This window comes from Chrysoperla carnea, chromosome X, assembly GCF_905475395.1.
Source record: "Chrysoperla carnea chromosome X, inChrCarn1.1, whole genome shotgun sequence".
In the NCBI taxonomy this organism is placed as follows: Eukaryota; Metazoa; Arthropoda; class Insecta; order Neuroptera; family Chrysopidae; genus Chrysoperla; species Chrysoperla carnea.
Genome location: NC_058342.1, coordinates 24,763,690 through 24,876,039, shown reverse-complemented (window position 1 = coordinate 24,876,039; position 112,350 = coordinate 24,763,690). Strand labels below are relative to the sequence as shown.

General features: G+C 30.6%; 2 protein-coding genes across 3 annotated transcripts in view; both read right to left on the bottom strand.

Moving 5' to 3' along the window:
- Positions 1–12,006: 12,006 nt before the first annotated feature.
- Positions 12,007–90,088, bottom strand: LOC123302475 (segmentation protein cap'n'collar). Of its 2 annotated transcripts, none has more exons than XM_044885401.1 (10): positions 89,283–90,088; positions 52,921–53,169; positions 51,868–51,943; positions 16,720–17,069; positions 15,806–16,276; positions 14,564–15,139; positions 12,976–13,162; positions 12,703–12,890; positions 12,327–12,500; positions 12,007–12,167 (listed from the first exon to the last, which is right to left on the bottom strand). In XM_044885401.1, the coding sequence occupies exons 1-10, from the start codon at positions 90,084–90,086 to the stop codon at positions 12,036–12,038; spliced, it is 3,207 nt and encodes a 1,068-aa protein (XP_044741336.1). In that variant the 5' UTR covers positions 90,087–90,088; the 3' UTR covers positions 12,007–12,035. The 2 variants fall into 2 exon arrangements, with proteins under 2 accessions (XP_044741336.1, XP_044741337.1); XM_044885402.1 differs by having other exon boundaries at positions 12,982–13,162.
- A 13,414-nt stretch (positions 90,089–103,502) lies between these two features.
- Positions 103,503–112,350, bottom strand: part of LOC123302492 (putative tyrosine-protein kinase Wsck) — a 9,876-nt gene continuing 1,028 nt past the window's right edge. The window contains exons 2-8 of the mRNA XM_044885435.1: positions 111,619–111,779; positions 110,560–111,083; positions 109,852–110,214; positions 106,533–106,737; positions 105,749–106,032; positions 105,126–105,497; positions 103,503–104,197 (exon numbers count right to left, since the gene is read on the bottom strand). Coding sequence (XP_044741370.1) covers positions 104,081–104,197; positions 105,126–105,497; positions 105,749–106,032; positions 106,533–106,737; positions 109,852–110,214; positions 110,560–111,083; positions 111,619–111,779 — 2,026 coding nt within the window. The 3' untranslated portion in view covers positions 103,503–104,080. The remainder of the gene's footprint in view (positions 104,198–105,125; positions 105,498–105,748; positions 106,033–106,532; positions 106,738–109,851; positions 110,215–110,559; positions 111,084–111,618; positions 111,780–112,350) is intronic.

The window sequence follows — 112,350 nt, the reverse complement described above, 5'->3', positions numbered from 1 at the left end:
AAGTATCAATAATTTTCTAGTAGACTCCACCATGCTCCATGTTCAAATTATGATACACAATTTCTCCAAAATGGTGTATAAAAAAATTTTCAATTTAATTCCACTATTAGATTCTAATCTTGATAATCGCACCTGAAAATAGCAGTTTGGGACGATAATAAGCTTGCTCCATGTTAAGAATATTAAAAAATGTCTCCAAGTTAAAAAATAAAAATTTTTGGGTCAAAATCGAGATCAAATTGTCGGAACCAGAATCCCACATTATTGAAACCGATTAAAAGGTTGACCATAAATTTTACAGATATGACCCAAATTTAGTAGGATTATATACTTGGGTTATCAAAATTGGATATATTTTGGATGTGATAGAGCAAGATTAAATTTTTTTATTTTGATGACGTCATTAAGTTCAAAAAATTGATTTTTTTTTGTTAACTTAGCCAAATTTTATTCGATCTGAATGAAATTTTTTTTTGAACGCTACTAATTTTGGGTCTTTTTTTCTTTGGAAACTTTTTATTTTTCATGTTAGTTTTTTGCTAACAATCACCTTTACAGGGCCCCCATAAGGGCTACTGGCGCTCCTTAAGGGATTTTGAATTATCTTTTTTTTTAATGGTAGGTAAGTGCTTGAAATAAAGCAAAAAACGGAACTTTTAAAGTCATATTTATTTGTAGACTAAAATATCAAAATGAAATAATAACAATAAATTCTTGTTCACATAGATTTTAAAGGATTTACTTAATCAGACACGTTGTTCATAAATACTAGAAAATAACCCAAAACTAAAAATTACATTTTTTTAGGAACAAATAACAAAAATATTGCCTCATGTCTACATGTCTTGCTTTTGGCGTTCCTAAAGGATGGCGCCCGTGTGCATTGCACACTTTGCACATATGGTAGCGGGGGCCCTGCACCTTTATGATAGATGTATGATGAGATGTTTCGATTTACCAAAATTGGATATAATTTGTGTGTTACCATATTTTGGATGTGTGATTTATGCAACACCTGGTACATAATTTTTACATGAAACTAAGTATTTGAGTATTTGAGACATGAAAAAACAGCTTATGGTTTCAGTTTTCAAAATAAAGCGCCTAATATACTTTCTCTAAGTATAATAGCAAATATTTCGACAACAAATTATTTAAATCTTTCCTTCAAAATACGAAGGCGGTTACACTCAAAGTGATCACACTGTACGTAAAATATATACCGAGTTTAAAGATACATTGCCCTCAATATTCATAAAAAAATTAAACAAATTTTTGTATGCATGCAAATTGCAATATCAATCAAATTTACAAGTCTTTTGATTATTTAGCATAATTAGGACCAAAAAAAAAAATATAAAAATTTAGCTCATATGAAGATTAAATAAGTGTTTTCCGAGATATCTTCTGAATAGTTCGTTCGGGGATATCTCCGGAATAAAAGAGTTTTCCGCACAGAATTTTATCGATATATCTCAAAATCTATTCGCCCAATCAATAAATAATACCGATTTTTGTATTTTTTGAGTCAAAATTACCCTGTGAAACAAGTTTTATTAAATTTCGAAGCAAAAATTTTGTTGTGGTTTTATTGATTTTTACAAAACCTTTAAGAAAATTGCAATAAATCGGTAAAATAATTTTGTATCCAATTTGACTAAAAATCGTTTCCTTAAGTTATTTTGGTCCAAAAAATTAAAAAATTGCTCAAACAGCCGAACTACTTCAATAAACTATTAAATTAAAAATTTATCTTTACTTAAAAATAGTATTTAAGAATATTTTGTTTATTTGACATGAGCATAAAGATGGCGAACAATAATACTCACATACATAGAGCGCTACATCCAACGTCGCCGTCTTAGGTTGCTTTGTACTATGGAGTGTAGAGTAAAAGGAGATTCATCTCTGTATATAGAAAGTGTCCGTAGTAAACAAAGAGGTTATATATAACATAAAGGCTTAAAAGTGTAGGAAACGTAATAAGTAAATTATTGACCGTTAAAAAAGAGACCGAATAAAGGGTTCAAATCGTTATCAATACGTGAAAAACTGAAGTTAATATACGTTTATGAAAGTGTGAAGACACGCGATGAAGTCTGTGTCGAATTTAATGTGCCAAAATCTACTCTTTGTAGAATAACTCAGAATAAAGATAAAATTCAATTACAATATTCTGAAGGATTAACATTATTTACATGAAAATTTTATGTATTAACTTTTTTATCTTTTTTTAATTCCCAATAAAGATTAAAACTCACGTATAATGTAGATAATACGTTATTTTATTTACTTAATAATCGCACCTCTATAACTGAAATAACCTGTATTAATGGAACACTCTGTAAATTAGACAGATATTTATTTATACCTGGATATCTGAGACACATGGGTAAGGGGAATACCTTCATAAGTGAGATAAATTTGCAAAGATCCCTTGCAGGTCTCACTTAATCAGGTTTCACTGTATTAACTGTATTAATATATGTATGCATCGTCCTCTGAAACAGCTATGCTATCTTAATTTAATGCAATTTTAGGATCACTTTTTAAACACAGAAATGATATGCTCCTCCATCTACCCTCCATAGTCTAAGTGAAATGGCTCTTTGCTAAAACATTATAAGAACCATGGAGGTTAGAGAGAAGGAGAACAATCGCCACGCGCTAAAGCATTAGCACGTCTGTCCCTGAAAATTTGTAGAATTTATAGTTCATTTTTCAGCCACCAGCCGCGCTGCCGTCGGTAAGTAGTATCTGCGAAGTTAGCTGTTTATGAGTACAAGTAGATGAAGTTAGTACCATTCAAATTTATAAAGTAGTATAGATAAATTTATAAAGTAGAATAGATAATTTATAACTTATTCATTAGTAAATAATAATAATAATTTCATTATTTGCTTTTTTTCCTTTGAATGATATTATATACACGTACATTAAACGTTGATAGATCATTTGAAATTAGCGCACAACAGCCCGCTTTTAATGAGACAACTTAGCGATCCCAGCGCCTCACTTATTTTGTCCATATTTTTGGGACAATATTTTCTATAGCGATCGTTCTCCTTCTTTATAACCTCAATGATAAGAACGTTATTCGCTGCCATCTATTATTTTCTTTCCTTATGCTGCCATCTATTCTTATATTATTGAATCCATACAGGAATCGTCAAGATTATCTTGATAAGATTTAATTCATAAAATTCATAATAGATGGCATCATTACCTAACAATAATTTAGGAAAATTCGATAGGCAATATACATGAATTTGTTTTAAACTTTCATAAAAGCTCATTAATTTAAGAAACAGAAGAGAAAAATTATTTTTCGAATAATTGTAAAAACAACCTTCATAAATTAATTATTAATTAACCTTTAAAGATAAATATTATACTATGTATATATGAAATATATCAAGGTAAACTAAGTTTAGTCCCAAGTTTGTAACGCTTAAAAATATTGATGTTGTGAACAAAATTTTGGTATAGATGTTCATATAATCACCTACCTAGCCAATTTCCGACTGTCCGTCTGTCCGTCTATATGTCAACACGATAAGTCAAAAACGAAAAAAAATATCAAGCTGAAATTTGTATCACGTTAGGACGTAAAAATGGAGGTCTTTTTCGTAAATGAGCAACATAGATCAACTGGGTCTTGGATCCGAAGGACCCATTTTGTAAACCGTTAGAGATGGAACAAAAGTTTAAATGTAAAAAATGTTCCTTATAAAAAAATAAACAACTTTTGTTTGAAACATTTATTCGTAAACATCACGGTTTACTCAAACATGTATTAATTTTGTAAAAGTTGTAGTAATTTTCAGAACCTAAAATTTTCTGTAAAAAAAAAAGTGTTAACAAAAACATCGATACTTTCATAGGAATCAAGAAAAGAGGAATCTTTCTTTTCTCTTGCATAACAAATTTTTCATCCTGAAATAGAAAAGGTACAAAAAAGAAAACGCCATAATGAAATTATCTTAAAAAAATTTGTAATTTTTATTGCAATACGTTTCACAAAAACTTTGAACAATGTCCAAATATATTTGAATATCTCTACCCGATATCTCTAAAATCATTTAAAATCTAAATAGTTTTTTTTTTTATTTATTCATTGAGGTAGAGACATTTTGTGTTTTTATTTATTTTATTTTATTTTTTTTTGAAAAAAGATCAGTATTCATTCACATCAGTGTTTTTTTGTTTGTTTCAATATATATATATATATTTATCTCACGTAAATTACTACGTTTACACGTAAAAAAAATGGCTTCATTGCTCCAAAATGTGAAAAAAAATTAGTTTAGTCTAGTGTACCTTTTGCACGAATTTAGTTATATAAAACATGCAACGCCACATGTAATCACAAGTTGAACTATATTTAGAGGAATCAAAGTATGTCGTAGCTTCATTATCAGAAATGGTTTTCGACCATACTTTCCAAAAACTGGATATTCTTGAAGTTCTTGTTGAATAGAACAAAAGTCACTACGAACGCAGTTTCAAGTTTTTGAGATACGAGGAGTAAACATTTCAAAGCAATGGTTCAAATATATTCTTACGGCGGAATTTAGCCTTAGACGAATATCTCGTCAGATATATTCCCGAATCTTTAAGATTGTAGAGACGTTAGTCTCGGAAAGTTTGACCGGTTTCTTATGTCCATACTGAATTGGGAATGTTATAAAACGCTATTTAAAAAAATTTGATATAGTAATCAGCGCCTCTATAACTAGCCACCGAACTAAATATACCACTGATTTCTATACTAGCTGGATAGAGATATGAATCGACTCCAAACCACTGGACTTACAATTAAATGTAAGTGATTTGTTTGGAAGGGGGTTAACTGGGCTGAGTACATGTTATTCAATACTCAGCATTTTTTATACTAATAATTCGTTAAAAACCATTTTGTTAAAAAATTCAGAGATGGCTTATTAATTTTGCCGCTCTCGATTTGACTCCTATTTTTAGTTACATGTTTCATCACCAGAGGTGTTAGGTTCATGTTTTCGTCGTATTGATCCAGCCATTAGAACAAAAATAGACAAAATTCCTGTGACACGATCAAATATTGAAATACGTTTTCAGTTTCCAGATAATAACCAGACTCTGCGGCATATAGAACCGGATTCGTATCGATTTCGAATTAGTATTTAAATAGGATATGATATATTTGGAAAAAAACAAACATGAAAACTTTAACCCCTTTATCGAAATATTAGGTTTTTAAAAACGAAATCACATGACAACATGAAATTCACTCCAGAAGAAGCAATTGTAAATCGACATCCAATTGTGTCGCTTGGAAAATTTTCTAATAGCTGGATTTTGTTTTAATACATATAAATGAAAAATTAATTAATTAATAAGCAAATATTTTTTAAACTCAGTCTCAAATCACTCCTAAAATTGTGAATATAATAAGTATTTATTATTACGTGTGTAAACGCAGCCTTAGAATGAAGCTTATTTTATATAAATATCAATTATAGCAGCATTAATTTTTAGCTTTAAAATATGCTATTTTTTTATTAAAAAAATATGCTTGGTTTTTTTTTGTCCATTTTTAATTTTTTATTTTAAGTATTTATTATTAGTGCTTATTTTTTTAAATAAATTTTCTTGATTTTTTTGTGGTTATTTTTTTTTATACTTTAAATTATTTTTTTATTGTTTTGATAAGTTGTGGTTTTGTGAAAAATGTTTTTTTACTATCTTAATAAGTAGAAATAATTATGAAATAAAATCTTGCAGACAAAAATATATACAGAAATGAGTTCTGGGCTCTATATGTTTGAGTTAGATCTTTCGCCATGTTTATGCTAATGTCAAGTAGACAAAATTTTCTTAAAACTCACTTTAGATAGGGATTAAGTTTTTCAAATCACACTTTTTTCATGAAGTAATAATTTAATAAAAGCTGATTAATTAAGAAAAACTTACCATTATAGATTTAAAAAAAAATAGTATTTCAGAATATTTTGTGCATTTGACAACAAAATGGCGACCAATCTTACCCACATAAATATATAGAACTCTAGTTCTGAGTTCGCTCTTATATCCTCAGACTGAGGATAATAGCGAACGCTACTAAAGTCGTTGGATACAATTTATGAAAGATGAAACAACGAATTTACCTTACAATGAGTGCGATTGTCTTAAGAGGACGCTCATTTGTTTACTAAAAGCTTTCCATGTTCTCGGCACTCGTGATTATATGGAGTGTTGGTGCTTACTGAGAACTTGCGATTGTTCGATCTGCAAAACGCAGCATTTAAGCAACAATTCCGAGCTATTCGGTGGCGAAATCGTCGACACACAAACAATTTTTGTTGTCTCCGAAAAACAGGACGGCTGTTCATGAATCTAAACCCAAGATTGTGTTAGGTTTGACGACCTTGACACACAATAAACAGTTCTTGAAAATTTGTTGTTTCGTTACTCGATAAAATGTATCCAAACACCTTTAAATAATGAATAATTCCTATAAAAGTTTCGTTTACAAGCTGAATTATTTGAAATGTTAGTGTACAGCGATTTTAAGATAGTCTTTGTCTATTATGCTGTCAAATATCGACAACCAAATGAACAGTTTTGCGGGCTCAAGTCTGAATTGATAAAGTTATTTTTGCATAGAAGACTTTGGGTACTTTTCAATGTGAAGCACGGGGATGTACTGCCTTCCTTTGGTGTATCTTAATCATTCTATTTGGCTTTAAGCACAATGTGGCATTGAACATATTTTTGCTTACCATTGGAAAAACACCTTTTAGGTAGCTAGTCTATTGATCAAGAACATATATATACAAGGACGTGAAACTTGAGAAGAGAGGATAGTAGGAAAAAAGGCGCCTATCGGAACGAGGTCTAGTCCTCAGTCATTGCGTACTTTGTATTCAATGCGCATCAGCCTGTCTTTTGTTTTTAATCAACTGAAAGTGATTCAAAACAATTCAAATTGTTTACTTAGTTTTGCTTAGACAGCCTGATGCGCAGTACAAAGTACGCAACGACCGATAAATATCTGAACTATTACTCTGAGTAGACACACCGTAATAAGAATTGGCCAAAGAAATTATCGTCAAATACACCAAGAGAACTTTTGCCTTCGAGAAACCAGTTGTGAAAAAATAGCATTCAGAGCAAAAATCTGTACCAATTAGCGAAAAAAAAAGAAAACTTCCGCCCCTTTTGGCATTTAAATTAGTTAATATCACAATTATTCCAATGTCAGATATTAGTTTATCCTTACCTTTCCTGCACGACGAATATTTACGGCTATTGATACACATTTTACTTACTTATTGTTGAAAAAGGATAACAGAATGCTTCTCAACTATGAATGTATGGGCGCACCGAGAAAAGGGCATGTCAGCGCAGCCCCCTCCTCTGGAAAGGGATTTATGACCCCTAGGGCCAAATGCTGGATTTGTTCATGTATGAATGCAAATTCTAAGGTAATGGTAAGAAGTTAATAAACAAAAAACATTAACAAAAACCCTTTTTGTTAAAAAATTTATAGGAATTATTCATTAAACAAGAATTTAGGGTTGCCACCTATCCAGATTTAATCGGGAGACTCCAGAAATTGTAGTTTTCTCCGATTCACGATATCAACATAAATCCTCGAGAACTCAGAAAACTTCGAACGACCATTCTAAGTAGTTTTTATTTTAACCCTTGAGAACGGTTGTATAGAAATTTTCCCACGTTTTTTTTTCTTCAAAATTTCAAATGGAAATGATGAGATTTTTCACAATCATTTCAGTAAAGCCGGTTAAAAAAACGCAATTCGGATGGCTACGTTATACTTCGGATGGCTATCTCCTGTTTGCAATGATAGATAAATAAAATGTGATGATTGTAGTACGAAAGACGACAAGTCTGAAAGGTTTAATTTCACTATCTCCCGATTTTCCGGAACTTTGAGGTGGCAACCCTAGACAAAAATTGTAAAATAAAAAAAAAATCATAAAATTAATAAAAGTTCATTTGTTTTTATTAATTATTAAAAAAAAAAAACAATTAGCATTAAAAAAAAAATTGTAGAATAGTTTTTACATCCACCCAAAATTAACTGATAATCCTATATGAACAAGGTACCACACTCAATTTTTGAATCATGGATTCATTCTTTCGAGGATACGATTTAAAAAGAAAAAACATTTGTCATTGGAGTCATCGTAGATTCCAAATTCTTGTTTTTTATTTTTGCGATCATTATTCTCACACGTATACTACCCCAGGATCAAACAATGATTTCAAATCAAATTAAATGTAATCATAATCGGTTATAATGACGAACCGGAAATTACGAAGAAAAATGAAAGCTCGGTCTTCAAAACACAAATTGGAATACCATAAGGAGGAGTATCGCAAATACGTCCCTAGCCCCTAGACCAAGAGGTTCTCTATTTTCTCCTTGAGGCGAGACGTCTCCGGATATAGAGATGTTATTTTAAGCAGATGAAGCTGTAAGATTCTATTGTGGCTAGCCGCCACGTAGAAAGCTCACAACTTCTCCGCCGGGATTTCTCTCAGGATTGATGAATCCAAAGCTTTGGAATCAAACATTCTGAATCTGATATATCCCGCAAGTTTTTACAGGTGCAAATAACATGCATGGAGATTTCATCTTCAAGTGGGATCATCAAAGATCCACATGTTATGAAGATGTGGATCTGAAGGTTCAATCGACAGGGACGCTCCTTTTTTTGGTGTGTTAACTTGTTTTTGGACAATCAGGCTTTCATTTTTCTTCAGAGAAAGATAATTTTTAATGAAAGAGTTAGAAAATTATTATTATTATTTTTTTTTAATCATAAACTGCCTAAAAATAATTGACAATCATGTCATTCGCGTGAGAATAACTTAAAACAATGAGATTTATTCCCTTCTTCTCGTGATTTTTCGTTATCTTTTTATATCGAATCCTCAATTCGATGGATTCCGTCATTATTTGTATGCAAAACTCAAAACATTAGCGTTCATCTTTTTTTAAATTACAATTACAAAACAGAAAAAAAAACATGTCCCTTAAAACATTTTATCACAGACTCTGTGTTTTGAAAATTCAGCAAAAATTTTTGGTAGCTTAGAATTCATTTTCGTGTTCCACCATGTTTAGTCAAACAGTTATAAAAGCAAAATTTGACTTAACAAATATGGCGGCAAATACAATTTATTTGATTTTAACCATCACAGTTGTTACTTTATGAATTCTAAGATCGATTTCTTAACGGAATTGTCCGTTTTCTTTTAGATTTTACTAATGAATTGTGAATATTACAACGTGCCATCATGTAAGACACTTCTTAAAATGATCAAAAAGTTAGGTTAGTTAACTAATATATATTTCAAGATATACTTATATTTTACTACTTAAGTAATTATTTGACGAAAAACTTAATTTTCGTTAAAATGATGATGGAAGGAAGATAGTTTAACAACTTCATATATTAGGAAACCCGATTACGGACTATCAATTCGACCGAGTTGAATGACTTGTGCTACATTAATTGTACGTAGCCAGATCCCCAAAATTAGCTTCCAAGCTGTAATGTTTGTTGCAACAAAGAATTCTTGGCTGCCTAAATCTACGATTTTTAATAAATCGTCGGATAAGTTACCGTAGCCAAGCTACCTATGACGCAAAGGCCCTAAGGAAAGTTTTCTTCGTATTTTGAGAAAGAAATCTCTCTCAGAGTAAAGCCCAAATTTTTGTATAAACCTTTTCACGGGTTTTATACGCTTGAGATCTTAGGATATGAATCCATTTTGTTCAAAAGGGCAAAAATTAACAAATTTTAAAGAATTTGGTCAATTAATAAATTTTTACAAAGGTGACAACATTGAAATCGATATAGTTGAAGAATATAAATTTTCAGGGCCAATCGGAATCTTGAATTTGAAAGTATACAGTTCTATGGTCGATTAAAATTCTTTTTCAAAGAACTTGGACATTCATGTTCCATAAATAAAACTTCAAAGCAAGAACTTATATAAGGACGTGAAACTTGAGTGGGGAGGGCGAGGTCTAGTCCTCGGTCTGTTGTTTTCAATCACTTAAATAGTCTGATGCACAGTACAAAGTACGCAAGGACCGATGACTAGATCCCTAGATCCCTAGATAGGCGGCGTAAATTCAGCCACGGTCGCCAATAGGTCGGCATAGGAGGTTTCACGCCCTTATATATATATATATATATGTTTCTGCCTCAAAGATAATCGAAAATATCTTAATTTGAAATCAAAATTAAATTGGGCATTTTATATCAATGTATACAACTTCTAAGATATTCTGGCATTCCTCTTCCATGAAATAAAACGTCTAAGGTATACGGATATACCTAATGCATAGATTAAACTTCCAAGGTAACCGAAAGCATTCTAATTTGAAATCAAAATTAAATTGGGCAGTCTATATCAATATATACAACTTCTAAGATATTCTGACATTCCTCTCTCATGAAATAAAACGTCTAAGATATACGGATATATCTGTTCTAAAGATTCAACTTCCAAGGTAACCGAAAACATTCTAATTTGAAGTCAAACTTAAATTTGTCATTCTTTATCAATGTATACAACTTCTAAGATATTCTGTCATGCCTCTTCCATGAAGTAAAAGGTCTAAGAAAGTCAACTAATCTTAATAAAATTTTGATCATATTTCGTAAACTGTTTGACAAATAATTTAAAGGAATCCATGATGGTTGCCAAACAAAAAAAATTATAAAAAGATGTTTTAAAAGACATTTACAAAATGGATCGATTTTGCAAATGAATACAAAAAAAATATATATATATAAGTACATATTAAATTATTTATAAATTAGAAATATCGCAAAAAATTTTATTGGGAATACAGTCAAAATCGGTTAAAATTATATCGGTTATAACGACTAAAAATTATTACAATTAGTCGTTTATAACAGTGTCGGATTAACCCATGTTGGAGCCCCAAGACGATATAAAATTTAGATTTCTTATTAAAATTTGCTTTTTCCCTCTTTTTCTTGTTTGTAAATTAACTTGGCGCCCCCTTGTGTGCGCGCTCTTCTTATAAAAATTTATTTTTGTAGTTTTTTAGTCGTTGTGGAGCCTGTCTTGTATAAATTTGACTTTATCTCTTTTAGCCTTTCCCCGGGGCTCCTAAGCAGTAGCCTAAACCGTGGTTAATCAGTCACTGATCTTTAAGGACCAAAATTTACTCTTTTTTTTCAGGTTTGTTTATTGTAAATTTTTTAGTAGTCCAACCCGGTATTCCATCTTGTTTTTTACGACTGGCTTTTCATTTTTCTTCGTAGAAGAATAATTTTTAGATTAAGGTCAACCAAATTAGTTCCTACATTTCTCTCAGATGATAATTTCATGGAGATAAAATGTACAAACCGTCTGTAAAAACTATCGGGAATAACTCGGAACCGATTTTGACTATATCTTTCTAAAAAAAAAATATATATACAGTACGGTCTCGATCTCAAAAACAAAAATTTTTAAAACAATTTTTCTTAAAAATCACCATTTTTTTCACGGGGAGGGTGAAGCTTTTTTCTTTTTTTTTGGAGGTTCACTGTTTTTTAATAATAGAAAAAGAAGGAGAACTAAAATTAATATATACACCCTGTATCTAGAAACAAAACACTATAAGATCCCCTCAAAAAAAAAAAATTAATTTGAGTTTTGAGTCCACATTCTTAGTTAGCAAAAATATTAAAAAAATTCGAAGAGATTATTTTTATTTTTTTATTTACACTGAAAATTTCTTTTTTTTTTTATGGAAAAATTCGTAAAAATCGAACGGTTTTTTTTCTTTTCTTTTGTACAAATTATAACATATAAAAAAAAATTTGATCGTTATTTTCGCGAAAATAATTTTTTATCGAGTATCAGATTTTTCTGGATCACTCTCAAAATCACATAAAAACGAAATCAGAAAAAATTCTTAGCTTTTTTTAGACATTTAGATTTGTTTTTTTTGTATTTTTTTGTGTGGTTTAAATTTAAACACAAGCCCCCCACAATTATTGGGGTGGTTTTTTGTCTTTTGGATCTGTGATATTGGATTTTGGTACTATGATTACAGTACCATCTGCTGATTGTTGCAAACTGTATAAACTTGGTGAGTAGGGATTACCATCTGGATCACGTAAATTCTGGAAAGAAAATAAATATTTTACTTAACGTCAGAATATTTGAATATACACTCGGGTCTTTTGGGTTTTTTTTAAGAGAAAAGAATCCTCTTCGAGCGGTAGTGCCGTAAAGGCAATTGGAAATAAAGGATCTTTTAAAAAAAGACTCAAAAAACTTACCCGTAAAACATGACGATATAATTGTGTAAATTTCTCTTTAACACGTTGCCTTTCACTGACCATAAATTCACGTTCCGCAAGTAAACGATTCTTACGATCTCGCATATCTTTAACTTCGTCGGCAAGACTTAATATTTGATCTAATTTACGTTTTCGGCAATTTTGTGCTGCCACCTGTTAAAAAAGAAAAAAAATTAATGTAGAATGTGGTGGTTTTAACTTTTCTAAGAAAAAATATTAAGAGATGGATCCAATTTCCCAGGCCTTCAATGGTATAACTTTCTGATCTATTCAAAATCAGGGAATCAGCGATTTAATTATAGCGAAAAGTCGATAAAGTATTTAAAAAGGAAACGGGAAATATTTTAAATCTTACCTTATTCTTTCCACGGCGTCGAATATCTCGTATTAAACTCAATTGTGGTTCGCTCAAATCAAATTTCGATAACCGTTCATTAAATTCGTCCATTGGTAGATTAATAATATCGTCAACGGATAATGGCACATTTAAAGCTCGCGCACGTTTTTCATCTCTAGTTAGATGAGGTTCATCTTCATTTTTAACTGAAAACAAAAAAACCAAAAATTAATATAACATAAATTTTACAATTATTTTGGGTGTATTGTAGTCACCCAAAATGGAGACTACCTTTACTTTTGTCTCGGAACACTGGTCTTTGCATAGTTCCAGTACTCTCTGGTGGTAGATTGTATGTGTGATTGTGATGAATGTGATCTAATGTGGAACGTCCACTGTGTAAGTGTCCAGGATGATCCATTGCGCATGGGAATTTTGTATCTGTGACTTTTGCTCGGGCTGAATCTGATCCAATTGACTGTAAATAAAGAATGAATTATTAGCTTTGTTTGTACACTTTAATTTTGGGGACCATCAACATTCCTTCCTTCTATTCTTCCTTGATTTATTGAATTATTTAAGCTCTTAAAGCATGCATCAAACATTTAGATGGCTCAAAACAGAGACCAAATGGAGTAAGTGACACAACCAAGCCCGTGCACACGGGAGAGGTTTTGGTTTTTCAGAACTCCCTTCTTCATTTATGAAAAGCATTTCCACTGACTAATTAACTGTCCATGCTGTTTCGAATTCACGCTGGAGAAGAGTTCAGAAAAATTTTCAAAATCGTGAATGAAATTTGCGATGAATACGAAATGGAATTGCGAAAGACAAGGCTCGCGTCAATGTACAGATTGTGCTTCTTACAATCGATTGTTGAATCATCGCAATATTTTATCAAATTTTGCTTGTTTCTTTCCCAAAAAAAAAAGACAAATGTTGATGAAGACTCTTGCGCTCAAATTTTTGAACTATACTCTTCAATTTTGTACGATGATTTCTATGACATCTAGGTCGGCGAACCTTGACGAAAGTGCCTTGCCGGACAGGAAGTTAAAAATTGACTTGTAGCACTCGATATTTGCATTCAAGATGCTTCGCGTTCCGGCAGTTTTATCTGTGACAACAGCGTCGAATGAACGCTTCTTTTCAACTTTGCGTCGTCTCAAAACATTCCTTAAATCGAAAATGTTTAAGGTTTGGCTAAACGGTTTAGTCTCGCTCAATTTACATTGCGGTGTGACGTCAATGCGTACAGACTTTTGGAAAAGTTATTTTCTGTACTTCGCAGAATTAAATTATTAAGTAATAGTGACTGAATATCACATTTTACCACACTTTTCATTAATTTTCATTGTTATTAATTTTCAGAACACATTAGCAACGCAACCGACGGATTTCTATCATTAATCTTAAACGACGAAGATCTCCAATTAATGGATATGGCAATGGGCGATGGAATGTTCCAATGCCTATGTTAGACGGCAATCAAACTGCTTTAGGCGCAACTAGCGGTTTATGCCATCCAGAATGGACATAGCGGCTACAAGTTTTAAAATAGCCGTGGCATATTGGTTTTTATCTAAGAAAATTAACGAAAAGGATACATAAGGCCAAATTACTTGAGGATAGCCACGAAAACTCTCCTAGGGAAGTTACTAGACCTGGGAAAGTTATTTACCATCAAAGTAATTTACTGCGGAAGAAGGTAGTAAAATCATGGAACTTCCATCTTGGAAAAAGTCGCAGTCGAGGAGTGGAATTTAGAAAATGGACAGAAAAACCCAGATGGCAGTGACAAGGACATACTTTTGGGACAATTTAGTGCAAGCAAAATATTTTTTTGAGATCTTATTGAAAGATCTAAAAGTGAACTTACTTGGCCGTTCCGTATATCGATAGGTGTCGTGGATGTCAAATTATAATCATATTTCATATTCGATGGTGGAGATTGCAAATGTTGATCCTGGAAGAATCGTTTACCAAACATATGATGCTTTTTCTGGGCGACGGAAGACGAAGAACTTAAACGTCGTGTATCCGATGTACCCAATAAATTATTCGGTGTCTGTGGCCCACGATTTGTGTAACTATAATCATATGGTCGATATTTACTTGCGTAGTCTAAAATATAGTGATCGGCCGCGGTATGTCCCGAATCAGATGTGGCGTCACCCCATTCGTTATCGGATAGAGATGCAACTCGTTCCGAACCCATTGAACTCACAGCACTGTCGCTCGATGCGTCCATACGCTCTGAAGCTGCAGCAGCTGCTATGTCCATTCTGGATGACATTAAACCGCTGGTTGCGCCTAAAGCAGTTTGATTGCCGTCTAACATACGCATTGGATACATTCCATCGCCCATTGCCATATCCATCAGTTGGAGGTCTTCATCATTTAAGATTGATGATAGAAATCCGTCCGTTGCGTTGCTAATTTCGGAGGATGTGTTCTGAAAATTAAAAAATAATGAAAAAGTGTTTTTTTTCTCGTAATCCTAAATAAGAAAGTCCCCTTAAAGCAAGCTTCAAACATTTAAAGTATTAACCTCAAATGGTATTTGAAATGGAGTAAGTTGACGTTAAGGATAATGAATTGAGGATAGCTACGAATACCCTCCTAAAGAAGTTATTAAGTCTAGGAAAATTACTTATTTTATGCGAAAGAAGGCAGTAAAATTACCTTTCACATTTTCTCCGGTAGCCAAATTATTTTAGAAGCCATATCTGCCACTGATATCAAATTAGGGGTAGCTATGAATAACGAATTTACGAAAAAGACTCACCATCAAAGTTACTTTAGAGTGGGTAAAAATCAAAGAACCTATCAAATTTTCTTGGACAGTGGAGTTGTTTTAAAAGGCTTGCGAAGAAAAGAACTGGGAAATGGTTTAATATCAAAATGATCTCACAATGCCAAAACAGCCTGAACTTACCGTGAGAAGTAGATCTTAAGCGCTTATTAAGCAAACATGCCATGGACCTCACTGGGAAATTGTGTAATATCAAAGTGATCATGAATAATATCATAAATGGGTAATTTCGTTAATTTCAGCACCGCTCCCCCCAACTAAACTTTGATTTAATCGTAGTTGGAAAAATAAATCATGTGTACTCACCGGAAAATACATAATATCATGTGATGGATTCGTTGCATTTTCCATTTTATAGGATGCCGAGGCACCAGCATCAATTGCTTCCGCAGTATTTGTTAAATTAATCGATGTCGCAACCGCTGTACCTAAATTGGTGCCAGTAATATTCGAAAAGGGCGCTGGCGGAATACCATGATGATGATGGTGATGTGTTGTTGGATCTTGCATTGTTGCGCCAGTCGGACCAAGGGTCACATTATGTGCACTGGGTCCGTATGCACTCATGTGCGGATGATGTCCATGTCCTAGATTGTGTAAGGCGGCAACAGCATGATGTGCGCTAAATGCTGCTGCATGATGTGAACCACTTGGATGATGTGAAATGCCACTGGCTCCATGTGGTACAACACTGCCGCCATGATGTGTGTCACCTAATAAACCAGCCACATCCTGCCATCTCTGTTCATTCATGCGTCCATATGGATTCATATGATTCTGTGGACAAAAAAGGAGACAATATTAGCTTCGATTACGTGGAAAATATTCCCAAAAGAATGATATAATTCCCCATGATGAAAATTAGTCTTTATCCGTTCCCAGAATACAAGAAATCTCCCTCCTAATATTCCCAAAAGAATGATATAATTCCCAATGGTTACACTTACAAGTAGCTTTTATTCCTTCCCCCAGAATCCAAGATATTTCCCCCTAAATTTCATGAAGTGAAGAAAATTTACCAACTTCCCACCCTATATACTTTTGTTATTTTCCCTAGTTGTGAATGAAATTCACTGACTATTCTCGGAAATTTATCTATTCTCTGAAAAATTCAGGTTTACAAGGTGTTCCAGACAGCTCTTCATTCTGAGTACTTATTATGTAAATTTTCAAGTGACATGTTTCGACTTTTATGATCATTTTTATAACAAATAGTTTACCTGAAATGCATGAGGATGTGGCGAATGAAATTGTGCCGTTTGTATCATTGTTAGAATATCTTCTTCGTCTGTTCCTGGGTCAGGTTGAGCCGATGTTGATGCAACACTATTTGAATCGGATGACCCGAACACATTCAATAATGGTGATGCTTCGTCTCGGATATCAGAATCGTATAATACTTTTGGTGATTCCTCTTCATCAAAATCGCTGATCGGTAGATTCTCTTCGAATAGAAGATCTGGTAATGACAATGGTAATGTGTCGAGATCCTCTAAAGGTAATGGTAAGGAATTATCGCAATGCCCAGAAGGCAATGCGGTCCCTATACCACTTTTTAATACATATTCCCCTATAAACAAAAAAAGAAAAGTGGTTAAATTCATTTATGGTAATTTATAAATTCGTCTCATATACTCTCCCCTCACCCCTATTTTTCCCGCCTAATATACATATTTGTACTCAGTGGAAGTTTCGTAAGACATTATTGGAAGAAACGATGTTTGCATCGGCCAATGCTAAAGGTATATTTTTGAGTTTTAAGATTCTCTATTTTAAATAATGTTCATATACAGGGTGTTCTATAATTCACTGCACAATTTTTGACTTCCTAAATAAGCTTATAAACACGAACGAAAAAGCTCTTTACCAATTTTCGATCTGGGGCCTAATTTCCGAGATAATTAACTAAATCAATTAATAAATTTTTTTTAATGACAGAGTAAATAAGAGAAAACAAAGTAAATAACTAGATGGGATTACCCCGATGTCTCTATGACTTTTCAATAAGCCTCGATACATCTCAATAATTGAATTCTAACAACGCTTATGTTCCATATTCTCAAATATATCAAATTTTCATTAACCATATCTGCCGGTTAATAATAAACAAAAAAAATAATAATAATAATTTGCTTATTTTCATTTTTGTCTGAGTTAAGTAGTGGCACCTATCGTTAAAAATGTAAACTATATTAGACTTGCATGAATTTAGTTAATAAATAATTGTATAGATGGTAGTTGATATTAATGTACTTGAGTTTGTATATACATATATTAACGCCCTTTATAGATCCTACTAAATCTTCAGTTCATAAATAATTGTATAGATGGTAGTTAATATTAATGTACTTAAGTTTGTATATACATAAATTAACGCCCCTTTTAGATCCTACGTTTACACGTATAGTGTTCCATTTTATGTGGTAAGAACGTTTCCGTAACGAAAATGAAACGAAATTATAATATTAAATCTTGCGAATTGACGCCTGCTGACTTTTTTCTTTGGGGATATTTGAAAACGATAGTCCACTCTACAAGAATTATCCTCAAAACCAGTGACGGATTAACCATTAGGCAACAAAAATTCATCCTTACATAAGGCAACTGCCTAGGGAGCCCGAGAAAAGGTCAAAAGAGAAAAAGACAAATTTGTTAATTTGACAAAGGCAAGGGCGCAACAAGGTGGTGTCCAGTCCAAAGGAAATTTTTTATGAGAAAGGCTGAAGAATACACGGCGGCGTTTGATTTTTACATCACCTAAGGGCCCCAACATGGGTTTACCGGCACTGTTCGTTCATCGATGCCATTCAAGAGATAAGTATGGAAATGAGCCGAAATTTTATCTATAATTTTGTGTGAAATCTTTCAGAAAATCTAGTACAAAAACAAAAAGGTGAAAAATTTATTAAAAGTGTATACAAGTAATTAAACTACAAAATTGTTCGATCTCAAATTTCAAAGTAATTTCACTTTCTGGAAAAATATAAAATGGTTTTTAAAACTTCATAGCAATTTTAGTGATATACGATTTTTAATTGCAATTTTGAAAAAGTATAGCAGAGCTCACAACCCACGTACAGAAAAATCATATAGTACTTAAAAATTTTCAAAATGCACAAACAAAGTTTAACATACCTATACAGTGAAACCTGGCTAAATCAGACCTGAAAATTTATCTCACTTATAGAGGTATTCCAGTTACCCAGTGTCTCAGATATCCAGGTATAAATAAATATCTGTCTCAATTATAGAGGGTTCCATCAATAGAGGTCGGAGTACAAGTTATTTCAGTTATAGAGCCGAGACTAACCGAGTCTTTGCGCGAAATATTGTGCCTTTTCTTTAATCATCGGTTCACTTACCGGAACGTTTTTGTTACGAAGTTGCTTGACTCATGTTAGCAAACACTGTTCAAGTTCGGGATATTCTGATAAACGTACAAGTTTTAGTTTTCCTTGTTTTCAGAACATTGTGATTGAATTTTATCTTTATTCTGAATTATTCTACAAAGAGTAGATTTTGGCACATTAAATTCGATACAGACATCATCGCATGTCTTCCCACTTTCATAAACGGATATTAACTTCAGTTATTGATAACGATTTGAGCCTTCAGCATTTTTCAAATAAACATATAAAATTCACTCGCTGTCTCAGTTATAGAGGTAACTATGATTATAAAATCGAAAGAACGAATCTCAGATATAGAGGTTTGCTTAGTTCCGCTAACAGAGATAATTCAATGACATAGTCAAAGTGTTGGGACCTCAGCATGAATACCAGTTATGAAGGTTTCTCACATATCCAGGTCCCACTTAACCAAGTTTCACTGTATTATACTTCTATATACTTGTACAATCAAAATCATTTATAGCGGCACATCGTTTATAATCGAATCGGTTATTAAGACCAATTGTAAAACAACATATCGGTTATAATAACCAACCATAATTAGGATTAATCGTCTTTAACGACCAATATATACTATTTTGAACATTAAGGCTGTCTGTTTTGACTAATAGGTTAGGTTAGGTTATATTGGCTGTCCACGAAGGACACACTTAGGCTATAGAGCCCATTAGTTTTGAAAACTAATAAAAAAGGTTTAAATAATTGGCGTAAAAATAGTTTAAAAAATTTTAATACTTTGTTTAATAATTCCCTCAAAAAACCAAGTACTTTCTGGAGCAACCTCTTACAGTCTCTTCAGTGTCATTATAACTGATTTTGGCTGTACTTATACATATATTTATCTCAAAAATTAATTGGCAGCATACTTGATTATATCATATTTCAATTGTATTTTGTTGAAAATAATATGCTCGTAAAATATTTGTGCGTGGATTTATGTATATTTGGAATTAAAAATTTGTGTATTGAAGATTGCGTGCTGGAAAGAGTTGACATAGTTCGACCAATTCACAAATTTCAATGAAAATTCTTTTGAAAATATTAAGTGATCCAAAAAAAAAAATTACGAATAAAATTTTAGCAAAGACAACAAACACACTAAATCACAGCACTCATTTGGGAAAAATTGAATTGTCTTAGTTTTAGATTTTGTCTTGTATCCCGTTTTTGTGCAACAAATGATAATCAGAGACGTCTTATCCAGGGTTGCGTGGAAGTATAGGAACCTAAGGGGCAAATCTATTTCTGTGACAATACCAGACGGCGAAAGGTCTTTCAAAATTGAAAATAATAAAAAATATTTGAATCGAACTTCAAAAAAATTTAGTTCGATGTTTAAAAATATTATTTAACTTTATTTAAGGAGGTATGAGCATGACAACAATGTTTGATTTAAAGGCTCAAAATTTGTTTGTAGGTAGTCTTTTACTCAAAGAATATGTGGTTAAAATTTCAGCTTAGGTAACCGTGCAAATTTTTAAGAAAAAAGTCATTAAAAATCGATATAAAATACATTGGCTCCTATGGAGGAATCTCAAAAAACGACATATTTTGAAAGTTTTTGAGAATTTTCAAATGGAACAAATAAAAATCAAAAAGTTTTTGAAAATTTTTTATAATTCTATATAAAAAGGGATGTATGAGCAGACTAGATTTAGGGTGGAAATTATTTTTATCTTATTTTCAACTTTGATGATAAATTTTATTATAACTTAAAAAATAAGAAAACAATTTTTCGATATCTGCCTTTCGAAATATGGAAAGCTAAATAATTAGGTAAAGATAATTTTCAATATTATGAAAATTTCGCTGATATCGAAAAATTTTATACTTATCTTTCGTCTCATATTTTCAAATTATAACATAATTCGCTATCAAAATGGAGAAAAAATTTTTTTTTTTAATTGTTTAACTGAAATTACTTGATCATACCTCCACGCTCATACATCCTTAGTTTTATAAAAATCAACTTGATTTTTATTGATCTAAGAAATCCTTCATTGACTTAGCTACACACAAAGCAAGCCACTCATTTTACAAATGGAATTCAAAGTGAAGATGACATTGATTTCAATAAGGACGGCCCCGACGGACGGTCAATTTGCGCTCACATCACAAAGACAATACATAAAAATGTTCTGTCCATCAAGATTCATATCATTCGAGTACCTATATCTAAATCAAAAATCTTTTTAAACCAATTAAAGAGTCGGTTCAATTAGAGAATTTTTTATTTTATCTTTCTTAAAAACTAAATATGCTAAAAAAATGTTTTTTTATTGATATTAGTCAGTGGCGGATTTAAAATAAAATGTTCAAGGGGGTAATCTGTATTAAGCGCTCAATTTTCAAGTTCAACATTGACTTTTTAAATATAAAAATAATAATGGGGGTTTAACATCCGTTTTTTATGACATTCGCCTTATCACAGAGGCCAGCCACATCATTTTTTGTTATCTTTATTTATTAAATTACATTCATATTTACAATTACTTTTTTGATGTGGGTTGAGTCGGTTACTTCGTTCTTATCCAAGCGGCGACAATGTAATCAATTCTGTACTCCCATTAATTAATAATGGTTCACACTGGCTGGATTCGAACCCGCAACCTAAGTTTATTGTCTTATAGTCCAGCGTTCGAAGACTAACGCCTTAGACCGCTCTATTTAGGGCCATTTAGGCTCTATAGACTTTTTATATAGAAAAATTAGAATAATTCGAAAAGCATTTCAAAAAACATCGATTTAGAACTTTTGAACAAAAATTAAGCAGAATTAAGACTTCGTCCAAGCAACTTGCATTTCAAAACACTAAAATGGTAATCGGATAAAACAGACTCGGAAAAAAAGCAGACCGAAAATTTTATAGACCCGGATTTTGTCGACTATAGAGGAGTTGGTTGGGTTCTGAAGTTTTTAGCCCTTACGTTCAAAAATGGGATACGATTACATTTTTTCCGATGTATTAATATAAATAAATCCCCCTAAAACTACTTAGATTCTGAGAACTCTACTGATTACGACGTAACTTCTTCCCATGATTTTACCTGGCTGACTAATCAACACGTTAGATGAAAAAAGATAGGTGGTATATTCTTTGTCTTATTCGTATGTACAAATGACTCAGCTAACGATAACGGCATTCAGCGTATAGGACATTGAATATTCGCTTGTTTTACACTGAACAGGATCATGATATAAAACCCTAGGGATAAATTCTGGGATGGAATTTTTTATATAAATTTTTGGGAACATAAGATAATAATATGTCTCCTATTTCATTTTTATACCCTGTATATATGAAATATATATCAAGGTATACCAAATTAAGACCCAAGTTTGTAGCGCTTAAAAATATTGAAGATACGAACGAAATTTTGGTATAGGTGTTCATAAAATCACCTAATTAGTTCATTCCGGGTTGTCTGTCTGTCTGTCTGACAACACGATAACGCAAAAACGAATAAAAGATATCAAGCTGAAATTTTTACAGCGTACTCAGGGCGTAAAAGTGAGGTGGAGTTCGTAAATGAGCAACATTTGTCAGTTAGGTTTTCCGTAGGATCCATCTTGTAAACCGTTAAAAATAGAACAAAAGTTTTTGTAAAAATGTTTCTTCTTAAAAAATAAACAACTTTTGTTTGAAACAATTTTTCGTAAACGTCACTGTTTCCAGGTAGCAGCTATTGGTTTTTTAAAATCTTCTAATTTATAAAAAAATAAAGCAAGCACTGATTTTCAACACTTTTTACAATTAACTCAGTCAATTGTTTGTTTTTACTTGTTTTGATTTCATTATATGAAAATAAAAAAAGTTTCAACCACATATGCCATTTGAAAAATAAAAATTATTTATGTTTTAAATCGAGCGTAAGCAAAATGCTCATATAACGCGAGTGCTAACGTTCTAAATCCGCTACTGATCTTTCTTAAAAATAAATATGCTAAAAAAATATTTTTTTATTGATATTTAGTTAATATTACATTTAGTTTTTTTTTTTTTTTTTCAAAAATATTATTAATGGATTCTATCATCTATCGGGGTAATGTCAATTTTGAAATATTCCAAAAATTAATATTTATGATTAATGATTGTAGGGCTCTTTTAAAAATATTTTTATATATATGTATGCGTGTAAAATTTTGAACGAATGCCGCTTAGTAATTGTTCTTTGTAATATTTGTGAGTCTCAAGAGATTTCTATTTCTCTCTTTTGACAGAAGTATTTTTCAAAAAAAAAAAAATTATTATTAATAAAATTTTTTGAAATTATAAACATGTTACACAAATTTTTCATTTACTTTTTGAACAAAATTATCAAATCATGACTACTGAAAAAATGTGAATCTTTTGAATTTTGATAATAAGTTGAACATAAGGTAAAGCACGGTAATTATTGATGTATTGTCCTCAAATCTATTGAGCCTTTTTGGTTGAATAAGGCTTAAGAAAATAAATTGATTTGTCCTGTTCGCAGATAACGAGTATTTTATATTTTACTATCAAATTAAGACTTATATGTGAGCCAAAAATTCAATAATTGTTGTTTATTTCCATTAAGGTTCATGGAGGGGTCGCCAAAGAGGGGTAGGTAGGGGCAGTTGTCCTCCTCTAGAGATTCACATAAAAAACTTTTTTAACAAAAAGAAAACCGACTTCAAAAGAAAAACTTTTCCAAAATAAGTTCATATGCACTCTAAAAGTAAAAAAATAACGATAATATAATGTAGTTTAAATTATTGTTATTTTTGGAGTCGGTGTCAGCCAAGGAAACAACTCTGACAGAACAGTTTGCTATATTAACTTGGCCGCCACCGACTCCAAAAATAACAATAATTTAAACTGCATTATATTATCGTTATTTTATTTACTTTTTAGTGCATATTAATTTATTTTGGAAAAGTTTTTCTTTTGAAGTCGGTTTTCTTTTTGTTAAAAGATTTTTTTTATTTTGTGATTTTTAGTGAATCTGAAGTACACTAATTTGTCACTAAAAAAAATCATCGAAATCGGCTGGCGTGATATTGAGTTATTCGTCCTCTTGTCGTGCATACTTAATGCAAATTTAAGACTTTTATGGTTTTTTCATGGATGCTGTTGTCAGAATTGGACCAAAATAAAATGGGACCACATGGAAAGCACCAGCTTTCAAACAGAAAAAGAATCATCAAAATCGGTTCATCCAGTAAAAAGTTCTGTGGTAACAAACTTAAAAAAAAAAATACAGTCGAATTGAGAACCTCCTTTTTTTGGTTTGAAGTCGGTTAAAAAATGATTCACTCCCTTGCTTTAAAAAAAGTAAAATTCGACTAAAATCAAAATTTCAGTTATCTGATAAGTTTAGTATGAAATTAGAATTAATCAAGCTACCTAAAATTTTTCAACTAATCATCAGAAATTAAATTTTGGCCCTAATTTAGACTTTTACGGGAAAATAAAATTATTTGCAGAAAATTTTTTTTAAAAGTAGTTTTCTCTTGCGGTGTACAAGACCCAACGGATCCATGTGGGCAATTTACGAACTCAAACCGACTTGTTGGGTTGGGAACACGATATAATAAAAAATTCAGCTCGATATCTCTTTTCGTTTTTGAGTTATCGTGTTTATAGACAGACAAACGGAAATGGACTAATTAGGTTAATTTTATGAATACCTATATCAGAATTTTGTTTCTAGCATCAATATTTCAAAGCGTTACAAACTTGGGATTAAACTACATATACTCTGATGTATTTTATATATAGGGTACAAAATTAAAATTATTTTTGACAAAAAGTTTTTAGGAAAAGGGCGCCCATACGATGGAGGGAGGAAAGAAGGAATAGTAGAAAAATAAATTTTAAGGTAAGGCCCCCACACGAAAACATTAAAAAAAGGCCACTGTTCTCACCAGTATAAATCCGGATTCCAGGGTCTGTGACCCCGCCAAAATTTAATTGTCGAATACTTTCACAAAACCACAAATTGAAGGTACCCGGAAATTTTCAGCACACTTTTTCTATAGTTTTGGAGAAAATGAATACCTTTCTATGAGTTTTTTCCAAAGTTGCGCCTCACGGGTAAACAGTAATGTTTCCGAAAGAATGATTCAAATAAAAGTTGTTTATTTTTTTGTAAGGAAAAACTTTTACATATAAACTTTTGTTCTATCTCTAACGGTTTACAAGATGGGTCCTACGGGCCCAAGACTCAATTGACCTATGATGCTCATTTACGAACTTGACCTCACTTTTTTCGTCCTGAGTACGCTGTAAAAATTTCAGCTCGATATCTTTTTTCGTTTTTGAGTTATCGTGTCCACAGACGGACGGACGGACGGACAACCGGAAATGGACTAATTAGGTGATTTTATGAAGAATGGTATAAAAAGATAGTTTATAAGAGTGCAGGCAAAGAATTTCTAATTTAATTTAGCAAAAACTATAAAATGTATGAAATTTACGTTTTGATTTTAAAAAAATACCAAAACAATCACTCTAGCAAGTTTTTTTCTGTCCTACCCTTATCATCCTTATTCCTTTATTAAATTCCATGATTAACCCCTCATTTTCAAGCTTATCATGTTAGCTGACGAAAAATATACTCACGGTTTAAAAATGTACCGCTTAGAAAAAAAACACGCTACACAAATAATTTGAACGAAAAAATATCATAAATTTCAATAATCAGTTTATTTGGCAAACATGTTAGTTTTTACAGATGTTCTCCTAATACTCTCGAAGAGATTTTGTTCACCACTTTTTTTACGAAATTTGTCGTTTGTTGTTTTTCTAGCCACGGGTTATGGTAACAACGGAATAGGGATTCCGTACGAGTCGAGCTAGTGTTTATTATAATTCATATTCAAAATATATAAATAACCTTTTTTTCCCATATAAATCAATTGTGTTTTGATTTATATAAAAATAATTATAATATATAATAATACTATAAAAAACTATTGAAAAATCACAATGAATTTAATATTATAAATTATTTGATTTTATTAGTTTTATAGTTCATTGCAATTTCAAGGGCATTCACATAAATTAATTTTTAAAACAAAAACAAGTGAAAACAAACAATTGACTGAGTTAATTGTTGAAATACCATGCATAGTCAGTGTTGATTTCTTTATCACATAACATATACAAACATGTGACACATACATAACTAATAAAGTATAGTACATATGTAAATGACTTTATAGGTTTCTGCATTACCGACCGACATTTAGTGTATAGTTTGTACACATATTATAAAATTTCGGCCTAATTGGCGCCCTCACGGGTAAACAGTGATGTTTACGAAAAAATGTTTCAAACAAAAGTTGTTTAATTTTTGATAAGGAACATTTTTTAAATTTTTGTTCTATCTCTAACGGTTTATAAGATGGGTCCTACGGACAAAAGACCCAATTGACCTATGATGCTCGTTTACGAACTTGACCTCGAGTACGCTGTAAAAATTTCAGCTCGATATCTTTTTTCGTTTTTGAGTTATCGTGACCACAGACGGACGGACGGACGGACGGACGGACAACCGGAAATGGACTAATTAGGTGATTCTATGAACACCTATGACAAAATTTTTTTCCAAGCATCATTATTTTTAAGCGTTACAAACTTGGGACTAAACTTGTAATACTATGTATATTTCATATATACATGGTATAACAATGTAATCTGAATTTAAGTACGTAATTATCAACTTAATAAATTCATCACCTCTGTGCAGGTACAATTGTTTTTATAGCATCTATCCCTGGTAGAAAGTGCCCGATTACTGCCCGATTTGCAACCAGGGCCCGATCAGGGAATGAAAAGAAGGCCCGATGTCTTGAACCATGAAAGGTGACAGAGCGGGGCTGATTATACTGCCCCAACATATGCAAACCCTACAAGGTAACTAGTATCCCTAGCCCGAATATCTTAGCCCAACCGGGGCAACTGACCGGGTATATAAAGTGAACCCGAGTACGTGAGCCCGAACAGGCAACCGCAACAGCTGAATGCGCTACCCTGATTACTATTGACCCAACCAGGCAACCAACCCGGCAAAATATCGTTAACCCCAGTCCAGTGTATAAATTTGATCGGGCATCCACCGTGCCTAAGATTCTTTTTTATTTTTTCAAATATCTCTATTAAAACTTGAGTTATTGCAATCGAACTCGAATGTATAAATCAATTCTGATTTAATCAAATTAAAAAAATTTTCATTAAAATTTTCGATAGTTTAAGAGCTATGGTTTTATAAGCAATTAAGTTGTTTATAACAAATTTTCGCCCAATCTGAGCGATGGGCTATATTCCTAACATAACCCATCACCACTTTTAAGTTTATAAAATTTATAAACGAAGAGTAATTATTTAAGCTAAAATGTTTCAACCGTTAAAAAAAATTAAATTTAGAGAATTTATGGCGTTTTGAAGTAAAGTGTGCTTTAACATATTCCGCTACCTTACGAATCGTTAACATAGGTATAAATAGGTCGCATCAAAACGATGACAATCGAAAAATTCTCCTAAAAATGACGTCACAAAAATTTCATAGAATTAACCCAAACATTTAAAAAAAAAAAGTGATCTTTACCTAAACATTATAGATAGTTAAATGTCCCAGACCTAGGACCACAAAAAAATAATCGAATCACTTCACAAAACAAACGCAAATCAGCATGATTCAACAAGAATTTCACAGAACAAAAACATTAAACCACAAAAATATTACACAACATATCTGCATAAAGAAGAATTCGCCAGAAGAATTATTCCCGAAAAGAAATACAAGAAACAGTTAAACAGAAAATTAAGGGATGAATGAAAAAAAAAAAATCAATGTAAAAGGGAAGCATAGGGAGGCCACCCAGTATTGTAGTATAAAAGAACACAACCCCTAAACTATTCTGTGATAGGTTTAAACAAGAATACTTAAACTCCGCCCAACATGTCTGGGAGACTTCTGAATAAAATTCAGCAATCATCCAATAAAACCATCCGTTCCATCTAGTCCGTTTGTTTGTATAACTATATAGAACGGTGCCTTTGCTTTGTTTATTTCTATCTTTGTTTAATATAGTGTTGGCCTTGTTTGTTACACAATGTTTTCGTTTGATGTGATATCTCGTTTTTGATTGCGGGTTGCCATTCCAAAATGGAATGAAAAAAATAACATGTTAACTTTCATTTTAAATGATTTGACCTAGGCGAAATAATTAGTTTTTGTCTTACAATAATTTATTCTTTTGTTTCTAGAAAGATTTATTATTTTTAAAAGAATTATGGATTTGATACGACTCGAATTCGAATTAAAATAATGCGCGTAGTTTAAGAATATATCAGAGGAATAATAGCTTCCTTAAATGGCTCAATAATTGCATTTTAAAATGGAGACAAATAAATTATTTTTTCTGATCCCAAGAAAATTTTTCCCCTCTCCTTATAAGATAAAATATTCTTGGTTAAAAAATCTTGGTTCTTGGGTCAAGTTTTTTCATTTCAATTTCAAATTTGAATTCGAATTTTGCCAAATTTCTTATTCATATAGGCGAAAACAGGCGTAAAAAAAATTACATAGTTTGTTTCAGCATTTAATCAGTACCTAATGTGAATTTTAGTTTCTGAGAAATTTTAATAAATAAATGTCTTAGCTGATCGAAATTCTGTTCGAATTTCAAAATCTTAACTTTTGAGAAATTTCAAAAAAAAAAGACTTGTTTCAGCAGAATTTGAGAATATTTTGATTCAGAAATTTAAACATTATATAACAATTTTTTAAATATTTCTAAGAAATTTTGATGAATAAATGACTTAGCTGATGGAAATAGTTTTAAATTCGAACTGAAATTAAGCCTAAATAAGAACCTATTCATATTTTTTTTCTTCAGAAATCTGAACTTAAATTCTGTGCGAATTTCAGAATATTAACTATTTCTTTCAGAAATTTAAACATACAACACGAATTTTAATTTCTGAGAAATTTGGATGAATAAATGTCTTAGCCGATGGAAGTAGTTTTAAATTCGAGCTGAGAACAAACGTAAATAAAACATATTCAGAGTTTTTTTTTTCGTCAGAAATCTGAACGTTAATTCTATGTGAAATTCAGAATCTTAAGTTTTGAGAAATTAAAAAAAAAAGACTTGTTTGGGAAGATGCATTAATTTGTTTTTAATCTAACCGATCGAGTAAAATGGTAATTATTCATAGAAATGTACGCGAATCTGAGAATTGTTTGTTTCAGAAATTTAAACATTATATAATGCGAATTTTAATTTCTGAGAAATTTTGATCAGAAAATGTCTTAACTGATGGAAATAGCTTTATAAATTCGAGCTGAAAACAAGCTTAAATAAGAACCCATTCATATCACTTTTTTCTTAAGAAATTTGAATTTTAATTCTATGCGAATTTCAGAATCTTTGAGAAATTTCAAAAAAAAAAAAAAGCTTTAGCAGATGGATTATTATTATTTTTTTTTAATCGAACCGAATACAAGAATATATCTAGATATTCATAGTACGTGACTCTCAGAATTTTAAATTAAAATCTATAAAATCGAGCAGAAAATCGCCGTAATAATTAGGTTTGTTTTAGAAATTAAGAATATTTCATTTGAGTAATATTTGTAGAATTTATAGATAAAATATGCGAATCTAAATTTGGTGAAATTTTTGGAAACAAAGACATTACTTGCACAATCTTTTGATTTAAAAAACAAGCGAAATATTCATAGTTTCAGAAACTTTTTTATGTGAAATTCAGAATCTTAATTTTATAGAGATTTAAAAACGGAAATCTCTTAGTATATCTAGATAAATCTTAAAATTGTAATTGAAAAAAGCCTTAATAGGTGGCAAATATTCAGTCTGGTTTAATTTCTTTTTTGAAATTTCTAAAAGTGGAATTTAAACTTTTAACTTCAGCTTAAATATCTTTAATATTTTCTAAAATTTGTTGTTAAAACTGCAAACTTAATGATGATTAAAATTCAAAAATTCGTGCAGAAATTTAAAATTTATTTAAGTATATATAATTTCAAATTCAAATTTAATTTTTAATTAGTAATTTATAAAAATTCTGAAATTATGATTCTAAAATTTAATATCTAAATTTTAGAATCTTAATTTCTATATATAATTTCAAATTTAAATTTAATTTTTAATTTGTTTGAATTTATAAAAATTTAGAAATTAAGATTCTAAAATTTAGAGAATGTAACCTATAGACATCTAAGAAATTAAACGTTAAAATTCCAGTTTTAAAAAATTCAAAAAAGAAATTCATATAAGTATAGATGGATAATAGGCATTAAAAATTCATATCAATTTCAATTCAAAAAGGAAAGCATCATTTAAGCAAATGAATTCAATAATTTCAGAATCTAGCCTATACCTATACAGGTTGAAATTTCAAAAACGTGTATATTTCGGTAAATTCAGAACAATCTGAATTTTGAATTTACGCGAATTTCTGAATTTTAAAAATAAAAGGTTAATAAGCAAATAATATAGATTCAAACATTTAAACATCATAGTGAGTTTTCTGAATATTAAACTTTATACAGTTATAGTCTCAGAAATAATAAACTTTAAATTGCTATAGGCAAAATTCTGAATTTTAATTTTTTCTGGAATTTTAAGAATAAACAAACCTATTACCTACTTAAAGAATTTAAATTTCAAGAAGGATATCGCAAGAAGGTGGATTAATTTCAAATTATGGTTGGAAATAGACAATAAAATTCAGAAAAGTGTTTCAGAAACCAGAATTATATTTGCATCTGAATAAATATTTTAATATCTGTTTATAATTTAAGTAATTCATCTTTAATTTTGTACCGCGATTATTTAAAGGTAAGAATTTCCAACTAGATGGAAAACCTTCGAAATCATATTAAAAGTAGACTTAGGTAAATAAGATGAACTGAAATTTTGACGCGTAAAAATGGCGCATATCTCAAAAATTACATTCTTTATTTTAGTAAAATTCATTCTGAGCAAATTGAAAGTATACCTATTATGCCATAGTTAAAGAAATCGGTCGTCGAGGACGCGTCGCTTAGACTTGAAACTAGAAATCTGCACTATGTTTTCATTAAATGCGGGCTTCATCCAATTTTTCGAAGGTATTAAATTTTCTTTTTAAATTAAAAACTAAGATAATTGAGAAATATGGGAAATTTTTCTGTTCTCAAATATTATTTTCAAGAAGGAAAATGAAGACCATCGAAATATAATTTCTAAGAAAAAAAGCTGATTAATTTCCTACAAATTTTGAAGCAATATAGTTAAATACTTTGATAGACTCCCCTTTGATGGTATACCTTGGTCAGGACCAAAAAAAGATTCTTCGATTCGGGCGTCAAGTTATGAAGGGTTTGATTCGGTTCTGAACAAATTCCCATTTATGGACTTTAATAGGGAAACCATAGTTGCCCGCAATCAATTTCCCATACCAATTTCTAGTCGGGAAAATATTGATATTTACCTGCGAGTGCAAAGCTGCTCATTTTTATTTTTCGATTAATTGTTAAAAAAAGTTTTTCAAAAGCGAAATATTCTTATGAAAATTGTTTTTGAAAAATATTATTTCTTGAATCGATTATTTCGAAAAAGTTGTTTCGAGGGATGACCCTTAAATCACGTAGGTATTTTATCCAAGAAAATTTCGAAGATTATCAAAAAGTAAATAGTTCTTGAAAGCTGAATTTCTTAATTTGAAAAAAAAAAAAAAAAATAACGGGACCACCTATAGCAAAAATTTCCCTTAAGCAAAAAAGACAAAAGCTGTATGAAACTTTCGCCTATTTTCGATAGAAACTCGATTAACCTATAATATTGATTAAATTTAGATTTAAAAAGTGTCATTTTAAATGGTATTATTCGAGGTTCGAAACCGTTTAAAATACTTGTGGAAAGCAAATTTACAAAATAAATTATTTGTTAAAAAAAATTGACGTTACTTATTTTAAGGAATGTTTTGTATTAAAAAATGTTTTTAGTTTTCTAAAAACGTCCAAAAATGTCTCGAAAATTCACTTAATATCAAAAATGTTTCGAAATTATTAATATGTAATTATATGTCGGCCATTTTATAAACATACTTAAAACAAAAGAATATATCATGGCCATTTTATATATAAACAAATATATGCGAAAAACAACACACAATCAATTTTCTTAGCTCGAATTTTCTTCGAACAATCTAGAAAAAATGCGATAACAATGTCCCAAATTAATTTTCATTGTCTTCGCAAAAAAAAACTTTAAACCTTAAATAAAAAGTCACTACCTTTGATTCATAATTAAAGAAAAAATCACAATTTTCGAAAATCCAAATTTTTTCTCGAAAAATTTTTCCACCACCGTAAAGCGAAAAATTTTCGTACACTATTACACAAACACTTTTACACTACCACACTTAAAGCAAAAAATAAATTTATGGAAAACACTTGAAAAAGGTTGTAAGCACTTAGGTTTTTTTGGTTGAATTTTCATGCGGGAAAAATTAAGCCGCTGTTTACATAATAAATATTGATTTGTTTATTAAGAGAGAAATTTAAAAAATCATTTGCTATGGTTTTCGTTGTTCTGTATTATTATGAGCACTAAAGGAATATGGTGTAGATTGTCAAAATGGCCGACAAATATTCCCCCGCTGTGTAAAAGAGATAAATCCCCTACCATGGGTACTCACCATCGAATCATATGTATGTGTGTATTTAAGAAAGATAGTTGTACCTAAATATAATGCTCCATCTCACTCTGGTTTTTTATTAAATTGTTTGAAAAATTTTGGGGGAAAAACTACTCTACGTTTATTCACGATTTGAAAAATTCTAGTGGTACAAAATTTTGGAAACGAAGTGTATTAAAAACTAAAATTTCTGAGTTTCAAAAAATTTCTTGAGTCAAAATTATTTTTTTTTTACGAAAAACTCTTTTACGTTTACGATTTCAATTGCTTGCGAAAAATTTTTGTGGAAATGGTACGAATCAAAATAATTATGCCAGAATTTTGTTTTAAGTATGTATAAGCATGGTAGTGGGGGCACAAATTTAAAAAATATGCATTTTTAATTTTGATGATAAATTATATAATAACTTGACGATATAAGACGAAAAGCTAGAATAAAATTTTTCGAGATTTGGCGTAATTTTCAAAACATCGAAAATTGAAAATTTTGTTTAAATATTCACCTTTCGATATTTCGAAACTCAAGGAAGATATCGAAAAATTTTATTCTTATTTTTCGTCTACATTCATGAAGTTATAATAAAATTCATCATCAAAGTTGAAAATAAGGTAAAAACAATTTCAACCCTAAATCTAATCTGCTCTTACATCCTTTACTTGGTTTTTTTGCTTTTCTATGCCATTGCCAATATGTTTACTTTCAATTAAAAAATTTGTTTTATTCATTTTCATTCGTTCCAAGTGAAAATTATCAAAAACTTTCAAAATATGTCATTTTTTGAGATTCCTAAATGAAAGTAATGTATTTTATTTCGATTTTCAATTATTTTTTTCATAAAAATTTGTACAAGATACCTAAGCTGAAGCTAAATCAAACATTGGTGTCATGCGTATACATCCTTAAGACGTGAAAATAATTCGCCAATATTTTCGAAACAAAAAATGTTTGTTTTGTAAAATATTAAATTTTATATTTGGGTGGCCGAAGAAAATTTAAAACTCTTCACTATATCTTTTTGGGAAATATAAAAACGAAAATATCTTATTATCGAACTGTACTTGAAATATTTTAAGATTTTTAAGAAGAACAATTTTAAGAATGACTTACGGGGAGCGAAATTATAAATTTAAATTTAAGGGAAATCGAAAAGGATTTTTAAGTATTTTATATTTTCTTAAATATGATTTTTATGATGATTTTTATCAGTGGATAATTTATGGTTCAAGTTTCGTTTATAGTTCTTACGATGGTATTGAAAAAAAAATTTTGTTTGGGAAACTGATTTATAGGAGATACTTCAATTTTTATACCATGTATATATGAAATATATCGGGGTATGTTAAGTTTAGTCCCAAGTTTGTAACGCTTAAAAATATTGATGCTACAAAAAAACTTTGGTATAGATGTTCATAAAATCACCTAATTAGTCCATTTCCGGTTGTCTGTCCGTCTGTCTGTCTGTCAACGCGATAACTCAAAAACGAAAAGAGATATCAAGCTGAAATTTTTATAGCTCAGGACGTAAAAAGTGAGGTCGAGTTTGTAAATGAGCAACATAGGTCAATTGGGTCTTGTAAATCTTGTAAACCGTTAGAGATAGAACAAAAGTTTAAATGTAAAAAATATTCCTTATAAAAAAATAAACAACTTTTGTTTGAAATATTTTTTTGTTAGCATCACTAATTACCTGTGAGGACGCCACAAATTAGATTAGAAACATTATATATTGTGTATACACGTATTGTATATATTTTAAACTTATACATTACATATATTATGTATATGTTTAATTGTTATAGCATATACTATATGCACTGAGGGAATGAGAACAAAGATACTCTTATTACTTTGTGTGTAAGAGGGGGCTATCTTTCTTTACTTACATGACGTAAAAAACAAACGATTGCGTAATCACTGTCTACAGGGTGTTTTAACAACTAACTCAGTTAATTGTTTGTCTTCACTGGTTTTTAAAGATGAAATTGTATTAGTATTCTTAACATCTACTCAAGATTTTATTTCGTAAAAAAGTGAGTTTTCAAAAACAATCCTCAATCGATATTGATGGAAAAATATTGAAGGCAATGTCATCTCACAGAGTCAATATTATTGAATCATCGTTTTACGTGGATCAGTCTTTATTTTGTTTGACACATTTTTTCGTAAACATCATTGTTTACCCGTAATAGCGCAAATTTTGCGCAAACTGTATATAGTATGTATTATATGGGAATATTAGTTATGTATGTGTGACATGTGTGTATGTGTAATGTGATAGAGTAATCAACACTGTCTATACGTGGTATTTCAACAATAAACTCAGTCAATTGTTTGTTTTCACTTGTTTATACATACAAATGGATTAGTTTTAAAGACTTGTCATTCTTAATGGAAAACACTTTACTATCAGTTTTTCCTCTCATAAATTAGTAAAATAAATAAGCGCGGCAATGTTATCAAATTAACCTACACACTATTTAACAAAATGCCGATTGAAAATCTTATCAACAAAAAAGCATAAAACCGGAACAATATTTGAATGTCGTTGAAACCAATTTGTATAAAACACAATTGAGAGATAATATTGACACAAAAGTTATCGGTTTGACAATAAATAGACTACTGTGTGGATCAGGAGATCAATTTTAAAAACACCTCATACATCTTCTTAAGTAATTCAAATATTTACCTGACTTCTTTTTTTTTTTTGAATTGTGTGTATGTTATTTTTAACCCATTTTTTTTAGTTAAATATTGACTTTTATTTTCAAAAAAATTTGTATATTATCAAAATATTGACCCAAATAATTATGATTGAATACTGTTTGCTACCGTTTATGTCAACAGTTTTACGTATAATTTGATGTAACCAATATATGTTTTGACATTTTTAGTAGATTTTTGATGTATCTGATAAGTTTTTGAGATAGACACTGTTTTTTTCTTTATTTAACTGATTTTACTTGAAATTCGAAAGAAAAATTTACTCTAAAAAAAACACATTGAAAAATTTTCTAGGAGGTTCAGTAATTATTAAACCATGTAGGTATTCGCACCGTGCGTGAGTTATATTGGTGGCCTTTCCATGGTAACGATACACTACTTTAATTATAGAATTGTATGGATAAATATATAATTGTATGGATTGCATTTATGACTTACATTGAAAATTTAATATTATTTTCTCACAAATTTAAATAAATAAATATGATAAGTTACATTTGAAAAATAATATTTGTGCAATTTGATTTCTTATTTTCACAATTTTTAATGCATTAAGTTTAATTAATTAGTGTTTTTCAATCATTTTAATTTGACATTTTCTATAACATTAACATGCAAAGAACTGCAAATTAGTCATTACAGCCTCCTTTATCGCCAAAATTTTTCACTGGAAGCGCTGGCATCGATTTAATTGTCCCTACCATGACTACGCACACAACGAATATATGAAATATATCAAGGTATACTAAGTTTAGTTTCAAGTTTGTAACGCTTAAAAATATTGATGCTACCAACAAAATTTTGGTATAGATGTTCATAAAATCATCTAATTAGTCTATTTTCGGCTCTCTGTTCGTCTGCCCGTCTGTTTGTGGACACGATAACTCAAAATCGATAAGAGATGTCAAGCTGAAATTTTTGAATCCTCTGTATTTCGAACTACTTGTTAAGTCAAAACTTCATTAACTCGAAATTTTTTGTAATTTCAATTGAGGTTCGAATTATCGAAGGTCCGGGGAAAATATTTTCAGATAAGTTTACTGTTTTCATAAAAATTTTTCTATTCAAATGTATTTTCAAATTCGATCAAAATTCAAATATTAAATTTCTAATTTTTATAAAGTTATTTTTCCCATGAAAATATTTAAATATGAAAAATTTAAACCCATGAAAATAAATTGTAAACGACTGCAATATTTTCGAAATCGGCCAAAATCATACAAATCTTATATCTTATCACACAAATAAATGTATTTTAATCGCAGATGGCGCTAATCCTGCTATTCTTTAAAACACTCCCTCCCTCTTTAAATTTGAAAACTCTATTCCGGTAATAATCTTCCAATTAAAAAATTTTCATATAATATTTGAAATGAATGCAATCTCTATGAAAGATATAAATGTACAACAAAAATATTTTTGGCGGTACTTTTTAAAAAAAATATTTTGATGAAATCAATATTATCTATTAACTGTTGTAGTTGCATAGCAGCGCGTCGGCGTTTAAACATATCAACAATTTCTAAAATGAATAAGTAATTTTTACTGCCATATACAGATCATAATAATTTATTTCTTCACAAACCTCTTCGGTTCTTAGACCTCTTCTTAGAGCCCTAATGGAAGCACTGTGTCAACCCAAAATCAGTCTGGGTGGTAGATATGATTTAAAAAGTTGGTCGTTTTCAGAAAATCTTGCTTAAAAGAGATATTAGATCTTGGTAGATCTAATATTTCTGTTTTTTTACGAAACTCACTATGATGCTCTTTAACTTTGTCACTCTGTACCAAAGATCCTTCACCTAATATTTTGATTAAAGTATTTCGGCTGTTTGAGCAAAATCAAAAACTAGTCAAATTGACGTATAAATTTTATCTTTTACGATATTTTATTACATTTACGTGATACAAATATTATTTTTATACATAACTTAGATTTAAATTCTAAGAATATAAATGTAATTGCTAACTTGACTTGTCATGTGACGGTCGAACTACTTTAAACAATTTAAAATTTTTCTTCGGTAAGTATTTAATTAACGAAAGGACAATAGAAATGTCGATAAAAAATTTTTAATTTCTTATAAGCTCAAAAAGTTGATACAATTTTCTTGCGAGGTAGTGGATTTGAATAAGATATTTAAAGTTGGTAGATCTATCTAAAAGTTAGTTGAGTTGGCAACACTGTTTAGGATCAAATCGACGAAATGTACCGAAAATTGCGCCAGCAACAGCCAACCAGTGCCGGCATTTTTCGGTACATTTCCACGATTTCCTCACAATAGGACTTAAAGTAAGGGTCTAGGAATGGAAGAGGTACGATCTTGTCCACGACAATTCCTGTCCGCACGTTTCACAAATCACCGTCCGAAAATTCTTAACGTAGATCCGGGGCTGTGACCAGTAAGCATCTCAACTAAGAGATTTTTCCTTAGTAAAGTAAATGAATTTAAACTACTCCCAAGTATACATAGAGGTCATGTGAATCTCTTTAATCAGATTTATAAATTTTTTTTTTATAAATACCCTACGTACAGTTGATTGATTAGACCTCCATTACATATCGACTATCAATTACATAATAACAATTTTGAGGTTATGATAAAATCAATAACTTGTACCGATACATAGGTATACCTTATACGTTGATTTTTTTTTATATAATAATAAATATTAAATGGTTATTGTGTCCGTTTATGTAAAATGTCACCGTTTCAAACTCAAATCATTTGTCTTTCATCGATAATCACAATCGTATATAACTCGCATCGGATCGTATGCTTAAATAAATTCTGTCTTTTTATAAATGGTTGTCTGTTTAAAAAGATAGATGTTTCCTCATGATAGTTAGATAATACTATCTCTCTGAATGATAAATGAACAATTCTTTGATTGTTTAAATATGAAGATATTAGAGTTTGTTTAATTTATTAAGGGTAGAAACAAAAGCCACCCTCTTTTTAGGATTATAGGGAGAAATTAAATCAACGCCCCTTACTATATTCGAAAGTTTTTCTCCAGAGAAACAGAGTCTATATTACTTCAAGATTTTTCAGTAAAGTGACTCACTTTGTCAAATATTTTATTCTAAAATTTTATATCATGACAGAGAAAATTTCTATAAATTGTTCCAAGATCAGAGCAATAAACGGCCTTTGTCCTGATGGTGATTTCAATGTATCTTTCGTTAAAATTTGGAAATGAATATCAATATTGATCGATAAACATAAAAGATGTAAGCAATTAAATAATCTTCTTTTTACAAAACAACTTTTGACACGAAGGTTCTTTCTATACCACGCGATACAATATTTTGGGCAAGCCACCGATCACAAAATTCACTTCACAATACTTCATATTGCATTGTAGTTACAACGTGGACAACAATTGGCATTTTGAAACAAATCACAAATCCGTAACTCAAAGAAACGAACCAGAGCGAATTCGACGTCTATAATTAAATATGTTGGCAAAAATTATCATACGAACGCGGCAAGTTACTCGACTGCAAATGTCATTGTTGGGCATAATAAACCTTTTCTAGAGGGAAAGTTTTGAAGGAAGCCCTCACTTTCTGATAATTTTGATAATAAAGATAAGATAATTCAGTGCACCAGTGATAGGTAGTCCTCTATAAGCACAATAAAAGGAAGAATTCTTCGGCGAATTCCAAAATAGAATTATAATAAAAAGTTCTGTAAATTGAAAAAAATCCCTGCTTGGTTTAGGCGTAAAAAATTCGAACTTTCGAAGCGTAAAAAATCAGTTTACAAAGGCGTCGTCAATCGATGGCAAATAAGGGGGGCAAAATTTATTTTTTATTTTAAAATTAGACTTATTTAGCCATAAATTTATCTGAAAACAGGCGTGGGTCTAGAGTTCAATTTTGGGGTTTCACAGACACTGGAGTCCAGATTTATACTGGTGGAAATCGTTTGCTTTCCTACTATTTTTTTCCCCCTTTCATCTTATATGGGCCCTTTTCTTAAAAACTTGTTTTTAAAAATGATTTTATTTAGTTTTAATATTCCATATGTAAAATATATCAGAGTATATTAAGTTCAGTCCCAAGTTTGTAACGCTTAGATATATTGATGCTAGAAACAAAAATTTGATATAAGTATTCGTGATATTAACCTATTTAGTCCATTTCCGTTTGTCTGTCACAATAACTCAAAAACGAAAAAGATATCGAGCTGAAATTTGTTTATATCGTGCTCAGGACATAAAAAATGAGTTTAAGTTCATCTGGTCTTGGATCCGTAGGACCCATCTTGTAAACCATAACAGATAGAACAAAAGTGTCAGTGTAAAACGTGTTTCTTAAAAAAAATTAAACTTTTGTTTGAAACATTTTTTCGTAAATAACCTTCGTTTTCCTCTGAGTGTCCAAATAAGGACAAAATTTAGTTTCCTTTTTCTCAAAAACTACAAAAGATGGTGAGTTGAAAATTTGTAGGTAGCTTCATCAATTCATACTAAGAGGGTTAAAGGAGTCAACTTTTGGAGGTGAAAATTTTTTGTTAAAAAATTTGTGGATGCTTTGAACTATTTCTGTGAATCTCTAGAGGGAGGCAGCTGCAATTTATAGAAATTATGGAGACCACGAAATAACATAACTTCAAATTTGACTTATTTCCTTCAAAATATTCAAAATTTGAAATAAACCAATCAAAACCTTTTTTTAAAAAAAGAACGTATAGGAGACAGTGTGAGTTATATGTGCCCTAATGAAACTTTTTTTTGTGGATATAATAACATGTATAAAATATATTATTTCTGACTCCAAAAAAAAGAATACCGTTCAGGAACAATTAATGATTTTTGAAGAAATAAAACTCCCTTCACTACACTCTAAAAACTATTATAATATTGAGTTATGTTGTCTGCATGTCTGTCTGTCTGTCTGTCTGTCCGTCCGTCCATTTGTCTGACAGTCAGTTCGCCTGAAACACATATATGAAATGCATGGTCGTTTGAATGACAGGCCTTGTTCCCATAATATTTGAATAAAAATTTCATTTATTATAATAAAAAAAAAAAAAACTTCGATTAAGTGGTGAATTGTATGTAAACTATCCCTTTGATGGTCTGTAGTATTGGTTTACTATGTAATAATAGTTTTTCAAAAAAATTTTTGGTACGGTATTATTGAGAGTGAAGAAAAACCACTTAATGGAACTTCAGAATAAATGTTGCCAACTATTAATTTGAAATTCATAACGTGTGTAATCCCAATGTATTAATTTTATGTGATGCTATAACTTCTCTTATCCATGTGGAACTAATCTTTCGCCTTTGGAATCCTTCAAGTGAAAAGATAATCAAAAATAGGAACGCAATCAAAATTTCTTTTTTTTGTATTGAGAGAGGTTTTATACGCACTAACAGAATTTAAGGCAGTATTATGGTCTAGAAATTAGAGGAAATCGATTTTTAAAAAAAATATTTTAAAAGGTTAGACCCTTAAGAATGTGTCCTTAAGCTACTGCGGATTTTCTGGTAGCGAAATTCGAATTGATCGCTCTGTACTGCGAGCTTCTACAGCTTCAAAAGAACGCAAAACAGCGCGGTTAGTAGAAATAAAGTATTTGTCTATGAAAGTGTCCCACTGCAGTGGAGAGCGATCGATTCCCGCAAAATGAAACTGATTAAAAATATACACAAGGATGTAAAAGGACTTTCTTACCAGCTCTTATTGCTTTTTTGTAACAAGCATTTACTCTATTTGTAAATCCAAAAGAATCATGGAAATCGAAATACAACTTTGGTAGAGAAGATTTCGATAAATCGATATAAATCGAGATTTCGGAAAATTTTGGTAGTATTATGTAAGTTCAAAGAGTTCTGGAAATCTTTCCTTTTGAAATTTATGTTATGCTGTGAAAAACCTAATATTTCTCCTAAAAAAGTTAAAAATCTTTCGTGAATGTTATTCCAGATATAGTTAAGCTTTATTTCTTATTTATTCTGACAGAAAAGATTTCTAGAGCTCATCAGTGAGGTAAAAAAGATCTTCCGGAAGGTAGAATTATAAAAAATCGAGAAAAAAAAGGCAACAGAATCTTAAGCTGCAAATTCTTTTAAAAATATTCGTTTTGTCATATTTTCCCACTGAAAAGATTTTTATAGACTAATATGCCCTTTGAGTAGTTCAAAAAAACTGCGCAGTTAGGAGAAATAACTTAAGTAGAAGAAGGTCGGATATATGAATCTGGGATCGCCGTTTAATCCAAAGAGAGTAATTAATGTTATTATCCTGAGATCCAGACGATAGCGACATCTTTACTAATTAAGAATTTTTCAAATTTTTTTGTTTCGGATCACTACAGGGGCTGGAAATCGTGTCAACCAGGGTGCCGTGTTCTTCCCACTTCACCGGGTTGTAATTCGCAGAATTTTTATTTTTCTATTTACAAATTTTTAATTATATTTTTAAAATGCCAATAAATATCATATGAAAAAATGGCTCCAAAACTGTTTTATATATCTCTCAATGAAAGTTATAGACAGAATAACGGGCAATAACATTTATCTAAGCAATTATTTACCATGGCTCGCGCCAGAAAAAGTCAAAGTTTCGCACTCCCGAGCAAAGCGCATACAGAGCTATTTAAAAGCAGCTTATGCGTCTCTAAAACATTAATAAGGCTTTATGAGAGTAAAATACTCAAATATATGTTGCTGTTATGGAACTATTGCAATGTGAGCATCGAAAAATTTCAATTGATTTCAAACTTTCCCATAGATTGTTTAATATGTGACTTACGCAAAAAATGCATTAAACCTTTTTTGTAGAGAATTGTATACTCTACAAAAGTTTACTCAGTACTTTTTTCGCTAAAATCAATAGTGTAGCAGTTATTGTAAAAAAACAAACTCACTTCTTTAAACCAAGATGATGACCTTCCTCCAAGGGTGGTCAAAGACTTATCTTTGACCACCCTATTCGTAATGAAAAAGTCGAGCTTCCCTCCAAAAGTGCGATTTAAAAATCTAGGATGATTGTACTATATCTTCGATCATTTTCGCATGATTTCGATAAAAAACGGAATAAAACAAAAAAGAACTGACGACAGTTCCATCCTGTAACTGTATCAAAAGTTTTTTTTTGTTCTACAATAAAAATTTCTACGATATATATACTTACAGCTTTTTTTTTTTTTTTTTTTGATTAATGTATTTAAGGCAAACATACACATATAATTTTTTTTTCTGTTCGATAGTTTGAAAAATAAAATGCATAGTCATTTGATCTCATTACAACTATACCCAAAGAGAAAAGAACGCACAGCATATAGGCACACATTATATAGAGTCCCTTATTTCTTTTTTCTGTGAAAGAGATCGTTGTTATATATATTTTACGATCATTCGAATTGTATTCGCCCCCTTTCCGTCTAACGAACTTATTATTAAAACCGAAGTTAGATTGTGTTTTGTTTGTTAGTATATGTGTGTCTTTTTAAGCAAATATCCGCTATAAGAAAATTCTTAGAAGATCCTTTGGCGTAAGTCTCTTGAAACAGAAATTTTTGCATTCATCGTAGACACCTGAATTTTGTAGGATGTGTTCTTTGTATGACGTAAGAATCCGATAAGAAAGGGGATGAAAAGCGGGAACAAAGTTTTTATGGGACAACGTGATACCTTGGTCCAATCTAATTCAAATTGAAACGAAGACGTATTTTGTATTTCATTAAAACTCATCGCCCACCGCGATTAAAAAGGTGTAGAAAGTTTTGGGGGTGACTCTCACCGAACAATTTACATTCTATTTAAAAAGGATGAACACTAAAACGCGGTGGTCTTTCCTTTTAAACCCAGCAAAGCGGGTGGATATCAAGCTAGTACTGGGATAAAATTTTCCAAAACAAATTTTTTTACTTTTACAAACAGTTTTACGATTTCTTTTTGCCTCTCTTTTTGTCAGTAACAGATAACAAATTTCACTTTTACCCCCACCCACTTATTTAAAATCAGAAATACAATTCGCAAAATACAATTTTTTTTTTTTTTAAATAATTTTTTTTCAAAAATAATTTTTCAATCATAAAATTAAAAAAAATATAATATTTGACGATTTCTACGTTTTTTTTTTGTTGTGTGTTCTGGTTTTTTTATTTTTATGTTTTTTAATATCGACCAATCAACAGACCAAATACACTAAAAAGTCATTAATCAAATTTTGTAGTTTATTTTCTGACAAGAAAACGAATAGGGTTTTACTATATATGTGTGTGTGTGTATGCATGTATGCATGTTTGTGTGCATGATTGTACAACCAATCTAGATCTGATGGGGTGACGTCATTATTAGGATACCGTATTAAAAAATTGTTTGTTTTTTATGTCGATTTCACTTAAAGTATTTCTAACGACATGAGAATGAATAAAAGTAATTTTAAACGAAATTTTAGGTAGTTTTCAACGAGAAAAAAATTGTAGAAGCATTGGCCTGTTGACGATATTTAAGGGATATAATTTTGGATATAAAAGGCTTGGTTTGTTATTATATGAAGTTGGACTAAGTCAAAATCAATTCTAAAAAGTTTAGAGGGGATTCCCCGATTATTTAAAAAAAAAAAATGATTTCAAAAGTAGGCATATTTAACATTGGTTTTATGGTAAAACGGTAGATGAATGATTTGTTTTCATAGATTTCTCCAAAACTAATAGGTGGAAATTAAAAAAAGTATTTAAATTAAAGTTAAACCTTTAATGAATTATTGAAAACAAAAAAAAAAACCCGTTGTGCCAGACTAATTACGGATGTATAAGCACGGTAGTGGGAGCAAAAATTTAAAAAAAGATGCATGTTTTCAATTTGGATGGTAAATTATGTTATAACTTGACAAAATAAGACGAAAAGTAAGAATAAAATTTTTCGATAAATGGATTAATCTTCAAAATATCGAAGATGGAAAATTTCTAGTCATTTTTAGTCCTGATTTCTCTCGAAAATCGTGGTAAAAGATACGATGAGAATAAACTCCCAAAAGCTTGACTCCTAGTACCTACAGGATTTGCTTGTGGGTATACATATATTGATTAGATTGAAAAAAATATAGAGTGGCGTACCATAAATTAACTAAAATCAATTCTAATCGAGAGCGTACGTAGAGAGGTTTCTCAAAGGGGGGAAAAAACTGAGACATGAAGTGTTCTACAAACTAAGGAAAAAAATGCGTTTGGTTTCAAATCAACATTTTTTCAACACGGTACACTGAGAAAAATATATAAAATAGTGACAACTCCGTGCGGAGATGACAAATTCGAAGTTGAGTCAATAGAATTATGATTCACACAAGCCTATCGGAATCAAAGTAATTATGTAGTTTCTTTTAAAACAACTGGAGGAGGTTTATGGGAGGCGTTTCCATGATAACAATACACTACTTTATTACTATAATTGTATGGATGGACATATAATTCTATGGATTGCATACATGGTTTCTAACAAATTCAAATAATGTTAATTTACATTTTAAAAATATTTATGCAATTTTGTCTCTTTCACAATTCGCAATCTGTGTCACAAGAGTTTCGACACTAACCCCCCTGCCCTCAACCATTTTAATAATAAACACACTGAGAAAAATTTATGAAATCGTGAAAACTTCGCGTGGAATTGGCAAAGTCGAAGTTGAGCCAATAGAATTATGATTCATGCAAGTCTGTTGGAATCAAAGTAACTACGCGGCTTCTTTTAAACCAACTGCGATAGAGAATTGAAGTTAAGTTTTAGATGGAGTTGAGTCCACTAAATTTGAATTGGATAAATGATTTTAATTTTAATACAACAAAATAAATAGTACAATGAATAAATCTTCAATAATTGACCTGGAACTTTTTTTTAAAATTTATTTAAAATATCGAAGGATTTTTTACAAATTTTTACGAGTGATTGTTTGAAACATTTTTATCAATGAACATAAATGAAAATATATTTTGATTTAAAATAAGAAAAATTACAGTAATTCCTGCAGAATAATTGACTTATAGTATTGACTTATATAGAGATACATATAAAATATATAGGAATAGAAATTGGTAAGGATTGGTTAGAATGATTTAAGAAACCCGCTAAATTATGTATAAAAGCAAGCTTGGCCAGTATATAATTAGGATGAACTGCTAATGACGTATCTCCATTTCTTACGGAATTGACAATATTGACCTACCAACTGCGTCAGGGAATTTTGAGTACTTAAGTGTCTATTCGAGCTTTGTTATGACTACAGAAAATTATTTGACTCAAAATATCTCTTTTCTCAGTGTATTTATTTTTCTCTGAAGCCAGTAGACAAACTCCCTATCTTTCACCACCATAACTACGCCCCTGGAACGAACCCTCAAATATTTCATGAAAAACTTCACAATGTCAATTTAGAGTATCGTAACCCTCAATAATATCACACACAACATACGGGTTATATTAAAACCCGAACAATGTCGATTGTGTTTTAAAACCCCACAGAGGGTTCGAATCAAAATGAATATTTTAATGGCATCGCGTTCTCCGTTTGTTCATACAGATATATAAGCAAAGGGTCTTTCTTTTTTTTTTTAAACATAATTTTATATATGAGGATAAATTACTGAGCCCGTTTTAGTTGGGCATAACTAATTTTATAAACACATTTATAACAGTATTGTTTGATTGGCCTTTGTTTCGATATTGGGTGTGGCCTAAGATATATTTTTATATATTATATGTATCTAGATTATAATTTATAAAAATTGTAGAGAGAAACGTATTATGAAAGCATAAGGTTTTTTCAAAACTTTCGTGATCGAAAGTTATTGGATTTATCTCGAAAATCGAAATCATAAATCACTACATATTATAAAACAAAGTCGCTTTTTCTGTCCCTATGTCCCTATGTCCTTTGTACGCTTAAATCTTTGAAACTACGCAACGGATTTTGATGCGGTTTTTTTTTTAATAGATAGAGTGATTCAAGAGGAAGGTTTTTATGTATAATACATCCATATTATAGTAGAGTAAGGGGTTGAAATAGGGGTTGAAAGGGATATGCTTCAAAAACTAAAAAAGTTGTGCATCGATTAAGCTAAAATATTGACACGATATACAACCAGCTTCAAAGATCTATTGTTTTTATCTACTTTTAACCTTCGGAGGGTAGAAAGGTGTAGCGAGAAAGTGGGAAGGAATTATGGAATATTTACAAATATACCTAAGTGGGGTATCAAATAAAAGAGCATGGCGTGTACATTACAAAACTGTTATCCAACGCAAGGAAATGTGGAGGGATGGGTCCAAGTGGGGATGTTGCCCAGCAAAGCGGGTAGTTCACAGCTAGTATGATATACAATTCTTTAGACTAGCAAAGTAAGTCTTCTATTATTGAGAAAAACAAGTGAGAACAAACAATTGACTGAGTTAATTGTTGACATATCATGTATAGACAGTGTTGATGACCCAATCGTTTGTTTTTTTACGCCATGTAAGTAAAGAAAGGTAGCCACTCTTAGATAGCCAAACACTGATATTAACACATAATACATACTAAGAAATTTGCGCGCAAACAGTGATGTTTACGAAAAAAATTTTCAAACAAAAGTTGTTAATTTTTATCAGGAACATTTTTGACATTTAAAGTTTTGTTAGTTTATAAAATTTTTAACAAGATCCAATTGACCTATGTTACTCATTTACGAACTTGACTTCACTTTTTATGTTCTAAGCACGCTATAAAAATTTAAGTTTGATACATCTTTTGGTTTTTGAGTTATCCTGTTGACAGAGGCGGACAGACAGACAACCGAAAATGAACTAATTATGTGATTTTATGAACACCTATACCAAAATTTTGTTGGTAGCATCAATATTTTCAATCGTTACAAACTTGAGACTAAAAATAACACAGTAGGAAATCTTAAAGTAGTTCAGCCGTTACATGACTAGACAAATGAGCAACTAATTTATATTCATTGAATTTAAATCTAAGTTATGAATAAAAATAATATTTGTATCACGTAAATGTTCAAACATATCGTAAAAGATAAAATTTATAAGTCAATTTGACTAGTTTTTGACGTTTAAACGTCAAAAAAACGAAATCGCGCGCTTTCTTAACAATTAAAAATCAAGCGCTTAAAATGCAATTAGTACGAAAATTTTTGCGCGTTGTTGTTGAGTAAGCTTTACACTACAACTAAAAATTTTATACATATTAAAAATCTGATTTTTGTGAGATGAAAATCATTAAAATCGCGTTTTTTCAAATTTTACGATATTTTTATTCGAAAACTGGAAGAGAAAAATGTCTAAAAACATTTTTTGTTAATTTTGACACTAATTATATGATAGAGTTTTTTCCAAAGCAATTTAGTTAAAAAAAAATTTTTTTAACAAAATTCTACCAAGCTACCCACCGAAAACCTACAATTTTACGTTCAGGAGCATTTTTTTACCGGTTCCAAAAACAGTTGTTGATCAGGTCCTTAAAAGTCAATATCCATCACAACTGGTTTTTTAATTTTATTTTAATGAAAAGAAGAAAGCCGGCATGCGGTCGTCATGAATGATTATAAATATTGTTAAATGCAAAAATGTGTTTCTGTACACTGTGCAGGCGGTTCCGTGGATGAATAAGAGTGCGCCTACGTTCAACTCAAACGTACTAATTATTTCAAAAAATCAAACTGTGAAGTTTTTTTTTTTTTTGGAAATAATAATTTGTTGAAATTAATAACTCCATTCTAAAATTTTAAATCCACCTCAATGGTGCACTGAAAAAAAACCTTAAAATAATGACAACCTCTTCTCGAAGTTGGCCCTTTCAAATTGAAATAAAGTAAAAATACTTTCAAAAAATTTCGGCACAAGTACAGCTAAATATTTGTATTTACATTGAATTTAAATACGAATTCATTGATACAAAATCAATGAAGTTAAATAAACAAAATCATTATTTCTATGAAAGAGATTGATTTTAGTTTAAAGTCATGCATTTTATTGATGGAAAGTTGTACTTAATTGGAATATATAATCGTGTAAATAAAGCGAACGAATTAAAAAGGAATTTCTCTATGTTTGCTTTAAATATAGGATTTGGTTACTACGAACACATACCTGTCATGTCAGCCAATGTGCGGTTGTGTCAACTACATGAAGATTATTGTTACTAATTTATAGAGACAGTTTGAAATAAACTTATTGATCACTTTTATAATATATAACATATTTTTATACATATATAACAACCATCGGTAGCTCAGTAAGTACAGCGGTGGACTTGAGAAACTAAAATCAATAGTAATCCATTTTTTTTAAATAAACCTAATAAAGCTGCTCATGCAGTTGTGACAATCACATCACTATTTTGTTATAATATTTATAAGTGGTGAATATTTAAGAAAATTCATAGAAAAATTATATATTTCACGCCAATCAAAAATTTATACATAACAGCCTTATTGAAATGTTAACTTTTAGTTAATTCTTAAAAAGCAAATGTTACTTTCAGCAAAAAAGCCCTTTTCCGCATTAGAACCAAGTCTCATTTTTTCTATATTTTCTTGGATTCTACTTTTTTTTAAGCAAGCTCTGAAAAAATATGCCTTCACCATAAATTTTATACCGACACTAAAATCAGAGAAATTTATAACATGGAAAGATTTTGAAGCAATTGACAGGTCTTCAAAATTTGAAGTTGAAAAATAGCATTGAAAATAATATTTAAATTAATTTTGAAACAGGTTTTTTTGATACTGAACCCTTTAAAAAAAAAGAACAAAAAGTTATTGATACATTCCGTTTTGAATGCAAGAATCAAAAAAGACTCTTATCCAAAATGTCATCAAGTTTTTATTATATAATTTTTACTTGATTACAGTCCTATGAAATGTTAATTTACCTTTGAAGCTATAATAAAAAAAATAAATAAAATTACTCATAAAAAAAGACTTAATTATAAGTCTTGCGATAAAAAAAAAAATTTTTCATTTTTTAGAACGCATTTTTGTTCAAAATTAACGAGTTTTCAAGCTGAAATATTCCAAGATAATTGAACGAATAATTTTTAAATATGTTGTTAGTCAATAGAGAAAATATGAAATTTAATTTTTGAGAGTAATTTCCCATGCGTGAATCGGATGTGGGTAATAGGGGAAAATGTCCCGCTTTGCTTTACTTTCTCTGACAATTTATGTCACTAAAAAAGTTTCTTTTGTCAAAAAATCAAAAAAATTCATCAATTAAAGAAGTGTGAGCGTCAGGATAATTTTGGATTAAAGGAATTTTTTTTATACGAAGTTGGATTGAGTCTTAATCAATTCTGAAAATTTTAGGGAGGGTTCATCGCATATAAAAATCTGAGCGCGCATTTAAATTTTACGTGAGTTTTTCAATGTCTATCAGGCCTGCGCTTCGTATTCTTATAAATCAGCAAAAAGCCGAAGACACTCGGATTAGTGTTTATGTTAAAAAATATTTTAACTACGCCTATGTGTTTAATTAAATTTTATGATAGAAGGGCGTACAGCATTGGAAAATTGAAAATTTTGAGTTTGGAAATTTGAATATTCGTTGTGTTAGTAGTCATGGTAGGGACAATAAAATCAATGCCAGCGCTTCAGTGAAAAATTTAGGCGTTAAAGGAGGCTGTTATGACTAATTTGCAATTCTTTACATGTTAATGTTATAGAAAATTTCAAATTAAAATTATTGAAAAACACTAATTAATTAAACTTACTTAATGCATTAAAATAAGAAATCAAATTGCACAAATATTATTTTTCAAATGTAAATTATCATAATTATTTATTTAAATTTGTGAGACAATAATATTAAATTTTCAATGTAAGTCTTAAATGCAATCCATACAATTATATAATTAAAGTAGTGTATCGTTACCATGGAAACGCCTTCAATAAAACTCACGCACGTTGCGAATAGCTATATATAGCTTTAGTATTAAATTATAAGAAATTTTAAGCGTAAGATATCCTTGAGTAACAGAAATTGGTTCAAAATATCTTTAAATTAGTGTTTCTCTCAAAATACAATTGAATTAACGCCTTAAATACAACCAGAACCTTAAATTAAAGAAGTGATCTTTCTGATAAAAAACATTTTTAATTAGTATACATTAACTCAATTTTTTCCAAAACCTCTCCCGAAAAAAAAAATTCTGACGACAGTGATAGAATTATGTAAACACTCTTCAGAAAAAGAATAAAAGTGAAATTTTTTCTGAAGTTATTTTAATTTTTTTTTTTTTTAAATATACACTTGAGACCACTTCACAATATCCAAATTCAAAATCGTGTTGGCATCTCTCACAATAAACCGACAATATCTATACAAGAATAAATCGACTCCACTAAAAAATTAATGGCTGGCGTTGAGTAAACATTTAAGACAAAAAGCGTTGGAATTTTCAGGCAATAATATAATTTTAATAATATTTTTTTTAGAAATAAAAATGTATTAAAAAAAGTTTTTATTTTGAAAAAAATATTATAAAACGACCTTTTGAAAAAAAAATTTTTTTTTTGATGGACATTTAAAGTTTTGTAGTCAATAATAAGTATTTTTATAAAAATCATTGGCGTCTTCTTGACGTTATTTTTCTACCAATGACAGTTAATTGGGCACCAGTCTAATCGGGGTGAAAATGTTTAAGAGTTGATATGAACAAGTGAACAAAATTTTACAAATCCCCGAGAAATTTTACGGGTACGGAACCCTAAACTCGCATTTGAAACATAGCTAAGAACACTCCCCATTAAATTATTCTTCAAACTTTTGCTTACTTTTCCCTAACGATCCCATGATTACAATAAAACATCTCCGACTGTTTTGAAAATTATTTGAAAAATTTTCATTGTTATTTTGATCATTTACTATTTAGCGGGACATCAGATCCAAGAACGAAAATTTCCTAAAAACTAAAATTCTCTGACAAGTTCAAATTCTCAAAAAATCCCTAACAGAAATTTACTAGGTGGACCCAAAAGTAATAGGGATTACCTTCATTTCAAGACTAAGTAGGCAATAGCTCCAATGCAGCTATTGCCTAGTCCCAGTCTCTTTTCCCCCCAGTCTCTTTTGGGGGGGAAAATTTTTAATGGTTGACAATTTTCTGTAGGAGACATATTGACCCTCAAAATACTCAAACTAACCATTTGGTGATCTAAGTTGTCATTGGAGATCAGGATTTCATTTTTAATGAAAGAGTCTCCAAATTAGATCCCAGTAACATTTCTCCCACTACCTAAAGACTTGGATCAATTTGTTCCACCATAAAAATTAAGGATTTGAACAATCTTTCGTATGTGATTTTAATATTTAAGAACAGGAAAAAATTCGAATAGCAGCCACTGACATTAAAAAACATTGATCGATGAAATAATCTACCCTTTTGACTTAAAAGTGTCTTGTCTTGACGAAACCCACTGAATTCATTAAAAAATAAAAACCTTTCAATAACTTTTTAAAGTACCCTTAACAGAAAAACTTGCACCATATGTCAAACGCAACCACATTTTTTTTAATGATCGAAATAATAAAAGACACTTACCAGTTTCTGTATCGATTGTGTACTGGAGACCTGCCCAAGGATCTTCAATATCACTTTCATCACCAGAATTTTCTGTCTGTAAACAAAGCGAATACAAATTTTTATCATTCATTGGAAAATAAACCTTTTTGAAAATTGCCGACCTTTTTTTTAATAATAATAATAGATAAGAGATGTACCGTAAATGAATCCTTAGCTCATAGACCCCTGGGTTACCTGCACTCTCCTTGAGGATAACCTGTTATCAGAAAGCGAGACGTTTCCGGGTAAGCGGTGAAATTTTAAAGGTATGTTATTTAAGAGATGCTATAAGATTCTATCGAGCTAGCGTAGATAGTTCACAATTTCTCCGTCGGGGTTGTTCCCAAGATTGATGGGCCCAGGTTTCGGACCCAAACATTCTATACCCGACATCCAGAAGGATTCTGCAGGTGCAAATAATATGTATGGAAGTGTGTTCCTACAATGGGATCATGGGAGATTCCCAAGCTATAAAGGTGGTAATTCAATCGACAGCGTCCTTTCAAGAGACCCCCCACCCTTCTAAGCTGTGTTTTAACCGAGTAAAGACAAATAGCCAAGTTCTACTTAAGCACAGCTTACCAGGGAAAAATCCCAGTAATAAAAATGATATTATCGTAGGCACTCCTTGCTTCGGCAAATTACTGAACATGGTCGAGCATCTTGCTATGTGAATGAAAGGCTCAGGTGAAAGAGGCATTTGAGACGGCCTCTCTCGCACCAACGAGTCCGCTGCTTCGTACCCTTTAACACTGGTGTGGACAGGTACCCAGATTAGTTTGACTTTGTTACTCAGAGGCTTTTTTTAACTTAGAAATTTTTCTTGACCAATAATTAGTATTTTAGAAACGAGAAGAAATTTACTTGTAGCAAGAAAAATTTCTTGATGCAAGAAATTTAACATTGCCTCAAGAAAATATTTATTTTAATATTCTTGAGCAAAAGAGGTCATTTATTCTGTGTAAGATTCAAAAAATGTTAGACAGATTTGGCTGATGATTTGAAAAGAGGATTTTGTAATTATCAACATACCTTTAAGGAACCATCATTTAAGGCTTCAATTGCTTTTAATTTTTCTTCATAATCCTCAGATCCAGCTGTGTAATGTGAACATGTGGGTGACATAGCCAAACCATCTTTGGAATTTGACGAAAATTTTAATGCTTTTAGATCACTTGCCAAATCATTTGGATCTGTTTTTACTGTTTCTGTGGATACTGTTTCTAAAGAGAAACCTAAATCCACATCTTGTTTCCATAATACTTCTATTAAATCCATATCCTGTAACAAAAGAAAAAGAAAAATTAGTGAAAATTCAAAAAAGAAAAATTTGTGAAAATTCAATAAAAAAATGTTCGATCGATTTGCGGGAGTTTTCGACCAATCGAATTTCTGAAAATGTAAGACTCTAAAAGTTCTCTAAGTCATTGGCTTAATCCTATTACATTATAAAATGATTCATTTTACGCCGGCTTTCTAGCTCGAAAATGCTACCCAAATAGCATTTTTGAGTTAGGGAGATATAGAATCACAATTTCGACCTATCGATGTGTATTTTGGCAACTATCTCTAGTAGATATTTGCAAATTTTCAGTTTTGCAGTTAATGAGATCGAAATCTCGACTTAAAGAAAAATTTAAATTATAAAGAGTTCAAATTATTGAGATTTGTTTTTATATAATCAATAAAAATAACAATAAAAATTTCTAGAAAATACTTTCGAAAATTTTCGATAACCAAAACAAAAGACGGCCACATAATTGTGTTGGGTTTTCAAACTTTTCTAATTTATTAAAAATAATGCAAGCACTGACATTTAATACTTTCTATACAGGGTATTTCAACAATTAACTCAGTCAACTGTTTATATTCACTTGTTATAATTATTTTTGATGCTTGATCCATCAAAATTGAATGAGTAAGTTTTGTCAAAGGTCAATTGTTATGGGATTAATTATCACGGAACTTAATATTCAACTCAGTATGTAAAGAATATCTAATCAATTGAATCTGTTAGCTGTTAACATTTATTGTAATTTTTTATGTCCTGTATATAGGTAATATACACCAAGGTATATTAAGTTTAGTCCCAAGTTTGCAACGCCTAAAAATAATGACGCTACGAAAAAAAATTTGGTATAGGTGTTCATAAAATCGACTAATTAGTCCATTTTCGGTTGTCCGTCTGTGGACACGATAACTGAAAAACGAAATGAGATATCAAGCTAAAATTTTTATAGCGTGCTCATGACGTAAAAAGTGAGACTAAGTTTGTAAATGAGCAACATAGGTCAATTGAATTTTGGATCCGTAGGACCCATCTTGTAAACCGTAAGAGATAGAAAAAAAGTTTAAATATAAAAAATGTTTCTTATAAAAAAATAAACAACTTTTGTTTGAAACATTTTTTCGTAAACGTCACTTGTTTATCTGTGAGAGCTCGAATTAGGAAAAAACTTCGATGTCCAGTTTCTCCAAAACTATAAAAGACAGAGAATTAAAAATTTTGCAAATAGTTTCAACTAGTGGTCTTGTGAAACATTCATGAAATGCTTTTAGAAAATTTTTGAAATCAAATAAATCCCGGCCGAAAGGCCGCCATAATTGTGTTGGTCTATTAAACTCTTCGGCAACTGCAAGCACTGATATTCAACACATTTTATACAGGGTATTTCAACAATTAACTCAGTCAATTGTTTTTTTGTATAATTGATAATTTCTAGTCAATTAACAACCAATAAAACAAAATGAGAAAGTTCTAAAAACAATCAGAGAACAGGAATTAAAAAATATTTAAAAACGATAAAAAAATTATATTCAATTTTTTTTTCCTCTCCTGAGATTATTATCGATTGTAATCAAAAATTCATTTGTTTATGGGCGTACATAAATATATATTTTTAAATAAAATATAATTTTTTTTTTATTTCTCTGCTGTTTAAATTATTAATATTTCATATACATATATATAATGTATAATATTGATATGTGCGACCGCCAGCTTCGAGCTCATGACCCCCTAGTGTTGGCCAACATTCATTAATCGTACAGGGTTCATACCCAGCATGGCCGTCCAACATGGTGGAAACTTTTTTTTAATTGTTCAACTCCATAGGTGGTTTACTATAGAGCGCAGTATCTTGTGTGATACATCTACAAGTTATAACTTACGTGTACGGTATGTACCATAATATCGCATCAAGCCACAAAAACATTGTGATTGTGTATTGTTATGGGTCCGTACCAAAATCAAAGTAGTTTGTTACCCAAATCAGCAATCATTTCACTAGTTTCACAAAATTTTAATTTTAGTCTGTTGCCGCGAATTTTTTGTGCAGTTATAGTACGCCGGAAAATGTGGAAAAGTGGTAGAACAATTCCGATTTCAAAAATGGTTGTTTGTACGTGTTTCTTATGGCTTCAGGAACATTCCTACCCTCTGTATTAGCTAGCTTCTATATTACTATAAAAAAATGAGAAAAAAGGGTAGTTTTCTCATTCCAAAGAGTAACAGTGAAAAAAAGTTAAAAAACTTTTGGGGATCATGAATTACTTAACGAGGTCAAAAAGCTACTGAAGATGTTGGCAACCCCATTAACACCACTGCTAGAATTAACAGAGATAACAAAATTTTTAATTCAAAATTTCACCTCGAAAGTCGTCCCTCGGGGTTTTGGAGTCGCCGATCATGAATTCGAGGTCAAAAAGCAAATAAAGATGGTTGTAACCCCATTAAAACCACCTCTAGAAGTGGCAATTTGTGCCACAAAGTATACAGCTCCGGCGTACAACTGAAGTTTACACTTTACGTGTTGTATAGTGTGCTGTGTTCATCAGGTTATTGTCAGTTTCAAACAATAGTTGCTTTGTCTTATTGTATGTTAACTTAATATGTAATAAAATTTATAAATGGTAACCCGCATAAACCTGAAGACATACGATGTACGTTGGGTGAGTAAGTGAGTACCCATATAGTCATTCTGTATCGGTGGATAACAACTACATTATATACTGCATCAGTCAGGTTAGTATCAGTTTCAAACAATAGTTGCTTTGTTGAAAGTACACAAGTATACAAGTTATACACACGCATTACTAAAAAATTGAAAGGTGCGCACGATAAACGGAAATACAAGCACTCCAGATTTTCTAAGAATATAACAAATTTTCTCTGACAAGAAAATTGAACCAGGGCCGCCTTACCCGGGGTGTAAGATGTGCGTATCACCCAAACACAAGGTTCTAGGGAGTGAAAGCCAATCGTCTTAATGTAAACACTAATAGTAAACACTGTCTATAAGGCATTTCAACAATAATTAGTTAATTGTTTATTTTCCCTTATTTCAACCTTTATTCCACTTTCATTTTCCGTTTTCTAAGACTTGGAAAATATTAGCTGATTCGAATACTGTGAAATAAATTTTCTGATACGTATAAAACGCAAAAATCTCATTCCTTCATTCTATTTAAAACTGATTTTCCATTTACATATATAATTCCAATACAGAAAAACGAATAAAATAAGTTGAAATCCAAAGTTTTTTGAAAAACTATTTGTTTCCTTAGAAAAATAAAAGTTTTGAACTGATACCTCAGTGATACTTTTTCTTGGTTTGTCAACATTTGGTTTCATTTCGTTTGGTTCCATAATAACGCACACCGGAAAAATTAATACACAAACGAAAAAACAATAACGAAAAAAATTTTCTTAACAATTGAACTCACAAACCGATAAACACAAACTCAATAATTTTGAACTACACTAAATGCTAATTTCTACACGACTAATTAACATCAACTAAAAACTGATTAACTTATATATTTTGTTAAAATTACTGAACCGATTTTTGAGAAAATAATCAACTTTAAATATTGATAAATAAAAGAAAACGTCATATTGGCAAAAAAAATAAACAAATTTTTTTTTTTTGATCATTCAATTAGTGAATGAACCCTCCGAGTTACAGACGTAATCCGCATATCAAAGCTCTGATTGATAAGAGATTTTTTAGCCATTATTTATGGTAAAATGTATTTGTTTTAAGATAATTATTGATGCATCAATTTTTTTATGGTTTTACGGGTCAAATAAACTCGTGAAAAGTGTGAAAAAAATTGATGATAGCGCGGGGATTGTAGAGAATATATATAGAGTGTTCTTTTTATAAGTTGACATATGCTTGAAACTCGATGGAAAATGTTTCAAAACGAAAAATGTTAGTTTTAAAGGCACACATCTTATACCGACATCGAATTCGATCGAAGTTTTTACGCTCAATTAAAACGTCACTCTGATTCATAACTGGCAAACATTAGATGAAACGCTTTAAGTTAGAAAGTTGTTCTTTATAAATAAGCAAACATTATTTGTTTGGAATTTCTGTTTATAAACCGAATATTTTAAAAAGTATTTGATATCAAAAATCAATTTGAACAAAAATGATCTTTATTCGCTCCGTGCGTGAGTTTTATTGGAGGCGTTTCCATGGTAACTATACACTACTTTAATTATAGAATTGTATGGATGCATATATAATTGCATGGATTGCATTTAAGACTTACATTGAGAATTTAATATTATTGTCTCACAAATTTAAATAAATAATTATGATAATTTACATTTGAAAAATAATATTTGTGCAATTTCATTTCTTATTTTCACAATTTTTAATGCATTAAGTTTAATTAATTCGTGTTTTACAATAATTTTAATTTGACATTTTCTATAACATTAACATGTAAAGAACTACAAATTAGTAATAACAGCCCCCTTTAACGCCAAAATTTTTTACTGGAAGCGCTGGAATCGATTTTTTTGTCCCTACCATGACTACGCACACAACGAATCGAAAAACAAACCACTTTTATTGAATTTATTGGAAAACTATTTTCGAAAAGTGCCTAGATTTCACAGAAACACTTATACGAAATAACAATTTTGATATGAAGAAGTAATTTTGGGTAAAACTTTTCAGTTCGTTTTGCCTAAACTGTACGATTTGCGGAAAAATGTTTCGAACAAAAAATGTTGCTTTTTTAATCAATAAAAACTTCTCAAACTCTAAAAAGTATTCATCTATCGATTATCAGTTCTGGAGTAGAGTGAGCTTGAAAATTACTTTCATTGAGCTTGGAAATCTAGGTCAAGTTTAATGTCTGCGTAGGATGTGAAACTTTTAATGTTAACCGATATGAGTCTCAACCACATCGCGAGATTAAATATGGCGAATGGGACCACGAATGTGATACAACTACCGTACGGGGTTGGATGGTGAAGTTGAAACAAACGCATGGGTAGCTTGTATGAAAGTAATATAATGTCTAACAAATTTCAAATATTTTTGTTTTTTAATGCAACATAGTTTTAAACAATCTTTTTTTTATTGGTTCTACTACTTATAAATATAACAAAATACTGATGTGATTGGCACAACTGCATGAGCAAGTTTATTAAGTTTATTTTAAGAAAATTAGATTTTTTCGAGTCGGACTTGAACCAGCGACCTATGGATAACTATTAATTTTAGTGTCTCATGTCCTATATTTAAAGCAAACGTAAAGTTATGTTCTTTTAAATCGTCTATTCGCTTTATTTACACGATCATATATTCCAATTAAGTAGAATTTTATTTTCCATGAATAAAATGCATGACTTTAAACTAAAATCAATCTCTTTCATAGAAGTAATAAATTTGTTTATTTAACTTCAGTGATTTTGTATCAATGAATTCATATTTTAAATTCAATCCCATTCTATTGTAAATACAAATATTTAGCTGTACTTGTTGCAATCATTAGGCAATTGTTTGAAAGTATTTTTACTTTATTTCAATATGAAACGGTCATTAAGGATGTATGAGCATGGTAGTGGGGGCACAAATTTAAAAATAGATATTTTCAATTTTGATGATAAATTTATATTATTACTTGACGATATAAGAGTAAAAAGTAAGAATTAAATTTTTCGATATCTGGCTTAATTTTCAAAATATCGAAAATTGAAAATTTTGTTTAATTATTTAGCTTTCGGTATTTCGAAAACCAAGACACATATCGAAACATTTTATTCTTATTTTTCGTCTACATTCATGAAGTTATAACAAAATTCATCATCAAAGTTGAGAATAAGATAAAAATAATTTCAACCCTTAATCTACCCTGCTCTTACATCCCTTATATGGACGGTGACACTTAGTTTTTTTCTTTTCTAATTCATTGCTAATATGTTTACTTTCTATTAAAAAGTTTTTTTTTAATTTGTTTTCATTCATTCCAAATGAAAATTATCAAAAACTTCCAAAATATGTCGTTTTTTGAGATTCCTCCATAAGAGCCAATGTATTTTATATCGATTTTTAATGACTTTTTTCTTAAAAATTTGCACGGATACCTAAGCTGAAATTTTAACCACATATTCTTTGAGTAAAAGACTACCTACAAACAAATTTTGAGCCTTTAAATCAAACATTGTTGTCATGCTCATACATCCTTAATTATCCTTTTTTGAAAAAAAAAAAGCAAGCTAAAAGTGTTTTCATGTGACGATGTAAGTACTTAGTATTAAAATACCTACCGAACCCCTTTCAATATAATGAACGCTTGACAGATTTTAGAAAAAAAAAAAAATGATGATAATTTTCTGTTTTGAAAACATAACAGTATATCATTAGATAATAAGTCTTTAATTTCTCAATAACAATTCGAATAATATAATATAATGTTTTGCGTTTATATTTTTTATCTGAATACCAAAATTTATATGACCCGTGTTGAGTTAATGCGGTGTCCGGGGTTTATAATTTACATTTAAAAAAAAAATATTATTAATCTATCTAACACTTAGAAAAAACCTTGAAATTAATCAAGGGAATCCTGTAATATTTCGTATATTGACATCTCGTAGGTGGAAAATAATTTGGGAGAACAATCGAAATTTTTTGACCACGCCAAAAAGCTCTAGTCCTTGCGAAATTTTCTTAGGTGGAGTACGAAGTACAATAAATTATATTAGACCTTTTCAAATAATAAGATATTCGCACCGTGCATTTTGAGTTTTATTGGAGGCGTTTCCATGATAACAATACACTACTTTATTACTATAATTGTATGGATGGACATAAAATTCTATGGATTGCATACATGGTTTACATTGAAAATTTAATTTTCTAACAAATTCAAATAATGTTAATTTACATTTTAAAAATATTTATGCAATTTTGTCTCTTTCACAATTCGCAATCTGTGTCACAAGAGTTTCGACAGCCACCCCCTCCCCTCAACCATTTTAATAATAAATACAACTCCGTGCGGAGATGACAAATTCGAAGTTGAGTCAATAGAATTATGATTCACACAAGCCTATCGGAATCAAAGTAACTATGTAGCTTCTTTTAAAACAACTGCGAGACGGAATTGAAGTTAAGTTTTTGATGCAGTTGAGTCCACTAAATTTGAATTGGATCAATGAATTTAATTTTGATGTAGCAATAGTACAATGAATAAATTTTCAATAATTGACCTGGAACTTTTTACATTTCAATCAATTTGTTTTAAAATTTATTAAAATTTTGAAGGATTTTTTGTAAATTTTTACGAGTGATCGTTAGCCATCCAAAATTTCATGAAAAACTTCGCAATGTCAATTTAAATTCCGGGGTTTATCTATAAAGAATCAGATTTTTTCAAAGTCCAATCTCAAAGTGGATCCTATGTTGCCCACTCGGCCTCACTTTTTATGTCCTAAGCACGCTGTAAATTTTTTTACAAAGAAAGTAATTGACAAAGTGCAGAAACAATTTAACTTCATTTAGGAGTATTTAAGAAGTCTTAAATAACTTTTGTAATTACAGAATATAACTGTTTATTCTATAAATGTAAATATCAAACTTTTTATATATATTGGATATACATATATCATAAATATCCAATATTTTGATATTTATAATAAATATCGGATATTTTTGAACCCTGTTAAATATATACATGGTATAAAAGTATCTTTAAAATAAAAGATTCTAAAATTTTAAAATTACACCTGATACAACAAAATTACAAAAATACCCATAAAACCAAAATTTACAATATTTATTATTGCCAAAAACCATTAATAATGTTTTTAGGGTTAAAAGTGTTATAAATTTTAAGTGCAAAAATTACTTTTACTTTAAAAAAAAATCTTTCACACAAAAATAAAGAAAAGAAAAGAAAACAAACCACTTTCTTCACCGCACAATTTAAAAACCACAAACCAAGTATACATAATCGAATCCTTTTTATGTGCGTCTATGAGAGTCTGTGTGTGATACGGTTTACCTGAGCTGTGAGGTAGTTGCAAATTAGACACACTTGTAAAATAATTAATGATCCCTTTTCTTCCATTGTTGCTGATGGATTTTTATATTTTTAAGGTAAGATGGAGAGAATGCAAGTTTAAGTGTTATTTGTAATTAGTTAAAAACATGGGCGCCGTCACGATTACATTCAAGAATGTGTACGTTTATCTTCACTAGGGAGGGTGGGCCAAAATAATCTATTTTAGTCTTTGGAGTTTACTCCTTAAAGGGCATTATTCTGGTCGTGGGACACCCAGTAGGAACTATGTCCCTTTCGTAGAAATAACTGTATTAGTAATTAATTGTAATTATTGGTTTTGTGGTACGCTATCTCTCTCGATACTTTTTGCATTTCTGTGCGTTGTTAATTCTAGGTTTAATTTGTTTTAATTCATTTTTCCTAGTACGATACTGTTTGCATATCTGTATATTGGAAATTATGAAAATTTAAAGTTTCAATTTAAGAAGTCAAATGCTTGTTTTATTGTTTAAAGAATTAAATATTAAAGTTACTTTAACTCTACTTTATGAATTAATTGTAATATTAGTTTAACAAAGACATACTTCTGATTTGGTAGTCAACCCAATATATGCGTACATTACCCATAATTTGTTGGTTCAGGATATTTAATGCAACATAACATAAAATTTTCTTGTACTAATTTTAAATTATCCCTATTGTGTCTACCTTCTGATAACTCATTTTTTTGAATAAAAAACATAAATTTTGGACAAAAAATACAAATTGAAAAATTCTAAATATTTTTGCATATTCACAAAATTCATGGCAAGATAAATCGATTGAACTAGTTTTAGTTTCCTAGATAATCTACATGTCGGATGTCAATCAGCAACCAAAACAAACGTGCAATAAGGAACATAATTCCTAAAATCGATTTTTTTGTATGTGCATATTTTCAAAGGTTAGACCGTTATGAATATATCCTAAAACGGATTTTTCCAAATTTGAATTATTTTCGGAGATACAGCGGATTTTCTGGTAACGAAGTTTGAATTGATCGCTCTGAACTGCGAGCTTCTACTTCTTCAAAAGGCAGAACAGCTCGGTTAGCAAAAATAACTTTACCAAACATTCCAAATGAAGTAGAAAAAGGCCCAATGTATGGATCTGGGATCTCCACTTAATCCATAGTGAGTAGTAATATTATCCGAGTTACTACCGGAATTATCTATCAAACTGAAAACGCGTTCTCTCGAAACTATATTTTTCGAGGTGGTTTCATGATATCTCAAGTTCTACTCGATCGAAATGTGTCTACCGTCTGTGCCTTGGATTATAAAAACAATTTTGAGTATTTAAAAAAAATTTGAAAAGGTTAAAAAAGGGCTTAAACATAATTTTTTTTCATGATTTTTTATTCACAAGAAAAGAGTTAGGGAGGACACTGAATTTATCAACAAAGTTGTTAGAAAATTTGGAAAGAAATTCAAACGCCTTAAGTTTTTATTCAAACTTAATGAAAAGAAGTATTATTTTTCTGGTCACTCTATCTCCAGACCCCTTGCCTGGAAATAGGGTACACTTGAACTCCTTTGTTCAATTGCACTCCATTGCACCCTTTTCCCGGCGCTTATGATAAAAATAAATTTTATTTTTGAAATAAATCCTTTAAGTATTGTAATGATGTATATAATTTAGGACAGTTATGTTCAAGAAATATGAACAATCGAAGCAAAATAATTAATTCAAAAATGCGCTTTACAGGAGCTACATAATTCTAAAGCACAAAATTTTTAACATTTAAACTTTTATTCTATCTCTAACAGTTTAAAAGATGGGTCCTACGGAATCCCACGAATCCCTATAAGAATCGTACGAAGACCCAGTTGACCTATGTTGCTCAACTCGACCTCAGTTTTTACGTGCTGAGTACTCTAATTTTAGCTTGATATCTTTTTTCGTTTTTGCGTTATCCACAGACAGACGGACTAATTAGGTGATTTTATGAACACCTATACCAAAATTTTGTTCGTAGCACAAACTTGGGACTAAACTTAGTATACCTTGATATGTTTCATACGTACATGGTATAACTATCGAAATTAGACTAATTTTCTTCCTTATTTTTTATAGAACAACCCGTATTTCATGCTACACGTGAGCAAACACCACGGGGACAAATAATTTCCTCTTATAAAATGCTACTTATCAAAAGAATTTCAAGGCTAAAGACATTCAAACACCTCTCAACATAAATTATATACGTTTAAGATTATGCTCACGATCGTGAAAATTTTATTTAAACAGGATCCTGCTTATATAGATAGGAAGATAGCAAAAACTTATCTTTAAAGGCAATTTAAATTAGTCTTTTTTTTTTCTTTTAAATAAATTGTTTTAATTTTTTTTCTCATTACAAGATTAAAATAAATAAACATGAATTAAAAAACAATAAAAAAAATTATATATTGTCAAATGTGTAGAAATACCATACCGTATGTGATTCTATATAAAAAGTGATCAGATAAGAGTTATTAATAATTTTTAAATTGGAATAAAAACAAAGCGGTACAAGATACCAACATGACATTATTTTTAAACGACCAAAGAAACAAAAAAAGGTTTTGTGTTTAGGGTTCATGTATATTAATGTCACTTTCTTTTTGTCACCATAACTTCTAAATACCTATATAGATTTCGATGTATAGGGTATCGCTAATATCCTTACATCACCCTGAGTGACACTGGCTAGAATGTTGCCAATATTATAAAACAGATAAAGTTTTTAAATAAAATTCTTCACTAAAATTAATGAAATAAAAATAAATTAATTAACAAACTTAAAAAACACGACTACCAAAAAAAAACAAGCTAAAAAGAAGGAGAAAGATCACTCATTTTCTCGCTGACTAAACTGGTAAATATAATTGTCATTGCAGTCGGGGAACTTTTTAGATTAAAAATTGTTTCACATAAGTGCCCCTCGACTGCAATGACAATTTTATTTACCTGTTTAGTCAACGAATAGATGAGTGAGATTTTTCGCTTTATATATGTTACAGAAAAGTTGATCCTGCGATAAGAGTTGACTCTTCTTGGGTAAAGTCGAGTGTTACTAGTCTTTACAGTAAAAGTTTATTAAAACCAAAAAGTGTTGGAATTTGATCAACATGTACTAGTCGGAGTTAACTATTCGTTGTGTGCGTAGTCATGGTAGGGACAATAAAATCGATGCCAGCGCTTCCAGTGAAAATTTTGGCGTTAAAGGGGGCTGGTATGACTAATTTGCAATTCTTTACATGTTAATGTATATAGAAATGTCAAATTAAAATTATTGTAAAACACGAATTAATTAAACTTTGCATTAAAAATGCATTAAAAATTGTGAAAATAAGAAATAAAATTGCACAAATATTATTTTTCAAATGTAAATTATCATAACTATTTATTTAAATTTGTGAGGCAATAATATTAAATTTTCAATGTAAGTCATAAATGCAATCCATACAATTATATATGCATCCATACAATTCTATAATTAAAGTAGTGTATCGTTACCATGTAAACGAAACTCGCGCACGGAGCGAATAGCTAGGTAAAATATACTCTCACTGCCGTACTATACTGGTTGAAGTTATCTGTAAATTTTCAACTCCCTATCTTTTATAGTTTTGGAGAAAATTGACACCAAAGTTTTGTACTAATTTGTGTCATCGCGGGTAAACAGCGATGTTTACGAAAAAATGTATCATACAAAAATTGTTTATTTTTTTATAAAGAATAACTTTATAATTAACCAAAATTATAGAATTCAGAACGTACATCAAAATTGAGTCGAAAATTGGACTTTTTAAAGTGCGTTTCTGCGTTTATCTTTTGAAAATAGGTTTGAATTTCTGATTGCCATGACAAGACTTCGAGTCTTAGAGTAAATTAGAGTAGTGCAGCTTCAAATGCACTTTAGTTTTACCCTAAAAATTAGCCCTAAAGGATAACAAAACCTGCAAATATTGTGTAATGTAGTTCAACTTTTGAACTTTGATGTTAAATTTTAATCAACATCCTTAAAAATTGCTAATGATTCCAATGCATTTCTTTACATTTTGATACAATTTGACCTTTTGAGGCTTTTGTTGTTAATAAAAGCTAAATAATAATGACAAAATCAGAAAATGTTAAGTCATTTCTGTTTACGCCAAAATAAGTATATTATAATAAGTCTACTAATCTGTCGGGTCAGGTCGTTACACAAATAAAACAAGTTGGTTATCATAAAAATTTAATAAACTAGATTAATTAACTAGTTTAATCCATAATTATCAGCTAAAGAAAAAATTAAGACGACAATTCGCGTGCGTAACAACCGCTAATTTTCATTTGTTGATTAACTTAAATTTTATCAGTTTATGATAGATTAAAAAAAAAAAACTATCAATTTTTCAATTGTTTTTATTTTTTCCAAAAAAATAATAAACACTTGTCTGCCAAATAAAAAATATCAACAGTTATACTAGAATGAATCATTTAAATACCCTGTATGGATTGGAGCGGGAATTTTCACAAACTAAAATTTTAAAGTCGTGTTCATATAAAAAGTAGCCCTTCTACACCACTGCAAAGCAATGAATTTATAGAATTTCAGATTCACTTCACGTCAAAACAAAATCGCTTACCGACTGTCTGTCCTTATGCATCCTTAGATCTTTAAAACTACCCAACGGATTTTGATGCGATTTGTATTTTGTAATAGATAGAATGACTGATTCAACAGCAGGCATGATCGAGTAGTTTTTAGTTGTTAAGCCACCATTGTTATATCTTTATTGGGTGCCATAAACTTTATTGTATGCCCCTTTAGCCAAGACCGCATTGCACATAGAGGAGGAAGCGAGACGGGTATACAACTCGTCTACCTATCTCAGTTTCTCTTACAGTAATGAGAAAAAAAAATTGTTGTCTCTGTCTTACTCGTATTTTTGGTTGTCACTGGTTAGGTTGTCACTGTTTTACTCGTATTTTAGATACAGAAGTATGAGTGTCTTCCCTAAGCCACGTTTGCGCATGCATGTTCAAGAGGAAGGTTTATATGTATAATACATGCATAATATAGCAGAGAAACACTGGCAATTTTAGAAATTTCTAATGTGATGTCGAAAATAAACACATTTTTGTATATAAAGACATTCCGTAGTATATTTAGTTTCAGCATTGAAACCGTGCGAAGCTGGGGCGGGCCGCTAGTTAAATAAAAATTTGAGAAATTTTTCTGACTTTTTTTTGTAGTCATTCGATATGTGAATAATACAGAAATACTATTTATTGACTCAGATTCTGATAAAAAGATTTAAAATGAGTTAATTATTTAAATACCCTACATATACTCTGTGGTCAATATAATGTTTATAATTTCAATCCCCTACCTTTTCGTTTTTGAGTTATTATGTTCAAATTTTAGGCAAAATATTATAGCTTCAGTATTATTTCTTTAAGTTCTCTGTAAAAGCCTGAGGCGCTTTTACAAATTTTTCTACTATTTAGTACAATAAAATTTTTTAAAATTATTTTTTATTTAATTTAAATTTTTATTATAAAATTATTATAAAGAAATGTTTCAAGATAAAACTGTATATCCACTTACGTCCCACTCTGTGTTTTTGTAATGTAATAAACGAATTTACACGAACAGAGAATAAATATAATTATATTTTATAACAATTGAAGGACAAACTAATTTTTATCATATAAAGCGCACTTGAATTTTTCAAGTTGATTTTATATATTATCAAACAAGTTCACAGTTTTTTTTTTTTTTGGAAAAATTTTCAAACACTTGTAGGTACTTATATGCGTGTAACAACTTGTTTTTCACTTACTTTTATAAATACTTATACTAATTTATAAATAAAATAATCGCGCTCTTATCAAACACTTTTATTTTTTCGTGGAAATTTGAAAAAGGTGAATAGAACTTGATTTGGTTTCCTTATCTAATAAGCGAATTTTTCTTTTTTTGATTGAGTCAAATTTGTTTATAAAAACATGTGAAGACAATAAATTTATAAGTTATTTATTATTAAGTTATTATTTTTCAGGACTCTTTAAGAAAATTACCAAAAACCGATAAAAATTTGTTGTTTCTGACTTCGAAAAATTACAAAAATCGGGTTTATTTGACGACTTTACGAGAATAATGATATCTCGAAGTGATTTCTGACGTTATCTCAAAAATTAGTCAACCAATCGTTAAATGAATAAAACGTGTTCATAGAACATTTTATAGAACTCTGAAAACAAAATTTTAACATGAATTTTTCGATTTTTTCTAAGGAGTACCCCTTAAGAAAATTACAAAAAATTGAAAAAAATTTGCTGTTTCTGATTTCGATGAAACTCAGTTTATAAGGTAAATTTAACCCAAAAATTTCAAAAATCGGGTTTATTTGACGATAGGGCGAAAACTTTCCGAGAATAACGATATTTCCAATTGATTTCTGACGTTATATCGAAAACTACTCATCCAATCCGTAAATGAACCAGATTTTTGTAATTTTTGGGTCAAAATTACCTAATAAAATGTGTTTTATCGAATTCCGAAACCAAAATTTTATCACAAATTTTTCGATTTTTTCTAAGGGGTACCCCTTAAGAAAATTACAAAAAATCGAAAAAAATTTGCTGTTTCTGATTTCGATGAAACTCAGTTTATAAGGTAAATTTAACCCAAAAATTTCAAAAATCGGGTTTATTTGACGATTGGGTGAAAACTTTCCGAGAATAACGATATTTCCAATTGATTTCTGACGTTATATCGAAAACTACTCATCCAATCCGTAAATGAACCCGATTTTTGTAATTTTCGGGTCAAAATTACCTAATAAAATGTGTTTCATCGAATTCCGAAACCAAAATTTAATCACGAATTTTTCGATTTTTTTTAAGGGGTACCCCTTGAGAAAAATTACAAAAAATCGATAAAAATTTGTTGTTTCTGAATTTGATGAAACTCAGTTTGTAAGGTAATTTTGACCCAAAAATTACAAAAATCGAGTTTATTTAACGATTGGGCGAGAAATTTCTGAGAATAATGATATCTCGTACTGATTTCTGACGTTATCTCGAAAACTACTCATCCAATCGGTAAATGAACCCTATTTTTGTAGTTTTTGGGTCAAAATTGCCTAATAAAACATGTTTTATCGAATTCCGAAACCAAAAATTTATCACAAATTTTTCGATTTTTTCTAAGGGGTACCCCTTAAGAAAATTACAAAAAATCGAAAAAAATTTGCTGTTTCTGATTTCGATGAAACTCAGTTTATAAGGTAAATTTAACCCAAAAATTTCAAAAATCGGGTTTATTTGACGATTGGGCGAAAACTTTCCGAGAATAACGATATTTCCAATTGATTTCTGACGTTATATCGAAAACTACTCATCCAATCCGTAAATGAACCCGATTTTTGTAATTTTTGGGTCAAAATTACCTAATAAAATGTGTTTTATCGAATTCCGAAACCAAAATTTAATCACGAATTTTTCGATTTTTTTTAAGGAGTGCCCCTTAAGAAAATTACAAAAAATTGAAAAAAATTTGCTGTTTCCGATTTCGATGAAACTCAGTTTATAAGGTAAATTTAACCCAAAAATTTCAAAAATTGGGTTTATTTAACGATTGGGCGAGAAATTTCTGAGAATAATGATATCTCGTACTGATTTCTGACGTTATCTCGAAAACTACTGATCCAATCGGTAAATGAACTCTATTTTTGTAATTTTTAGGTCCAGATTACCTAATAAAATGCGTTTATCGCATTCTGAAACCAAAATTTTATTTTTTTTCAATCCAGTAATATTAAATACAAAAGAATGTCATGTGTCAAAATACAATTTAAATTTAACCCTTAATAGACTTAATAGATTGTTATAATTGTAATATTTGTTAGATACAATCAAAAATTTAATAATAAACGTTACAATTAAGGTTAAACAGAAACCTGTACCCATCAGAAGGGTTAAAAGAGGTAGCATACATGAGGTAACACCAGATGATTTGACACTTGAAAAAATAGATAGTTTACAAGAGTATACAATCAAGAAAAAGATAAACATAAACAAACCAATATTGTTTATCAATAATATGAAAATTATGAAAATTGATAAAATAAATTTTCATAACTATTTATAACAAATGACATCATACTATTAATTTTATTAAAACTGATAAGAAAACCTTGTTATCAATTAATCTAATTTTGTCTGTAGTGCTTGCTTTAAGTTGAATAAACGGTAACAAACTCGCACTACCTGCAATAGAGATCATGAACAAAAAAAAAAAGATTAAGTGCGTTTTAGAAAACGCATTAAGCTACGGTTTCGTAAAAAGATATAATATTAATAATGGGATTTAACCTCCGTTTCTCTGACATAAACGCCTATAACAGAGGCCACCCACATCATTATTTGTTAATCTTTATTTATTTAATTACAAACACATTTACAATTACATTTTGATGTGGGTGGAGTCGGTTACTTCGTTCTTATCCAAGCGACGAAAATGTGATCATTTCTGCACTCCCATTAATTATAAATTGTTCACACTGCCGCTGCCTGGATTCGAACCCGCAACCTAAGTCTAAATGGACAAACAGTCCAAACAGTCAAAGACAAACGCCTTAGACCACTCGGCCATTTAGACTCTCGTAAAAAGATACAAATATATGCCATGAAATTTAAAGGAAATTCTGTTAAAAACATGGTCTGAGAAACGGAGGTTAAACCCCCGTTATTATGACAAAATTCACTATCAAAATTGCAATCATACACGCTCATACATCCTGAATACACCCATTAAAGTTTTAACCAATCAGGCGCAACCCGATTCAAATTTGCGAGTAAATTACATTAACCGATATAAATAAATATATAAATGTTCCTTATTTGACAACGGAACCCTAAAACATCAAGAAATAACACAAAAATCTATCATGTAAACACAGTGATGGCATCTATTAGCAACGATTAACACTTCAAAACTAAAGTAATAAAACCTACCAACAGATGGTACACTCTGACAAATGGAAAAATTATGAAAAGGAATTAGTTGGAGTGAAAAAAAAACCCATATTTCAATTAACTTTAAAAGTGATGTAATCGTTCCATAAATAAATCCAAAAAAAATTTCATCGATTCCAAAAATTTAATTTTTGAAATGACATAAATTGAAAGTATGTTACTAAAAATAAATCCCGTTAATTTTAAAAACGCCTGGAGCAACTTTCACACGAAATGTTTTGATGTAAAATTTGAGTGATGGATGTGAATTTTTAGGACATACAAAAATTTCACATAACCTTGAAAATACATGACGTCACACATTCAAATCAAAACAAGAAAATCGGGCGAAAATCCTTCTTAAAAAAAGTTATTTTCGAACTCACCATTTTTTCTTCTTTTTTTTTAAACAAATAACAAAAATAAATTATAACAATTAACAATAAAAATATCAACAATTGGTAACCATAAAAAAAAAACTAAAAAAACTATCCGCTAAATCCGCACTCAAAAAATTTGAAAAACACAACAATTCATAACAAACACTTTTTCGGGAACTTTAAAAAAATTTTTTTTTTTGAATCACAAAAAAAAAATGTTTCGCTGTTTCGGTCCGAACACTAAATTTTGAATGATGGATTGTGGCCGATTTGTGTGATTGTGTCAAGAGTGTTCGCTTCTTATCATATGTGCTATAATCGTGTACAGCAAAAACAAAAAAAAAGTGTTTTTTTGATCAAAAATTTTGTGGTATGACTGTTTTTGCTCAGTTGCGGCTCAACTCAGTAATATGTGTGATTATAATTGCTTAAGTTTAATCATGTATCGTGTGTACATACATGTAATTTTTAAAGTCAGTAACTAAAGACTCGCTTGATAACGAGGAAATAAATTCAATGTTCAATTGTGTTTATTATACAGAGTTCAACTTATATTCCATGATTGGTTCGAGCAAATTTATGTCAGTTTGACGTCAATTTTTTATACACTGTCATATTTAGTACAGCGGCCAAGGGTGATTCGTTACATATACGTTGAAACTTTTTAGGCTCAATTTCAAATTGATTCCGAATTTGAAATGCTACTTTTTCTAAAATCGCAGCATCAATTGTTTAAAACAATTTCTGTGAAATTTCGAAAACTAAACACAGAGAAAGAATTGATAAAAAGACGTGACGTCATCACATTGGAATTTGTTTGAAACTTGAAACCCCATCCCTTTTTTTATTTCTTCTCACTCTCTGATATTAACAATAAATTCATTTCCCATTCACAGGTCGTGTTCGTCTTTTAAAATTCCCATTTAGCATTCACAGATAGCGCTCGTGTACTTAAATTAAACAATAGTTCTATTTGTCATACACAGATGGCAATTTATTGAATTCTACATAATCAATTACAAATATTTATAATTTATATAAATTTTGTTTCAATATAAAGCGAGTGAAGTTGTATTTCTGTATTGGTTTCCCCTACCCAGATGTTTTTTTCTTCATATTTTAGTATGCTAGAAGAAATTTGAAACTATTGATAGATTTAATAAATGCGAGCCAGACGTAGAATTTTTCAAAAGCCCCCGTTATGCCCAATTTTTCGCTCCTAGCAAGTCTCGTAATGGAGCTGCGGGTTGTAATCTTGTCTCATCAATAAAATGAGTGATCATACAACACTTTAACTCTACTAGAATAGACGCTATGAGCGAAATAAGGCTTGAGGAAAGCAATTGACTTTGTTATTCTTTAACCTTTTGGGCTCTACCAACACTCATTTTAAGGACAAATCAGTAAACTTGAAAGGAGCGCTACTCTAATTTACTAAAAGACTCTAAGCGTTTAGCGTATGTAATATATATCAAGGTATACTAAGTTTAGTCCCAAGATTGTAACGCTTAAAAATATCTACTAAAAAGTTCATTTCCGATTGGCTGCCTGTCTGTCTGTGCGTCTGTGATCACAATAACTCAAAAACGAAAGAACATATCAAGCTGAAATTTTTATAGCGTGCTCTGGGCATAGAAGTGAGTTTGAGTTCGTAAATGAGCAGTTTAGTGAGTCTGAGGTCTTTAGGACCCATCTTGTTAACCGTTAAAGATAGAAAGTGGTGGTAAACCACTTGAAAGACGAAAAAAATTCTATAAAATACTTTCGAAAATTTTCGAAATATTCGAAAACCAAATAAATAGTGGCCAAAAGATCGGTATAATTGTGTTGGTTTTTTAAAATCTTCTAATTTAAAAAAAATAATACAAGCACTGACATTCAACTCATTCTATACAAGGTATTTAAATAATTAACTTAGTCAATTGTTTGTTTTCACTTGTTCCTATTTTAAAATTTGAATTATTGTTATGTGAACATAGGACATAAAATTTTCTTTCTTTTTCTGTCAAGATAGGAAAAATGCCTACTTGTTACTTAATTTTCTTAAAAACAAATAAAAACCAACTTTTCGTGTCCTCGTTTCCATGTCAACTATTGTTAAGAATTAGGATAATTTAAAATTTTTTAACTATAAACAAATTTGTTTATATATTTTTAATGTAAACAAATTCAAGGCCATGTTTTGTTTCAGCATCAAAATTTTGAATATCACCTTCCAACATTTATATTATTTACATCATCAATAATCATTGAATGTACACACTCCGCAAAAAAATAAAATTTGGAAACTTTTTGGTCTCTACTTAGTCACTACTCGGGCATTTTAAGGGAAAACAAACGAACTTTTGAAGATGGGCTATTCCAATTTACAAATTTATATGCAATATAAGGAAAAGAACCGCTCGAAATCATATAAGATATTGTTTCAAGACAAAAATATTGTTTCAAGGTTTTAAAATCCGGCTCGAAGGACTTAAGTTAAAAAAAAAGACCGAAAAAGGGATCGTCTTCCCTCTTTGTCTCGCAGCCTGACAAAGCGCTATATTAATATTTCCAATTATTGTATAAACACGTGCATGTCTGTGTATTTCATAAAGGTATTATAAGACAGACGAAGAGAAATTTACGCGTACTTTTTTTAGATCTCTTTCAATAACAGGCATGGGCAAACGGGAATTACAGAAGTCCCTGAGACTTCTGTAACTAAAATACGAGTAAGACAGTGACAACCAAAAATACGAGTAAGCTAGAGAGATAATTTTTTTTTCTACCAATCTAATTACTATTAGAGAAACTGAGATGGGTAGAAGAATCATATACCCGTCTCGCTTCCTCCTCTATGAGCAATGCAGACTTGGATAAAGAGACACGCAATAAAGTTTATGGCACACAATAAAGTTACAGCAATAAAGCAATGGTGCTTGCTTTATAACGATCAACTGTTTGGATGGTCGCATTAAGGTTCTATGTTATTATTTCTATGGATAAAACTATGAATTTCTCAATAAAAAAAATGGCTACTTACGTGTCTAACAATTAAAATCACTTGTTCACTAATAAAACGCATACTCTAAGTACACTGAAATCTTGTTTGCTCGAACATACTCATCAGAAAAACATAAAAATTTTTATACTTAATATAATAATTATCTAAACAATCAGCATTCATCACACTCTAGTATATGGCAAACTTGAATTTTAGAATTTTATTGTAAAATATATAAATATTTTTTTTTTTTAAACTAAAATTATATTTATTTAATAAATAAAATCGACGTCACATTATTGTAAAAAATTTTTCTTAGATAAAAATGTCCACAACACGGCGATCAATTTTTGCCGCGTGGTTTCTTAAAAGCACTTATCTCAAAAACTTAAGAACGAAAATTTTTTTGACAATAAAAGACCCAAAAAAAATAAATATATAAATTTTGTTGTCGTAAATTGTCGCTGGTGTGATGTGCTGGATTTGCATACAATGGGGGAATTTTCAATTGTCCTTTATATGGTAATTATATGTTTGAATGACTTTTGAACCCTTAGAATTTTTTAATTAATTTTGTTTTATTTAAATAACACGACATTAACTTAATTTTGTGGTTTTTATGATAGAAAAATTGTGATATATGTGGTGACATCTGTTGCGTTTTAAATGTAACGATGGAAAATGAAAATTGGTTTAAAAACAGAATTCGAAAAATATGATATTTTATAAAAAGTATCGAATAATTATCAATTATTGATATTTATCAAAAAATTAATAATTATCCACAATTTTAATTTAAATGTGATAATTTTCTAAACGAGAATTTAAAGATTAACAAAAAAAATTAAGGACGTTCCCAAAAAATCACGCTTTTACAAGCTTTTATTTAGTTTCACCTATCCCGTTGTCTGTCTGTAATCAAATCTTGCAAGTCAAATTTCATCTATAATAATAATAATAATAATGGGGTTTAACCTCCGTTTCTCTGACATATACGCCTATAACAGAGGCCATCCACATCATTATTTGTTAATCTTTATTTATTTAGTTACAAACATATTTACAATTACATTTTGATGTGGGTGGAGTCGGTTACTTCGTTCTTATCCAAGCGACGACAATGTGATCAATTCTGCACTCCCATTAATTATAAATTGTTCACACTGCCGCTGCCTGGATTCGAACCGGCAACCTAAGTCTAAATGGACAAACAGGCAAAGACAAACGCCTTAGACCGCTCGACCATTTAGGCTCATGATTTGAAATTAAACATAAGAAAATGACTATTGGTACAAAATTAAACATCCATTTTAACTATGGGTCACTATGGGTCCACAGTTCATAAGTCACCTAAAAATGAAAATTTTAACAAATTACTACACTTTACTACCGCAGGGGATATTCAAATGTTTTCCGAGTCTCTTATTAAAATGTCAAAAATGAGCTAAATTAATCTAAAAACATGTTTATGAATTGAAAAAAAAAAATACAAAAAAGAGATTGCAAAATCTTTTGGAAAATACGCTGAAATTTTAATAGTATATAATTAACTTCCGAAAGGAAAAAAATTACAAAATAACTTTTTTTTGTGAACCTGATCACGTCATAACTTTAATTTGATAGTATGACTTTATCAAGGTAGGGATTCACTTGCCAGCGTTGGCAATCAATTGAAAGTAAACAAAACAACACGAATATAAATTCATTTGACGTAATGAAGCCACTAGAGCAATTTATAACTAAAAAACTGAATCTCTATCTCTATATATTATAAATGCGAAAGTAAGCATGTTTGTTTGTTTGTTACGCTTTCAAACTAAAACTAGCGAATGGTTTTTAATGAAACTGTACAGCAATATAGCTCATACTTCAGAATAACACATGAGATATAATTTATAAATATATATATTAATAAAAAAAAAATTTAATAAAATTAATTTAATTTGTCATTGCTATAAATTACAGATTTCTGTAAAAGTAGTCATTTAACACTACCATAAATTATAGATTTCTGTAAAAATAGTCAATATAAAATATTTCACAGCCATCTTTTCTGATATACTTACTGAATGATTACGATTATTATAGATTTAAAAAATAGAAAACCATACATATATTTTACCTGTGTAAAACTATCCTTACCATTATTTCGAGTGTCATAGAAAGGGGATAAGCGAGAGCAATCTTTATCAATGTTTACCTTTAAGCCCAGCGAAGCGGGTGGGTATCACTTTCGTGTTTAATACATTATTGTTTTAAATTAATGTATTAACTTACAATAATGTTATTTGTACAAAAAGCTTCATGAGCTTCAATAAATGTTGCATCCTGAAGAAAATTTTTATGCATTACCTTCCGGCGCTTTCCAAAAAGAAAACATAAAAACTTTGGTTTTTGACGCTTTTACGATATTTTTAGAGCATTTTATTACATTTACATCATACAAGTTGTTGATTACACAGTTGACTACACAGGTTATTTTCAGTTTCAAGCAATAGATGCTTTGCCTATGTTACACGTACTTTGTAGTCATTCTATATCGGTGGATAATAACTACACTGTGTGCTGTATCCGTCAGGTTATTGTCAGTTCCAAACAATAGATGCTTTGTTGATAAGAGTGCACAAGATACAAGTTATACACACGCATTATTAAAAAGTGAAAGGTGCACACCAAAAACGTGACGATTTCATCCGATTACTAGATTTTACTCTTCATTTTTTTTCATACTGAGCGTTTTACTTGAAAATCGTGATTATAAATTAAATATCGTAAATTGCGTTAAAACTTATATAAAATAGTCTGACAAAGAGTTTTGTAAATATCTAAGTTAAAATAATAGAAAATTCGGGAAAATTTTCCCGTCCAGAATCGAAAGATCCTTAATTATTATTTTAAGTAATTAAATAATTACATAAATCCGATAACTACGGATGTTGTTAGAAGCTGTCTAAATTTAAATAAGAAAAATTCTAAATAATTTCTTTAGGCCAATTTTTACGACCATGACTATAACATTTCACCTAACATATTATTTAAATAATACGGCAATAATGGTCGTATAATTTATTTGTCATGGTGAAAGGCGATAGCAAAATTGTCTGAAAATATTAGCGCCGGCAGCAGATGCACTTTTATCGCGAAAAAAAAATTTTAAAAATGAAAACAAGTTGAACAGGTAGCAATCAACATCAACTCCAATCATTTTTACAGGATGTTTCAAAAAAGCGTGTTATACTAAAAGATATCTGATATCTTTGTCACATGTGGTCACATTTGTTAGATTCAGAATTTTCGGGTCCGAAACCTTGGATCCATCTATCCTGTGGGATTTCTGTGTGGCGTCTGGCCTCGACAGAATCCTTTAGCTTCATCTGATTTTAATAACGCCTCCTACGCGAAGACGCCTCGTCTTCGGGTGGCAGGTCGTTCTCAAGAAGGGCACAGAGGACTCTTGGCCTAGGTGCTAGGGACCTACTTGCGTTACCCCTCTTTTGTCTTATCATTATTAATATTAAGACTAGATTCCGTGGAATCATCAGCGGAGACGAGATTGAGATGGCGCGGCGTGTTCATTAAGGGTTGATCAAAAAGTATAAAAAGGATTATTTGTATTGTCTTCGATTCCATCTCTACTACTAGAGTAAGTCAGTTTTTAGACACCTTATATATTCGTCTGGCGATGTAAGCTAAAAGGCATATAAACAAAACCCTTTGCATACATATTACGTCATACTTTATACACAAAGGATAATAAAAAAAAAACAATTGATTTCGAAAATACTAGAAAAAATCACGTTTAAATTGAGTGATCCTCATAGCTGTTATCATATCTATATTTTTATAAATTGTTTTCAAAGAATTTTTTATTAAATCTATAAAAAAAAATTTACATCGTATGATGAAATCCAATTGTAAATATTAGTCATAAACATATGCAGTAGTGCCATCTATACTTGTATACTATTAACTGTGTAAAAGGTTTGTTTCTATGCTAAAAAATATTTTTGAATAAATTACACCTGTAAATGGAAATATTTATAAACAAATCTTAAAAAAAACCTGTTGAAAATTTCTGTAATAAATTAAATTAATGAATTAAATGAAAAATTGGTTAAAGTTTTTCTTTTCTAAAAGCCAATTGTTCCAATTCTGGAATTAGATCAGGTCAGAGAATGGATATAATAAACTACCCTTCAAACTTTGAAAGGAATTCATTGGACTTTGTCGACAATGTATGCTTATTAGGATATTTTTAAAGAAGGCGGAGTAAAGCTGGATTACACTAAGCTTAAGTCAAGAAATTCTGATCCGAAGATTAAAAGAATCAAAAGATTTAAAAAAATTCGTTTTGTTTTAAACCATAAGAGACAGAAGAAAAATTATAATACAAAAAATGTTCCCTTTTTCAAAAAAAAATAATTTTGTTTGAAACATTTTTTTCATAAAATTTATAGATATGCCACAATTAGTCAGTAGATCGTGCGTCTATTTACCTGGCTGTTGATAGTCAGCGGATATTTAAGACAATTAATTATTAAATTTTATGATAATTATTATACCTAATTAATGTCTTTATGATTATTATTTCAAAAAAAATTAGACTTTATACTTAAATATAAATGCGTATAGACCGAGAAAATAAGTTAACTATTATTTATTGATTTTCGTTTAATTTTAAAACAAACAGTTTCTCAACGTAAAATTTTAGGCTTTTAATTTTTGGAGTTTACTCCTTAAGAATCGATTTTCAAATAAGGCATGATATGAGAAAGGCAAGAGTAGTAAGAAAGCTAGTGATCGAATAACCTCGTTACGTTTTTTTGTGCGCAACCTATCGTGCAAACCTTTCACTTTTTAGTAATGCGTATGTATACATATAACATACAAAGCATCTATTGTTCGAAACTAACAATGACCTGACGGACGCTACACACAGCGTATTTTTACGAACGAGTCGAAGTTCTACGATCCGATTGGCTATTTTATTTAATGTCGCTGCCGCTACGGTGGAGTTTACATGTCTCACGTCTATGAAAAGCGTGTGGGCAAGTTATAGCCGGCAACAATGGCCACGTAACATTTATTTTATCCCTATCCCTATATATTATAAATGTGAAAAAAAGGATGTTTGTTTGTTTGTTTGTTTGTTACGCTTTCACGCAAAAAATACCGAATGGATTTTCATGAAACTGTAAAAAAAATATAGCTCATACATCAGAATAACATATGAGCTATGATATATAAAGATATATCAAAAAAATTAAATTTAATCTGGCATTTTACTGATCCATCTATGATCATCATTTTGGACCATAAATTGAAGATGTTTAATGTCAAACAATTCATGGCCATCTTTTCTAATATACTCAATGAATTATGACTATTTTACATTTAACAAAATTTAAAACTCTGGATATATTTTAGCTTTGTAAAACAATTTTTACGAGTGTTATGGAAGGTTGATAAGTGAAATCAAGAGAGGTGGAGGCTATAAAGCGCTGGTTGTTACTTTTAAACCCAGTGAAGCGGGCGGGTATCAAGCTAGTGATAAATAAATTTTCATAAATAATGTATATAAACTACCTATTGCCCTAATATAGTAAACTAATATTGACATAAAATTGATTGTTTCAGAATTTGACGAACCAAATTCCTAATTTGATCGGAGTACATGCTTAACCAACGCCACGCCACGTTAATACAGTATACCGATGGTATCCGCGTCCGCGGTTCGGTCATATAGGTACAAAATCATATAATATTCATGTTTACTAACAATTTTAAGGTATAAAATACACACAACTTAGTTAATTTACAAGGCCAATATTTATTCAATTTTTATTTAGAAAACTAATTATATAAACAGTTGAATTATTTAAGAACAACAAAAAAAAAGTTGTTTCTAATCAGAAATAATCGCGATATAAATCGCTAAAATTCAGTACTTGATCGTTGAAAGTTCTTGACCGATTTTTCACTAGTCATTTTAGTTGAAGATTCTTCCTCCAAAAGAGTCTTTTTAAAGAAGTTATGTTTTATCACTAGCTAGCTGGGTCTCGGGGTGTAACCCGCGATTCAAAGAGATTTTGAGAGTTATTATCGCTACTGTGTAAATTAATCAAGCCAATTCTTAAGAAAAATGGGCTAAAAATCTATTTCACGAACTTTTACAAAATACTTGAATGTATGCCTTTAATGTATGTTATCCCATAGGAACCGTACATTTTTTCGGGATAAAAATTAGACTACCTATGCAAAAAATCGATGTCGATCCTTTGCTCTACGAAAAATTAAAACAAATCTATGCCACGGGAACCATACATTTTACCAGGACAAGAAGCCTATGTATGCTCTTCCGACTATAACCTATCTCTGTGCCAAATTTCGTCCACATTCGTTCAGCCGTTCTGGTGTGATTGAGATTAACATCCATCCTTCCAAACTTTCACGATTATAATATAGATCAGATTAAAAAATAATCGCGTCGTTTTTCAAAATCGATCTTTGATCGGGATTTTATGACGACATCTAAGAAACTATGGATCCAATCACGAAATGAACTCAGTTTTTATATTTTTTTGGGTCAAATTCACCCTCATGTACCGATGTTTGCGTTTTTATGATTCCCTTAGAAAAAAATCGAAAAAATTATGCAATTTTTTTTTGTTTCGGAATTTGATAAAACTCGATTTATAGAGCAATTTTGTCCCTAAAACTTCAAAACACCGGTTTGTTTGAGTATTGGATCCATATCTCGAAAACTATGCGTCCAATCGTTTAACGAACACGATTTTTGTGTTTTCTGGGTTAAAATTACCTTCTAAACTTAGAAAATCAAAGAACGCGAGAAAATTTTGTTAGCTTGGCATTCTATAAAATTCATTTTGTAAGGTAAATTTGAGCCAAAAAATTCAAAAATTTGGTTTATTTGACGATAGTAGTTACGGAGAAAAACGATAATTTGAAGGGATTTATGACGTTATCTCGAAAACTACTCGCCCAATCGTTAAATTAAAATGATTTTCTTTATAAAATTGAATCAAGCATCTGTAAGAACTAACATGTTTCCCTAATAAACTTATTATTTAAATTTAAGATATTTTTTCGATCAAATTATTTGTCTAGCGTGTTTTTTCCTAAGCGGTTCATTCTTAGACCGTGAGTATATTTTTCGTCAAACCTAGACATAATAAGCTTGAAAATGATGGATTAATCATGAAATTTGAGAAAGGAATAAGGAAGATAAGGGTAGGACAGAAAACAACTTGCTAGAGTAATAGTATATAAGATTTAAGTAAGCTTAACAGTAATTAAAATATTGTTTACGTACTTGCGAACGTAGTGTGAACGTACTTTTATGTAATACATTAAAATATTAAGCAACTATAATGTATTCATTAGGATTCACTAAGTTATGTTAAAAAAAGGTTAAAATATCTATGAGTTTCTACTTAAGAAACTACTTAAAATGTTTGTTTTAACAGTTCACTTAATTTCAAACAGTTAAGTTATTTCAAAGATTTATGTGGCTAAACAAATTTTAAGCTTGTTCATTTAGCCATTAACTTAATTTAATAACTTTCTGGTTTCGATTTTCTAATATTGATTATAAATTCTGTTAGTTTAGGCAGTAAGGAAGCACCAAAGCAATTTTACATTTAGGGTTGAAATTATTTGTATCTTATTTTCAACTTTGATAATGAATTTTGTTATAACTTCATGAATGTACACGAAAAATAATAATAAAATTTTGCAATATCTGCCTTGGTTTTCGAAATATCGAAAGCTGAATAATTAAACAAAATTTTTAATTATCAATATTTTGAAAATTATGACAGATATCGAAAAATATAATTAATATTTTTCGTCTTATATTGCCAAGTTATAACATAATTCACTATCAAAATTGAAAATTTATATTTTTTTAAATTTGTGTCCCCACTACCGTGCTTACATACATAATTAGTTGGGCATAAAGGATTTTTTTTTTCAATAATTTATCAAAGTTTTAACTTTAATTTAAATAGTTTTTTTTTTTTTTTAATTCCCTCCGACTAGTTTTGGAGAAATCTATGAAAACATATCATCCAAATACCGTTTTTCCATAAAACCCATGCCTACTTTTGAAGATTTATTTAAATAATCGGGCAACCCCTCCTAAAATTTTTAGAATTGATTTAGACTTACTAAGTCCAACTTATCTCGTACATCCTTAACCAATGATTTTCAGACAAAACTATTGACCAACCTGTGCAGTCAAAAATACTTTTGCCTGTTTTTCTCAGTTAAAAGTACTTTTGACTGGCTAAGAGTGTTTACTGGAATATATACAGTGTGCTTTTTAATTGTCTGCAAAAATTTTGCTTCCTAAATAAACTGAGAAAAAAAAGAAGAAAATGTTCTTTACCAAATTTGGATCCGAGGCCTAATTTACGAGATAATTATCCAACTCTTATATTAAACAATTAATAAAAAATATATTCATCAAAATATAATTCATCCAATAAAACACTATTTAAACAGAGAATGTATTTTATCATAATGTGAAGGAGTGACCTAATTACGAAATTACTACAAAAATCAACATACAACTTTAACACAATATACATAGTGTGGTTTGTCCGTGAATACTTTGTCCGTTTCGACAACTACATGTTTAAGGTATGTGATATGCACACGATAGGTTGCATATAAAACTTAATTTACAAAAAAAGATAGTCTAACAAAAATTGATTTTTATGGATTACTTTTCATAGTAATATAAGTAACCAATATATAGTAATTTCGCATTTAGGTCACTCCTTCACATTATGATAAAACATATCCTCTGTTTAACTAGCGTTGAATTGGATGAATTTTACTTTGATGAATGTATTTTTTATTAATTGATTAATATAAGAGTAGGTTAATTATCTCGTTAATTAGGCCACAGACCCAAATTTAATAAAGAACATTTTCTTCTTTTTTCTCTCAGCTTATACAGGAAGCGAAAGTTCTACAATCAATTATAGAACACTTTGTATACAGATATCGAATTTTCGAGCAGTCGTAATAAGTAAGAACAATGTTCAAAAGTGTAAAACACTTCTTACCATTTTTTTACTGAATGCTAAGTGATTAAAACGCCGCGCGGCGCTGTCGCAGCTGGTGTTAGACCAGTGTGTAATATAGTGGCAGGTAAGCAAGTAGTGAGGATATAGCATATTGATAGCTGAATGATTTACTAGTACATACCTCCATAGCACTACAAATGGAATTTCACCATATATGTTAATAAAATCGCTTCTGACATCATTTTGTTTCGTCTTACAAACAATACAATTAAAATATTACTATTCGATTAAGTATGAAACGCAAGGAATACTCTATTATTGTATGCAAAAATGGTTACGTAGTAATGTGTTATGCATTTATTATCACAGGTAAGGGAAAGTGCTACATAATGATCCCTTGTTCTTTTAAGTGAACCATTAAAGTGATCTACGTCATCAAATTAATCGTAAAATTGTTACGATGTATAAGCTATTTGGTGTTTCGTACACTGAGAAAAAGTTGATGAAATCGTGACAACTCCGCGCGAAGTTGAGTCAATAGAATAGAGTATTCTACTATTTTTGAAAAAGTAATTCAAAATGTTGATTATGCTAATAAAAAGCCACCAAAAATTTATTTCGGAAAAATACACACGCTTTCTTGTCAAAAACTTAAATTAAATTTTAAACCTTTTTTAAACTGTCAAAAACGCGGGTATCCAATTTGATGACGTAATATGGGTATCACTATACGAAATAACACAAATAAGTTTGACAGATATATTCATAGACATTTGATTATAATAAATATAAATACTTATTATCTATGGATATATTATACCCAGCTGTCTACACTGAACTAACTGATGGTCTATGGCTCATACCGATATGACATACAGTTTAAAAATTACGATTTTTAATTTTAATATTTTAAAAGAAAAATATGCTTTTATGACTCAAAATCAGAATATTTAAGTATATTTTTACATAAATTTTAACTTTTTTCAAATTTCATAATTTATTTTTGACTAACGATAATACCCTATTGGTTAGGATTGGTAAGAATGATTTAAAAAATCCGCTATTTTAAAAAAAAAAGGTCAGAATTTAGAGAAAAAATAATATAATTGTTTGGCGCTCGTACTACCTTAATAATTATATGCCGAAATATGTATTTTGATATAAGGATAAATTTTGTTGACTTCGAGTTGAGACATAGTTATTGAAATAAATTTTATTTCGAGTATCGTGGTATTTATTTCAATAACAACATATTTTGATGTTTATTTTTGGTACGGTATCCTTTAAGTAAGAGTAAAAACATAATATAAATAAAAAAATAATGAACATTGATCAAGGAAAAAATAAATAATATACCTGAAAGTCTAATTATTTCTAACTAATGCAAACATTTTAAACTAACAAGCATGAAACACCTGTACATCCATAATTTATAAGCGACTTAGAGGGGTTGATTTACATTATAAAAAAAAATACGTTAAAAAACTGTTATAGCCTTGGAGCCCATGACAGTAAAACTTTACTTACATGGATTTCGAAATTTCGATAACGATAGGCACAATATGGACTACGTGGTCAGGGTTTTATCCTGGCTGAAATATTTTTTCAGGGTTTATACTGGTACGATAAAAACCTGGGAACAATTAAACTGGGAACCACCATAGCTCCCACTCAAGAAAAGCTTGCGAGGATGCCATACCAAGAAGGTCTTAACAGATTAGGAGTTAATCTGAAAAACCAACAATTAAAGGCATGGACCAGCTACGAGGGAGGGCGAATCGCCAAAAGCCTGTTGGGTGAAGGAAACTCGCTCGGTAACAGAGCCGAGGAGATCTTGAAAATAAATAGATCTGATATTAGAGTCATCGTAGAGTTACTCACAGGGCATGATAACCTGAACAAGTTCCAACATCAGATTGGAAAAAGACAATCTCCCGCGTGTGACAGATGCGGAGAAAATTCAGAAGAAACATCGATCCACTTTCTCTGTTACTGCCCGGCGCTCATACAGCAGCGAAGGAAATGGTTTGGTCCGGCCATAGTCGAACCAGAAGAAATTAGGAAACTCAGCGCTAAGCAAATCCTGGGTTTCAGTACATCAATTGGTTATAATAGCCACTGAAAAGCGTAGCGGGGATAGAGTACAAGGGTCTATTTGGCTAGGTGCTCTGAACCGTAACCGGAAATGAACTCTTAAGGTGATTTTATGAAGACCAATACCAAAATTTTGCTCGTAGCATCGATATTTGTGATCGTTACAAACTTGAGACTTAACTTCAAAAAAATCAAAAAATTATTTTTTAAGTTATAAAATTTTTCCAATTTTTTTATTATATAATATACTTATAAAATTTTCCAGATAAGATAATTGAGGTTATGAATTGATAAATTAATTACTCGGTATCATTTTTAGGATTCCGTACCCGAAAGAGTAACAACCAACGGAACGCTATTACTAAGACCTCGTTGTCCGTCCATCCGTCTGTCTATCAACAGGCAATAATAAGATAGCCGAAATTTTGACAGAGTTTGTATTATTATTGCCACTATAACAACGAAAAATAAAAAAAAAAAGATGGCTAATTCCAAAATGGCGCCATTCAAATAAAATAAAAAAATTGTTTTACTTTACTTTAAAAGGGTTGTTTTTTAAAAGGACATACCACATGTTATACCTTATACGACGGTGTGGACCCTTTCGTGTGCGAATCCAATTCACACTTGATCGGTTTGTTAAATAAAGCGGCGCCTATCAATAAAACAATTAACCTAATTCTTATCAAATTTGGACTATTAATAATCTGGATGCCGGTCTTTTAGAGTAGCAATTTTGAATTGTTGGTGAAAAAAATTGCTAGAATGGTCTAAATCGGCCCTACTTTTTATTGTATAATTTCGATCGGAGAAATCGCTCTTAAGGTAGTACAAGCACCAAGGAAGGCAATTTTAGATTTAGGATTGAAATAATTTTTACCTTATTTTCAACTTTGATGATAAATTTTGTTATAACTTCAAGAATGTAGACGAAAAGTACGAATAAAATTTTTCGATATCTGCCTTGGTTTTCGAAATATTGAAAGCTAAATAATTAAACAAATTTTCAATTTTTGATATTTTTAAAATTACTCCAGATATCAAAAAATTGTATTCTTATTTTTCGTCTTATATTGTCAAGTCTCTATATATTATAAATGCGAAAGTAAGGATGTTTGTTTGTTTGTTTGTTTGTTACGCTTTCACGCTAAAGCTAGCTAATGGTTTTTAATGAAACTGTACAGCAATATAGCTCATACTTCAGAATAACACCTGAGCTATAATTTATAGATACATTAAAAATAAATAAAAAAATAAAATTTAATCTGACATTTACTATTTTAAATTTATACAGAAAACTGTAATTTATGGTTTAAAATCTGATCCATCTATAATCATCATTTTGAACCATTAATTAAAGTATTCTGTAAAAATTTAAAATACTAATGTCAAACCATTCATGGCCAACTTTTCTGATATACTCAATGAATTATGACTATTTTACATTTAACAAAATTGAAAACTGTACACATCAAGAGAGGTGGAGGCTATAAGGCGGTATTATTTACTTTTAAGCCCAGTGAAACGGGCGGGTATCAGGCTAGTTATAACATAATTCACCGCATCAAAATTGAAAATATATATTTTTTTAAATTTGTAATAATATAATTTTTAAAAATTAACGCGCCAATTTTAAAATATACAATTAACAATTTTTTCCATGTAATATTTTTCCATGTAACATTATGTAAAAATTTTCCAGACAAAGATAATTGTTCATTTATATATAAATTTTTATAAATGAAGTCTAGTTTATTTACAAATAATCGCGCGAGTTTATTATAATTATAATATCAAAGAGAGATTTTAATCAAATTTAATAATATCCCCTCCCTTCCCGCACTTTTCAATTTAAGTAGGATGATACGTTTCAATCAAAACAATAATATTTGTGAGTCAAAGGTCATTTGTATATGACGTGGCTGTGTGAAACATAATTGTCAAATCAAAAAAAAAATCTTAAAATTGAAAACAAGGAAAATTGAAAATTGTTTGTGAAATAAACAAATATGGCCGACGATTTTTTCTTAAACAAAAACATTTTCTCATATGATTTACCCAATTTGTCAAATATCAAGTTTATTCTTTTTCTCATTGAAACTAAAATTACTTTAATGCTAAAATTTTAAGGTAGTTTTGCCATAAATTCACTTTTGTTAAGAATTAAATGAAATTAAAATATAGTGTTCATCTAGATCAAGGGTATCTGCCCTGGGACTATAGAAATTTTTCGCCCTATTAGCTCAGTTGGTTAAGGCGTAACCAATTCCGTCCGCGGTATGCTTAGGGTAGTGGGTTCGATTCCCGTCGTAGCAACAAAATTAATTTAATTAATAATGGTGATGGGCTGATGTAGGGCATGGTATATGCATGAAGGAGGTGCACTCAGCCTCTGAAATTAAGGAGCTGATAAATGAAATTATCAGCGGAAAGGTGGTAAAACACATATTTGGTAAGTGTGTCCTTCGTGGACAGCCACCTAACTGTACCAGAGAGAGAAAGATAAGCCAAAATAAGTGAAAACAAACCATTGACTGAGTTAATTGTTGAAATACCATGTATAGAAAGTGTTGATTACTCTGTCACATTACACATTCATAGAACTGATATACCCATATAATTCATACTCTCATGGGTAAACAGTGATGTTTACGAAAAATTGTTACATACTAAAGTTGTTTATTTTTTATACGGAACATTTTTTACATTTAAACTTTTGTTCTATCTCTAACGGTTAACAAGATGGGTCTTACGGAACCAAGTTTCAATTGACCTATTTTGCTCATTTACGAACTCGACCTCACTTATTACGTCCTCAGCACGCTAAAAAAATTTCAGCTTGATATCTCTTTTCGTTTTTGAGAAATCGAGTAATGGACTAATTAGGTGATTTCATGAACACCTATACCAAAATTTTGTTCATAGCATCAATATCTTTAAGCGTTACAAACTTGGGACTAAACTTAGTATACCTTGGTATATTTCATATACATGGTATAAAAACATCGTATAAATATGCAAATGTGTGTGCGTTTTAAGTAAATGTATTCACATTTAATGTCTAAGTATTATGTACAGTAACATTTTCTCAACGAAATTTTTAATAATCGAGGAATTTTCTTGAAAAAAAAACCTGAAAAAATTTTTTATTACGCGTTAAATTTAAAATTGATGATTATTGCTTGAAGGTGATATTAAAAAGATAATTGTATAAAAAAATGCATACAAAATATTTTGTACGACATGCAACATTGGCAGGATTTCCGCCGCCCAACGCCTTGAAAATTGTAATTTTTAAGATATCGGCCAACGAACATAAATTCAATTTTAAGTTGTGTATTAGGATACATATTTTTTATCCCCGAGGACACTACTTTTCACCCTATTTTCCTTCAATCATATTTTTTTACTCCCAATTCATCATTATTGGTTTCCCCCTCAAAACTAGCTCGTGAGAGTCCCGATCTATTCCCCTAATCCAGCAAAGTATTTATTTTTATGTAGAAGAAAATCTTTTATCCCAAACAAAGTCCAATGTGGAGAATTTAATTAACCTTTCAACCCTGTCCTAACGGGAAAAATCCTCTGCAGATATTTTCCAACCGGTCCCAACCTGTTTCAGAAGCTCTCCAGAGAGTCGAAACAGGAACGGCATTATATCTAAGATAGATAATGAAGGTTGTGTAGTGAGGAATTTTTCCCAAGGGGAGCAATCTAGCGGTGGTCGACAAGGCTCGTAGCCCAGAGGATCCGAGTCGATATTTAAATATTAATTTAGGTTTAATATATGAACTACTATTATTCTACTCCTCAAGTTCACTCGGGAGAGCCCCGAGTGAACTTGAGGAGTAACGATGCGATATTCGTGCTCAGCAACCCCTAAAACTCCCGTGTAACAAGTTAGGAATCATTTTTATCACTATTTACCGAATTGTGAATTTAGTATATTTACAGTTAATTTAAAATGCAATTATAAAATGCAAATGAATTATGCAAATTGCATATTTTTAATTTCTTATAAATCAATTTAGGTCACAAAATTTCCTGTCGCTCAACGAGTCGAATGCTGCACACCGTATTCAAATCCGACTTACTGTTCAAATTTTTCAAACTTTATTGCTTCGTTTCTGCGGCTATAAGAAAGGACTATTTGAAGATATTTCAAATTAAATTATTTTTAAAATATGTTCTCCTAATACTAATTTAACAACTTATGATTTTTTTCACCCATTTTCTACGAATTCTGGGTGTTTTTAGCCATGAGCCCAGAATTCCGTACGGGCCGAGCTAGTAACTCCATAATGGAGCAATTCTTTTGCAAAAATCATGCCTCTAAAATAGGAGCTAAACTAGTTAATCCCTAATATGAGATTTTTCGCGCCTGACTCGTACTATTGAAATGTATACACATGTTAAATGTCTTACCTAAATACGAGGGGCTGTGGCCAACTAAGCTTTTTTTTTTAATAGTTACGCCACTGATTAGTAAACAAACACACAAATTATAATCAAAAAAATTATTGCATCACATACCTCTTGAGTTAATTCTCCAATAATTGGTCCAACAGCCCCTTCATCAATATCGTTATCAAAAATATCCGAAAATATATTTTCTGGTACTTCTTCCTCCAATTTAGGATCAACATATTCAGTCTTCGATACAGATAACGTCGAAAATAATTGTAGATCATCATCGAAAATCTCTCCGAATGGTGATAACAGATCATTATCCTCGTTATCTTCAGTTTCAGTCTTAATCAAACTTTCTTGGGTTTTCGATGTCGTCGATTGAAAATCTTTGGGCACATCATTCAATAATGGATTGTTCGACGTATGTAAGAAATCCGCGGAATCAACACTCGATGACGAACAATCGTCAAGGAGATAATCCTCTTGGGTGATATTCGGTGTTGTATGTGTTTCATCTTCCGAAACATTCTCGATTCCAGAATCTGGATGAGTACTGTTTTCCGATTCTGGAACGGTTTCTTGTACATGATTCCCACCTCGTTCAACATTTAATAAATACGCCGAAATATTGTAATTTTGCGGGATATTTCGACTATTCCATGCCCCATTATATCGTCCTAATGAGTTTAGATCCTCGAATAATTGCCGCTCATAATTCAGTAAAATATTATCTAAATTTTTTGGGTTCACATAATCATTTTGATACGATTCTGGTAAATTTTGGCTAATCGTACTTGTAAAATTTCTAATTGGTGTATTTAAGTATGGATCCTGATATAAATAAAGGCTAAAGTCTAATCGCAAGAGGCTTAATACTAAAGCCAATTGCAGGAGATCATTGTTATAAATTTTCTTAACACATAACATTTTTGAAAACTGAATTTTAAAAAAGTTACAAAAAAAAAAAATTAATAAAATTTAAATTTTAAATTAAAAGCAAAATCACAAACACAATAGGCTTTGTTTCAAAAAAATAGTTCATAATAGTAAATAAAATAATTTTTATCACCAAAATACATTTTTTTTAGGTTAAGTTTTTCCAAAAAAAAAAAAAAAATTAATTCGAACGCGGCTAATAATTAAATTTAGATTAAAAAAAACCGCATGAGTCACTTCACTCTTTTTGAAAACTCTTTGTCTGTTGAAAAATCACACAAAAAAAATTTGTTAACCTAAATTTCACTATAAAATTTTTAATTACAAAATGGTTGTATTAAATAATCAAAGTTTTAATTGTCAATTATTTTTTTTAATTGTTAAACAAAAAATTCTAGTATTCACAAATAATAAATTTCGAACGGAGACTTGTTTCAAATTAACTGCTAAGGTAAGCATTTTCAGTGTTATGTCTTGCCAGTTTGACGTTTATCATACAGTGGCGGTTGACTTACGTTCAATTATTCATGTCAGTAGCGGTTCATTTTTGTTTGGAAATGTTTATTTTTGTAATTTGTACAATTTTTAAATAATTATTATGGACTATTTTTCATATTTTTAGAGAGTTTTTAAAAGAAAGCATTTCTTTTTTTAAAAACATGATTCTTTTTATTTAATCGTTTATACTTATTCTTTTTGTGTTTCTTGGAAGCCGGTTGAAAATTTTAGAAAAACTACTGGGTCTATTGATTTGAAATTTTCATTCCACGTTTAGGAATGATCATTTTATGGTTTAAGAAAGGATAAACTCGAAAATTGCAATATTTAGTTTGTTTTTTTCGCTGTTATTTCTTCAATTTTTTCTGAAAAGTCTAAAACTAGATAAAAGGGTGTTAAGGAGCGTCGAAAAAGGTAGAGGTAGAGAGGAAAACTTCTCGAGTGCCTTTAGAAAATGGAAAGATTAAACAACGAACAATTTTCCTTATGATCCTGAAATGGTAAATCATCAAAAAATCCAATAAACTCGATTTGTCGACGTTTTTTCATTACCCAAGCAAATTTTAAACCTCGAAGATCGATTTTCTAAATAACAAGATTTGGGGTAGTTAAGAATGCTGCACCCAATCCGTGAGGAAGGGGTAGACGCTCAATATTGGCTCGAAGTCTTCCAGATACCCAGATAACAGCGTCGTCGGTGATGAAAATTTTTTTTCGTGGAAAATTTTTTTTTTTTTTAATTTTACAAGAAAGTTAAAATAAAGAATAATTTCCAGTATTGACTTAGCAAGCTAGCCAAAATATTTTCTTTGAATTAATAATATTTTTTCTAAAATTTCTCTTGGAAAATCTTTCATTAAATTTAGTTTGAACTTGATGACGTCACAAAGAAAAACTTAAAATCTAAATTAGTGGGTAAATAGTTACCATGGAGAATAAAATTTATTTTCTCAAAAAATAATATTTTTTCGAATTTTTATTTTGTTTTTTTGGATGTGTGCCCAATTTAAAGTTTTAATGTAATTGTTTGAAATATTTTTTTTCCAATGCTTGCAACAATAACTGAAAAATGAGAGTGGTGGGGGGGAGAGGAGCATTTTTGTTGATATGTTGCATTTACATACAGTCAAAATTGGTTATTACGACATTAAAGGGATCTATAATTATGGTCATATTATTCGATAGTCGTTTTAAGCGATATGTACATTTTACTCCTCTGGAATAGTTATCTTCTAAGAGAGATGTCACTAGGAGCTAAATTGGAGACTCTTTCATTATAATTCATTCCTTCCGATGAAAATGAAAGCTTGGATTGCGGCGCCGAACGGAATTGATTTTTTAACCCCCGACACAACAAAAAGAGGCGTAATATATGTTTAACATGTGCATCTGTGTTTCTGTCTGAGGGAACGTAGCTTCTAAACGAATGAACCGATTTTTATTTAGTTTTTTTTTTGTTGGAAGGGATGTTAAGTTTTGGGGAGATTTAGTTTTGGAGAAGTTGATTTGTGTATGCTTCAAAAACTCAAAAACTTCTGCATCGATTGAACTCAAATTTTAACATGATAAACAACCCGCTTCAAATGTTGTTTTTACCTATTTTTAACCCCTGATGCAAGAGGATTTGGGGGGGGGGGGAATCAAATATTTTCAAATATACCTACTCAAGTGGGGTATCAAATAAAAGGGCATGACGTGTACATTACAAAACTGTAACCCCCGACGCAAGGTGATATGAAGGGTGGAAGTGGGAATGAACAATCGATTATTTTCAAATATACCCACGAGGGGTATCAAATAAAAGGTCATGACGTGTACATTACAAAACTGTAACCCCCGACGCAAGGGGATATGGCAAGTGGAAGTGGGGATGAACTATCGAATATTGTCAAAAAACCCCCAAGTTGGGTATCAAATAAATGGGATACCAGTCTGTCACAATTTTACTCCACTTTTCCTGAGTGCTTCTTATCATGTGGCCTGTCCATCACAATTTTAGTTGGTCTATCTTCGTAAGTACATCCATAACTCTTGTCTTCGCTTTTCTAAAGGTGTTTCCTGTCTCAATTCTTGATGCCTATCATACTTCTCTCCATCGCTTTTCTATTTTCATTCAACTATAATGTGCCACGACGAAGTGTGGCAGAGTACAGTTAGTTGTTTATAAAGCTCAAAATAATGTGAATACGGCTCAAAATTAATAGAATTATGTTCAAAATAAGTAATTATAAACGACTAATACTAATGATGGTTCGTCGCTATAACCGATATGTTATTTTATTCGATGTTTTTATAAACAGTATGCTCATTTATGTATGTATATTTGAATTGAGTTTGAACCTTGCCTATTCGCAATGATAACCGATGTCGCCATAACCAATTTTCACTGTAAATGTTGACCATAAATGCACACACACAAACACACATGATATGCATGTATTAAAAATTTTTCCTCGACCTAATATTTATAAAATAAATTTTTTTCACCTAAATATATAATTTTCATAAAATATTTATTTGTTTTTGAAAATATAAAATTTAGTTGAAAGAAAAATTTTCGTCGAGATTGGATACAAAAGAAAAATTTTGTTCAATTTTGTATGAATTATTAATTTGGAAAGGTCATCTCAATGTCAATTATAGTTTTCAATAATTAAAAGTTACGAAAATATCATGATGTATTGAATTTTAACGTCCATATACTGGATAATTAATTTCTGGAGGTCTTGTCTTTGATTTTGAATTTTCATCTAAATGTTTACGTTTAAAAAATTCTTCGAGTAACCAAAACCTGGGGTCGGTAATTTTTTTAATCATATATCTAAATAAACTTGGCCTTCCAAAGGGGGCAGATAAGGAAAGCTGCCCCCTCAAGACATTCACAGAAATGGTTCAAAGCATTTAAATAAAAAATTTTTTTCCCAAAAGTTGACTCCTATAACCCTCTTAATATTATCGCATGGGTTAAGAATGAAATTAGAATCAATGAAGCTACAAATTTTCAACTCATCAACTTTTATAATTTTTGAGATAAAGGAAACTAAATTTTTGCCCTAATTTGGACCCTCAGGGAAAACAAAATTATTTACGAAAAGATGTTTCAAACAAAAGTTTAATTTTTTATAAGAAACATTTTTTACACTGACACTTTTGTTCTATCTCTTATGGTTTACAAGATGGGTCTTACGGATCCAAGACCAAATGGACTTTTGAACTTAAATTCACTTTGTATGTCCTGAGCACGATATAAACAAATTTCAGCTCGATATATCTTTTCGTTTTCGAGTTATTGTGTTGATGGACAGACAAATGGAAATGGACTAATAAGGTTAATTTTACGAATAATCAAAATTTTGTTTCTAGCCTCAATGTATCTAAGCGTTACAAACTTGGGACTAAACTTAATATACTTTGATATATTTTATATATAGGGTATAAAAACTAAATAAAATCATTTTTAAAAACAAGTTTTTAGGAAAAGGGCCTCTATAAGACAAAAAGAAATAACAGAAAAATAAATTTTCCAGTCTGTGTCTGTGAAATCCCAAAATTTAACTCTAGATCCACGCCTCTAAAATTGGTTCTTCTGTTATTCAAGTTTTTATGTAATAATCTGTCTAGCTTCCTTTGAAAAAAGTGGAAACAAAAAAGGTTAATAAAAAGTAAAATGATGATTCCGGTTTGACGGTTATGTAATAAGCACTTCGAGTTTTTTATTATAAATTACAATGTGTCTCAGAAAAACGATATATACCTACCTAAAGTAGGGAGAGAATGTTAAGTTAAAAAGATCTTATAAGGATACCTCGTTTTCGAAATAAAATCCTGGAATATTATAGGATCTAAATGAATAAAAATTTCTGCAATTCCTCGGGTTGATAAATTCGAAACGATTTCCGCAAACCGTACAGCTTAGACAAAATCGGACTGAGAAGTTTTACCCAAAACTGTTTTTTTCGTATCAAAATTGTTATTTCGTATAATTGTTGCCGCGAAATCTAAGCAATCTTCGAAAAAAAAATTTTCCAATAAATCCAATTAAAGTGGTTCGTTTTTCGATAAAAACCATTTTAGTTAAATTGAATGAACAAACGCAGAAAAAGCTAGATTTTTGCTATCAATTTCTGTCTAAACTATTTGCTTTACAAAAAAATGTTTCAAACAAAAATGCTTACGTATTTATAAAGAACAACTTTCAAATTTAAAGCGTTTATCTCATGTTTGTCAATTATGAATCAGAGTGAGGGTTTAATTGAACCTAAAAAGTTAAATCGAATTCAATGCTGGTATAAGATGTGTTCCTTTGAAACTAATATTTTTCATTCAAAGCATTTTTATACCATGTATATATGAAATATACATAGTATATTAAGTTTCGTCCCAAGTTTGTAACGCTTAAAAATATTGATGCTACGAACAAAATTTTGGTATAGGTGTTCATAGAATCACCTATTTAATCCATTTCCGGTTGTCCATCCGTCCGTCCGTCCGTCTGTGGACACGATAACTCAAAAACGAAAAAAGATATCAATCTGAAATTTTTACAGCGTACTCAGGACGTAAAAAGTCAGGTCAAGTTCGTAAATGAGCATCATAGGTCAATTGGGTCTTGGGTCCGTAGGACCCATCTTGTAAACCGTTAGAGATAGAACAAAAGTTTAAATGTAAAAAATGTTGCTTATAAAAAAATAAAAAACTTTTGTTTGAAACATTTTTTTGTAAACATCACTGTTTACCCACGAGGGCGTTAATTAGGTGCAAATTTTATAGTATGTATTAATATAGGAATATCAAAGTGAATAATATCTTTTGTTATTTACGTGACGTCAAAAAAACAAACGATTGCGCATCAACACTTGCGCATTATATGAGAATATCAGTTAAATATGTCAGATATGTATGTATGTGAAATGTGACAGAGTTATTAACACTGCCTATACATGGTATTTCAACAATTAACTCAGTCAATTGTTTGTTTTCACTTGTCCTCGATTAAATTTATTTATCGGGTTTCGAGCATTGCCAACTTAAAAAAGAAGACACCCCGTATGGTATGAGTGTAAAGGGTGGCAAATATTATTTTTGCCCGAAGCGGCTAAATAGCTAGATAGGACCCTGCTTAGGTCAAAATTTGAAGACGACCTAACCTCCAAAAGATATGATTTTGAACAAACAAGGTTATCAAATATATACCGTTCATCCTGAAAGATTCTGTACATTATTATTAGTTTGTATAATATTTTTTGCAATAATTTGAAATGTTTTGTAATACTCAAGTATGACACATGGAGGTCATAATGACGTTATTACACCAGATGTTTTATATATATTATTTTTTTCTACAATAATAAACTCTTTTGTTCACATAAGATTTGTCATACATTAATTATTATGTGCCTATTTTTGAATAGACATTATTATAAAAATTTTACCATATTATGTGGATTACCATTTACCAGATTACCTTCATACAGAAAATGGGCAATGCCCTCAATTCACTGTATTTGCTCATTATTTAACAGAAAAAAAAAACGATCATATCTACGTAACCGATTGTACTTCTGTTCTAGCAGAGTGTGTGATGCAGTGGACAAGGACAACCCGTATGGTATCACAGTCAGTAGGTATCCCCCATCATAAAGGGCCCCATTTTTTTTGTAAAGAAAATGAAAGGAAAAGTGTTTTATTTATTTTTTTCTTTAATTGTATACCTAAAAACAAATGGTGTGAATACACTCATGCGACTTCTATATACAGGTTAAAATACAAAAGGTTTTGGTAGCGTATATTGTAACATTTGTTCTACTCTTTTCTCTAATTTTTATATGGGTTATTCTACAAACAAACGGAAGAAAATGTACAGGCAAAATACTTTAAAGTTTTAAATTTATAGCAATAAAAAAAAACCACTTTTCCTTCTTCAGCCACTTACTTTAGTCGTCATCTTCTTTTGGGATGTCATCTTCTAACCGGCTAAGTGGCCGAGCGAGAAAAGGCGTAATCACCCATACCTTAGACTGGAAGGTTGCGGATTCGAATCCAGGCAGCAGCAGTCTGATCAATTATAATTAATGAGGCGGTAAATTGATTACACTGTCGTCATTTGGATAAGGACGAAGCCATCAACTCCACCCACATCATAAAATTTAATTGAAAAGGGTAGAAAAGAGAGACAAAAAAATACTGGAGGACTTCCATAGAAGCATAGATTTAAGGCCTTGTTTGAAGTAGTGTGTTAAACGGTTCCAATGAAAGTCCGGGAGACAAAAGCGGGTGAATTAGCTGGCAGTCTGCCCTAGTGGTAGGGGCCCAGTACTCCGTGCGTAAACGCAGTTCACCTACTTGCTAAAAAAAAATTATGTCATCTTCTAAATTTAAGTTAAATATCTCTGGTCGAGTTGAAGGAAGTAGAATTGGCTGAATTAAGTAAAGAAATTATTCTAGTCAGCCTTAAATGCACAACTTTAAACGATCGTTACCACCTTGCGCTGGGTAGAAAATTAAAGTTTGAAGAATTTCTCTGAACCAAAAGTAATTTCGGGAAATAAGTTTTACCGAAATATAGGCAGAGATAAGTAAGTCCTTGTCAAAATCATCAGAAGAAAAGCCCTTCTGAGACCCCCCCCCTCCTTGAGTTGATATAAGCGGAAAATTATTTTGAGCTGTTGGAGAACAAGTCAGGTAAGACTGAGTCTGGATTCTAAATCGATTTTATGGCGCTTGATTCGAAACCTAATTGAGTCATTCACTATGAGACTCAGCTTATTACCCCGCACATGCTGGCAAATCTGTTTCCCGAGTCACACCACAAGACTACTAGAAATTGGATTAAATAGTGTCCCATTTTGAACGCAAAAGCTAAAAACTTTAAAACCTAACCAACTCCTCTAAAGTCGACAAACTCAACCCAACCAACTCGTTATTAAAATAATACTCCGGGCCTATAAAATTTTCGGTCCATTTTTTCCAGGTCTACTTTTTCCGATTACCATTCCATAAATGGGTATACAGAAATCAAAATCAGTAAACCCTCTTTTTATTACAGCTCAATACTTCAATGACCTTCAAACGAAAAAACTATGTGTCTCATTTTATCAGCTCGGCTACGAATATTTAACATCTGTTACCCTAACATATAATTTTATTCGTCGTAATTAACGATTATGCAAAAAATATTTTCAAAAATAAAAACAAAAATTTCGAAATTTTAATTACGAAATTAAAATTGTAATTACGAAAAAAAAAACACACACACAATTTTTTTCGTCTCAAATGATAAACAACTGGATTAAAACAATGAAAAAAATGTATATTTGAATCTGTGTACAAAATGTAAAAGGTAACCTTCACCTTGAGAACGGTTGCTGAAAACAAAATTTAATTTTAAAAATGAAAAAAGTGGAATGAACTTCTGAGAAAAAAAATAATTATTGAAGTACGCCAAAGTCTATTTTTAATACTATTTATGTATTATGAAATTTTTTTTTTAACTTCCATATACAAAGTTTATTTTAAACTTCCGACGGGATTCAAATAGTAAAATGATTTTTATATAAAAAAATTGAGCTTTTGTTCTACATAATTTCTTCTATATAGATGAACGTTAGAGACCCTTAAAGTGACGAAGTACCGCAAATTCTGATGCAGCTACATGAGGTGGCATGTCGTGCTCTCTGTAGATGGAGGTTAGTGAATCTACGAGATGACGAAATAGAGAACCTACCGCAAATTCAAGTGCAGCTTGATGTGGTCACGTAGCGTGGGTTGAAGTGAGTTTCTGCAGTGAATGCAAAAAATTTAGAAATACTAATTCATGGTGACTCATAATAAAGCTACGGTGACCCCATCGTGTTCCATTGTCACCCCATACTGCAACATTCGTTGTTGTATTCATGGACGTACCGAGGGTAAGGCAGGTGAGGACAGCTTTCCTTTCCTAGATCTGAATTTACCTCCTCTAGACCGAAAATTGCACACAATTAAAATGAAAAATGAAGTAGGCATCTTTTGTCTTTTCATTCAATGAAAAAATCAATCTAACAAAAATCTAACATCTTATTCGCAGCTTTTACTAACTTTAATGATCCAAAATGGTCTTTCTGGCAAGTAAATTTCTTCCTACCAACTGTTAACGACCTCATCCTCCAAAACCTCTTCTATCCTTTACCATACTGGATACCTGATCAACTTGAAGTCATTTTCGAATCTATCCACGCTCCCCACGAATGAAAGGATACAGTTTTATTTGCATTTGTTTTAGCTCTCAACATTTAACGCCTAAACAGAAAAAAAAATCGAAAATCCTCGGTAACACACTCCTGTAAAGAGTGGATTTGTTAAAGGAAAATGAAGCTTCAGGATTTTTCTAGGGCCACAGATGTTATAAAACATTCATTTCTATCCGAATTACGAAATTTACTATCTTAAACTATATAAAACTATCCTTTCAAAGTTATAAAAAAAAGTTATAAATTTTCTATACATCCTCTGAAAATAATAATCAGAGATCAACCTAGCTCGCAACTTTTATATTACATACTTTTAATCTATATATGGAGGTTTGTGTGGTGGTTATACCATTTTTTTATTTCAGATAGTGAATAACGAGCATCTGTTTAATTTTTATCCCGAAATTGAATAAATATATACAATATATTTATTTTGTTTTGATGTACTTTTTAAATTGCCGCCAAATATTTACTGAATGTAACAGAAAATTTTATCTGAAAAATAATAAGATACTTGAGATATCAGCGATGACGTAATATCTTAAAGGTATTAGATAATGACACAATATCTTAAAATGCATCAGTTTCAAAACAATCTAATTTCTGTAAACAGTAAATTTTATTTTTAATTTTTATCAAATTATTCCAAATTAAAAAATCGTAAAAATCCGATGGAAAATTGTTGTTTCCAATTTTCTTATGAATTCTTCCCAATAAAAATGACCTCAATGGTTAAAAATTGATTTGCATTTGTGGTTTTCCAGATATTAGCTCCCCTGGGTTGAAATCAATAATGTTCAATGACGGCTGATATCAATAACTAATTCAATAATAACTGAAAAGAAATCAATAGTTCAAAACTTTTTCTTTATTTAGGAGTCCTTTAGTCCCGGTAGACTTGCACCGTATGCTAATGCCTCTATAACTTTATATTTTCACACTTTTTATGGAACACCTTGTACATGTTTAACCAAATATTTCAAATATTGGCCCACACCTCCCACCTTTAATATTTAAATATTTCCAGACCAAATAAAGTGCATATTAAAACAATTGACAGACAAAAGTCACGAAATATAAAATAACAATTGTTTTAAAACCCTATTTTTTTTCTTTTTTTTTAAAAGGGCATACATATTTTTTGAAGCTTATTTCTATGGAGATGTTTCACGAGATCGACAATTATTATTTAATTTTACCTACTCCGATATCCCTTTCTTTTAAAAAGAATGTCAATTTTTTTCAAAAATAAAAAAGCGTTGGTCCAACTTGTAAATCAATTTGGCTCGTTCACGAGATCAAAATTTATTATTTAACTTGACCTACTCCGATATTGTTTACATCCCTTTGTCAAAAAGAATGTCAAATTTTATCAAAAAATAAAAAAGCGGGAAAAAGAAGGTCTAAAAAATCAATGAAATTATTCCTACACAAAAATTTAATGCTCCGTAAAACAAATAAAAACATAAATATAAATTTTTTTATAGAATTATTTATAAATAATTTAAAATAAAATAAAACAATTTCTCTCTAAAAATATACGACACTGATCAACGAACTAAAACTGCGTAAAATTTTTTTGAGTTATAAAAATAATATTTATGGCCTACATTATAAATACAAAGATAAGATACTATCCATGTATAACAATTCGAATATATTCATTGGTTTTATTTCACCTTGCAACGGTTCTTTAACTTAATAATAATTTGATAAGAGGAATTGGACCTTAAGGTAGTACGAACGCCAATTCAAATTTATTTGTACCTTATTTTCAACTTTGATGATGAATTTGGGTATAACTTCATTAATGTAGACGAAGGTATTAGTTTTCAGCATGGGAGTCGCCAAAGGAGGGCAGATAGGGGTAGCTGTTCCTTCTAGAGATTCACAAAAATAGTTCAAGCACCCACGAATTTTTTAACAAAAAAATTTCTCCCAAAACCCTCTTAGCCCTCTTAATATCAAATGGGTTTAGTATGAAATTAGAATCAATAAAGCTACCTACAAATTTTCAACTCACCATCTTTAATAGTTTTTGAGAAAAAAGAAACTAAATTGTTACCTTTATTTGGACCGTCAGGGGAAAACAAGGTTATTTACGAAAAAATGTTTCAAACAAAAGTGTAATTTTTTATAAGAAACATTTTTTACATTGATACTTTTGTTCTATCTCTAATGGTTTAAAGGATGGGTCCTACGGATCCAAGACCAAATGGACTTTTGAACTTAAACTCACTTTTTATGTCCTGAGCACGATATAAACAAATTTCAGATCGATCTCTTTTCGTTTTTGAGTTATTGCGTTGATGGACAGACAAACAAAAATGAATTAATTAGGTTAATATTACGAATACCTATATCAAAATTTAGTTTCTAGCATCAATATATCTAAGCGTTACAAACTTAGGACTAAACTAAATATACTTGTCATACATAGAGCATAAAAACCAAATAAAATTATTTTCAATAACAAGTTTAGAAAAAAAGGGCCCCCATAAGATGAAAGGGGAAAAATAGAAAAAGCAGAAAAATAAATTTTTTAGGTTAACGATTTCCACCAGTATAAATCCGGACTCCAGTGCCTTTGAAATTCCAAAATTTAATTCTAGATCCACGAACACTCTAGATCCATTGGACATACCTAGAATTCATACTTTTCCTATTCTACAGAAATCAACTTGCTTCCCTATTGTCATCGGCTGGCGACGACCTTGGGTTTTACATTGGATCTTTCGCTCTTAATGTGTCTCAATCTAAAACAGCCACCAGCCTAACCGAGCCTATTCGTGCGACAAATAAACGCAAACAAAATATCCAATAAAACCGGTGGACATCAAGAAAATAAAAAACTGTAAGTAGTTACAAAGCGAAGATTTAGCAATGGATCATCAGCATCCAAATTAATGCCAGAAACTGACCATATTTCTGGAATAAGAAGGAAGGGTAAGGAAATATTGGATTAAAAACAATTTAAAAAAAAATAATTAGATCGGATAACAAGCTGCATCTCGCTCAATACAAAGCATATACAATTTTTATTAGATTATCACTAACTATCCTAAATATAAAATATTACAAAAAAAGTTATATATATATATATATAATAGTTTTAAGTAAAAAAAGAGGACGGAGTTATTTTTATATAATATTCACACAATATAATAAGTATTTATAATATAAATCGATAGATTGCTCTAAATTCTACATCAACATTTTGCACATTTAAATACCTACTGTTTTACAGCATGCATGTTTTAGAACTGTATATACGCTTTAAAATGACGGTAAGTTGAGGCAAAAAGTTTTTAAAACAAGTAAAACAATTGACTGTTAATTGTTGAAATATCATGTATAGACAGTGTTGATTAAGCAATTTTTTTAAAGACATGTAAGTAAAGAAAGATAGCCACTTTTACACACAAAGTAACAAGAGTATCTTGCTTCTCATTTCTTCATGTTTCAAACAAAAGTTGTTTATCTTTTTATAACGAACATTATTTACATGTAAACTTTTGTTCTCTCTCTAATGGTTTACAAGATGGGTTCAAGATCCAAAATCCCATTGACCTATGTTGCTCATTTACGAACTCAATCTCATTTTTTACGTCCTGAGCACGCTATAAAAATTTCTGCTTGATATATCTTTTCGTTTTTAAGTTATTGTGTCGACAAGACAGGCAGACAGACAAACAACCGAAAACGGACTAATTAGGTGATTTTATGAATACCTCCTGATAAAAAAATTCGATTCATTAATCGGAAATTTTCAATTCAACCAATCAGAATGAATAGGATTCAATTGTAAAAAAGTTTAGATTCATTCTAATTGAAATTTTGAATCGAAATTCATTCCGATTGAATTCCGATTCAACCCCATATAACTAATCGAAAATTTCTAATTGGTTGCCATTCATGAATGGGATTGAATTGGAAATTTCATATTGGGTTCTATTGGATTGAATTATAATTCAAGCAAAATGAATTAGAAATTTGAATCGGAATTCAATCGGACTTTTATCAGGGCCTATAACAAAATTTTGTTCGTAGCATCAATATTTTTAACCGTTACAAACTTAGGACTAAGCTTAATTTCATGGTATAAAAATATCCTAAATGGAACATCCTTCATTCTCACACATTAATAGATGGGAATATTTCTTAATTTTTGTTTCCCGGGATGTTTTCACTTGTCCAATACATGATATTTTAGTACAAAACACCAAAATGGCGACACATTTAAAATTTACAACGAAAATCTAAGATTCAGCTACCCGAGAACTTAAGTAAAAATGTTCAGCGTGTCATGACATTCAATATCAAAATAAGAATATAAAAATTTCCAAAAATATGAAAATTGAGTAAAATTGATATTTAAAAAAACGTTAGAAAATAATAAAATACTTAAAACGAACACATAAAAGCGGCAAGAAGCACGATTTATTATTAAAGTAACCACTGACCTTTTTTGATTGACTAATCGATATACGATTGTAAAATTCAAAACGTAGGTTAACCTACATTGCTATAATTGTAGCAATAAAACAAAATATTGATTTAAGAGAATTAGAGCAATCTAACCCAAGAAACACCGATATGTTTTTCGATGAATAGAAAAAAATAAATAAATCAAACTTTGTCAAAGATTATAAAATAAACATTTCTTGTTTTTCTAATTTGAACACATTTGTTTCGGATTCTTAAAGGATTTAATATATTAATGTCGATTTGTAAAGGTATGCGTAAGTATTTTTTTGTGCTGTAATTTGCGTGCTAAGCTTTTCTAAAATTATTTATTTGTGCTTTAAAAATTTTTTCTAAAATAATTTGGTTGTAAATACGCCTTTATCTTCGATATTTGAAACATATTCGATAAGATCCAAATCAAACTTCTCATATTTAGTGCAATCGAAAAGATTTCTGTGGCGATTTTATAAATCCCGGCCTGTCCATAATCTTTTATTAGGACAGGGAGATCAATAAAGACTGACAACGAAAAAAATCCATAAAATAACTCTAATCATCAAATTTTATTAAAAAAACGAAAGGCGTATTTACATTAAAAATTAGCAAAGCTAATTCGAGGCAGCTTAACACAATTTTTGCGTAAATATATTATACCCTCTAAGATCTTAATATATCCAGTTGAATCGTCCAAACTTACTCGTTCGTTCATCTTACAAAATTTAGCGGTTAATAAGCTAAAAAATCTAAGTAAATGTCGATCAACTGGATGGTAAAACCTTATTTTACTAGAAATTATTTACTAGTTTCTAATTCGAGAAGATATTTTTCATACGAAAATCCCGGATTCACACTGAAATCCATTAGCTGGATACAGTCATGTAATAAAAATTCCAAATTTTGTATCACTTCCTGCAAAAAAAGAAACATTGATGAAAATTATATACTCATAAAATTTGAAAAATAAGTTTGAAAATACACATGCGAATGTGAACTGTCTTTAATTGCAATCTCTTAAAGCCAGAGACACTTCTATGTGGCTCATACTATACGAAAACAAGTGAAAACAAACAATTGACTGAGTTAATTGCTGAAATACCATGTATAGACAATGTTGATTCAATCGTTTGTTTTTTTACGTCATGTAAGTAAAGAAAAATCCGTAGATAGGATCAACCATTTACGAACTCGATCTCACTTTTTACGTCCTAAGCACGCTATAAAAATTTCAGTTTGATATCTCTTTTCGTTTTTGAGTTATCATGTTGACAGACAAACCGGCAGACGGATAGGCAGACAACCGCAAATGTACTCTTTAGGTCACTTCCGCATAGAGCATCTAGACCAAAATTTTGTTCGAAGCATCAATATTTTTAAGTGTTACAAACTTGGGACTAAACTTAATATACCTTGATATATTTTATATATACAGGGTATAAACAAGAAGAACTTCATCTATACTGGATGGATTCGGTACCTTTCATAAATCCATACATCCTCTGTACCCTTCTTGGGTGCAATCTGTCTCCTTGTAACGGGTTCTTTTTTTAAAACAAATGAGCTACAGGACTCTATTGAGCCCGAAGGCATCCCTACTGAGATTTATTCTAAGATGGATAGGTTTAGAATTCCGAACCCAAATATTTTGTATTCCTTGCTTCCCTACTAGTTTCTACAGTTTCATGTGCCAGGCTTATGGAATATAGTCAAACGATTCACCACCTCTTTCTGTTACTCTAAATCTTTTTTTCCGTGAAATCTCAATAAATAAACATCATCGACTAATTTTCTACAGAAGGCTCCAGCTCAGCATGTGTATTCTCACCATAAATCTTCTTACCTCAAATGTAGGACGCTCATCAGAATCCATTTGCCAACAATTTAACATAACTTGATATATATCGGTGGTTATGTAACTGAGTTGATGAAGACGAGCACCACGTCGAATTTCATTACCAACATCTTTGGATTGAATATTTACAAACGGTGTACCACCTAAGGCGCATGCTTCCCACATTAAACATCCGAAAGACCATACATCACTCTTTGTAGACGGTTGTCGTTGACGGAATAATTCATGTGCATGCCAACGACTATAGTCTAAATGTTTGCCGTTTCGTACATAATCGGATAAACCGAAACCGGTTATTTTACAATTCATTTTCACTGTGTCCAGTAAAATGTTGCGACAGCATAATTGTCCATGAACAAGCTAAAATTTAAATCAAAATGTCGGATTAAATATCATAGTTTAAAATCAGAGCCGGATTTAGGCTTACACCCGTGATGCCTAGGCTTGGAGTGGCAAGATTTGAGGGGCGTTCATTAGGAAATACTAAATATTTGAAAATTAGATGTTTAATTTCAACAGAGCAAAAAGGGCGCCATATCGGACGGAGTCTATGGCGACATCGAATCTAAATCCGACACTGTTTAAAATATTGAATTTATCGCGATTCTTACCTTTTGTCTGCCTAAATGCTGCATGCCACTCGCGATCTGAATAAAGAACGCTATAAGTTCATTTTGTGTTAACGCCGTAAATTTCGTGCCATCGTCAGTATATTGACGACATTCCAAGAGCCAATCTTTAAAAACATTCTCATAATGTTCCATTGCAATGTATAACGTAGTTGGATTTTCATAGAATCCAATTAATGAGTTCACATTTTCATGATTTCCCGCCACAATTAATATGTTTAATTGATTCAGCATACGTTTTGCATCGTTTTTTTGAAGGTTATGATCTGTAATAAAGAAAAAAAAAGTCTCATTATTTTATCGTTCAATTAGGGCAAGCTTGTAGGGTTTTTGTTTATTTAACCAGCTTAAAAACATCATTAGAAAAATTGAAAAAACCGCATCTCAAATAGATTAATGCAAAAAACAACTTTTGAGCCAATCTCTAAGATGGAGGATGACGAAATCTCTATACATTTGCACCTGCAGAAATCTGCAGGGCATCCGAAGTCTGCAGATTCAGGATTTTCGGGTTCGAAACCTTAGATCCATCAATTTTGAGAGAGATCCCGACGAAGAAGCTGTGGGCTTTCTGCGTGACGTTAGGTCTCGACAAAATCCTTTCGCTTCATCCGATTTTAATAGCGCCTGCTACCCGAAGACGTCTCGTCTTTGGGTGACAGGTCGTTCTCAAAGAAGGCACAGAAGACTCTTGCTCAAGGTGCTAGGGACCCACTTGCGGTACCCCTCTTTTGTTTTTATTATTAATCTATTTAATTTTACTTACCAGATATCATGGCAATTGCAACAGGCACACTACTCATATCACGTTGAACCGTGCCAGAAATAACACGTCCAAATTTTCCCTGACCAAGTATTTGATCCGATTTAATATCCAGAAAATTTTTTGGTATATTCCAAACTTTATCACGTAAATTATCGTAATGATTAACTCTTTCGATTTCTTCTTCGGGAATATAACCACTATTTTCCTTAATCATAAAAAAGATACTTTAAAATTTCGGTATTAAGAAACAAAAATCTTGTTGGGTCCTAGGACAGGGATTATGAACCAATGGCACGCAACACAATATTTTGGGCATCACAAAGTTCACTATAAAGTATTATATTACGAACGAATGCGAGTGGGGAACACTCAAGTGTATTGCGTACCCAAAGGCGTCGCCTGCCTATGGCAAAGGGGGGGGGGGCCAGTTGGTTTATGAAGAATGGGAAAAGTATGAATTGTAGTAAAAATATAAAAAAGTTAAATTTTGGGGGGTCACAGACACTGGAATCCGGATTTATATCGTGAGAACCGTGGACTTTTTTTGTGTTTTCGTGTGGGGGCCCTTACTTAAAAATTTATTTTTCTACTACTCCTTTTTCGCTTTTTATCGTATGGACACCCTTTTCCTAACGACTTGTTGTTAATAACGATTTTATTTAGTTGTCATACCCAATGTATGAGATATATCAGAGTATATTAAGTTTAATCCCAAGTTTGTAACGCTGAGAAATATTGAAGCTACAAACAAAATTTTAATATATTTATTCATAAAATTAACCTAATTAGTACATTTCCGTTTGTCTGTCCGTTAACACGAGAACTGAAAAACGAAAAAGTGAATTTCAGATCGTAAATGGGCGCCATAGGTCCATTGGGTCTTATAACCGCAAGAAGAACAAAAGTTTAAATGTAAAAATTGTTTCATATAAAGAAATAAACAATTTTTGTTTGAAATATTTTTTCGAAAATAACTTTCTTTTACCATAAAGTTCCAAATTAGGGAAACAATACGTCGCTAAGATGACCTCATAGAGAGAGAAGACTGTTGATGGACATTCATCAGTATCGGTCGATCAATACAAATCATTCAATTAAGGATGTATGAGCACCAAGTCAATTTTAAATAAAAAGCTTGATTTTTTTTTTAAATATAAAGTTGGACTAAGTCTAAATCAATTCTGAAAATTTTAGAAGGGTGTTGCCTCATTATTTAAATGACTAATGACTTTAAAAGTGGGCATATTTGACATTGGTTTAACTAATTAGGGATGTATGAGCACGGTAGTGGGACACAAATTTAAAAAAAATATGTATTTTCAATTTTGACGGTGAATTATGTTATAACTTGACAATCTAAGACGAAAAGTACGAATACAATTTTTCGATATCTGGAGTAATTTTTAAAATATCGAAAATTGAAAATTTTTTATAATTATTTATCTTTCGATTTTTCGAAAATCAAGGCAGATATCGAAAAATTTTATTCTTATTTTTCATCTAAATTGAAAATAAGGTACAAATAATTTCAACCACAAGTCTAAACTTGCCTTGGCGCTCGCACTACCTCAAAAATATCATCAGAACAATGGAAAAAAACCGCATATCAAATAGATTAATCCAAAAACTTTACATTAATGTAAGAAATATTGCCTGAACTCTTTGAGAAATGACAGACAAATTTACAAAATTTCGTTTCCTAGGAGTAATATTAGCTTAAAATATTGATTGAGTTATTAAAAAAGAATTTTAAAAATCTATATCTCGATATGTTCTAAATCTAAACCTTGGTGGTCGCACTATCTTAATAAACAATAAAATTAATTTATAACGACAATGAATATTTAATTTAAATATATCAAGTCAGATGGGCTACCGTATTTTGTAACAACATAATTTTTGGAATCAACAAATAAATAAATCGAATAAAAAATTCATATAAACTCAATTTATTTCAACACCTACATAAATGAATATGGTTGTACAAAAATACAATAATCAAATGCGTAAATACCCCCAACAGTAAAATTTCTCACAGGTTGCATTGTATTTTAATGTGTGAAGTACTATTGCCTACAACTCGCTTAGAAACCGTTTGACAGATGACTCCAGTTCAGCATGCATGCTGCTAAAAGTGACATCTTACAACCCTAATATCAGTTATTTGTCATCTAATCAATCTGCAACAACAAAAGTCACACGTTACTTTAATTTTTGCAGTAAATAAAAAGTTTTGAGTTGATAGCATTTAGTATTATTATTTCCCCCATAATCACATAAGTCAAAATTATTTGTCTATGACCTAATTAAGGTAGTACGAGCATCAAGGCAATTTTAGATTTAGGGTTTAAATTATTTGTACCTTATTTTCAACTTTGATTGTGAATTTTGTTATAACTTCATGCCCTGGTTTTCGAAATGTCGAAAGCTAAATAATTTAACAAAAGATTCTTTCGATATTTTTGAAAATTACTCCAGATATCGAAAAATTGTATTCCTACTTTTCGTGTTATATTGTCAAGTTATAGCATAATTCATCATCAAAATTGAAAGTATATAGTTTTTAAATTTGTATCCCCACTAACGTGCTCATACATCCTTAATTAGTGAGACACAAAGGGTTTTCCACAAGGGGAAAACATATCACCCATCTACCGTTTTACCATAAAACTGATGTTAAATCTGCTTACTTTTGTAGTCATTTATTTACTTATATAATCAGGCAACCCCCTCAAAAATTTTCAGAATTGATTTAGACTTAGTCCAACTTTATATAATAAAAATCAAGCTTTTTATTTAAAATTGACTTGGTGGAAGGAACGCCATCCCTGTCCTTGGATGTACGATCGGACATTTGTGGTGACATAGCGTTCCTTTCGGATGACCAAACACCGGCTGAAGAATGATTTAACAAATTTCGCCTTTCTTTTGGTATAAGATTAGATGCTTAGCAGATCGTATAAGATTAGATGCTTAGCAGATAATTTGACAAAGAAAAGAACATCGATACTTGTTACAAGGCCAGAGCCTTTTTGTCGATTCGATGATGATCTCCACCGAGAACATCTTAGAAAAATAGTCTCTCAAAAAATAAATCTCAAAATTTACGTCATTATGACATGAACAAAAATTTACCAGGATTATTAATGGGTTTTATTATGGCACACTTCAAAAATAAAGAAACTTGGGATTAGAAATCCACGGCAGCTATAAGTTTTACGAAGAAGCACAGAAACTTTCAAAAGACTTTTCTCGAACCAGATTGAACTCAAATTCTAAATATGCTAAAATAAATAAATATTGAAACGTGAAAACTTACCATTTCTAGAATGGGCCCTTGTAACGTTAACTCCTGACAATCAGTCCTTCGGCGTTGTTGTTTAATGCGATATTTTAAGTAATACAACGAAAATATTGATAGAACCAATAAAATCCCCAAAAACGTAATAGCAATAATTAGCGCTAGATTTAAGTTCGATTCCATTTCATAGCCATTACCAACATTCAAAATAATGATACCCTCTTTGTTACCAGATGGTTGAGTATAGCGCATTTTCGATATACTTCCATTTGTACTCACAATCCCGATAGCAACATCCACATTTGATGTGTCTGAAATTGGAGCGTTGTAAAAACCATTGTAATAGCGACCATCTCCAATTGTAAAGTTCTTTCTTAATTCCTGGGAAATAAAAATAAAGTTAAGGTTATACAAGCACTGTCTTGGATAATGGATTAATCGAATCGACTGACGAAAATGGATTAATCGAATCGTTTGAAGAATCATTAAATCTAGGCGATCATTTTTATTCGATCGAACATTGAAAATGCACACGGTCGAATAATTGTTACGTTCGCAGCTCAGTACTCGGTTAAGTGCACTACCTCAGAAAAGTAAATAGGGTATTTTTCTAAGCCTTTTTAAGTGGGACAGAAGTACCTTATTTCCGGACACCACATTTTTTTATTTAATATTTAAAAATCTATTAGATTTTAGAGAAAATAAAAAGAATATATTTTCACATACCGATGGTCGTAGTTCAGCCGTTATATAGTACGGTAATCCATCTTTCATTGCTTCCGAATACGACTTTAAATATTCGGGTGTAAAACCTTGATTCGTTGCATCATTAATAACCACAATCCGATAAGCTGTAATTGGTCCATTTTCATTTTTCATTTCTTCAATGCTAACAGTTAACTGTTTATCGTCCACTTTCACTATTTGTGGTGTAATTGGTGCCGGATCTGGGATACCAATCACCGTGGTCGCTACAATCGATGCAGGCCTTCCTAAACCATCCGCTGATAGGGCTTGTAACGTGATATTATAAGTTGTGGCCGGATGTAAGTTAAACATTGTGTATGAAAGTGTATTGTTGTAAATTTTCCATTCTAGCGCATTTAAAACACTACTTGAATATGTATGTAATGCATGCGCAGTTAATACATAGCCCGTTACATGTTGTTTATATTCGGGCGGTTGCCATTTTAATGAGATCGTTTTTTCTGTTACGTTTTGTATTTGAACATTTTGTGGAGCATCCGGTACTAAAAAAATCGTTTTTAAAGGATTTATATACTGTGTGGTCGGCAAACATCATGCAAAACATTTAACATGGTCATGTAAACATGAGTCTGTAAGTAATGTCTAATAATTTGAAATTTTTCTATTCAAAAAATACAGAAATCTTTATTTGTTTCATATTATAATAAAAAATAGGGTGAAATTATTCGAACACTATCATGTGTTTAGCATGAGCCTCACGTTCAAGATAATTTGGAGTAGATGATTAGCGTGAACAGAGTATTATCTAAGTTTTTTGAGCTTTTCTCAGATTTTCTGAGAATCAATGAATGAAAGCAATCACAGGGTTAGTCAAAAAAACTATTATTTTTCACCAGGTCCGGCGACAGATTTGTAATCTACGTAAAAAATACTTTAACTTGATTTTTTACCTGACGTTCTAAGAGCTTTTTTAAGATAAGCCTCTAAAAATAGCATTAACGTTACATATCCGTTAAATACACAACAGTGTCCGAATAGCTTTACCATTTTTTTAATAATTTTCCCTAACCGATTTACCTTTAAGATCTGTTGGATATATGGCAAATATCGATTCATCGTAACCCCCACAAATCTGTGACGGATTTCCCTTACATTTGTAGTTACAATCGGCAATAAATTTTTCTTCACCTTCATAATTATTCATACAATAACATATATCGTGACGTAACGCAATGAACCTTAAAAAAATACAGAAAATAAAAAAAAAAAGAAGAAAAATTGTGTTTGTCAGCTCCGACACACGACTGGAGTTGACTTGAGTTGACTGTTTAAGTATTGTACAGTTTGCTGTGTCCGTCAGATTATTATTAATCCGAAAAACACCCGAGGACGTACGATGTAAGTTGGCTGAGTAGCTATGTAGTCATTCTGTATCTGTGGGTAACAACTCCGCTGTATACTGTGTCCGTTATTGTCAGTTTCAAACAATAGAATCTATTTCTCTATTGAAATGATTAAAGCCATAGACATAGAAAATGAACTAAGCAATACCCTCGTGAAATTGGACAACTTTCTAGAAAAAGAAAAGACGGCCGTGTGGACTATGGTCTATCGCTTTGTCTCTCTCACACATTTCTGCCTGTATTTACTTTACAGATGGATATGGAACCCTCAATCCATTGATATGCAGGACTATTTCTATGTATAAAAAGTGTCCAAAAAAAGCAGATTATAAGGATGGCGCTGATGTAGCAAAAGTGTAAATTTTTTGGAAAGACTTGCTCAAAGTAATAAGAGTAAGATAGAGAC

What these genes read in the sequence shown, in the direction of transcription:
- LOC123302475 (XM_044885401.1), bottom strand. Translation starts at nt 90,086, where the DNA reads ATGTTATGTGTTAAGAAAATTTATAACAATGATCTCCTGCAATTGGCT. An exon ending in TTGGAGAATTAACTCAAGAG is followed by an intron (nt 53,170 to 89,282) that starts GTATGTGATGCA and finishes CTTTTGTTACAG; the next exon opens with GATATGGATTTAATAGAAGT. An exon ending in GTTCCGAGACAAAAGTAAAG is followed by an intron (nt 12,891 to 12,975) that starts GTAGTCTCCATT and finishes TTTTGTTTTCAG; the next exon opens with TTAAAAATGAAGATGAACCT.